Source organism: Elaeis guineensis, chromosome 14 (genome assembly GCF_000442705.2).
Source record: "Elaeis guineensis isolate ETL-2024a chromosome 14, EG11, whole genome shotgun sequence".
NCBI classification, from domain to species: Eukaryota; Viridiplantae; Streptophyta; class Magnoliopsida; order Arecales; family Arecaceae; genus Elaeis; species Elaeis guineensis.
The window spans coordinates 62,271,854-62,395,721 of NC_026006.2; the positions used below are offsets into that span (position 1 = coordinate 62,271,854).

Below are 123,868 nucleotides of genomic sequence, written 5' to 3' on the forward strand. Positions count from 1 at the left end.
TTCTATCTTTTACATTGTTTTGCCATCTGTACTAGGGTTAGGATTAGTTTAGGGCACAAAAATGCATGGATTGGACAACAAGCATGTGTTTTTCAAAAATAAAAACTAAAGCAAAAATACAGACGAGTCATAACATCAAGTCATCAAAGCAACTTCACCTTCAGTTCCACATGTAAGTGCTTGGCAGGCTCGTCGACAACTGGATCAGGTTCAAAATTTAGAAACAGGTAATTACGGCTCACATCACCGTAGCATTCACCTAGTTTCCTAGAAAATCAAGATTATGTCCTTAAATCTTAATACAATTTTGTGCATGAAGGGTCTTAGGATTGGAAGGAAAAAATATATATATCTTCAGCTTTTTAAACATTAAATAAAATTATATTGCATTACAAGCAGGGCCAGAAATGCACTCAGCTTGAGGAGCTTTAGGTAAAATCCTTAACAGCTTCAAACTGGATTGGGCCTTAAAATTACAGCTAGAATAAATCAGGCCGGTGTCAAGCAGCCCCTAACCAGACTCTAAATGCTAGCCATCTCCTTATCTCTCCATTGCTATCTTCCTCTTCAACAGCCCTCAATCTTCACCACCCATTCCCTTCCTCCATCCTTCATAACCATGACTGGTACCCCCATCCTAATAGGCCTCTATCTGCCTCATCCCACATCCAAGGCCACCAGCCTATAATCATGCCAACTTGCCACTCAGCACCCTCCACCCTTCAAGGCCATCTTTCTCGCCTCCATTTGCCTGTGGTTATGCCCACCAACTACATTCCTTGAGCCCTTCACTTTAGCTTGGATTACCTGCTCTCAACACTTAAACACATAGGTAGAACACTTGGACACAGCTCCTCAAGAAGAAATTCTCATATATTAAAAGGATCTGATGCTTAGACACACACCTGCACCTAGTAGATGAACCCAAATCCATGTAGCATAGCCCACCAGCCCAAAGGCATCTTTCAAGACTGCTTTCCTCTTCCTCCTTCATACCTATATAATTGCACCCATTGGCCTTCGCTTAGCTTCCACATCCCCTCCAAGCTCAAAAACACTCACTCACTGCCTTAATATCTTTTCACACGTGATAATGCCTAGCAAGCCCTGCAAGCTCAAGAATGGATTCCAGCACCAAACTTAATTAATCTTAGCAGGTCAAGCAAGGTGGACTGACCTAGACCCAACCCATCTGAGGCCCCACTTGTAGTGCACAATTTCTACAATATCTTTAGGACATATTGACTAGGCTGAACAAGGGCCCACTTAAGCATTCAGTTGACATGGCAAAGGTCAGATCAGATCAGTCACATATCCAAAAAGGTTTAAGGCAAGGTTTGAAATCCTGTAGGATGGGGGCATCCTAGTTTCCCCACAAAACAAAAACCCTACATCCAGCCGTCCTAGTGGCTGTCTTGGTCGAGCATTCCGGTACTTGCTTGGAACGCCCTTTTCATGTTAATTTATTTTTATCTTAATTTATCTGTAAATTTTTCCTATTTTATTTTCTTAAACCTATTTGACTTGAAAAGTAATATATTTAAGAAAAAATGTTTCTATTTAATGTACTCTAAGCCTAAGGTGAGAAGCTATGTAAATGAAAAATATAATAATCTAAATATTGCCTATTTCTTTATTGATCAAACAATTCTAGCTAATATGTACCCCAAAAAAAATAATTCTAGCTAATATTAACATGCCACAGCAGATCAATGTTTCTTAGGTTGTATCAAGATCTGCTACAGTCAGATTTAAATATTTGTATATGAGGGTAAATATTTGTATAAGCTAAGCAGATCTATTTATGTTGGTCCATCATTCACATAAACCTTTTGGCTGAATATTCTGACATTTTTTGGATTATACTGTCTTTTTCATATATTTACTTAAAACTGACACTATAATTCTTGTGGGCCTTCCAGGTTATTGGAGATCCTTGATTACCAACCAACAACCATGAGCCCTTGACAAGGCAAAAATGATACAATTTGACAAAAAATTGGCCACTTTTACCGCACAGAGCTTGGTTGCATGACCAATCACATTTGCCTTTAGTTCTCTACTTTGAAACTTATAAGTTGATATTTAGATGTCACATGAGTGGCTGCGAAGTAACCAAACCTGCCATATTGTATAACAAAATAAACATGAGTAAAATCTATTAAGTGTATGCACTTGTCTTATTGCCATTTAATTTTCTTAAATTGCTGCTCCAAGCAATTAACATGGTGACCCATTCTCCTGCAATTAGAAATATTTCTATTACAGAATAGCTAGATGAGCAAGAAATGTTGTCTAAAATTTTATATCCATTAGACAGAAAGGATGGACTGCACACTTACTTAGGAAGCTTTTTTATTTTTTTCGGTTTCTTATATAATATTTTTTAAATATATAATATTATAGACATATATATAATGGAATATATGTTCCCTTTTTTATATATTTTTACCTTTTATACAGTATTATTTTGAGAAAAAAATGTAATGTTGAATTAGGGTATTTTTTATTTTTTATGTAATATTATTTTGATGAAAAAATTAACATGGAATGTGGGGTTCAATTTTCTATGATTTTGATTTTTTTTTTTGTATAATATTATTTTTATGGAAAATTTTATGTTAATTGTGAGGAACTCATGCACAAGTTTTAAATCTCCCACTTTAACCACTATAACCAACCGTCAAGCTTATTTAATTAAAAAAAGAAACAAATATTATATTTAAGTATTTCAAAGCTAGAGACGGGAAAAAAAAAAAGCCATCCCAAACCTTCTAGCCCCTTTTTTTTCCCTTCACTGCTCCTTCCTATTGATCCCTTCCCTTTTTCCACTCTCCCCCTCTATGACTGAAGCATTCCTCCTTCCCCCTTCTATGTTAGAACCCAGCTTCAGGAGTCCTCAATCACCGGCTCATTCTCAAACTAAGACATGTCCCGATCAAGATAGAAGAGGCACAGAGCTAAAGTCATTCCTGCCTGGCGGAGGCCTCGACTTGAGAGGACCCGGTAGGTTTGTAAGTCACATCCCGGCTTGGGAGTCCCGAGGCACTCAAGTGCCAAATCATTCTTGGATGAAGGCATTTCTTGGCCATAGTGTAGGAAAGGGGCCAATCCAATCCCTACTCAAGCTCAGCTCGAATATTTTTGTCGAGTTTTGGGCCAGACTTAGGCCCAAAAATTTTTAGAAAATCCTAGCCCAAGCCTGAACCGAGCCCAACCTAAATCCGATTGAGCCAGTCCGAATTATCTGTTTAGGCTAAAAATTTGGTTGGCCCGAACCCAATTGAAGTTTAACCTTTCCATCTTTCATACTGTAGCTTCACGGTTTTCTAATGAAATACTGCAGCCTCATCTTAGCAACCATTTAATGATCAAAAACATGCTTACTAGAAAAACAACGCCAATACAATTGGAAACAACATTCCTATTTTCTAAGCAGTTCATAAACAAGTATCTAAGTTCGAGCTCTATTTCAAGCCTGAGTTCGGGCTCCGTTTCGAGCCTCGCCTAAGCTCGGGCTTAGACTAGGCCTACACCAAACCAATGATATACACGAACCTGGACCAAACAATATATACGCTTTATATTTAAGCTCAAACCTGGTCCCAAATCTTTCAAGCCTAGCCATAGCCAAACCCGAAGTTACCTTGACCCAATGGGCCTTAGGCCGAATTGGGCCCAGTTCTAGCCCTACCTGACCAGGACAATCTTATCGTTGGGTGTTTCGACTAGGATGAAGGCAAGACAGCCAGCGGATGTGGCTTTCGGCATCCCACACCCATCCCAAGTCCTATTATCCCACGGGAACAAGACAGGAACACCGAGGTGCCCTCCATCCCATCGAGACTTCAACCTTGGTTTAAGCCTTTTGAACAAGTGAACTAACTGAAATAACAGAGATATTTTATATCAATATTTAACCTTTACCACTAAAAATCAAAAGAATGACCAAGGTCAACAATGCTCATGAAAAAATCATATCTATCAACCACATCCTTGGCAAGAAAACTGGCCATTGCATTGGTGCTACAACTGAGGCTTAGGCTTTAGACAAACTACATTATCCAAAAATGTTGAGCCAAGTTTTACTCATACTAGACACAAGCAGTTACTTAAGGAAATATTATGAAGATGAAGCTTGGAGACCCAAATGAAGGTAGCATAGTGGTGTCTAGGTTAGCAAAAGTTGAGACCTATAAATGTTGGCATTGTTGTTAAGATAGGGATCGTATCATAAATCATACAAGGGATCAAATCACATTGGATTGTGGATTGGCTCACAGATCATAAGATTTATTCCAGTTCTTTTAAGCACAAAAAAATAGGGTGACAAAATGGAGCATATTTAAATCATGATTTTAATGAACAATAAACAAGAAACCATCATATAAGGACATAAAAAGATCACTTTCCAACAACTATAAGCTCATAAGTATCATGTTCAAGAAACAAACACTAGTTTAATTAATCAAACTAGTTTTATTTCACCATATAAGTTGATTGATTTTGTTTTGGGTTATTTGGCCCCAAAAAATTGTATCTATATAGGCTTATCAAACTCAATTCTCCTTTGAGGTAAAAGATTATAGAAAAATCAAAATTTCTAAGAAAAGGTAGAAGAGATAAGTCTACAACTTATCTCCAAAAGTTCAAAGGAGATTGCTTAGAACTCCTATCTAGCATCCTTGTTTCATCCCACCATCTAGATCATTTCTCACCAAAAACTGATCCTAATGAATATAAGACCTCTCTCTCTCTCTCTCTCTCTCTCCCCCCCCCCCCTCTCTCTCTCTCTCACACACACACACACGAACTCTTAGATATTACTTCTACCTAAAATAGGCCATCAGAACCTAATCCAAAATCAACCTGAAAACTCATATAGAGTTAATATAAAATTGTACAACCTAAACCTGGTACAACTAAAACAAAAATAGGAAAACACCAACAATCAAAAGAATGCTCCAGCATCAGCTACTAGATGTAGACCTTCTCAAGGGTCAGTTATAACTTAAAAACACCTACCACCATAAGAATACTAGAAAATAAAATCCTAACATGAAACTAAAATTTCATAGAAAGATGCTTGTTAGGGGAGGCATGCATCATTTTAGATGGCTACAAAAAAGCATACTGCAAAAGAGTTATTTGGTTTAACTGAACTTTCAAAAGAGGTATATGTGTATCAGAATATTTACCGTGAAGAAACTAATGGCATGAAAGTAAAAGGCAAAGAGCCAATTTTAACCTGGGAAGATACATTAGGATGCTCTTTGACTGCATTTCGACGAACATCCAAAGATTGTTTATAATAAGCTTTTGCAGACTTTAGGTCTCCATCATAATACCGAAGATCTCCAATTTTATTCAATGAAACTGATAGTGTGTGTATCAACTGTAGAAGAATATGGTTAAATTAGTTGGCCAGGTCCAAAAATCAATCCAACAATTTCTATATGATATTTTCAAATATCGGAATTTTAAGGTCAAAAACCACAACGCCAACCTCCAGATCTTCTGCAGGCAACTTTGAAAGGAATTCAACACTCTCTTCATAACAAGTAACTGCTGAACCAGTATCACCCATTGCTCGACTGCATTGCCCACACATAAGCACATAAATGTAACACGCACTTAATTATTGTAGGAGCATGATAACATGTAGCAATTCAGAATCATTCAAGCATATGAGAATCAATGAAATTATGATACTTGATCTATAGGATTTCTCTGGAAGCATGAGAGGGACATATTGCTGAATTCAACCTAACTTGAACATAATGGTTATAATAAAGATGAGCTAACACTAAAATTTCAAAGAGGTAAGAAATTTTTTTTTTTTTTTAAAAAAAAGGCAACCTAGGCACCCATCTCAATGACCTACATCATGTTAAGTATTGAGGATGAAAATGATTTATGAATTAGTATTGAATGCTGCCAAGTTAGTACTTACGTTGACCTACTACCTCTTATTTTATATTTATCTTTCAGTTTTTAGGTACAACGTTTGCTTATATCTCCCTTTTTTTTGAATTTACTATTCTTGGGGGTGCCTTGACCTCTTGCCACCTGCCTAGCGCCACCCCTCTGCCCCCTACATTCTTCCAAAACATTGTGCACAGAGGCAAGCATATTGCTGATTTCAAGATGCTGCTAAGGTTCCAGCTAGAATTCAATTTGCCTAAAGCTAAGGGCTATGATTTAGAATGAAGGGATCAAGATACTACCAGAATATGGACAATCGTATGTAAGTCATACATAGATTAATATTAAAATTGAGTTACCGGTGTACAGAGGTTTATTCAATAATGCAATTTAAGATATTCTTGCATCACAAACCCTCATTAGCAAAGTGGTCTTAATATGTAAAAGCCTATATGCAAATGCAGACTTGACAAATTTCACAAACAGAAATTGAGAACACAAGGATGGAAAAGAGACACACCAGCAGTCCCCCAGCATTCCTAGGACAGCCCCAAGTTGTGAACATAACTCTGATGTGTTGTCTGATGTCTGTAATTGTTCCCGGATATCTGCTGCACAAAGACTAAGCCTTGATTTTGCACTTTCCATATTCTGCGCACGGAGAGCCTACAGATAAAAGGAAAGCCTGACTATGAGACAGTCAACCAAAGTTGTGTGCATGGTAGGATATTACTAAACTGACCTAGATGGAGACCATTTATTTTAATTTCCTAGAATATCCAGTAGAAATGTGAGTAGCCAAATAGCACAATTTTTTTACTCACCCTCATAGCTTGTTGCAGTAGAAAAGCCCCCCTCTCCATAGAAACATCCCCATATATCACATTTTTCTGTCCATCTACTTCTTGCCCATCTGCATTCACTCTCTTGATTCTAGCATGGCCATTAATGAAGCGATCAACAGTGACCTGAAGATCGGTGTCAGCCTCAATCTTCTCTATGTCAGCACCACACAATGGACAATCCTTAAAGCGAGAGATGCATGCTCTGTTGAAAACAAGTGACAGGTAAGAACATCACAACATTGTTTTTCTATGAGAAAAGTTCATGTCATCTGCTGCATGCTTTACCCACTTGCAGAATTTATGGGCGCAGGGCAAGCACTTGCTACTTTGATAAAGCAATGCCTGGCAAATCATGCAGCTTAGAGGACCCAGCTTAAATGTATGAGAATCATATCCAAAGGGACATTTTGGAGATACTACAGCAGAATCATTGGTTTTTGTATCTGCTTTATCATCACATTCTGCTTGATGTTTATTGTGATCCCCCTCATATTTCACAGGACAGCCACCATCAATAGAAGCAGAACCATGGCTCTTTCTATCTACATTATCATCACATTTTGCCTGTTGTTGACTGTGATTCTCCTCATGTTTCATAGGGCAGCCACCATCAGCAGAAGCTGCTTTAGCAAATGGGCAAATAGAACTCATATTGCTCAAGCTTTCACTGCATCGATAAATATACAAATAAAGCATTACTACAAAATCTGATGGGGAATGTAATATGTAAAATTTTCATTATGAAGGCTTGAAAACAGGCTAATTCAAAAAAGTCACACATCACCAGTTGATTGATCTAAACTCTATTTTCATTTTCTCCATACCCGATAAGCATGCCAGTTCATTCAATAACGATAAGCATCATTCTGTACAAGAAAGGTAACTCTTTCTTAATACATTCACACCTATTTAAGCTGAAGTGTCATTGTTAAGTACTAATCGACACATTAATTAAACATCAGTGTAGCTCACATGGTCCATTCAAATAGTCACGGTAAAAAATAAAAAATAAATGGACCCCTTGTACACTGGAAATATTACAACTAAGATATTATGGGGTACTGAAAAGGAAAACCTAAGATAATTCTTGATTGAATGGTGATCATGTAGATAGTTTTTCCTCTTTTTTATTATTTTCTTTTTCAATTTTATAAACCAAATGACATTTCTCATGACTTGGATAGCTGAGAATCATTCTCCTAAAAGTTCCCATCAAAACTGTCGATCTAACTATCCATAATTTTGGGTGGAAGTTTAAAGTATTACCCATGAATTAACTTAGAATGAAATATAATTCAAAAAATCGAACCTTTTTGGTTAAAACAAAATACCGAACAGACTCAACACACCTTCGCATTGTCTGCCCTGAGAAGGGAAAACAATTCATGTTTAGTCATCTATAGAGATAATAGGAGCTCAAGAATCACCCTGACCGCCCTCAAACCCCATCTCGTCTCATAAAGATCAGCCCTAATCCCGTCCAGATATCCCCCAAACCCGATCAAGAAACCCTTACCCTAGGCATCCGTCCTGAATTCCTTCCCCTGCCCGATTTTCACCAATTCAAACCCTAATCCCGGCGGAATCAGAGCAAATGACATGACCCACTACACGAACTCGTACCGAATCAAAAGAAGAGCGACGTAAATTGAACAAGGAGGAGAAAGAAGGAAAAGAGAAAGGCGTACGAGGGCCGATCGTGGAAGTAGCAGCAGTCCGCAGTCGCTGGGGAAGAGATCGAGAGGACAAAAGAGGATCCGATCGGGATTGGAGCGGGTTCGTAGGAGCCACAAGTTCTTGATGATGTTTTGTTGATTTATTGGTAGTTTTTTTTAACTTCGGAGGAAAAATAGAAATTTATGACGGTGTAGTGTGAAAGATGCGGTAAGCTGTGGTGGATACTTCGTAGAGGTGGCAGTAGAGAAATTATGGATGAGAACCACTCTACCACGTGTATATTGCATCATCCAGTAAAAAATTACCATATCAACCCAAAAAAAAATTTTTTTCTCATTTAAACGAACAAAAGTTATCAGCCAGTAGTCACGAACGGAAGAGAAAAATAGAAGGCAAAAGAAGAGGGTGGAAAAAAAATATATATTTTTTGATTGAAAATATATATAAAAAAATAAAAAAATATAAATTTTTTTAAATTTTGAATTTGATGAAAAAATAATTAAAATTTAATATATTTTTTATAATTTTTATTTTATTTTTTAATAATAAAAAATATAATTAATATTATATTTTAATCTTAAAATTTATTTCAAATCTCTGGCCATCCGATTGAAATTTTTGTGGATGAAAAAAATTAATAAAAATTAAAAAAATTAAAAGATTAAATTTTTTCTTGATTATTTTCTTAGATTTATTAGATTCCGTTCAAAAATATAATAGTAAAAAAAATTATAATATTTTTTTTTTCAATCTTTTTTGCTTTTAATCAAGAAGGGAAGAAGTTATTTTTTTAACTCTCAATCAAATATATATATATATATATATATATATATATTTTATCTTTATTAATATTTTTTTTTCTTTTTCAAATTCCCAACCAAGGTATTAAAGTAAATATCTTTCTGCCAAAACCTTCAAATCAAGCTTGGACAATAATATTTTTTTTAATAATAAATGATATGATAATTTTGTATTGGATAATTCAAGGTATATTTGATAGGATGATTCTAACCAATAATTATTTATAGTGATATTAGATGAGTCGTTCATGTTAACAGTAAATAAATTTTTTTATTGAGAGAGGCTAATTTTAACTGCCCAATGCTATATGCAACCCATTCCCTATGCGAAACTCCGTATTTTTTTTAATTTTGGTGTACGACAGCCATGAGCAAAAAAAAAAAAAAAAAATCATGACATTAATATCTTAAGTACCGTATAAAGGAATAGAAATCTATCATCTAAACATTGCTTAGGCTGATCTGCTTGGCTTTTGTAAAAAAAGAAAGTAATATTAGTCCAGTGCCAAATATCTTGATCAAAAGGTTAAACCTTTATCTTCATTTTAAGTATCGAAAAATGATATCATCAAAGGAAGTATTATTGTCACCCACAAACTATTGCATGATTAGAAGTGGATACTGATGAGGATTGTGATGGATAGGTTCTCGATCCACCAATCTATATTCCTTAACCAGCCCGTTGGTCCACCTAGTTTCTTTGTATTCCCGCTCTATATTTCTTATCCAACTTCACCATGATGCTTGACCTAAATCTGAATGCGTGTATGAGTCTCTCCATGTCAAACCCTTATCCCCTTTTTAAGTGTCAAGAAATGATATCATCAAAGCAAGTATTCTTGTCGTCCACAAACTGTTACAGGATAAGAAGCGGATACTGTTGAAGCTTGTGATAGATAGGCTCTGGGTCCACTAATCTCTATGTGTGTGTAGTTTAGAAAAAATGTACATTTGTATCTCTATCTAATCTATCCACTGGCCGAGGCTGCATGGTGCACGCCGAAGCTCTTGCCTTCGTTTCAATAATTAAAATATCACAAAATGGAGCTCGTGTGTGTGTATGTATATAGCATACATATTTATTGGCCATACGATTAAATTCTTGCATAGCTACAGTCATAAGTTAAAATCCTATCGTACCTATCTCAGTTGTAAGTAAAAATTCTATGCTCAAATAAAGATGCAGATCAGATTAGATCAGATATATAAGAAAGATTGATCAGATCGGATCGGATACATATAAATAATATAAAATTATTATAATTTAAAAAAAAAAGATATATATTAAGATTATATCGGATTGGTATCCGATCAAAATAAAATATTATCCATATTTAATTCAAATTTATTTTGAATATTTTTTTAAAAAATTTATATCTATCTTGAGTTTCAATCTGGTCGGATAAAATTCATCCTATTCGGATCAGGTTGAATCGGTGGATCGGCTAATATTGCCACCCCTATCAGTGAATCCACATGTACCAAATGGCCAGGGTGGTCCAGTTGGGTCATAGCCCATCGGTTAAAGCCCAGTCCAGGCAACTAATGGCTGAGATATGATGGCCTTAAGTACAACTAAAAGCCGAACCACGTGGGCTAGGCCGTCCAAACTTGTATCAGAAAACGGAACACAATGGAGGGTAGTGATCAATTCTAAGAGGATTCTAATGTGGGATGAAGTGACGGAGAACATGCTATCGTCCGAGTACCAAGGATCCATGCAGCGTGCTGGGACCGTTGGCAGGCGAATCCAGAACAATATTTTCTTAGATTAAGCAGTACAAAATATGAAAAATCCAACTATCACCTGCTACTGTTCAACAATATTATCTGGTAATCTAAAACAATGATCCAGTATATATGGGGTCTAGCAAGCAATCATACGTATGACAATTTGAAGCCAGTCATTGGAGCCAGTTATCTAGTCTAATTTTAGCCAATCTACATAAAACTCTCCCTCCTTCGAAGCAAACAAAGATAATAGAAAGATGAGGGAGCATAATGATGAGGATAGACAAGGAAAGAGAAAAGCCGAAAATCTAGGACATGATTAGAAAAATCATGAGCAATTTCAAATATTCCATAATTATTATGTAAATAATTTTTCCCATTGTGATCACTGGTCAGTTACAATCAAAATCTAAAATGCATGCACAGCTTCTAAGGACTTTTGCAAGTTAGCATCTTCAACTTGCACCGTATCCATTGAGTAAATTACAAACCCCCTCGAGATTTAAGATAAATTATATTTACATCTAATAGTTTGAAAATTTCATGCTTATCTTCCCGAAGGTTTGTATGGATGATTGCATTGAAAATTCTAGAGGATTTGTGGATATGGCCGGTACAATCAGTAAGATCATATAATTATAAGTTTGGATAAGCCTATATTTATAAATATTCAAAAATAATTTTAGAGTTCACTGGTCCAAATTTCACAGAAAGTCAAAAAAATAAAATAAAATTTTTTAAACTATTCTTAAGTTTTTATCTTAAGCTTTTTTTTTTTCTTTCTATGAGATTTGAGCCAATCCATTCTCAAGCTATTTGTAGATATTTATGAATATAAATCTAACCTAATTTATTATAATACTGTGATCTTGTTAGTTGCATTGGCTCAAATTCTATGAATCCTATCCAATAATCTAAACGGATCCTAAGGTTTATTTTTATCTAATATTTTAACCCACAACTTAATAAAATATTAATCAAATTATTAATCTTAAATAGAATTAATCCAGATACCATATCATAAAATAATTTTAAAATAACCAAAATAATCATAAGTGATATGATAGCTAGCCAAGGGCATAAAAAAATGTGTATATCCTCGTGCCCACTAAAGATAATTTGGATTTTTTTGCAAGAGATAAACAGTTTCATCAACATCATTAACATAATTGAGTGTAAATATAGATTTTATAAATTATTGGGTGCATGTGTAATAAATATAAAATTCGGATTGATTTTTGTAATTTACTCTAAAATTTATTTCATGCAAAGGGTTAAATACTTCTCTTTTCCCGATGAAACTTAAACGTGACACACCATGAACATCCATCCCTAAAAAAGGATGAACATCCATCCCTAAAAAAAAGGAAAACAACTATCTAGAAATCACTATTACAAGTCTACTACCCACATGAATTGAATGGCCTCGAATACCGTCCTCTTGCAATGCACATGTGTCTCACGACTAGCTTTGGACAAAAGAGTATCCATTGTGCCTGAAAATAACTTTGGATTGAGCCAACTCAAATTTTATAGGAAAAAAAAAAAATAAAAATTTTCAAATAATTCTTAAATTTTTATCTCAGGCTTTTCTTCTCCCTGTAGGATTTAAGGCAGTCCACTCGAAAGCTATTCTTGGATATTTATGAATATAGTCCTAATCTAACTTATAATAATATGATCTTGCTAGTTACACTGGCTCAATCAATAAATTCTATAAAATTTTTAGCCCAATAATTCAAACAAACTATGAAATTTATTTTTATCTAATATTTTAATTTTATAAGTCAAATTATTAATCTTAAATGGGATTCAAATTCTACTCCAAAAAAAAAGAAAAAAAACCAAAATAACCTAAAGTGATATGGTAGCCATCCAAAGGACGTAAAAAAATATGTATGTCCTCTTTCCCATGTAAGGTAATATGGACCTTTTACAAGTGGTAAATGGTTTCATTAAGGCCATTAATATAACTGAGTGTGAATATAGATATTATAAACTAATGGGTGTAAGTATAATAAATATAAATTTTATATAATTTTTTGTAATTACTTCAAAATTTATTTCATGAAAAATATAAGATACTTTCTTGATGAAACTTAGACGTGACACGTTTTAATCATGAGCATCCACCCAAGAAAAGGGCAACAACTATCTAGAAATCACTATTACAAATCTACTACCGACATGAACTAAATGGCCTCAAATATTCTCCCTATGGTGCACCATGTGTCTCACAACCAGCTTTTGGATAAAAGAGAATGCATGAACATTGCTCCCACCGTCAATGCTTAGCTTTTAATGCACCTAGATAAGATCCATTGATCGAAATTGATAGCATGTGAAAGAAGCATCTCCGCCTCTCCAACAAACACTAACTAGATAAGATGGTGGGAAAGATGATTCCCGCCGCCTCGAGGAGGCATTAGGATGCCTCCAAACAACACAATTTTAATAACACATAATGGGATTAGATTGTGTTTTTCGTACGAAAGAATGATTGTTTTTCTTTCATAATATCAATCATTGGATTGAGCATTGCACAGCTTTCAAAAAGCTTCAATCTCTCTCCCAATCTCAACATGGATCATATTATGTTCTAAGATATATACAATACCCGATCCAAGAGGATGAATCATTCTCTCAAAAAATATAACCTGAACCTGTATTTCAAGATTTGTGGGAAAGGTTACTACCAAACGCATGAATGCATTCAATTAGAGGGCAATTGGGATACGGCGAACCTGCCCGAAAGGCACGTGCCAGCCATTAATCTTTTATACGTGCAACCAGGTCCATTGTATGTGTCTGTCTTGCCGACACACGGTGGGCACCATGACGAACTAAACGATGACCGACCTTTCTCTCTCTCTCTCTCTCTTCCTTGTGTTGTCACGGAGATTTGCAGCGTTCTGAGCGTGGAATATGCTGATAAAACGTTACCTGGGACGTGAACTCACGTAGTGTTCATTACCTAAATAATTTTTAAAAAAAATTATTTTATCAAAATAATATAATTTTTAATTTATTTATAAAAATAATATAAATCTAAAAAATATCATTTGAAATGATATTTTATAGCTGCCACATCATCACCCTCTCTCCTCCTCTCTCCCCTACAAGAACAAAAAAAAAAAATTAAAATTACCATTTGAAATGGTGTTTTTGAAAATACCATTTGAAATGACGGTTTCAAAAACACCATTTCAAACAGCGACTTTAATTATTTACTTTCAAAAAAATAAAAATAAAAAAATAAAAATAAAAAAATAAAAATTATAATTTTAAATTTATAAACAAATAAAAATTTTAATTTTGATTCAAATAAAAATCATCATTTCAAATTACTTTCTTCATTTCAAATTAATTTTTTTTAAAATATCTAAAAAATAGGTATAAAAAATAAAAAATAAAAATTATAATTTTAAATTTTAAAAAAATAAAAATTTTAATTTTAATTCAAATAAAAATCACCATTTCAAATTAATTTAAAAAAAAATATCTAAAAAAAATACGTCAAAAAAATAAAAAAATAAAAAACACCATAAAAAAAGAAAAAAATTGAAAAAAATAAAAATTCTAATTCTAATTTTAAAAAATAAAAATTTTAACTTTAATTCAAATAAAAATCATCATTTCAAATTAGTATCCCTATTTCAAATTAACTTTTTTAAAAAAATATCCAAAATAAAAAATACCTCAAAAAAATAAAAAATAAAAAACAACATAAAAAAAGGAAAAAATCAAAAAAAAATAAGAATTATATTTCTAAATTTTGAAAAAAAATAAAAATTTTAATTTTAATTCAAATAAAAAACACCATTTCAAATTAAAATTTTTAAAAAATATTTCAAAAAAAGAGAAAAAATACCTAAAAAAATAAAAAAATGCCATAAAAACAAGAAAAAAAATAAAAAAAATTATAATTATAATTTTTAATTATAAAAAAATTATAATTTTTATTTGAATTCAAAAAAATCGCTGTTTCAAATTATTTTCTCCATTTCAAATTAATTTTGTTAATAAAATATCCCAAAAAAGAGAAAAAGTATCTCAAAAAAATTAAAAAAATAAAAAAATTATAAAAAAAATTTAAAAAAATAAAATTATAATTTAAAATTTAAAAAAAATAGATGAGACACATGAGACTCTGTGTATCCATATCCACAAAGCATAATATCCGATCACTTGATGTTTTTAAAAATAAAAATTATAATAAAATAAAAATTATAATTTAAAATTTTATTATATTTTTTATTTTTATTTTAAATCTCTATTTCATGCTATGTGAACATGAAAATACTAAGTGATCGGATATTATGCTTTGTGGATATGGATACACAGAGTCTCATGTGTCTAATCTGTCTCATAATTAAAATTTTTATTTTTTTAAATTTAAAATTATAATTATAATTTTTTTTATTTTTTTCTCATTTGTTTATGGTCTTTTTTATTTTTTAATTTTTTTGAGGTATTTTTTCTCTTTTTTGAGATATTTTATTAACAAAATTAATTTAAAATGGAGAAAGTAATTTGAAACAGTAATTTTTTTTAAATTTAAATAAAAATTTTAATTTTTTATAATTAAAAATTATAATTATAATTTTTTTATTTTTTACTTTTTTTATTTTTATGGTATTTTTTTTATTTTTTTAGGTATTTTTTCCTCTTTTTTTGAGATATTTTTTAAAAAATTTAATTCGAAATGGTTTTTTTATTTGAATTAAAATTAAAATTTTTATTTTTTTCAAAATTTAGAAATATAATTCTTATTTTTTTATGTTATTTTTTATTTTTTTAATTTTTTTGAGGTATTTTTTTATTTTAGATATTTTTTTAAAAAAATTAATTTGAAATATAGATACTAATTTGAAATGATGATTTTTATTTAAATTTAAATTTAAATTTTTATTTTTTTGATTTTTTTATGATATTTTTTTTTCACGTAATTTTTTAGATATTTTTTTAAAAAAATTAATTTGAAATTGGGATACTAATTTGAAATGGTGATTTTTATTTGAATTAAAATTTTTATTTTTTTAAAATTTAAAATTATAATTTTTATTTTTTTAGATCTATTTTTTAGATATTTTTAAAAAAAATTAATTTGAAATGAAGAAAGTAATTTGAAATGATGATTTTTATTTGAATCAAAATTAAAATTTTTATTTTTTTATAAATATAAAATTATAATTTTTTTATTTTTTTATTTTTTTTATTTTTTTTAATAAATAATTAAAGTCGTCATTTAAAATGATTTTTTTGAAAACGTCGTTTCAAATGGCTTTTTTAAAAACGCCATTTCAAATGATGATTTTATTTATTTATTTATTTATCATCCACATGGAAGAGAGAGGGTGGTGACGTGGGGGTTATAAAATATTATTTAAAATGACATTTTATGAATTTATATTATTTTATAAATAAATTAAAAATTATATTATTTTAATAAATGAATTTTTTAAAAAATTTATTTAGATAATGAACCCAACTCACATAACTTGGCCCGGTCAACGCTTACAATTGTAACGATTGTGCTGGCCTGCAAAAGCATTACCTAGAGTGGCGTTAAGGATGACACGTACGTGTTCAACTTGGAGCGAATCAGTTGTGACAGATTCCCAGGACAAGTGGGCAAATCGTAGTAGCACTTTGAGAGAATTAATTTTTAAATTTTTGAGTTAGAAATATTTAATTTTGATCATGTAAGGAAATCTTTTAAAAATTATGGATAGAAAGCATGATTTTCCTACCTCTTCATGATCCATTGTGTCCCTTTTATATATACATATAAGCCGATGTAATATCATCTAGCAGGAATTCCTTTCCATTTGAGGGAGAAAGCAATCAAACCACCGTCTTATTAAAATAAAATATTTATTTTGTCTCTTCATGTTTCCCAGCTTTAGGATGCTGAACATCTATTTATTTATCTATAAATTCTTGCAAAAAAAAATAGATTAGTTGATAGGAATTGAAAATTTTGGAATATTATTGGACCAAATAACTTCAACTGACAACTAATGAAGCTATAGCACTCCATAAGCTACAGATATTTAATATAAGAAAATGCTACATCGCTCTGATATATCTAATTTTTTATAATTTTTTGACCAATCTTTTTTATTCATAGAGATATTTACTTGATTATATATATTTCTATAACTTAATGTAAGCCTGTCTGGTATCAACCGGCCAGTCGTTGGTGTTGCAAGCCCAGATATAATATTTAGGATAATTCACATGCTAATACTAAAGAATTTACATCTCCAATGTTAAGCAATGTAATGTTTCAAATCATGTTTGAAAAAACCAGCCTAAAAACCTTCTGGAATATATGTTTTGGAATACAGCGTGTTGCTATTGAACTCCGAGATTGAAAATTGACTGGAGGTTAGTATGACTGCAGATGCTTTTTTTAATAACATTTGAACCTGAAAGAATTTTATTTTTTAGAATTTTTTGGTTGGAGACTCTTCGATATCCGGTTCAATTGGAATATGAAGAATAGTAAAAGGGAAAATGAGCGAAAAAAAATAGTGAAATGGTTCAAGAGACTTATCTAAGATCTCTTATTTTCTTTTATTTATAAAGAATGGTCAGTAATTATTTCGAAAACGGGCAATACATTCGGTAACCACATAATTCGTGATTTAAATAAACTATAAAAGCTAATTACATGCCCCGGTGGCCGTTGGTAACAACCATATTAATGCATGACAATAACTATGCGCATAACCACCTTCGATGTTCTCGGGATGATATAATTGTGTTTTTAAATCGTATATATCCTTTGGCTCACCCTCGGACAATGACGAGGTCGACCGAAGTATCATCTGCGTCATGGGGTTTCCGAATCATCTCGGCACCCACATGTTTTTTTTTTCCTGGTAAAATGAGAGGTTTTAATCGTCAGCGTCAGGAGGAAGGTCAACCGCGGGGGGCCCAATCTTGACCGAGTCGAAGCCGAGTTAAAACTCGCGGTCAAAACTGGTCCGTGTTACTTGGGGGCCAAGAAAGCAGGGAAAAGCCAGCGCAATTTACTGAATTTAGAATAAAACCTCAGGTCTTCTGCCCCTTCGCACCCCGGGGGTGCGTTTTTGGTGGGGACCGGACAAAGCGTGCTCACAGGTCAAAACATGTGAAGTTGTGTTTTCCTCTTTTTTTTTGGACGCCAGCAATAGGTGCAATTAAAAAAGTGTGTATGATGGGATCTGAAGTTTTTAAATTTTTTTTTTTTTTTTTACATTACAACGCAATCTCTTAGGTCATCCACTTTTCTTTGCAGGCATTGTTGAATATACTTTTTTTTTCCTTTTATTTAATACTCATGTATTAATTAAGCTCTTTTCTCTTTAAAGAGAAAAACAAGAGCGGTTTAGCAGTTGATAGTGAAGATGTATTAATGAATCTTGTGTGTATTACAAGCTTCTTATTTTGCATGCAGCACAGGTTCTAAAGAAAATTACTGTCATGCCCAAATGTATTGAGAAAAGGTTTTCTTTTTGGATTCATGTTAATGGTACAAATAAGTTTACATATGATACCACAAATCTAGTGTGAATTGGGTGCAGTGTAGGTCTACTATGACAGTGAAGACTGATTTTCCACTTTTAAGCCCGCCCATAATATAAAGAGATTTGAGATTCATAAGACAATATTTCAATGAACTTTGAAATGCCAAGCTAGTAGAGCTCCTTTTTTTTTCACAAAACAGAAAAAATTTTCTGATTCTCACCTAATTTATTAAAATAATAAATTTAAATTAATGGATATAGAACTTTCATATCATCTTCCCCGGTCTCTTTTTTGTCCGATAAAAAAAAAAAAAAATTTCTAGACCCATAAAATTTATTAAAATAATAAATTTAAATTAATCGATACAAAACTCAAAATCAAATATCTAATTTTGAATAGCTTTATTGATTGAATGACCTACCACCCATGTTAATTTTCTTAGTGATCATACACCATCCTTGGGTTAAATTCTTTCATGCTCTGTCACAATATCAGCATTTTAAGTAAAATGGAGTTCTCTACAATATACATTTCAATTACAAATCAATCTCATAAGAATACATTTGCAAGTAGCTAAAGCATAGTCCTTTATATTTGCACTATGAAAATAGCTTTAAGAATTGTGCAATGCACAATCCAATTGCTCAAGAAGATGGATCATTTTTTTGCGCAAAAGACACAACCTGAACCAAAAAATGAAGCTCTTTCCTTCTGCTACACCAAATGGTCCACATTTAATGTGAACGAAAAGGGCTCCCCACGTGCGTGAATAGCCGCCGGGGCCCAATGCAGCCCCTGACGTCACGCACATGTGTCAACAAAACAACCAAGCATCAAAGTCGAATATTCCTATTCCCACCCTGATCCGATGGCGTTTTTTTTTTTTTGACCACTGTTAAGACATGGACCGACCCGGTTGACCGTCAGCCCCACCACAGTCAAAGTAAAAGACAAACAACCCCAGATAGAGCCCAAACCATAGGCTCTTCCCGTCCCGGTACCCGCGATTGCGAACGAACCTTCCTTGGTGCCACCGCCTCACCACGTGTGGACCGACACCACGAGGGAAACAACACGCAGAGAGAGAGATGGAGTGACCGGCACTGCGTCCACGTTAAACCCGCCTCTTCCCCCATCGAATCCCCTGGATATTTATAGACCTTTCCAGGTCCTTTTTGAGGCTCGAGCCCCGTCCCCTCGTCACAAGAGAAGCGCCACCGAGCTTCTTCAGCCAAACAAATAAACACCTCAAACCATCACCAACTTTATTATAACATCAACACCTCAGAAGAAGAGCAGCAGGAGGAGGTGGAGAGAATGATGGGAAGGAGAAGAGATGCCGAGGCGGAGCTCAACCTGCCACCGGGTTTCCGATTCCATCCCACCGACGAGGAGCTCGTCGTCCATTACCTCTGCCGAAAGGTCGCCAAGCAGTGCCTTCCCGTTCCCATCATCGCCGAGGTCGATCTCTACAAGTACGACCCTTGGGACCTCCCAGGTACCACATCAAACACCTTGTTCCATGTCAAAGTCTTCGACGCATGTTGGGTTTGTTCTGATCCGGATTGCTTTGTTTTGGTGCTTGATATTTGAGCAGAGAAGGCATTGTTTGGACAGAAGGAGTGGTATTTCTTCACGCCGCGCGACAGGAAATACCCGAACGGGTCGAGGCCTAACAGGGCCGCCGAAAGGGGATACTGGAAGGCAACAGGGGCCGATAAGCCGGTCACGCCGCCGGGGAGCAACCGGCCTCTCGGGATAAAGAAGTCTTTGGTGTTCTACAATGGAAAGGCGTCGAAAGCAGTCAAGACTGATTGGATCATGCATGAGTACAGGCTCGCAGACACCAACCGAGTCGCCAACAAGAACAATGGTGGCAGAGTACGTCATCAGAAAAACAGAGCATCCTTTCAATACCATTTACTTTCCGATCATTAATAGAACAGAGTTTTTTCTTTTTTGTCTTGCAGTTGGATGACTGGGTACTTTGTCGATTGTACAACAAGAAGAACAACTGGGAGAAGATGCAGCGGCAGAAGGAGAAGGAGGAGGGATCCCTTGGAGAGATGATGGATTCGATGGAGGCATCGGAAAGTTTCAGGACACCAGAATCCGACATTGAGACAGAGGTGTTCCCAGACTTTGACAGTCTGGGTCAGGTTGGAGCTCAGCTATATCAAGCTTTTGATGGAGTTGAAGCTATGAGAACCAGTAATACTGGTAGCTTTCAGATGGTAGAACGACAGAAAGAGGATAGCGATTGGTTTAGCGACTTGTATCTAGATGATTTGCAGAGCTTTTCAGCAGCATTTGGAGCCACACCTGCTATCGATACGTCGAACCAGGAGTACTACTTCTCCACCATCGGTTCTCCATTCTGAAGCTGAGCCGAACGAACATGCCACCCTTCTAATATTAGAAGGTTTTCATGGAAATCATTGTATATATAGTAGGGCAGCTGAGCACTCTAGGGTGTAGGAGGATGAGAACTGTAGCAAGTTGCTCACATCATATTATAGTGTAGGATTCATTTTTTTGTTTTATTTTTTTTTTCCCTCGCATATTTAAACAGTTGTCATTTGTTTTGAAAAGGGAAAAGTTTCGATTTATATAAATATATATACATGATAACATGATTTTAGTTGCGGAAGTATGTTGATTTAGTTTGGACAAATGAAAGGTTTGGTTTTTGAGAAAAATTGAAGCAGAATTTCTGCAGCTTGATGTGAACATTCTTTAGAGCCATGGTTATGCTTAACTTTTAAAAAATTGAGGTCTTTAGCATTGCCTGCATGCCTACAACGCAATATATACTCAATATATCGTAGTTTATTTGAAGCAGCTCAGCAGAGGGAACTACTACAGAAGCAAATTCATGTGCGTATGCTAGCTTTTCTTTTTTTTTTTTTTTTTTTTTGGTAAAGCAACTATTCATGGCCAACTAAAAAGAGTACCATTTACAAGACCACCAGCAAAGCTAAATACATCAACACAACACAGAACAAAAGAAGCTGATGGCAACATTTACAACATGAAAACTGGAGTTCTAGAATGAAATACACCATACAATACCAAGCAACAGGTGACACGGACAGCAAAAGTTGAATATAGGAACACTGATAGCATAGCAAATAATGAAAGCAACTACTTTCACAGTTGTAGTTGGCGCTTCGGTTGTGAATGTTTAAAGCACTGCATTCCTGAATCAGATTAACTTCTTCTATCAGACATTGGCTCGGAACTTGACACAAAACAGTTGAAGCAGTATAAAATAGATAATAGCACAGCTGCAAATGAATTTGAGAGTTTAAGAAATCTTGAAGGCCTCTGTTGTTAAGATGTAGTCGATGCTGAATGTTGTCCCATAGAAATGGATAGCCTCTGTTTACCAATGCCCAGTTTAAGTGAGTTACATATCCATCATAAAGAACAGCAGAATAATTGATGCAACTGATTCCATGATTTTGACTAATCCAAAAATAGAAGACACCCATCCAAGATGAAGTAGACTCTGGTATTGTTGAGTGAAAGTAATAATAACCTTGCCCTTCCTCTGACATGTTCCTGAAACTCAAGTGCCACTTGAGATAATCATTTGCTATTAGCCTCTGACAGCAATAGAAAAGGTGAAAAGCAGATGTATAGTTATAGGTATCGAAAGAATCCTCCACATCATTGTAAATGTGATCCTTTGATGGTAAATCCAGCAAACAAACAGAAATAAGGTTAGTAATAAACTTTCCCTTTTCTTTCCTTTTTTTCTCTTTTGGTTTTTTCTGAGGTGCATATGCTAGTTTGATAAAAAAAAAAGTGGTGCATGAATCATATGTTATTAAGCTAAAGTTTCTAAAACTAGGACAGGGACAGGCCGCATGCAAGAATGGAGGGTTGGGGACAGGGGATGAGGACTCGGTATATTTTAACTCAATTGTAGAAGTGTTTAAAATATGGCAGGGATCAACAGCAAATATCCACAATAATAGTGGTAACGGTCAGCAGAAAAAAAAGGTGGATATTTTACTACGTCTAATCCTGCATGTCTTGCATATTACCATTATGATGGAGATTACATCTTCGATGAATGCAGTTAAATGTCTTTATGGATGGTTTACCCACTAATATCAACACAGTTTCACGTAAGAATTGGACATGGGATTCTTGATTCCATGCAAAAGCTAGTTCGACTGCATCTTGCTGTGAGCCCTAAATTCCACATGGAACTTAATTTCATAATATTCACAGAACGGTGAATAAGGTTATCTGCCTTAAATATAATACTGTAATCTTCTTTCACATAATTAGCCGTTGTCATAAACGAGTCATTCTTGATTCAAAAGACCATCTTGCTTTTAGAAACTGGTTGTGGGCCTAGTGCAGTGCCAAGTTATAACTTCTTTCAATTCGCCCTCGGTCCTTAAGTTGGTTCCTAGCGGACGAATGGATGATCCAAAAGTATAACTTGAAGGTGTTCATGCCTAGGACTTGTCAGGTTGCATCCTCGATAAAACATCCTGGTAGCTATCTTCCGTCCCTCTTTTTTTTCTATCTTTTATTTTCTTTCCGTCTTCGTAGAAAGATAACAGGAAGATTTTCCACAATTACCAAAAAAAAAAAAAAAAAACCAACCATAAGAATTCTTTCCCAATGCTTTTTGAGCTTGTTCCCAATCACGGTCCTGTCTGTGCGGTGAGTCTTTAAGGCTGTTTCCACGGAACTGAATGGTGAAATAGTGAAAGTCATGCATTCTAATGCAATAAACATGACAAGAGAGGAGGAAAAACCAAATGACACATCATCACTCCCAACAAATGTTTTGAGCAGCGGTTGACAGAACACGACCAGAAATACAACCACAGCAATGTATAGCTTCACTTCCAATCCTTGGTACCAACATGAAAATGATGAATTCAGGCCATGATCCTAATATTGCCCATTTCAGAATCACATGACTACAGGAGCATTAGCCAACCAAATTGATTTTGTAATTGCAACTGAAGATAACATTCTGTAACTGAATTTCACAATATTTTGTAACAAAAGACAGAGAGGTTACAGAAGTATCCTGATATAATCCTAAGGCCACCATGTTCGCTATTATAGCCTTGGTCAATGAAATTGAAGGAAAAAAAAAAAAATCTGAAGAATCTAAAAAACTGAACCATGAAAGAATGGCAAAGCAGTTGTTAAAAATGTAGATGTTAAAAAACTGGAAAAAAAAAAAAATTCAAGCTCGTGATCCTTCGACCTCTACACTCCATGCTGATGGTTTAAGCATCATTGAGTGTTCCTAACCCATCTCTACTCATAAAATCAGAGTCACAGAAAGAAAAACTAGGGGTCAGCTGTACCAAGTAAACTGCATATATGCTGGCATAACCACAAAAGGAGGATATCATAGTCAGGAAGATGTCGAGAATTACTCCTCAACAGCTTCAGATGTCAGAGTGCCTTGATTCAGTGCCTGGACTTCTTAGAGGGGGGAGGCATTCTTGAGGATTGGCATAAAAATTGTCTTCCTCCTTTGGCCGTCCAGGAATGACTTTCCTTACTGTTGGCTGGCCCATTCGATTTTTGTGTACTTCTTGAACAGCATTAGAGAACTCGTCCCATGATAGTTTCCCATCATTGAGGAGATCCAAAAGATTTACTAGTTCTTTTCTATCCAACAAAATGGTCTGACGGAAGCCAGCAAACCTATACAGACAAATAAGAGACCAGTTGATAAAAAGGCTAAATCATTGAATTCAAGTGAGTGTATAAAACAAAGGGATCCAAACAGAGCAAAAGAAAATTTTAAGGAGTTCCTGAACCTGGGAAGTCATTCAGTAACCAAAACAGAATTTTATAGCACCAACTCATACCTTTACAATATGTTCTTAAATGCCTATAATTAAATGCTTTCTATACATACATAGTTCAGATAAAAAAGACATAAAGAGGAAAGCAACCATATGCACATAAAACACATTGATAATTCTTATGAGCTCAGGCATTTTAGTCATGTAAATTATTCAAGCACGGTAACAAATTCAGCAAATAACATCTTGACAATGCCAAACTTCTCGAGCTGGGGTGCAAAAAAATTTTAAAACAACCATTCAGATGGCAGCTTCTCCTCAATAAAGGGATTTAGAGAACCATGAAAAGAAGCAAAGAAAAAAAAAAAAGGGCAAACCTGCGGTGTCCCTCCACAACTTTTGCCATATTTCCATCATAACTGGGGATAAAAACATCACTTGCAACAGAAACCAGATAATCTAGTGCTGCCATCTGAGTCGAGTGATTCTGGAAAGGCCTCAACTCATCAGGACTAAGAAGCATCTCCTTCCTTACCTGTAATTGGAAAGAAGGTGAATGACAGTGATCAGAGCAATGTCTTAAAAATCATACAGAGACAAGTAAGAATATGGGCATACTATATTAGGATATGCAGCTCTCAGGGCAGCCAGCCTTCTCTCACCACCATAGATCTCCCCAGAGGCAATGTATATTTGGGTGTCCCCCGCAAAGCCTAATGCTTGTAAGACCAATGATATTTCCTCAGGGGTAAGAGGGCACAAACCTTCCAGCCTTTTCTTCTCGGACACTATCTCCTTCTCTTTCCACCATGGATACTCATATCTAAAAGTTCAAAAATGCAAAACAAACACCATCAATAGCTGATGAGTGAAAAGCAAACCAAAAGAAGCACTCTCAGAGTAAACATTAAACCTCATCCTGGTGAGTTCTGCAGTTTCTTCGTCAGAACATCCATGCGTACAACCAGAAAATGATAGCATATCCATCTCATATCGCAGATGAAGCACAATGAAGAGCCCCTTTCTCCTAAGAATTGAGATAAGCTTGTCACCTAAGGCCTCTATCTGTGGTGTAAATTTTAATGCCTCATAATTAACACGGCAACGAAGCTTTTGGAGCTCAACTGGAAGGCCATTGTTTGCAAGACGAGCATCTGTTTTAATAAAATGGATCACTTTGTGCTTCCTTGCAATAGGCAAGATCTGCAAGCAACACAAATTTTTGCAAGAAAGTTCATGTCTGAAGTAGATCGTCTAGGAGGAATATTGCATGTAGTAATAAGAAGAAAAGATTCCCTTGACTGACCTGCTTCAAGTAGTATTTCTCATTGGACCAGCTAACCGGAGGCATAGAGAATATTTCCCTAGGAACTTCTTTAACGGACTTGTTTGGAGTTTTTCTACCAAATTTGGCCGGAAGCTTTTTGACAATTTTTACTTCATCTCTCAAGGAATTTATGAAATGATTAACATTAAATATATCCCGAAAGTCACTGCATAACATACTGACTATGGTAAGAAATAATCATTCCATGAACAATAGTACAGCTTCAGCCAGAAAGCTAAAAGTGAACTTCATACCTAGAATCAGCCCAGAAAGAATTTTTATCAAGTTCAGGAACTACCAAAGTAAGATTCAGATAGCGTGCAACAGTAACCATATCGCAGATCTGAAAGGTCCCAAATTATTATAAGAACAGTGGATTAGCAGCAGCAACCAAAGTTTTCAAATTGCACATGATCTGGAGGGCTTGGGAAAGGCAAATGAAGTTAATTAACAAAAAATTTACAAACCCCAGCTCGCATTTGATTCAAGCCACCATTGCATGACACCAGAAGATAACCATTGCTTTTATAAACCCCTGGAGAAGATGGTTCAAGTAAATATGGGGAAAAAGTAATAAAGTAAATCTTTAAATTATGCCCATGACATTTTAGGAACATACAACAAGAACCTTATGGAAGCTGAAAAAGGAAGGCAAGATAAACATATGACAACTGAATATATAGATCAAACTTAAAATTTCCAGCTATTTTACAACCTTATCAACCTTATGAAAGCTAGGAAAAAGCTTCTAAGAGCCATTACTACCTGTGGTTGTTAAAAGGAAACAGCTCCAAATTAAATACATCAAACATAACAAAAGATCAACCAATCCAGCAGATTAAGCACCTTCATAAAGAACAAATTTGAACTCCCAAGAGTAAAATCATTGAAACAATCATCACCAAGTGACCATTATCTAGAAAGGTGCTAGTGACCTCCCAGTCTTGCCTATTGCATCTTTCTCAAACCATACTTAACCAGCATTTAACAGATCTTCACCAAACAAATTCTTCAGTAAGCATGCTAATATTGTAAACCTAATAAATAGGTTAGCTAATATAATGCAATAAGGTTCAAACTTTGCATTTTGATAGGTGATGCAGATAATGCACGAGCAACATCAAGATAACATTTGCGCTAACCTAAATGGTTAATGATTTTGCATATATACAATGGTTTCTAAACTAAGCACATGAGACTATAGAGCACTCCAAAAGCTCAATACATAAGTTATTGTAATGTACCATATTACAATCTTAAATAGTTAGCAGCAGAAATCTAAATTAGGTAGCTGTTATATTAATAATAAAAAAAATGATAATACCTAACAAAAAGTGCATGAAAAATGTCTCAATGCTATCATTGCCTCCCCGTATTGTTTAAGATTTGGAGTGCTTCTTATAGTCTTTGAAACCAAGTATTGAGTAGGTAGACATTTAAAGAAGCTGGATATGTAAAAACACCATATGCGATTTGCTTCTAACTTCTACAGGATCCACAATGTGAGGCCTTAGAATTCCCTAAAGAAGATCGGTCTAATTCCAGCTTGTGTGAGCCAATTCTGGAGACAATTATGCAAATTGCAGACTACATGTAATTACAAACCACTCCTATGGAAGGGTAACTTTTTCATGCATCCTCCATACATTTTTTTTAAGGCACAAAACTTGTTGATGCATGCAGACCAAAGAGTTTTTGCCCAACTACAGCCCTTTATAGACTCCTTAATCTTCAATAGTCACATAAATCTGAAGATGCAAAAGAAGAAAAAGCAATATAGCAATATCTAGGATAGAACTGATTTCTTAACTATGAGAACAACAAAACATGATACATGTGAATCTATTCTGCTAATTGTTTAACCATCTCTCATACCCTATCACTTATACTGTTATACAGCTTCCTTTACTGTATGCAGGACAGCAAGAAATAAGCAATGACAAAGGTCCTAATGACAGTAAAAACGATAGTCAAGCCACAAACAGGTTCCTCCTTATTTGATCCTGCACACCAATAAAGAAGAAAAGATGACTGAGAAAATTATATTTGAACAATTGTAAAATATTGTGAAACAAATTCATACTCCATTTTAAATTCTTGGACAAAGGAAAAAATTTGAAAGGCCACTCTCACTTAAAGAACCCATAAACAAACCAATCTTCACTTAAATTACATGCAGACACAATTCTTAATATGTCAACAGTATATTCTTTTCGTAATATCTTCAATCTTGTCCTTCGAGGTCTGACTCTTCTGGGCACTAAATTATTCATCTTCATCAGTAAAAACATCATGGATATTGAACCTCTTATGATGACAAAATGGGCCAGCAATCTCAATGATATTTCACATGTCCCAAAAAAAAGGAAATGATGCCCTCGTAGGAAATGCAGGTTTTTTGAAAGATACTTTCACATAGCAAAATATGATAAATTGATGATTATATTGATTCGCTAAATGAGCTGCACGTTCTGGTTCGATTGTTAACAGATTTATGTATACTTTCTCAGTAAATCTTCTCTGTAAATCTGGAAAATGACATAGCAACCGTGATTGTCCTCAATCTTCAACATATTTTTAAGCATTGCCATATCATTAGGTCCTTCCTTTTCCCTGTAAATATTATAAGTTAGGGATGGGTCAAATAACACGTTACTTCCACCATAACACCCATCTGATTCGGTTAACCCATTTCTATCATCCATCTACTTGATTTCTGTAACTGAAGACCAACCAATTGGCTCTTGTAGTAGATGAAGTGATCCCAAAACAAAAAGAATAACAGAGAGACCATATACATGAATTACGATCCAAATGCAAAAGTAAGGCAGGAAGCCCCATAGACCCACATTAATTCCAAAATAAAATTTTTATTATGTACTTCAAGATTTTGAGACCTAATAAGCTCTTCTAGTATTCATTCCTATCACGCCCTAACAAGCAAACCCTAACAATCCATTCGCAGTCGAATCAAATCATAAAACCCTAAAATCACGAGACCCAAGTAAAAGAAACTAGGCATACACCAAACCAGCAGCAACATCATCAAATACTACTTCAACACTGAAAGCCGAACAGTCGTCCAACAACAAAGAACTAGAACGATCAATTAATTAAATCCATCGATACAATCAATAGTAAAATCCAAGATCAGAAACAAACAGAACAACCAACAATCAAAACAGAAAGACCCCAATTTTTATTTTTCATTCGAACATCTTCATCACCACATTCACCTAAAAATCAAAACTTTCTCCGACTTTTTCAGCAAAGGCTAGAATTCCCGTCAAGAAAATCAAGAACGGAGCCAAGAACGAAGACGGGCGTACAGATGAAACCGAAAAAGAGAGAAAGAGAAAGAGAGAAGGAATGCGACTAACTGTGGGGAACGATCGCCGGCGGCGACGGCGGGGAGCGGGCGATTTCGATGATGGAGTTGGTGGCGTTGGGGTGGCCGCAGCGGTCGAAGTAGTCGGTGGGCCAGGACCCGGGGAGGCGGGGCTGCCACACGGACGTGAGAGGCACGAGCACCGTCCACCCCAGGAAGCACGCCCCCAAATATAGCATGAACCTCTTCATGCTAATCCTCCGCCGCCCTCCGCCACCGCCGCCGGAGGCCCTCAGCGGCAGCGTCCTCGACATCCCGATGTCCACCATCCCCGGGCCCCTTCCAGAATCCCAACCTATGGCTGCATTAATAACGGCGGAGTTTGAGGAAAAACGATACGAGAAGATATTTATAGTACAACGAGAGAGGACGTATAGTATGTAAAGTGGACTTTTAGAAATAGGAAAAGGAAAAGATAATTATTGTGTAACAACCTTGTAAAGAGAGGAGGAATTTATTTAGGACTCTAAGCCTAAGTACAGTATTTTAGTAAAATTGGATCACCTTCTCTTTGATCTATATTATAGTTATCTTTTGATTTATTCAATTCATCTCTATTTTAATAATTTTTAATTAGTATTTATTAAGGACTCTAAATCTAATATTTTTATTGTGATAATTTTATAGTAATATTTTTAAGTTTAAGTTTTAAGACCAACATCAAATTATCTTGTTATCTCAAAAGAAATTTATTATAATGAACATTAGTATCAACAACAGCAGTTGTTATTGTGTTATTTTTTTTAAAAAAATTAAATTCACAGGACAAATAAACCAACAATTTCCATTCTAATAGAAAATAATGGATTCAAAATTTGCATGGTCAGAAACATAATAGTATTCGGATAATCATTATCTAGAAGATATGCATTTTTTAAAAACTAAAAATTTTTAAATATTTATATTTAAATTTATATAAAATAAATTATCTTGTAAAAATAGTATATTTTGGATTTTGATGGCTGTTTTGATAATTTTAATAAGCGATTTTTTTAAAGGTATATGATAATGGAGAATCCAAAAATACTAACAATCCATTATGGGCCACTATTCTATAAAAGCTTCTGTTATTTTTTTTAATAGTGTTCTTGATATACTTATATAAATATAAATTTATAACAACCATTTAATGTTACTAGTTTATATAAGATGGACTATGAGGAGAGCATTGCACTATGGTAGATAGTGGCAGACCTGAAAAAAGACAAGGTTATGGGTCCATGGTGTATTCAAATACTAAATAACAAATTATTTTATTTGTATAGATAACTATGAAGTCATTACTCCTCTTACTTACCTCGAATGATAGTCAAAAATCTTGTCATCATCAACAAACATATGGAGTCATCGTAATATGATAATGTTGGTCAAGATTTTTAAAAAATATGTATAGATATATGGTTAGCCATCTACACTTGGTGCCTGGTCATAGGATGATTCAAGATTTCAAATTATATTTAAGTAATTCAAAAAATTAAATTGATATACTAGAATCAAGATAAGAAAAGCTTGACCAAAATAATTGTATAGCATTTGATTGTATTTGAGATATTGATTTTCTAGATTTTGTAATTAAGGTTATTTAAAGCTGTACGATAGACTAAAAAAATCCCAAGTTATTTGTTGATTTTATATTGTTTTATATTTCAAAATATTTAGATTTATGTGAGCTACATGATAAAAATTTATATATTATATTTTTTATATTTTGGAATGTTTGGATTAATCTTTACACGTTTAACCATTTTATATTTGGAACATAAAATGGTTGGTATCACCAACTTAAAACTTGCCTCTATCAATCACCTCAAGTAAAGAAAATGATCACACTTCTTCTTCATTTCTAATACCACCATCCTTCTCTCTCCTCCTAATGACCCCTCATCTTGGTCTATGGTTAGAATTTAGCAACGTCCAAATGAGTTAGTACAAATCGGTTAACATGAATTAGGTTTGGATAATTTAGATACGATTAGGCTATTAAGAATTAATCCAAACCTGAATATATATCCATATAGAATACAAAAGTATAGCTCATGCATACATTGCAAAAGCCCCTGCAATTCTAACTTTAGCTATTACACCAATCAAGATGCTAGCCAAAATTCAAATATCAATGGTATTTTTCTAATGCCACTACGGAGACTTAGCATTGTCTAAAATTCTTCAAAAAGAATAAGAAAAAAGTATATAGATTCAAATCAAATCAAAATTTCTAGATCACTTCCAATTATGGCTACTATGATCTCATCTTTGCTCTCCTTGAATAAAAGAATTTTTGCTTATAAAATAAGAAAAAAATGACCCTAATAAAGGGAAAGAATTTTTGCGACTACCATGGATCACTGCCTCAATAATGAAGAAGAATAAAATAGAAAGCATGTCCTTAAAATTAATAATCAGATAAAAGAACAGTACCAATTGCATTCATACTTATGACTGATCAAGCCTCCTACCTAATAAGTGGAATTGATTTTTTATAAATATAAACTAATCCAATTTATTTCATGGATAATTATTTGTGATCATGAAGAACAAAAAAAAAATAATAGTAGCATTTGATGATCCAAATAGAAAATTACTATGATGATTTAAGTTCATCAATAATCTAAATCCTGTGATGATTTGATCTGCAGTGATCTCGGATTACTATATTTGGAAGACCATGATCTAATAATTATAGATGTCGATATATCTATGAGCAACCTGTTTCGTATTCAATAAAAATCCAAGATTACTGGCCATATAATATCAAAACTATCATGATATATTTCATAAAAATATATTTATTTATCATATAAAATATATTATAATAAAATATTAATACATTATTACTATATTAATAATTAATATATTTTATAAAAATATATTTATTAGTCCTATAAATTATTAATTCTATAAAAATATATTAATTATTATTATAGAACCAATATTCTTATTTATACTTATAATATATTATTTATTAATATAAATATTTATTTGATTAAAAAATAAGGTAAATAGAAATAATTTTATTATATAAATATAAAGTACCATAAGTTATTTCTTCTCTAAGTTAAAATTATCATTGTCTTATAATATAATAATAATATGATTAAGAATATATTATAATGTAATATATATCATAAATATAATCTATAATATTAATATAATATATTAGTAGATATATAATATTGATATAATATATTAATGGTATATTGATATATCAATTTTTGCTGGATTGATTTCTAAAATTTTATAGCAATATCTCTAATAATGATAAAGTTGGAAAAGAAATACATGAGAAGATATTTATAGTATAACAACCTTTAAAAGAGAGAGAGAGGAGGTATTGTTTATAAAGTGGGGTTTTAGGAATAAAAAAAAAAGAAAAGATAATTATTGTATAACAACCTTATAAAGAGAGGAGAGAATTATTAAGAACTTTAAGTCTAAATATGATTTTTTAGTAGAATTGGATCACCATCTCTATGATCTGTGCTATAGTTATGTTTTGATTTATTCGGTTCATCTTTATTTTAATAATTTTTAGGTAGTATTTATTAAGGATTCTAAGCTTGATACTTTTATTGCGATAATTTTTTAGTAGTATTTTTAAATTTAAATTTTAAGATCAAAATCAAATTATCTTGTTATCTTAGAAGGAATTTATTATAATGAATAGTAATGTCTGCCACAGTTATTATTGTATTATTTTTTTCAAGAAGTAAACCTAAACTAAGTTGGGAAAATAAACCATTAATTTTTATTCTAATAGAAAATAATGGATTGAAAATTTGCATGGTCAAAAACACAATAGTTTCTACGTAATTATTATCTAGGCGATATGTATTTCCTTAAAAACAATTTTTTTTTAAATATTTATATTCAAATTTTATATAAAATAAGTTATCTTGTATAAATAGTATATTTTGGATTTTGATGGCTATTTTGATAAATTTTAATAAGTGATTTTTTTAAAGATATATGACAGTGGAGAATGCAAAGAAACTAACGATCCATTATGGGTCACTATTCTATAAAAGCTTCTGTTACTTTTTCTAATAGTATTCTTAGTATACTTATAGATATAAATTTATATTTATAACAACCATTTAGCATTATTAATTATATAAGTTAAACTATGAGGAGAGCAGTCCACTATGGTAGACAGTGGCAGATATTGGAAAAGGTAAGGGCATGGACTCATGGTGCATTGACCAAGTTATAAATTATTTTATATGTATAGATAACTATGAAGTCATTACTCCTCTTGCTTACCTCGCATGAGAGTCAAAAATCTTATCAATCATCAATAGATATATGGAGTCATCACAATCTGATAATGTTGGTCAAGGTTTTTAAAATACATATATATAGATAGTCATCTTCACTTGGTGCCTGGATGATTCAAGATTTTAAATTATAGTTAACTTAAAAATTTAAATTGATATACTAGAATCAAGATAGCAAAAGCTTGACCAAAATAATTATATAGCATTTGATTATATTTGGGATTTTGATTTTCTAGATTTTGTTATTAAAATTATTTAAAACTATGCAATAGACTAAAAAATCCTAAGTTGTTTGTTGATCTAATATTGCTTTATATTTCGAAATGTTCGGATTTATGTGGACTACGATAACAAAGATTTATATATTATATTTTTATATTTTGAAATGTTTGGATTATTCTTTACACATCTAACCATTTTATATTTGGAACATGAAATGATTGATATCACCAACTCAAAATTTGATCACCTTTATTAGCCGCCTCGAGCTAGTTTTTGATCGAAACTAAAGAAAATGACCACATTTCTTCTCTATTTCTAATACCATTACCCTTCTCTCTCCTCCTAATGACCCCACACCCTAGTCTGTAGTTAGAATTTAGCAAAGTCCAAATGAATTAGTATAAATCGGTTAACATGAATTAGATTTTGATAATTTAGATATGATTGGGCTATTAAGAATTAATCCAAACCTGAAAATGCACACCCACATAGAATGCAAAGGTAAGATGGCTCATGCATACATTGCAAAAGCCATTATAATTCTAACTTTAGCTATGGCACCGATCAAAATGCTGGCCAAAATTTAAAATATCAATAGCATTTTTCTAATACCACTGTAGAGACCTAGCATTATCTAAATTCTTTAAAAAGAATAAAAAAAAGTACATAAATTAAAACTAAATCAAAATTTCTAGATCTCTTTCAACTATGGCTACTATGATCTCATCTTTGCTCTCCTTGAATAAAAAAATTTTTGCTTATGAAATGAGAAAAAAATGCCCCAACAAAGGGGAAGAATTTTTGCGACTATCATGGATCACAGCTGTAATAATAAAGAATAATAAAATAGAAAGCATAAGCTCAAAATTAATAATTAGATAAAAAAATTATCAGTTGCATTCATAATAATGATTGATCATGCCTGAAATCAATAATACCTAATGGGTGGAATTAATTTTTTATAAATACAAACTAGTCAAATTTGTTTCGTGGATGATTATTTGTGATCATGAAGAATAAGAAAAAATAGCAGTATTTGATGATCCAAATGGGATTACCACGATGATTTAAGATCACCAGTAATCTAAATCTTGTGGTGATCTAATCTGCAATGATCTCATATTACTATATTTGGGAGGTCATGATCTAATGGTTATAGATCTCCAAATATCTTTGAGTAAACTATTTTATATTTAATAAAAATTTAAGATTACTGACCATATAATATCAAAACTATCCATGATATATTTTATAAAAATATATTTATTTATCATAAAAAATATTAATATATTATTACTATATTAATAATTAATATATTTCATAAAAATATATTTGTTAGTTCTATAACTTATTAATCATGAAAAAATATATTAATTATGATTATAGAATCAATATTTTTATTTTTATTTATGATATATTATTTATTAATATGAATATTTATTTTAATTAAAAAAATAAGGCAAATAGAAGTAATATATTATATACTTTTATTATATAAATATAAAGTATAATAAGATATTTCTACTCTAATTATTATTGTCTAATTATATGACAATAATATGATTGAGAATATATTATAACATAATATATATCATACATATCTATAATATCAATATAATATAATATCAGATATATAATGTTGATATAATGTATTAATGACATATTGATATATCAATTTTTTACTAGATTGAAGGATATTTTTATCCTTAAATTTCAATCCAAGATCACCGTCCGGGGTAATTTTGGATACCAACCTCAAGGATGGGTATTCCATCATTGTGTTAGGTGGTAATTTGAGGAGTGGAAGTAATTTTAGACCACTATCAAATAAGATTATCATGGTACAACTAAATGTTGTGATCTCATTATCTCCACCTATGACATCCTTGATCTTAGATGGATCACTCCATACCAAATGCCTCTATAGTGCGCTTGTGGTGATGCTAGGGAGTGGTATCATGACTCCTGAGAATCAATAGATTGGACATATTGGCATGATCTTCAAGCCCATGATATATAAGGCTTGAAGGATGTGCCTCTTTTGATTGTTAGAGAGATCCAACTATAAGTAGGTAACAAAAAATTCGTTCATTTAAAGTCACTTGTTTTTCTTATCACATAAACACAAATTACTCGGGCTATTAGATTTTGTATTCATGATTCAGTTAGACAATTCTAAGCGATTGAATCCAATTGGCATTACTATTGAAATAGTGATAAGCATATTTAATTGATGTCAGTTATCAAGCAAATCTAATTTATCCATTACACCCAAAATCGAATAACTCAAAGAGCTCACAAAAATACAATGCCCATGATAAATCCAATGATAGCATGAATTGATAGTCGACTTCTCAAAGATGTGCTTGTTGACGCATCAAAGGCTTTCTTGCGTGAGATAGATGGATCTTCAAATGCATCTAAGCTTGACTCATCTGCTTTTGGAGAGTCAGCAGAGATTTCAGTGCTTTCTCCTGGAGCATCTGCAGGGGCATCAACAATATTTTCTTTTGAAGACTCTATAGAAGCATCAGCTATCTCTAGATCCTCTACCGAGGGATCTATCTTCTCTAGTGGAGATGATATAGGAGCGATATATGGTGCACCATCAATGCAAGGTGGGATGATTGGCTCAGAAATCTGGAGCACTGAAATATTGTATGGTATTATCACAACTTTCTTAACCAAAGTGGAGGTATGTGGGGCTCCTTGGATGGCCGACCCAAACACCACCGACTCGTCAGCCTTATGAGTAACATTCAAGAATCTCATTCTATTGATAGCAATACCAATGGTTTGAAAGAGTCGTGAGGATAAAGCTCCTACGTGGTATGCCACTAATCTTTTTTATGTCATAATAGTCGAGGATAACATGGACTTCCATGACATGCTTAAGACTTTCTTCAGGGAGGGAGGAGATTGTTGGCATTCTAGAATTGTCAACAACGAGAATAGTGATTGTTTGACGGTGGTTAATTTCATAGACAAGCTTCATATAATTGAGGCAGTTGCTAAAGGTGGCAAACTCGAGGAATGGCTTGAGAATCGATGTTATGTCAAAGGCCATGATAGAGGATAAAAGGAGAAAGAAAAGGAGGAGGATCATAACTTGGAGCATAGGGGCCATCTTAGTATAGGTTTGGCTTGAGTTGCTGTGCTAAGAGGAGGATATTGTAGTTTGGTGGGGTGAGAGGAGTTGATGGAATATATATAGAGAGCAACTTGTGGAGAGAAGAAAGAATTAGTTAGGGATATTATATTTGGAGTTTAGAATTATAATTATTAAAAGGTCGACAATTTTTTGGCATCTTCTTTTTTTAATTGCAACTATAAAGGATGAACTGGATATAAGGTTTTAGTTATCATAACAGCGTAGAAGGAAACTGTTTGACACCGAACTTGATAAAAGATTTCGAAGAAGTTTAGATCGTTAGAAATGACTTGTTAGAGCTAGGACCATTCAATAATCTAATAATTTAGATAGCTAACATACTTATGCCCTAATTTGATATAACCTGATAAACATAGTTAATCAATCCGAGTTGCTAGTTCATTGAATGCATGAGGCATATGGTGAGAGTTCTCACAAATAGGATGGTGCCAACCATCTTGCAATACTATCATATATAATTGTCAACTTTTCTTCAACTAGAACCTCCAAAGTACTGAGCTAAACATCTGTGAGCGAAAAAGATAAATTATTTTTGGATCTTCGCTAAAGTCACTTAATGGTAATACCGAAGAGCAAGACTCAAATCCTACCTCCATCAAGGTTAGAATGTTTAATGATTTTTGTGGAGGCTTGTCTCTTTCTTTTTTTTTTTTTTTTTTTGGCCTCTCTCATGTTGCTTGGCTTGTGCTATACTTCCAGAGTCCAGTCCAAGTAACTTCAGCTAGGCTCTGATGGCTAATAATAATCACCCTAATAGATAACTCAATGGTTCTCTTATTTTCTGCAACCATGCCTAGAATTAAACTACAATAGATCTCGCGAATAGGTAAAGTCATGGTTCCCCGGCATGGCTTATTCTTGCGATGCATCCTACGCATGCACCGCAAGCATAAACGTGTGTGTGGTAAAATAGCCCATGGTCCTTCAAATCCAACATCTCTTCTGCTACCATGGAAATAATGATTTTAATGAACAAATTCAAATACAAAGCTTTCATGGTTGAAATTTTCATGAAAAGAAAAAAATAGATCCTAAATTATTTTAAAACAAAATATCATATAACATGAACAACAAGATCAGGAATGATGAGGAATTGTAGGTTGTGGCCTTGCCTTTATGGGTTGTCGAGTAAAAGTATCTAGATTCTGCTACCTATATTATGCTAACAGCAATATTGAGATTTGTATCGTTAGAAATTGGTAGTCTACACAAATGGCTTTTGAGAAACTATGGAATACAGAAGTTTTCACATACAAGTATTGAGGGTTTTGCATAGTTTGATGATATGTTTATATATATATATATATATATAACATATGAACACCATGTGCATCTATATACATCATCATTATATATATTTACACACACATATGCATTTAACAAATTAATAATGCTAAAAAATTGGATAATAAAAATATTATAAATAAATAAAATACAATACATGTATAGGAACGTGATCAAGAATTTCAACCACACTGGAGCAACCATCACATAACACAAAACACATATATATCCAGAATTTCTATAAAATAATGAGTGAAATTTTTGAATTATAATTTTTATTTTGAAACTTTAATTAATAAGAAATTATTTATAAATGTTAATGATTCTACATGCATATAATTCATGCATTTAGCAGCCAATTCTAAGTAGAGGTAACTAGATTGCTGCCCTGCTCCAACTGAAATTTGCCCGTTGGACTATAGGATATAAAATATGATTCTTAGCCGGATAATGTGCAATAGATACACTTGGATGGTTCGAATAGATTGAGCATGTCATATCCTGTTGCAAATAAATCTAAGACCGTCCATGCATCATCCTTGGCAATGCCTATTACATCCTGGCCAACAAAATGGAGCCAAATCACCTGTTACGTTGCATTCTGAAGCATGACATCACGGAAAAGGGTGAAAAGAGCCGAGGCTCAAGGAGGTGTCGGATCGTTGTGAAGTATAACGTCGTCCTTTTGACCGTTTAAATTCACAAGGCCACTAATTAACCTCCAGTTTAAAATTGATTTAGTTTTCTATTTTCTATAAAAAGTAAAAAATAAAATAACTTATTTTCTAAAAAATAATTTCCACTTGATTCCAAAATAAATAATTTAGTAGTTAATTATACTGTATTACTAAAATATCTAAAAATTAAAAATCATATATTTTGGTAATTTATAAACTATATCATATATATTATAAAAATCATTTTTACTGTACTAGTATATTAAAATATGTAATCAAATATTTAAATTGAGAATCATCCTATTAATTATAATTTTATGTACCAGAATACTAAGAAATACTAATATATATAATGAAAATTTTCCGGCTTTTCCGAAAAGAAGAAATTTTGGTCTCGAGTTCGTACCTATCAAATGGAGTTTCCAGCCTATACCCATCTTTCTACCCCATACCACCCCACCTCCTAAGGGCCGACTCCAGCTGGAACCAACGGTGGCAAGGACCAGTACCGTTGCTGCTGCTGCTCTGTCACTGTCTTTGGCTGTACCCGTTGTTCCCTGTGTTTTGGCTCCAGAGGGAGGTTCCGAGTCCGAGTGTCTATGCGTTGTTCCGCGTCTGAGTTCTGTACCCTTTTTTTTTTTTTGGGTAAAACAGTTCTGTACCCTCTTTTGAAAGTGCCCTTCTTTGTGGTTTTCACCTTCTGTATCATTTAATTAATTTAATGAATTGATGGCGACACAATCACCATTTGGCTTTTCAAAAAGCAAAAAAAAAAAAAAAAAGGTGGGACTGGAAATTGGGTTTCTCACCACCAAGTTCACGTTCAAAGAGTTCACATTCAAAGCAGGCATCTTTGGTTCTTGGCGGTTCAACTTTCCTGAATAGTTTTTCTGACGTGAGAGAATTAGTAGAACGGGCAAGCGACTCACAGCTCACAACCCAAAAATTTGGGATCGGGGTGGTTGCACAAATTTTTGCACAATATGTTCGCAATGGCTGACTGTCGTAGAGATTGAACCTTCATTCGTGCTGACCCACTGGATATCTACATGAAAACATTCTTCTCTAATAATCCCAGAGAATCATGCTGCAAGAATTCTATTTGAATTTGATAGTTAGTTGGCAAAAGCCATCTGAACTAATATCAATTGTGATAATTATGTAACTGTGACAAGGTTCAAAAAAAAAAAAAAAAAAATCCATCAAATCTCCTCTCGAGGCTGCTCAAGAAATCCGAAGAGTTCTGTCACAAAGAACATGAGTGTCAAAATGCATATTTCTTAGTTACAAATGGAAAATCAATCAATTATACTGCAAAACTGTGACCGCCATCGCTCCCAGCTCCCTGAAATTGGAGCATAACCCGAATCCTGAAGCAGTGGGAAAAAGGCAATACTGGCAGAGCTTTTTCATTATTATTTGGCAGCAAAATCAGATCCTTGGAACCACCAATATCTGAAGCCATTGCAACAGCCGCTCGTCATACAGATTGTCATTATGGAGATGATGCAACTTCAATAGCACTACCCAGCGGCCATGCTGCCTCGACAAAGGCATCACCGTACTGCACCTTCTTCACCAGCGTGATCTCTTGATGCGGATCCAGGGCTGTCACATGCAAATATGGAATCAGAATATACTTGCAGAACTAGGAGAAATTTCGCAGATGGAAGATTGAATGGCATACCAAACCCATCCACAAGCAACGTGTACTGGTAAACAAGATCCATGCACAGAAAGGGGAGATTTTCCACAGAAACATGCGGATAGGTAGTCCTGGCATCGTCAATATTCAATCTGCAAGCACGCTTTGCAGCCTCCTCAAATTCTGAAGGTCTAACCTTCGCAACCGGCACCTTGGGATCTACAAAACCAGCCTATGTAGATAATAATACATAATTAGTGCTCCAAATTGGAAGACAAGAGCTCAAAAGATAGCCTATTGTCTATATTGTTAGTCACGTATCACCTCAGCAGCCCTATCAAAGAAAAAGGATGCCACAAATAGATTTTTCTGCCCATCTCCACCTCCACCATTCCATATACCCCCAAATGTACACTTAATGTGCGTACATACTGGTTCATCAACTTTGAGAGCTTTAACAGCATCACTTCTACACTTAGAAAGACTAGCTCCTGAAGGTGCAGATATTGCTTTGTGTACGTCGTCCCCATATTTGTATGTCCCTTTGGAGAGGAAAAAAGCTATAAGTGAGAATCAGAAGAAGGATTCTCACTATATCAAACAGTAACAAAAGGACAGCATGACTTCATTTCCTCAAATCAGAGTTAGCAAAGAAAATGGAATTATGCAATATCTTCAATGCCGCCACCATGACGTTCCATTATAGCAGCTTAAAGTACCGGAAATCTTTATTGGTTTCCAGGGTGCTGGCAAATTGTAGACTTTGGAAAACATTCAAAGAGACTTTTCATGCAAAAGTTATACCTAAAATCCACTGCCCAAATGGATATTAAAAGGATAAAATTTGATCTGTCATCTGTATTATTTTAACCTTCCAGAGCATATTAACAACAGAATTCACCATGCTGAAAATTTCTCGAATTATTCCACATTATTTTTCTTTGTGCAGATGGTGCTTTGAATTATTCCCCATGAATGAAAAAAATCAAGAATTTTTCACACATTCATGATGCATTCTCAAATTTTGTGAGATGAACATGAATTTTTTATAATCGGTTTAAGAGACCTTAATGAATTATGCATTAATAACAAACATTTTGTTGGCGATGATCTTTTAACTATTTCTTTGCTGTTCTTATCTCTCTAACACTTGTCTCACATGAATAAATGAGTAAACATATTAATAATTTACATCCTTTTAACTATGATAAGTTTTTCTGATTTTTATTTATCCAAGCTAATTCAGAACATCTGGGAAAGCTCTGCATTTCTTTGAATTTTGAATATTTGCTTGTAGCTGTTTAATTTCCAAATGCCAAACTTGTCACTACATTCTAGAGTTGCATCATCTAAATGGTAGTCCTCAAGCATCTTAATGAATGTGACATAACAATACACGAATGCTCCATGATTACTTAAGCAAATTATGGGGTACATTGACTGACTAACAAATGTCTCTAGGAAGACTTTAATGAAAACCATCTTGCTAATGCTAAAAGAGCTCTACAGCATCCATCTTACCCACTTTATCATGGTTCTCGATTAAAAAGTTCGAAACACATCATTGTGCTGAAGAAGTTAATTTGTGGCCTTTTACAATGCTAGCAGAAGAGTTTGAGTAGCAGTGGGGTCATTGCATCTGTTTCTCCAGAAGCAATAAGTCAAAAGCACCTCTAGGTATGAAAAACTTTGAGGCATAGTAGCGTTCTAAATTTTTGATAGTCAGTTCTTGCATAATCAATCCACCGCACATGCTAAAGTTTTAGAATCTCTTATCTGTTTTATGTGATTTGTAAATTTAAAAGGATGAAGAATATATAACTAAAGGCAGCACAAAAAATTTACAGGAGCAATATACGTAATTTGAAAATCCCCATACCTAGGGTGATTTTAACTTTCCTGCATTCAACAGCATTGAATAAAATGGTAATGTGTTTTTTTTTTTTTTTTGGTTGGCCAAAAACGTTGAAAACCAGGACTTCTGAAAAGATACAAAATTCCACTTACAATTGTTTACCACAAAGAAAATGTGGTATAAAAGCAATTAGATTTTATCTGATACAAAATGATTAAAACAAACCCTTACCTTCTGTAATTAACTGAACCCATCATGAAAATATTATCTTTACAAGTGATTTATATAGACTAGAATAAACTGAGAGATCCAAATTGGACATGCAAATCAGATGGTTACTGTTACAATTTTCTTACCATGAGGAATATGAATTTCCTAGAAACATATTTTATGTGAAAAGAAAATTACAGAATAAAGTAGTTTTCAAATACATCAGGTCCAGAGAATGCATAAGACAATTATTGATAAAATCAGGAAGGCTTAATGTGGGAAGTATAAAGGAAAAAATACCACGATAACCGTTTAAAATGCAGTTGCTGTTTCCTTCTCCAGCCATCAAAATCTCTGCTCGAGCAGCCAATAGACCATAATGCAAGTAACTGAAAGGGAAAGAACCCAGTTAGGAGTATATTCCAAGGCATTGACTGCAAGCAACAACTAGAATTTGAATTCCCAAATTCTAAACCAGACTGAGATCATTAACTTCTATCCCCCTTAACTTTACAAGAGTCTCACTCGAAACAGACATTAGAAAGCAATAGTTCTAATAGTCGATCAAGGAATGGTCAAACCTGTGAACGTATAGGTAATATTTGGTTCCTTTAAGAAACAGGTGCTTCACGTATGAGTCCTCTCCATCTGTGACTTTTGGAGCCTCTGCAGCATCCTTTTCGGAGATAGCATAAGCCATTTGAACAGATCCTCCTCCCAAATCAACCACTCCAACAGTGTCTGAGTATGTCTTTCCCAAATTTCCTAACAGATAATTTATAGTAACCTATATATAAAGAATTTTCTTATTAGTAATAGAATAAGATTGAAGAGAAAGCTTAAGCATCATCAAACACAGCAAAAGCAGTAAATATTTGCAAAATCTGAATATTATTTCTCAATATCCTTGTAGGAGAATAACATTATCTCAAAAAACTAAAATACAAGTAATTAAATATCTTTCAAAAATGAAAAAGTTGAGTACAAAGCAAGCCTCACTACCTAACACCATGCGCAATATAACAAGAAAATGAACATACTTTATATTTCTTTATTTGAGGAAATCTCAGTTTCCATTGACCACCGCTGCATAACTATAGTTTTGTTCTTTCTCTAAGGTTAATGGAAGATGAATAAAAAGATGCAAATTAGAAGACAAGAAAAAGGCAAAAGGCTGTCATCGAAGACCAGCTATCACATGCTTCAAGATTTGGTTGGTTTATGGACTATGGAAATAGGATTAAAAGGATGCACAACATCACAACATCAAAGACAAGTAGCATAAAGAAACATGAATTTCACTTTTTATTTGAGATCATTTCGGTTAAAAGATAACTTATCCTTTCCAAACAGGCTAGAATAAATGTATTCCATCCCTTCCTCCCCCTCCCCCATCTTTGGGTAGGCCATCCTTTGTAGCAACAGGACTCAGCATATTGGCACGATCTGTGAGTCAGTGACATCAAAAATGACACCCGATTGTAAAATGATACTCAATTTTCTAGCAGAGATTACACGTGTAGAGTTATGCTCACCAAGCCCCAGCTTCATGGGTTAATGATTGCTGTGGTTGTACATCATGATCTAGAGGCCAAAGGCTTGAGCATTCTTTCAATGCTTTCTCACTTGATCTCAAGTTCTTATTTGTGAAGCCAATGCAAGTTAGCTAGTTTAATTAGAAATAGTTAAATTGATGATTGTCTTGGCCATTTGTAAAATCAAATTTAAATTGGTAATTAATGTCTGTCTGATTAGATGTGGCCAGATGAAGAAAGGCATCATCACAAGAAAAAGGAGAAACGAGCCAAATGATTCAGGCTTCTTGAAGTATGGTTAGGGAAGTTGCACAAATGAATTAATTGATAACAACAATGTTCAGCATAAGTACACTAAAGACTCATGAAATCACTATGTTTCCTTTTATAACTAATGCTTTCTCCTAGATGAATAGTAGTTTGGTTCAATGTTGGAAACAATCACAATATTACAAGGTACGAAATAGAATTTTTAAAGTAAAATGTTGAAGATATAACATAAACAAGTTTGAATTATATACCCATTGAAAAGCACCTTCTTGACTTCCATCAAGAACAGACACCCAATCTGACTGAAATCTAAGTGAGCTCTTGTCTTTAAGAAGATCCCTGACCTGTAAAACTGCATGTTCAGATCAAAGCAAATAACAGAATAGTTGTGCTAAAGCAAGAGTCAGACCTATCCCTTGCAAGGACAAAGCTATAATTGTGGATTTAAAATTCATTTAACCTTAGAAAATAAAATGAAGGAAAGTATTGTTCTTTCCAGCTTAAAACAAGAATAACCTTTTTTCTGATGAATATCGAGGGATTATTACCGCTTGCAAAATTTTTTCAGATGTTTCAGCTCCCAAAGCTCTCAATCCTGCAGTGGCCTGCATAGGCATCAATATGTGAATGACCATTGATGACAGCATGCATTCATCGACTTCAAACTACAAACACCATGTGATCTTATTGTCCAAGAAATTATGATTTACCCCAACTCTGACAGGTGTTTTCCACCGTAATTCTGCTGGAACCACACTTTCAGCTTCCTCCAAAAGAGGAATTAGTGAGTTTGCAGCCTCCTCAGGATCTTTAGCAAAGGAGCTCAAGCCTGGTTTTTTCTGCACAAAAAGGAAAAAAAGTATGATACCAAACAACAAGGTCTATGATGAACTTCCTAGCCTAATCATTTAAGTTGGGTGCTAGGGGGCATGGCAGATGATAACAAGCAGTAAGTCCTGATCTTCTCAGCAAGTTATAAGGAATTTTATTTTGCTGTATTTCGAGCCAAAGTTTATATCATCCCTATTCTTAAATTCACCAAATAGCTGGTCTGATATTGAGTTTTGCTACTTTTTTTTTTTTTTTTTACAAATTTGTGTAGTAACTTAAACATTTGCTTTATTATGATGGTTGCTTGTGGAACCTAATATATATCACAAGGCTAAGCTAACATGTTAAACATCATAGTTCCTACTCATATATGCAATGCAATGAGCCACATGGAAAATGGGAAATTCCCATTAATATTTACTGCCTAAAAAGTTTATTGTTTTCTGCTGTTTTTCATGAAAAACTTTGTTAATTATCAAGGGTTTTCATATTGTCTCGTACAGAAGGCCTAAGTATATCAGGTGGCAAAAATATGAGTTTCATGATTCAATCAATCTGTCAAATTTCGATTCCACAGATGAATGGTAGTGAATAGAACAGCTTTTTGCCCATCAATAACAGCTGCAAACTTTAGTACCAGGGATCATCAATCATCAGCTACGATGGCATATGAAAAAAAGTTTGCTACTAGAACTATAATTACTCATGGCACCACAAACATTTCATGCAACATTACAATCCAAAGAACAGCATTCGTGATGCCACAAAGACATCACAGCAGATCTGTTATCATCACATTTCCCAACTGGTTTCTCTTCTACCACAAATTCTAACTTCATTGGCAAAGTAATTTAAGGAAATTTAGTCACATCTACATTGTCAGTAGCTAGTTCAGCAATTATCATCTTATCAGAGACCAATTTCTAATTCCAAATAAATATTTTCACATGGAAACTATGTATTGGATACACTAAGTAATCTTTTTAAGCTGTTTGTTCAAAATAAGAAGTAGAATCCATCTCAGAAGTGTCAAAATATGCTAAATTTTACATACATTACTCGAATTCCAACCCTAAGTAAAGAAATCATCTAAAAGAAGAAGGAACCCTTCTCGACCCATACCTGTCTGAAGAGCTCGATCTCCTTCCCGATGTGAAGCAGATCCAACTTCTCATCGAAGCAGTAGACATGAACCCTACTCCCAGAGCTCCCAGCATCGAAGATGACCGCGTAGCTCTTGGATCCCGCGCCACCGGGGACGGTCTTGCGGCCGGCGTTTGCAGGAACGGAGAGGAGCGGGGCGGCGGGGGCGCGGGGCATGATGAAGAGGACGAAGGAGACGAGGAGGAGGGGGACAGAGACGACAAGAATGACGCCGCGGTAGCGGTGAATCCTGTCGGCGAGGGGCTCCTGCCGGGGCGCGGCGACCCGCTGCTTCATCTTCGCATCGGCGTCAGCGGGGGCCGGGATCAGCTCGGCGGCGGACGGCGAGCGGTACCGGATCTGCCCGTTGCTCGGGGGCGGCTTCAAGGGCTGCGGTGTTTCCTGGACGGTCTCCAGCTTCTAATATAAGAGTGGGATCGAGGCGGTGGACCGGATCCGCGAGCGGCGACGGGATGCGACGAGAGATCTTTATCCCACTTTGGGCAATCAAACTCTCCGGTGCTGCTACTGCGACGGAGCAGGGGCTTCGCCGGTCGCAACCAAGGAGGGAGTAAAAAAGACGAGAGAGAGGAGCGGAGACAGATGAAACTAACAGCACACAAGCTGTTATTTACGAATTAATATTATTTTATTTATAAGGTTACGGATCCCGAATTCTTGACCAAGGAAAAGGACCACGCGTTGTTTGGTACAGATGGTTGGGTCATGGAGTAGTCTAGGGGTTAAGTGGGAACGGGAGTGCTTTTGTCAGGTGGAAGGAGGAATTTTGTGATTTTTATTGCTTGGCTGTTACACTCGTGCTACCGTTCCGTATACTCTTTCAGCACGACCTTTCCCGGAAGTGACGCGGCCGGGACGCAACGGGAGGGGAGCGGGAACCGGGGACATGTGGCAGACGAGTGGCACGTGGGTGTGCAGGGGAGTGGGGTCCATGGGGAATGTGAGATCCAGTATGTTCCGGGGTCTGATTTGACGGTGGGTGTAGTTTGGAATCCTTTACATATTGGTTGAGCTCCAAATTTGAAGGGGTAAAACAGACCCGTTCGCTGGAAGATATTGTGCGGGGTCAAATGCGTTCAGCAATTAGGACCAAGAGGATTGGTTAGGTACTCCTACAATGTGAGAGGACGGATGTCATTGTCTTGGTGATTCGTTCAAAGTGTTCGTATCTCTGGATGTCTGCATGTATATGTGTATATCTATAACTAAGTGATATACGGATGGTTTTATTAGTTTATTTAGCCATGGTATCATTGATTTTTCTTTTTTTTTTTTAAAATATAGGAGTGGCCCAAACTGTCGTTAATTGAAATCATCAAATTTCGCGAGCATAAATTAAGAAGAAGCGGGCTTGTTTGAAAGGTTATCAGGTTATTTGATTGTTGGATGTAGTGGTAGCCCTTTATTATACATTGATAAACACCTATTGTGGTCATGAAATATGAAGTTTGAGAATTATATCTCCGCACATCTCTGTACCTAATTATAACTTGATATTGCATGAAACCATCAAATAATAAAATGAGGGTTTTGCTACGGAACCTTTTTTATAATATTTTATAAAAGTTAGAAGATATATAAATCATCCAATAAATTAGGATATTTGGGGTATTTTTTTCTTAATAGGTTAGCAGCAGATTAATCGCAGGTTACCAGCTTTTTTATTTTTTCAAAAAATATTTTATTTATTTCTATTTTGATTTGGCTAAATCAAATCAATAGAGCTGACTCAACCCTTTCTCCTATCGGCCTCTTTTTTTTTTCAAAAAAAAATATTTTAATATTTTGCCTTGAAACCCTAGTGGTGGGCGGTGATACTGAGGATGGAGGGAAGGAGTATAAGTGGTGGAGGAGATAAATGAGAGAGGATTTTCTCAAGGAGTGGTGGTAGGTATCGTGCGAATCTTCTACTGTATACCGCACCGTGCAGTGCACGTACGTCCCATCCACTGCGCTATGGATGGTCGAGCACGACCGTGCGCAACAGGCGTGCATCCGCACGCGACCGTCCATCGTGCAATGAATGGTGCATTATGCACCGCACTGTGCGGTGCACAGTAGAAAACCCGAGCCTGTGGTAGATAAGGGTGTTGGAGAACTGGAGTGAGGAGAGGAGGATGAAGAAGAGGCGGCAATGCTCGAAAACCTAACTTTGTCCTTCAACCACCAGCTCCTCCATCACTTGCCTACGAGCAGCAATGGCAATGCCAACATCAAGTCTGGCCAACCTTTGACGTGCTCCACCCACGACAAGAAGAAGCTTGTCGATGGTAGACCGTCCACTTCCTACAACAATGAACATGCTTAGAATAAGGCCATCAGGTGCCTTTATTGTAGGGTCAATTCTTGCCTCAACACCTCCATCTTGCTCCACCACTTCACCACCAAGAAACACGCCCATGAGGTTGAGTGTGAGAAGCTCGCCTCTTCTCCAACGAGCGTTAGGGCGTGATTGAGTAAGAGAAGGCCTGAAGCAAGGCTAATGGCATCGCCCTTAAGGAGGAGCCTATAATCATGGGGACCTCAAGGCTAGATCTCATCACTTTCGGCCCCCTCAATAAATGAGGCCATCCTTAGGTATGAGCTCATAGTGGCAGATGGTGTTCGTCCCACCAAGGGATATAGTTAGGTGCTAATGCCTAAGCGTTGGGCTCTATGTGCAACAGAGATGATTATATAGGTTAGGAGACAGCCCACCACAGAGGGTGTTGTAGATCTTGCACGCCACGGAGAGCGGCCAGGGGATTAAGGTGCCAGCGTATGAAGAGAGAGAGCTTGTTGCCTTCATCGATGGCTTTCTATGGTACTAAGGGGGGCATTGAGGCTGAGGGAGGAGATATTTTCCAAAAGGCTAAACTTTGAGATATTTATCACACTGGCCATCATTTTTGGTTTCAAAATATATATGGCATTCGAAGTATTTACTGTACTAATTATGCATATAATTTGGCTACAATCAATTGTTAGCGGGTAAATTAAGTTATTCATGTTGAATCGGATGGTCAAGAGAAAGCCAATAGTAATACAACTTACAGTATTTTGGAGTACTATAGCAAAAGCAAATAACCATTAGATCCAACACATACAATATCATGCTACGTTAACCCAATATTTAACTGGGATTACGAGAGGATGGATGGCCTTTATCTATCATTTGGTTCAAAAAATTATAAGAATAATGGATAAAAAAAAGAAAGATTATCCATCCATCCTAATCTGCTAATTTGCATCCTTCCAATTTCAAATTGGAAGGATGCAAGGAACAATAGATGGAGTATTGATGGATGGATTTTTGCATTGATAAAATTATCCATCATTATCTTTTTTGACAAAATTATAATATTTTTTTACTTTTTCATTTATATTATTTATATATATTTTTATATATACTATTAAATTTTATTACTAATTATTTAATTTTAGTACATAATTTTGATAATTATAATAAAATAATTAGAATAATTTTTTATTTCTCTATTTTTATTTACTATTTTTTAATTAACTATTAACATAATATTAATAAACTATTTAAATTAAATTATAAATTAATTAGTTATTTATATAATTAATATATATAGTTAATTCATTAATAATTAATTTATAAAATCATGTATTAAATTAAATTAAATTATAATTAAATATTTGTATAATTATGGATTATAAAGATTATAAATTTATATGTCGTTTATTTTTTTAATATAAAAAATATTATAAATTGATAGTAGTAATATTTTATTAAAGATTGATCTAATAAAAATATTATACAAGTATCATTCATTCTTTTTTTCATTAATCCTATATTAAACAGAAAAAAAATTATTTTCATTTATTTTTTTATATTTTATCAAATATATAAAAGGATGAATGAAAGATTGATCTATCTTTTTTTTTTTTTTCATTATTTTTTTATAATTTTTTTTTATTTTTTATATCAAATAGAGGATAAATATCATTGGATAACCAAGGTCGGCATATGTGAATGGTTTGCTTGTGTTGGAAAAGCCCTCCTGGTGATACCACGTGTGAGACACCTGTGGATTAGCTGATCTACAAGCTACAACTCAGGTTTTTAGCATGGGTACCAGTGTAGGACACGGCAGATTATGAGACAAGCTCACCGCGATCACATGGATACGGAAACATTGTCAAGGCTCGTGGAATGTCATGTCACTAGAGGGGTGGGCCAGTGGACTTGTTTTGCATTGCGCAACGCCCGTGAAACGCGCTCATGCGACCATGGTTTTTCTTTTTTTGGTGAAAACGCGAACGATGGTTTAACCACCCAACATCGTCGGTTTTTATATTGGAGAAGGATTTGTCCCGTTACATTTTAGGAAAGATGTATGAATTTTATAACCTACGATGAAGACAAGCATTTCTTGACCTTCCAACTTAGGTAGGACTGAAAGTGAGCCAGATCACACTGGGTTATACCCCCATCCGAGTCTGATCCGATTTTTTTTTTTTTTCGGGCTTTAGACCGGATTTGGGTTCGAAATTTTCTAAAAGATCCAGATCCGAGTTCGGTCCAAATTCGATTGGACCGGCCTACTGCAAAGGAGCGCTCTCGATTTCTCCTGACTTTCCGACTTCTCCACTCTCGAAATCCTACCACTCCTCGTCTGCAGCGGGCAAGCCCCCGTGTTCTCACCTGTTATGCGCCGTCATCCAAGTTTCTAACGCCCTCTCCAATCCCATCCCCATCCGGCATACTCGGTCTTGGTGATGGCCACTCGAACTCGACGATGGCCAGTCGGGCTCCGTCGAATCCTAGCTTTGCCATGGGCGCCACCACGGAGTCCAACATCTGGTCCAGTGGATTGGTGTAGGTCAGCTTGGTTCCGAGATCGAGGTAATTGGTGGCGGAGTTGCCTCGGAAGAGGGCGTAATCGAGGGAGATTGAGGAGGGGCTGGAGGCCCAGACGAAGTAGGGGTAGATGTCGATGAAGTAGAAGCAGAGGAGGGGTCAGATAATGGCGTCGACAATGTCGTCACAAAACTGGCCGGCAGAGAGGGTGAAGAAGGTCCTGAGGGCGTCCATGGTGAGGGTGGTGCTGACCTTGCATTGTGGATGGAGCGAGCGCGGAGGGCACGGTGGAGGTTGGCCATGGCAGGGACAAGAGAGGGCCAGGTGGAATTGATGGAGTAGTTGGAAAGAATCTCATTGCCAACGAAGAGGAAGTGGATGCAGGTCTGGGGGTAGAAGTGTTAGAAAATATGTCCCAAAAGTCAATCGTCAAACTGTTGACGGTTGAGCAACCAAGTATTGTAATTGATTTGTTAATAAATAAAATATATTTTTGATATTTTCATTATAAATTTTCATCTTCTAACGAACTCCGTTGTTATGATGAAGTCCTTAGGACTATTTAAGTTTGTTGCTCCTTAGATTGATTTTGATAATTACAAAGCAGTTGAAGGGGTACTAATGTTTCTCACTTGAAAAAGACTTATTGCTCTTCAGGGACAAAATTATAATTTTATCAAAATTCTGATTTGAAAGTATCAAATGATAGAACAAAAGATTTGTGATCCACTGGTGAAAATTTTATTGATTTTGGACTTGTATTTTGAAAGATATGCATGTTTGAAAATCATGAGTCGACCCATGAGTCGACTCATGGCACATGAGATGACTGGCACGCTAAAATTTCTGGCCGGCACAGACTTGGCTCACCCTGTGAGTCGACCTATGAGTCGACCCCCAAGGCATGAGTCGACCCATGAGTCGACCTCTGTGGGTTTTAAACCAGTTTTACAGAACCTTGCATCCCGTTCGATTCTCTGATGTTTTTCCACAGAGGTCGACCCATGAGTCGACCCCCAGGCATGAGTCGACCCATGAGTCGACCCCTGTGACGGGATTTTTTCGCAACGATTAATTTTTAACCCGTTTTAAATACTTTTAATGCTCATTTAATGTGGTCTAACGGCTCTTTTTCAGCCTAGAATATTTTTCACTATTTCTTAAAGCTATAAAAGGGACAAAAAGGTGGGAATCAAAGAGTGAAAAAGAAGAGAGATTTTGAAAAAGAGATTTCAAGCAAACTTTTCAGCCCTAAGCAAGAGCTCACTCAAAGCATTCAAGAAGCCTTTAATCTAAGCTCACCAACTCCTCAAGTGCACATTCAAGTCTCCAACCATCTTGAGGAAATCAAAAAGAGTCTTCTTCTCTTTGAGTAAAGTGTATTTAAAGTCTTATTCGCTCATTAAAGGAGCTTTCTTTGTACTTATTTGTGCTATTGATTGTTATACTCGGTTTGAGTGATTATTTTTATTTTGGAAGGATTCCAAAATAAGAGAAGGTTGATCCGAACCTAGAATCGAAGTGTATTGGATTGGCTTGTACCCGAAAAATAAGTGGTCTAGCTTGGGATAGCTAGAGTCAGAGTTTTCGACGTTTGTATTCGGGTTGAATACAAGATTAGTGGATTGAAATTCCCAAGTAGGAGCTTGGGGAGTGGATGTAGGTGCAAGGTTGGCACCGAACCACTATAAATCCTTTTGTTTGTGGTGTGTCTAATTGCTCTTCTTTAACTCTTCATTATTCTCTTGCATTCTTGCTCTTAGCCATTAGTCTTGAATTAATTTTACTCTCCCTATTTATTTAGCTTTGTCAAACATTTCTCATAAGTCATAAGTTAAGCTTAAAATTTTTAGAAACCCAATTCACCCCCCCTCTTGGGTTGCATAGCTGGACAACAAGTGGTATCAGAGCCCGATGCTCTAGCTCTACTTTGATCTAAATAATCAAAGAGCCAAAGATCTATGGCAACTCAAGTCGGCACTTCTCTAGCCGAGAGGCAATCCACCAACCGACCTCCACTTTTCAATGGGTCTAATTACACCTATTGAAAAGCTCGGATGAAAATATTCATTCAAGCACTCGACTATGATATGTGGAGTATCATAGTGAACGATCCTCACACACCCACTAAAAGTATAGATGGTGTGGAATCAGCCAAACCCGAGAAAGAATGAGATGAGGTTGATAAGAAAATGGCCAAATTAAATGCTAAAGCAATGAATGTTCTTTATTGTGCTCTTGATGCTAACGAATTTAATCGCATTTCTACTTGCTCATCTGCTAAAAAAATATGGGATAGGTTAGAAGTAACCCATGAAGGAACCAATCAAGTAAAGGAGTCTAAAATCAACATGCTTGTGCATAAATATGAATTGTTTAAAATGGAGCATGATGAGTCCATAACTGAAATGTTTACTCGCTTTACTGATATTATAAATGGTTTAAAGAGTCTTGGTAAGTCCTATACTAACAGTGAGCTTGTAAGAAAGATTCTCAGGTCCTTACCAAGAACTTGGGAAGCCAAAGTGACCGCCATCCAAGAAACCAAGGACTTGAACATTCTACCCTTGGAAGAGCTTCTTGGATCATTGATGACTCATGAGCTAAGCATGAAGCAACATCAAGAGGAAGAAGTCAAAAAGAAAAGAACAATTGCCCTCAAATCCACAGCTCCACCAGATGAAGAAACTGATGACACTGAAGATGAAGAACATGATGAAAAAATGGCACTCATTACCCGAAGATTGAAGAAATTTTTAAGAAAAAGGAAACAAGGGATGAGGAAGAGGCCATTCACAAAAGGGGAACAGAGCAAAGAAAAAGAGAAAGACCAACCCCTTATCTGCTACGAATGCAAGAAGCCGGGACACTTCAAGTCCGAATGCCCACAACTGAAGAAGGGTCCCAAGAAGTACAAGAAGAAGGTCATGATGGTCACTTGGAGTGCGAGTGATGACTCAAGCTCCGAAGAGGAAAACTCAACCGAACAAGCCAACTTGTGCCTTATGGCACACGAAAATGAGGTAACTTCCGAAACTCCTAGTGACTTTACATTTGAAGAATTACATGAAGCCTTTTATGATTTAGTTGATGAATTAAAGAAACTAGGGATGAAGAACAAAGATCTAAAATCGAAAAATCAATCTTTATTGAAACAAAATGAAAGTATTTTAACTGAAAAATCCACCCTGCTTCAAGAAAATCAAAGTTTAAAGAATGAAATTGCCAAGCTAAAACTAATAGTAGAAAAATTCACCTTGAGTTCAAATAAATTTAATATGATTCTTGAAAATCAAAAGGCCATGTATGATAAGGCTGGACTTGGCTATAACCCCTTGAAGAAACAAAAATATCTGAAAAATATTTATGTAAACTCTTTAAGTAACAAGTCTTCTAATATTACTTGCTTCAAATGTGGTAGAGTAGGACATAAATCATACACTTGCTTCTCTAACAAGTCTGCAAACTCAAATATAAAGAAAATATGGGTTCCAAAAGGAACCATTATGACTAACCAAAAAGGACCCAAGAAAGCTTGGGTACTTAAAACAAAAATTTGACTTTTGCTTGCAGGTATGTCTAGCATCCCAAGGAGGAAACAGGAAATGGTATCTTGACAGTGAATGCTCGAGACACATGACTGGTGATGAATCCCAATTCATCACTCTTGATGCTAAGAATGAAGGGATGGTCACCTTTGGAGATAATGGCAAAGGAAAGATCATCGGTATAGGTAACATTGGTATCACTCCCTCCAAATACATTGAAAATATTTTGTTAGTAGATGGTTTAAAGCATAATTTACTAAGCATTAGTCAATTTTGTGATAAAGGATATAAAGTTATTTTTGAATCGTCTGTTTGTATTGTAACTAGTCCTATTAATGATGGCATTAAATTTATTGGACATAGACATGGTAATATTTATATGGTAGATTTAAATGATCTAGCCAAAATAGACATGCAATGCCTAGTATCCTTGAATGCTAAAATTAATGAGACTAGTTGGCTTTGGCATCGCAGACTTGCACACATTAGCATGCATTCTCTTTCAAAATTAATTAAGAAAGAATTAGTTCTTGGTTTGCCAAAATTGAATTTTGAAAAGGATAGAATTTGTGATGCATGCCAACTAGGTAAACAAACAAGAGTTTCATTTAAATCCAAAAATATTGTTTCAACCTCTAGACCTTTAGAGCTTTTGCATATGGACTTATTTGGACCTACTAGAACCACTAGTCTAGGAGGAAAACGATATGGTTTTGTAATTATAGATGATTACTCTCGTTTTACTTGAGTTTTCTTTTTGGCACACAAAGATGAAACTTTTCATGTTTTCACTAAATTTTATCGAAAAGTCACTAATGAGAAAGGATTTTCAATTCAAAATATTCGAAGTGATCACGGAACTAAATTTGAAAATCAAGACTTTGAAAATTTTTGTGATGAAAAAGGAATAGGCCATAACTTCTCTGCACCTAGGACACCCCAACAAAATGGGGTAGTAGAAAGGAAAAACAGAACCTTAGAAGAAATGGCCCGTACCATGCTATGTGAAAGCAACCTTCCAAGATATTTTTGGGCGGAAGCAATTAACACAGCATGTTATATTTTAAATCGTGCTTTGATTAGACAAATTTTAAAGAAAACCTCCTATGAGCTTTGGAAAGAAAGAAAACCTAATATTGCTTATTTTCATGTTTTTGGTTGCCGATGTTTTGTGTTAAATAATGGTAAAGAAAGACTTGAAAAATTTGATGCAAAATCAGATGAAGCAATCTTTCTTGGTTACTCCTCCACTAGTAAAGCTTTTAGAATTTTTAACAAAAGAACTTTAGTAGTAGAGGAGTCCATACATGTTGTCTTTGATGAATCTAACGATCTTCCTTCAAGGAAGAATGAAGGTGTTGATGATGCAGATCCTCTTATAGATGGAATGAAGGAGATCACTCTGAAAGATCCAACAATTCAAGATGACGAGGAACATGAAGACAAACAGGATGAGGGAGGTGAAGAACATTAAGAACAACCTCAAGGTACAAATGACCTACCCAAAGAATGGAGGTATGTTCACAATCACCCTAAGGAGTTAATTATTGGTGATCCTATGCATCAGGTAAAAACTCATTCTTCACTTAAAGATGTATTTAATCATTGTGCTTTTGTCTCTCATCTTGAACCTAAAACTATTGAAGAAGCTGAAAATGACTATAATTGGATTAATGCAATGCAAGAGGAACTTAATCAATTTGAAAGAAATAATGTATGGACTTTAGTATCAAGACCTAAAAATTATTCAATAATTGGCATAAAATGGGTCTTTAAGAACAAATTAGATGAACATGAAAATGTAATAAGAAATAAAGCAAGATTGGTTGCTAAAGGTTATAATCAAGAAGAAGGAATTAATTTTGATGAGACCTTTGCACCTGTTGCTAGATTAGAGGCCATTAGACTTCTACTTGCATATGCTTGCTTTATGAAATTTAAATTATTTCAAATGGATGTCAAAAGTATATTTTTGAATGGATATATTGCTGAAGAAGTCTATGTAGAACAACCCCCAGGTTTTGAAAATCATGCTTTTTCTAATCATGTTTTTAAATTAAATAAAGCTCTATATGGTTTAAAACAAGCACCTAGGGCTTGGTATGATAGGCTAAGCAAATTTTTACTAAATAATAATTTTTCAAGAGGTAATGTAGACACAACCCTCTTCATTAAAAGAAATCAAAATGATATGTTAATTATACAAATATATGTTGATGACATTATTTTTGGGTCTACTAATGAATCTCTTTATCAAGACTTTGCTAAGCTCATGCAGGAGGAGTTTGAGATGAGCATGATGGGAGAACTTACATTCTTCCTTGGACTCCAATCAAACAAACAAAGAAAAAAATCTCCATCACCCAAAGCAAGTACACCAAGGAATTACTCAAAAAATTTGGAATGGAAAACTCCAAAGCAATTGGCACACCCATGAGCCCCTCATGTAAGCTTGACAAGGATGAAGAAGGTAAATGTGTAGACTTAAAATATTATAGAGGTATGATTGGCTCTCTATTATATTTAACTGTAAGTAGGCCTGATATCATGTTTAGTGTTTGTCTGTGTGCTAGATTTTAATCTAATCCTAAAGAGTCTCACCTGAATGCTGTTAAAAGAATTCTTAGATATTTAAATGGTACTCAAACTCTAGGATTATGATACTCTAAAGACTCACTAATTGATTTATTAGGATATTCAGATGCTGATTTTGCTGGATGTAGATTAGACAGAAAAAGCACTAGTGGAACTTGCCAATTTTTTGGAGTTAACCTAATCTCCTGGTTTAGCAAGAAACAAAATTCGGTAGCACTGTCTACGGCTGAGGCCGAATACATTGCAGCTGGAAGTTGTTGTGCTCAAATCTTGTGGATTAAGCAACAACTCGAAGACTTTGGTATCAAACTTAATGAAACACCCATAAAATGTAATAACACTAGTGCCATAAATCTTACTAAAAATTCAATTCAACATTCAAGGTCTAAACATATTGAAATAAGACATCATTTTATAAGAGAACATGTTCAAAATAAAGATATAATTTTTGACTATGTTTGCACTGAAAATCAATTAGCCGATATCTTTACAAAGGCCCTAAGTGAGGATAGATTCTGTAAAATTAGGAGAAATCTAGGAATTCTTGATCCATTTGCTTAAATATCTCTCTAATTCTAAGGAATCAATGTCAAAATTTTCTTAAGCTCAATTTCCATCATCTCTCTTGGACCTAAAAGCTCAAGATTATCATTCTCACAACTTGTCATTGAGCAAAAATTTTTCTCCCAAAATTCTGAATTTTTTCAGAATTTATTCATATTTTTTTTGAAATTTTGTGAATCATGAGTCGACCCCCTAGGGTCGACCCAATGGCATACTTGAAATTTTCGGCCAACATCCCACGGGTTCATTTCTTTTTAACTTAAAGCCCGTTCATGAGCCGACCCCTCCTTCTTCGTCTTCCTCCCTCCAAAACTCGTCGTCCTCATCTTCGTTCTCTCCAAATCTAAAGTTTTAGCCCAAGATCCTTCTCCCATCACCTCTCCACCTCAAATCGCCCCTTGGGAAAGGAGCTTTTCGCATTTTTCTCCCTTGATTGAAGCAGTTGGAGCATGCCCTAGCTTCCACCATTCTTCTCCAAATCGAGATTTCTCTCTGCCAAAAATCCCTTTCCATCCTCTAATAACCCTCCTTCTCCTCACCCATTTGATCTTCCGAGTCTCCTTGCTTACTCTTATGGTGAGAATGACCCCAAAAATGAAACTCCCTCAAAGAAGAAAATCAGTCCGTGAGCTGGAAGAAGGCGTGCGCAGAAAAAGGCAAGCTTCTCAGACCTCCTCTGCTCCCATCTCTGCTTCAGCATCTGCACCAGGTTCCTCTCAGTCTCCTCTTAGCCCTAGCAAAATTTTACTCTCTGACAGAAAGGTAGAAACCGGCAAGAATGTGGACTTCAGATTCTTTGAAAAAGAAGGTTTCTCCTTTGGTTCAAAGATCAAAAACCAAAGTTGGAGATTTTATTATTCTCTCAAAGAAGTTACATATATAGATTTGGTTAGAGAGTTTTATCTGAATCTGTGCTATGGCAATAGAACAGTAACTTCTACTATTAAGAGAATTGATATCTGCTTAGATCCTGTTATTTTGGGAGAGATTTTACATTTGTCCTGTGAGAGATATTCAAACATGGAACTCCCAGTGAAGGAAGAAGGGATCAATGTGATTTTAGGAGGAACCTACTCGGAAAGTCTAAATAAATTAGAAGTCAAGATCTTGTCAATTGAAATGAGAATTCTACATCAATTAGTAACAAAGCTTTTCTTTCCGAGAAGTGGCAGACATGACCTCCTTTCTGGCCGAGACATATGTATAATGTTTCATGTGATCACCCAAACCCCCTTAAACCTCCCTGCATTAATGATTGAGGTCATGAGAGAAACACTGAATAGATCCAAGGCACATCTGCCTTTTGGTATGGCCCTCACTCTGGTATTCAGGAGGTTTGGAGTTAGTTTTGAGGGGGAGGCATCTGCTAGGCTTTCTCACTCTGACACCATCAATCAACACACTCTGCACCGCATGGGATTCACTAGGATTGATGGTGGTTGGATCAAGGGTACAGAAGAGAGAGCTGAGGAGAGAGCTAAGGACAGAGTTGAGGATAGAGCTAAGGAAGAAGGTCCTTCATCACCTCTCCATGACTTCAGGGCAGCATCTCCAGACATCCAGTTTGTTTCAGATCCAGAGGCTAGCCCTTCAGAGTCCACCAGGAGGCACACACCGTTTCAACAGCCAGACAGAAGTGCACCTCCCTCAGAGGTCAGATTGGCTGATGATCAGATTGAGCTGATTTCTCAGCGTGTGGCATCCTTGCTTTCTCCTCAGTGGAGCACTTCAGCTTTTGCACCGGGATCCACATCATTAGATGCATCCGATCAGACCTTAATCCCCTATATCTCCACTGTATTTTAGATGATCTCAGATCAGTCTGTTCGGATTCAGCAGCTCGAGGATTACATTTTGAGACTGATTGGGAGAGTACTTGACTTGCAGGGGCAAGTGTTAGCTCTGGCCCATCCATAGCCACAGGAGTGCACTATTGAGGTCTCAGACCTAACTACGGAGGCAAGCAAACTTAGAGGTGTATTAGAGGGTGGATTTGATTTCTTGAGTAGAGATATTAGAGGCTCTAGTGAGCATGCATCTACATAGTTCACTGCACTGCTTCAGTCTGTTTCGAGAGCTCTGAACCTTCTTGACACCATCAGGCTCTCTCTTGCAGTTCAGTCTATTGCTTCACAGCCTTCAGGATCATCTCGCCCACCTACTCGTGCCAGTACCTTCACTCGAGGCAGAGGCAGACGGGGTAGAGGATGAGTCCTTGATCGTGATCCATCATCTCTCCACCCCATCTCTGATACATCTGATTCTGATCCATCTAGTCATGAGCTCTACTAGATCCTTGTAGCTAGCTTTGTCTATTATTCTTTCTAGGATCTATCTTTTGGGCCATGTAATGATATTAACTGATTGACTTTTATATTATGGAATATATATTGGAACAGCTATGGTACCAATCACCTTTTGATTATATATCTACTCTTTGACTTTTAATGTATGTTGCTAATTCATATCTATGGTACTCAATGGCATATTCTATTTTATGATTGCTGTTTTCATGGGGAGCAAACATTAATGTCTGTAAAATTAATGATTAGCACAAGAAGTTTGAAGAAACAAAAAAAAAAGAGAAAATGTATTCAAAAAAAAGAGGAGGAGTTAACAATGTTTGATGATGTCAAAAAGGGGAAGAAATTAAAAAAAAATATCAAAAGCAAGATTAATAAAAGACTTAAAAATAAAATGAGTGAATTGAGAGAAATTAAAGAAAAATATCAAAAGCAAGATTAATAAAAGACTTAAAAATAAAATGAGTGAATTGCTAAGCAAAAAGCAAATGAGCAAACTTTAAAATTAATTCTTAGACATGCTCTGATACACCTTAAAATTTGACATGCTCTGATATACTTTAAAATTAATTCTTAAACATGCATTGATACACTTAATTTTTAAACATGCTCTGATACCAAAATTAAATAATCAAATGAGAATGAGTGAATTTTCAAGATGCTAAGAAATTTGAAAAACAAGCAAATGAGCAAATGAGATATTTTCAAACACGCAATTTTCAAATCTTAAGGTAAATTCTGCTTTGCTCTGATAACAAAAATAAATTTTCTGCTCTGATACCAAATCACATACTCAAATGAACAAATTTTCAAATCATTAAACAATAGGCAAATTATTTATGCAAATGGGCACATGTATCACGTGATCAAAGAATCAATCTTCTTTTCAAGCAAATGCACTTATAAGTTGGTAGTAAATTTCCTATTTATCTTCAAACTACCTATAATGCATTTCATTCCTTTAAAATTCATGATCATTGATTCATATAAATGCTTTTGTTCAAGTGTTTTGTCATCATCAAAAAGGGAGAGATTGTTGCTCTTTAGATTGATTTTAATGATTACAAAGCAGTTGAAGGGATACTAATGTTTCTCACTTGAAAAAGACTTATTGCTCTTCAGGAGCAAAATTATAATTTTATCAAAACCCTGATTTGAAAGTATTAAATAATAGAACAAAAGATTTGTGATCCACTGGTGAAAATTTTATTGATTTTGGACTTGTATTTTGAAAGATATGCATGTTTGAAAATCATGAGTCGACACATGAGTCGACTCATGGCACATGAGATGACTGGCACGCTGAAATTTCTGGCCGGCACAGACTTGGCTCACCCTGTGAGTCGACCCATGAGTCGACCCCCAAGGCATGAGTCGACTCATGAGTCGACCTCTGTGGGTTTTAAGCCAGTTTTACAGAACCTTGCATCCCGTTCGATTCTCTGATATTTTTCCATAGAGATCGACCCATGAGTCGACCCCCAGGCATGAGTCGACCCATGAGTCGATCCCTGTGACGGGATTTTTCCGCAACGATTAGTTTTTAACCCGTTTTAAATATTTTTAATGCTCATTTAATGTGGTCTAACGGCTCTTTTCCAGCCTAGAATATTTTTCACTATTTCTTAAAGCTATAAAAGGGACAAAAAAGTAGGAATCAAAGAGTGAAAAAGAAGAGATATTTTGAAAAAGAGATTTCAAGCAAACTTTTCAGCCCTAAGCAAGAGCTCACTCAAAGCATTCAAGAAGCCTTTAATCCAAGCTCACCAACTCCTCAAGTGCACATTCAAGTCTCCAACCATCTTGAGAAAATCAAAAAGAGTCTTCTTCTCTTTGAGTAAAGTGTATTTAAAGTCTTATTCGCTCATTAAAGAAGCTTTCTTTGTACTTATTTGTGCTATTGATTGTTATACTCGATTTGAGTGATTATTTTTATTTTGAAAGGGTTCCAAAACAAGAGAAGGTTGATCCGAACCTAGAATCGGAGTGTATTGGGTTGGCTTGTACCCGAAAAATAAATGGTCTAACTTGGGATAGCTAGAGTCAGAGTTTTCGATGTTTGTATTCGGGTTGAATACAAGATTAGTGGATTGAAATTCTCAAGTAGGAGCTTGGGGAGTGGATGTAGGTGCAAGGTTGGCATCGAACTACTATAAATTCTTTTGTTTGTGGTGTGTCTAATTGCTCTTCTTTAACCCTTCATTATTCTCTTGCATTCTTGCTCTTAGCCATTAGTATTGAATTAATTTTACTCTCCCTATTTATTTAGCTTTGTCAAACATTTCTCATAAGTCATAAGTTAAGCTTAAAATTTTTAGAAACCCAATTCACCCCCCCCTCTTGGGTTGCATAGCTGGACAACAAAGTTCGATAAAGAGAGAATTTATCAATTAGTCCTTAAAATTATTCACGATCAAATGATAGGCTGTTAATAAGAACGACAGCTTCTATCGAGCATAGGTCGCTATAAGCCATATGGATTGGTTGTCCTCTTAATCAAGGAGTGTGAAGACACTGGTATTGCATACAGGTGAGATGTAAGGGTACATCGTCATTGAACGTGACCAACTTCAGAGCATTCTGCTGTCGAGAATATCTCTGATGGGATATAGGTATAAGTGTCCTTAGACTTGAGATCACCTCAATGACTTGCAAGCAACTCACTGTGCTTTGGTACTGGACTAACTAAATTTTTAATTCAGTGATGGAAGGCTTCTGGGCACAGTCAAGTACTTACGAAGTCAGAGTGTGATCGAGATGGGATTGATCACTCCAAGAGTTGGAGAAAAATGAGTCACTGTATTTCAATTTAGCAAAACCTTGACCAGGATAATCCATCAGATGGATTTGATATTTTGAAATACAATGTGGACAACCTGATCAGAGTTGACAGTTGAACTCTGAGGTGTCCTATGATCATTTTGGTCAAGGGGATGAATTATATGAAAACTATATCTGCATGGGTTCTAAGGATGTTGTTCTACATATTCGACCTATCCAGCCATCGGATACTATTTCTAGATGATCACTTCGATTGGTACAGAAATTTATTCCTGTGCTACCAACTTAGGTTCAAACCTATGAGGTCACACACATTAGAAGTCATGATCCGACTGGATGGTTGATCAACGATTAAGAATCGTTCTAGGATTAAATGATCAATACGATTGACATTTAACCTAGTGTAAGTATTGCAGGAGGATCGATTAGCAATTCGATTGCTAATTAGCTTAATTTGATCAATTCAATGAGCTGAGATTAAGTCTAATTGAATATGATTTAATTAGATTTAGTTTGGACTTAATTAGATCAAGTTCAATTAGTTTATTAGATAAGCCAAGTGTAAGAAAAAACTAGTCCTAGTTCAATTAGGACTTGGGTCAACCTAATTTTTAATTTGATTAAAAAATTAAAATAGATTTAAATCTAATTTAACCTAATTAAATTAGGTTCTTAATTAGGTTAAGACCTATTTTAATTAGGTTGATCTAATTTTAGTTTGATTTGGTTGAGAAACCAAATTAAAACAAGTCATAAGACTAGGATTCTACCTTGCGCCACATAAGCCCCCCACGCCCTCTCTCTTATTCCATACCAATTCTCTCTTATTTTATGCGACAAAAATCCTCTCCCAGGTCTTTACCATGCCCAAAAGGTTTTCTCTCTTCTTTCTTACATAGAAGATGGTTGTGGATTAAATCAAAGTAGGAATAAGTTTGGATTTCAAATTCTATGAGATAGAGTTTTAGCAATCCAAAACTCTTTCCTTTTTGCACCGATTTTATCCAGATTTTTTTTGAAATTTTTATGGTTTTTATGGCACTTGATAGGTGCCCTTTGCTGTTGGTCCATGCATAAAAAGAAGGAGGGGGCGTCCAAGAGTTGGGCGCCCCTTATCTTGCCATGTTTGGATAAACCTTGACTAGGTATTTGACCTAGACAAAGACTCTATCATATATCTCTATATAAAATAAATTTTTTTATAAAATTTTTTTAAAAAATAGATTAAAGAGAGACCTTTGGGGCATCCAAAAATTAGAGAGAAAGAAGGTTGAAGTGTGGAGATATAATGGATATAAGATAGGATATCTAGAGAGAGCAAAGAGAAGAAGAAGAGGATCTTCTTCTAGGGTTGTTGTGTTCATCTCTTCCCTTCTTCCATCTTGAGTTTTCTGAGAGCATCTCAGATCTAAATTTCTTCCTCCTATTTCTCATCTTTGAAAGAATCCAAATCAAGAAGAAGGAGAAACCTGATCAACCATCGAAGAAGGATCAGCACAGTACTAGCATACTGTGCTGATATCCTGGAGCAGGACTTCTGATCGAGATTCGTGGACTCATATGGACGACTCCTAGAGGTCAGACGCATGTGCGGCTCGCAACATCATCCTCAAGCCTGGATCAGCAAGGTTAGAACATCTAACTTGCAAGGTAATAGATCTGATCTATTGTTTATTACATACATTAGATGTAGCATAGAAACATGTTGATATGATCAACATGTAGTTCATTCTCTATATATTTTAATTTCTAATTTAATACCATGTAATAATCATGTAATAGGATCTTAGATCTAGGGATTCTCTAATTTTATAAAATAAATTTTAATTTATTTTAATCTTCCGCTGCATGATCTTGAAAAAGTTTCAAGATCTAACCCTGAAACCCTAGATCTGGTTCCTTCAATTGGTATCAGAGCTTAGGTTGTTTATTACATGATTATTTATACATGCTTAAATTATTTTTTAGATTAGATCTAATTTATAATCTGATTATTAAATTTAAAATTAAAATTTTTAGATCAATCATGAACTGCAAGGTTGTCCTACTGTCGGGTTTATCCCTTACAGTACAAAGGTTGTCCTAATCCGCGTAGATCTATCTTTAATTATAAATTTATTAGATGTGATCTAGATTAAATTTATGATTTATTAGATTTAAAAGATATTTAAATCTAAAATAAAATCTCTTTGTTAATATAACCTGCGCAAAGAACCATCATATTTTTGTCTGAAAAATTTGCACAGTTTAAAGTTGAAACTGTTTCAATTACATGAACCTGTTTAGATTAAATCTAAAGTAGTTTCATGTTTATTTCATTTGCATCTTGATTATGAATCAAATATGCAACTTGGTTGGTGAAACCATGTTGTAAAATTATTTTATAAATATAAAAATTATTTTCAAAAAACCGAACTCCAACCCTCAGTCCAAAACTTAATTGAGAATTAAGAAGTTGTTTTGATTAGGTTCTAGGATTGTGAATTGAAGAACCTAGGACACAAACCATAACACATTGGGTTAATGGGTTAGTGAGAATTAGGTTCATTAATTGGATTAGACCTAAGGTTAGGTTAAAGATAGACTTAATTAGAGAATTGACTAAATCTAATCAATTATTGTCTTAGATTAAGTCAACGATTCTCTAGATCAATTACAATAGTTGTAGTTGGTCAAGTCCATGTCTTTAACGAGAACCAAATGGACTTGATTCTTGGTTAAGCAGTCTAGCACGAACTGTTAGGTTGATCCAATCGAAACTAATTAAACTAGTTAGTGTCTAAGATAAATCAGACCGGTGGTTTTTAATTGGGAGCCCGCTTATCTGACCATTTCTGATGGTATCTAAGGCAAGCTTTGGCAGAGCCTCCCACCGATCGAACTTACCTGGCCTCTTGGTGAAATTATATTTTGATTGGATCACTTGACTATTCGAGCTGACCCATATCAGCTAGGTAAATCAGTGTGACTGATTTAGGTGCTCCTAGACCAACTCTTTTAATGGTCTCCCTTAAGCTGACTTGGTGAAGCCAGTGGGAGGATCATGATAAGCTGGTTCATCTGATCTCATCCTCTAAATCAATTAAACCCTCTAAAATTATTAGGTCCTTAAAATAAAATAGTTATGGTGATAACTAGATCATAGCTTTCCATTAAGTGGATGATAATGGGTCCATCAATTGGATAATCATTGGAGACTCAAAGGCCTGGTGCTTATCGGCTGATGGAATTATCATTCATAATATAATTTTTTGACTGTATTTTTTTAAATGGTGGTTAGGTTAACCAACCAAAGTTGGGCCTAATCATTCATTAGCTAGATGGACCAAGTATGGTCATGTTAATGGTTGGACCTAATCAGACCTTTTCAGTGGAGGCCAAAGCCTACTGATTAGGGACTGCGGTAAAATTAAAATTATTAAAAATTATTTAAAGAAACAATTGGTTATGAACCTACCCTTAGATGTATATGGGTTAGCCAACCAAAGTTGGGTTTGTGTGCAGTCTAAGTGGATTCTAGTACCCACTAAGAAATTAAGGCAATTCCTCAAATTGAAGGTAGAGGCTACCAATTCGAATAAAATAGTGAAAGAAATTTTTTGATTAAAATTCAAATCTTTAGTTTTAATGAATCAATTACTAATTAAGTTATAATTTTTCTTTGTGCAGATATGGCCACTTCTCTATCGCTCCGATCATTGTTGGACAATGATAAGTTGGTAGGATCCAACTTCGGTAGCTAGTACCGAAAGTTCAAGATAGTCTTGGAGCATGAACGGATCCTATATGTGATAACGGATCTTGCACCTGAGGAGTCAGCTGTCAATGCATGTGGAACAGTCAGAGATACTTACCAGAAGTAGCTCAATGATCGGACCACCATGCGCTGCATCATGCTGGCTGCCATGAGCGACGAGTTCAGTCACAGATTTGAGACGACTCAGCCAAAGGACATGCTTCAAGTGTTGGAGGATGCTTTTGGCACACCCGATGATGTGGAGAGGCACAAGACTAGTTGTGCCATCTTCAACGCCAAAATATGAGATGGTGCCTCTGTCACTGATCATGTATTGTACATGATCGAGCTGATAGAGCGTTTGAGCAAGCTCGGCTTTCCCTTGCATGAGCAGCTTGGGAAAGATCCAATACTAAACTCGTTGTCCAAGTCTTATCTCCCATTCCTCACTCATTATATAATGACAAAGCCTAAAGTAAACTACCATAGATTACTGAGGTTGCTTCAGAACTTTGAGAAGGATCACCAACTCCACAAGGAGTCAGTGAACTTAGTAGAAGATTCATCTTTTGGTTCTCGATCCTTTAAGAAAGGGAAGAAGAACAAGAAGAAGAAAGTGAAGAAGGTGCAAGTTCAGGCTGGGACATCAGTGTAGGGCCAAACCAAAAAGATCAAGCCCGATAAGAGTCTATTCTACTAGCAAGCATCCTAGATTAGATAGTGTATCAGATATCTACTTATGGCACTATAGGCTAGGTCATATAAACAAAAACAGGATAAATAAGTTGACTCAAGAGGAAATCCTTGAAGTCAGTGATTGTGAATCACTTCTAACCTGTGAGTCCTGTCTTCTTGGTAAAATGATCAAGTCACCTTTTACTGAAAAAGGTGAAAGAGCTACTAAGCTCTTAGACTTAGTACATACTGATGTATGCGGGCCCATGAGCACAAGTGCTAGAGGTGGATATTTCTACTTCATCACTTTTACGGATGATCTATCCAGATATGGATATGTTTATATGATGAAACATAAGTCGGATTCATTTGAAATGTTCAAACGATTTCGAAGTAAAATAGAAAAATAAATTGGGAAGAGTATTAAAACTCTTCGGTCTGACTGAGGAGGAGAATACCTTTCTGGTGAGTTTCTCACATACCTAGGAGAGAATGGAATTCTCTCCCAATGGACTCCTCCAGGAATACCACAGCATAATGGTGTGTCTAAAAGGAGAAATCGGACTCTGTTAGACATGATCCGATCCATGATGGGTTTTGCCAGCTTGTCGATATCCTTCTGGGGATATGCACTCAAATCGACCTGTTATCTATTAAATAGGGTTCCAAGTAAGTCTGTAATTAAGACTCCATATGAGATATGGACAGGGCGTAAGCTAGTACTTTCACACCTTAGGGTTTGGGGGTGTCCGACCTATGTCAAACGATTAGTTATAGATAAATTCGGACCTAGGTCTGACAAATGCACATTCATAGGATACCCTAAAGAGATCAAAAGATTTTTTTTCTACCATACTGATGAACAAAAGGTGTTCGTCAGCCTTAAGACAACTTTTTTAGAAAAGAAGTTCCTTGGTGAAGGAACCGTTGCCTCTAAGGTTGAACTTGATGAAGTTTAACAGGTAGAAGGACCGACACCAACAGCTGAACCTGAGTCGGATTTGATTAGATCAGATCTGGAGCCCAATGTACCTGCACCATTAAGGCAATCCGGTAGAGTACTACGTCAGTCGGACAGATGCTATGGTTTCTTGGTCTGAGACGGTGATCCCATCGAACTCGATGAGAACGATGAAGATTCGATCACCTATATGGATGCAATGCAGAGACCTGATTCCAAAAAATGGCTTGAAGCCATGAAATCCGAAATGAAGTCCATGAAGATCAATGATGTATGGACATTGGTTGACCCATCTGAAGGGGTTAAACCCATTGGATGTAAATGGGTCTTCAAAAAAAAGAGGGGCACAGACGGAAAGGTGGAGACCTATAAAGTCCGTCTGGTTGTCAAGGAGTATCGTCAGCGTTATAGTATTGACTATGACGAGACATTTTTTCCTGTGACAATGCTCAAATCCATTCGGATAATGCTTGCAATAGCTGCCTATCTGGATTATGAGATCTGGTAGATGGATGTAAAGACAGCTTTCCTGAATGGAGAGCTGACCAAAGAGGTGTATATGATACAACCTAAGGGATTTACATCTACAAATGAGTTTAAGGTGTGCAAGCTTTAGATATCCATTTATGGATTGAAGTAAGCTTCTCGGAGTTGGAATATGCGTTTTGATAAAGAGATCAAAACGTATGGCTTCGTTAAGAATGGAGAAGAGTCCTGCATCTATAAATGGGCAAATGATCCAGTTATGGTATTTCTTGTCTTGTACGTGGATGATATTCTCTTAATCGAAAATGACATCCCCACACTACAGGGAATAAAAGTTTGGTTGTCATCATAGTTCTCTATGAAGGACTTGGGTGAAGCATCCTACATCCTATGGATGAAGATCTATAGGAGGGATAGATCTAAAAAGATGCTTGGGTTATCCTAGTCTACGTACATAGACACTGTGCTGAAGAGGTTCAGCATGGAAAATTCCAATAAGGGCTATCTACCGATAGGCCATGAAATTTCTCTCTCTAAGAAGGATTGTCCGACAACTCTTGAAGAGAGAGAGCGTATGAGTAGAGTCCCATATGCTTCGACCGTGGGATCTATCATGTACGCCATGACATGTGCAAGGCCAGATATGGCATACTCATTAGGAGTAGTAAGTAGATACCAATATGATCCTGGAGAAAATTATTAAAAAATGGTTAAAGCCATCCTTAAGTATTTGAAAAATATTAAGGATCAATGGTTGGTTTATGGCAAGCCAAATTTGAAACTTGTGGGGTTCACAGACTCCAGCTTTCAATCTGACCATGATGACAGCAGAAGCGTGTCGGATTATATCTTTACTCTGAATGGTGGAGCCATCTACTGGAAGAGTTCCAAGCAGCATACTATGACAGACTCTGTTTGCGAGGTGGAGTACATTGCAGCATCAGATGCCGCGAAGGAAGCTGTGTGGCTGAGAAAATTCATCACTGAGCTCGGAGTATCACCCTCCCTCGATGGTCCGGTCTTGCTCTATTGCGACAGCACTGGTGTCATAGCTCAGGTGAAGGAACCCAAAGCACACCAGCGGACGAAGCACATTTTGTGCCGCTTCCACCTGATCTGAAAGATCGTGGATCGAGGTGACGTTGATCTTCAGAAGATTGACGGAAAGGAGAACCTGACCGACCCCTTCACTAAAGCCCTGGCGATAAAAGAGTTTGACAATCACAAGTCGAAGATGGATATTAAATACTATACCGAGTGACTTTAGGACAAGTAGAAGTTATTGAAAAATATGTCCCAAAAGTCAATCATCAAGCTGTTGACGGTTGAGCAACCAAGTATTGTAATTGATTTGTTAATAAATAAAATATATTTTTGATATTTTCATCATAAGTTTTCATCTTCTAACGAACTCCGTTGTTATGATGAAGTCCTTAGGATTATTTAAGTTCGATAAAGAGAGGATTTATCGATGAGTCCTTAAAATTGTTCACGACCAAATGATAGGCTGTTAATAAGGACGACAGCTTCTATCGAGCATAGATCGCTGTAGGCCATATGGGTTGGTTGTCCTCTTAACCAAGGAGTGTGGAGATACTGGGATGGCATACAGGTGAGATGTAAGGATACATCGTCATTGAACGTGACCAACTCCAGAGCATTCTGCTGTCGAGAATATCTCTGATGGGATATAGGTATAAGTGTCCTTTAGACCTGAGATCGCCTCAGTGACTTGCAAGCAACTCACTGTGCTTTGGTACTAGACTAACTAAATTTCTAATTCAATGACGGAAGGCTTCTGGGCATAGTCAAGTACTTGCGAAGTCAGAGTGTGATCGAGATGGGTTGACCACTTCAAGAGTTGGAGAAGAATGAGTCGTTGTATTTCAATTTAGCAAAATCTTGACCAGGATAATCCATCAGATGGATTTGATATTTTGAAATACAATGTGGACAATCTGATCAGAGTTGTCAGTTGAACTCTGAGGTATCCTATGATCATTTTGGTCAAGAGGATGAAATATATGGAAACTATATCCGCATGGGTTCTAAGGATGTTGTTCTACACATTCGACCTATCCGACTGTCGGGTACCATTGCTAGATAGTCACTTCGATTGGTATAAAAATTTATTTTTATGCTATCAGCTTAGGTTCGAACCTATGAAGTCACATACATTAGAGTTCACGATCCGACTGAATGGTTGATCAATGATTAAGAATCGTTCTAGGGTTAAATGACCAATGCGATTGACATTTAACCTAGTGCAAGTGTTGCAGGAGGATCGATTAGCAATTTGATTGTTAATTGACTTAATTTGATTAAGCCAATAGGCTGAGATTAGATTTAATTGAATATAATTTAATTAGATTTAGTTTGGGCTTGATTGGATCAAGTTCAATTGGTTTATTGGATAAGCCAAGTGCAAGAAAAAACTAGTCCTAGTTCAATTAGAACTTGGGTCAACCTAATTTTTAATTTGATTAAAAAATTAAAATAGATTTAAATCTAATTTAATCTGATTAAATTAGGTTCTTAATTGGGTTAAGACCTATTTTAATTGGGTTGATCTAATTTTGGTTTGATTTTATTTGAGAAACTAAATTAAAACAAGTCATAAGATAGAATCCTAGTAAGACTAAGATTCTATCTTGCGCCACATAAGCCCCCCACGCCCTCTCTCTTATTCCATGCTAATTCTCTCTTATTTTGTATGACAAAAATCTTCTCCCAGGTCTTCACCATGCCCAAAAAGTTTTCTCTCTTCTTTCTTACATGGAAGATGGTTGTGGATCAAATCAAAGTAGGAATAAGTTTGGATTTCAAATTCTATGAGATAGAGTTTTAGAAATCCAAAACTCTTTCTTTTTTGCACCGATTTTACCTAAATTTTTTTTGAGATTTTCATGATTTTTATGGCACTTGGTAGGCACCCTTTGCTTTTGGTCTACATACAAAAAGAAGGAGGGGGCGCCCAAGAGTTGGGTGCCCCTTATCTTGCCATGTTTGGATAAACCTTGACTAGGTATTTGACCTCGACAAGGACTCTATCATATCTTTCTATATAAAATAAATTTTTTCATAAAATTTTTATGAAAAATAGATCAAAGAGAGACCTTTGGGGCATCCAAAAATCAGAGAGAAAGAAGGTTGGGGAGTAGAGATATAATGGACACAAGATAGGGTGTCTAGAGAGAGCAAAGAGAAGAAGAAGAGGATCTTCTTCTAGGGTTGTTGTGTTCATCTCTTCCCTTCTTCCATCTTGAATTTTCTGAGAGCGTCTCAGATATAAAACTCTTCCTCCTACTTCTCATCTTTGAAAGAGTCCAAATCAAGAAGAAGGAGGCACCTGATCAACCATCGAAGAAGGATCAGCGCAGTACTAGCATATTGTGCTGATTTTCTGAAGCAGGACTTCTGATCAAGATTCGTGGACTCGTGTGGACGACTTTTAGAGGTCGGACACATGTGCGGCTCGCAACATCATCCTCAAGCCCGGATCAGCAAGGTTAGAACGTCTAACTTGCAAGGTAATAGATCTGATCTATTGTTTATTACATACATTAGATGTAGCATAGAAATATGTTGATATGATCAACATGTAGTTCATTTTCTATATGTTTTAATTTCTGATTTAATGTCATATAATAATCATGTAATAAGATCTTAGATCTAGAGATTCTTTGATTTTATAAAATAAATTTTGATTTATTTTAGTCTTCAGCTGCTTGATCTTGAAAAAGTTTCAAGATCTAACCCTGAAACCCTAGATCTGGTTCCTTCAAGAAGGGGAGGAGGTTGGTGGCGAGCCAGGCGTCAGCGAGGGACTGGTTTGCGATGAGAAAGGAAAGACTTGGTTGGGGACCATGATGGAGACACGGAGACGGGTGCCAGCGAGGGCACGGAGGATGGCCTCCATCCATTTCCTAATGTGCCGGTGGCGTGAGAAGATCCGATCCTCACCCTCTCCACTCGGGCTAGACATTCGGGCTGCTGATCAGGCTGACATTTGGGCTCGGACTCGGATCGAATCCGGACCGAGCCGGACCAAAACTAAGCCTAAGCCCGACTCGAAAGACAAGCGGGTCCTATATTTAAGTCCAAATCCGGTCTGAAATATTTCGGACCTAATCCGAAGCCCGATCCGAGCCTAGTTCCAGCCCTAAACTTAGGACTTGTTTGGATTGTTTAATTCAAAATTTATCTAATTTATTGTTCAACCATCAAAAATATTTGATTATAGACTGCACAGAACCTCATCGAAAGGAAAAAAAAAAAAAGACTCATTGAGTTGATCTTTTTCCTTGTATGATTTGGACTAATATGTTTGAAAAAAAAGATGATCCTGAATGCTTGAAAGCATAGATTTAACTGACTTATAATTCAATATTTATGGTAGTTGGATTATGAATTCTATGAAATTTTGGATCCAACCATCAAAATAAATCTTTGATAACGTAAATTCCCATCTTTCATGAATCTATTAACGTTGTAATGGTACTATCCATCTATGCATCATTGTCTTTGGATTCTTAGAAAGAGTGGTAGTTCTATAACCTAGCCTGCCGATCTTACTTACAACCAACCCACTTTAAGCAGGCTCGCCCATCTAAATTTTTTTATTAAATATATGAAATTCAGATTTAGACATGATACGTTTGATCTTTTTTTTGATCAATTTAATAATTAGATTAATTTATAACTCAATCATTTAATCCATTTAAGATCTATTTAACTTATATAAAATTTGCTGTTTAACTTGAATCAAACATAAATTGGTTAGGTAGCCCAAATACCTATTTAATAAGAACCTAAGGTTGAAACCTGTATCTTGGATCATTAATAAATGGATTAGTTCATATTGATAGAATTTTGACCTAACTCGTATCTGACCTGACCTGACCTTGGTCCCATCCATAAAAACGATGGTGAGCGTTGGCCTCCATGGCCTTTGGCCCCGCCGACTGCAACGGGGACCACTTGCATACAGCTACCATCCTAACCGGGGCGGTTACGAATTGCCTCACCTACGGCGCTACCGTCCCGCCCTGCCCTGCCGTCTGCCACCCCTCTCCTCCCCCACTTCCCTTCCTCCGCCACCGCCTCCTCCTCCGCCCGTCTGCGAGGAGGTCAAGCCCGCTCGCCACCCCTCTACCCGCCGGCGCCTACTCCGGTTCCGGAGCCAGAGCCGGAGCCGGAGCGCGTCCCTCCTTACGACCACGGAGCATAAGGAAGCTACAAGTCGGAACCCTACTTCCTGGATCTCTTCAGGTCCTGGCTCTTTTGGGAGGAAGGGCATTGGAACCCATGGGGACTGGTTTTGGGTTACCTCTTTAGGCATGCTCCGGGTACGGTTAGAAAAGGATTGGGGTCGATAGCTACGGGATTCCTATCTATGCTAACGAAAGGCAGGCAGTCAGTCAATTTTGGTGCAAGTTGAACCGTCACCGGCTCAAAGATTGGATTTTTGTGATGCCAACAGCAAGAAAGCTGACGTGAGTGTGAGCAGTGGATCAAGTTGTGATATTTTCGGAGTAATTTGATGGAATGGTCTGTGCTATGGTGTTTGGTTATGGTAATTTCTTAATTTGGATGTCTATAGTGGTCTTTGTGGAATGGGGAGAGGAGGGAGGAGACCTGTGATTTTGTGAATCCAACTTGTGCCTATGATAGGCACTACTACGACCAGCCTCTTTCCATTCAAGCGAGTCCCAGTCAGCAAGGATCTCTGAAGAGCAAATGTATCGGTATCAGGTGAATGCCGACATTACCTCTGCATTTTTTGTCACTATTTATACTTGCTTATTGGTATAATCTGGTGCTTCTGGAAGTTAATATTGTTTTTGCTCAATTTCTATAATATGTGCCTTTTGGATTTAGTATTCGTCATCGTATGATGAGCAGAATTATGTGACTAATTTGTCTGGAAGCCTGAACTGTGGTTATGAGAGGCACCACCATGAGTAGCTGCTACATGTTCGGATAAAGATGATTGAGCAAACTTGGTCTCGGAAATTGAGTTACCATGATGACTACCAGGAACCGGCATCTAAAGTCCAACTGGGTGAGTATGTGGTCTTCTCTGTGGATCCTATGTGGTTCAATTGTATAACGCTTGTTGGTATAATTTTCGTATATGTTGTCATGCTAATAAATCAATCTTGCTTGTACTTTGTCCATCCTTTGCTGTTTCATGAATGGCATTCTTCATCTTATAATGAATGAAGTGATGAGGACAATATATTTGGAGATCCAAACTGAGCATATGGAAGGCAGGACATGGGTTGTATCTTTTGCGTGAAAGAAGGATTCACCTTCCTCCGTGTGAACCCACCATTGGATTGGGCAATGGTCACTTCAACATTTGTGCGGGCAGATGAATGGAGTTTGGAGTGCTTTCAGATCTGTGCAGAGCGCGATCAAATGGTCTACATGGTGAAAGAAGATCAATCATTCTTTTGTGTGAAAGATACACCTTGAACTCATGGAAGAAATTTCTGAGCAGGCTGGTTATGATAAGCTCGAGCCTTTCAAACCATCATGGTCTAAAATTCTAGGTTACTATGAGTTCTATGAGGAGGTTTACAGTCCAGCTGGCATGCGAGGAACCTTGACCTTGCATGTGTATGCTTATTTCATATGTTTTATGGTGTACAATTTGACCCTTATTGTTTTAATTCAACCTTCAAGATGCTTTCAACTTTGTTTTATTCTCACACTTTACACTGCAAGTCTGGTGATATTAATCATGTTTACTAAGATATTATTTACAGCTATATTGAATAGGATTGCATGTTCTTGTTAAGTTAAGAAGAAGAAGAAGAAGACTTGTGTTTGTATTGCATTAATTTGCACTGACCAAGTTCCATCTTACAAGATTTTCCCCATGCATAAATGGTTATAGTTTATTTCAATTAGCATTCTTTCTTAACTGAATTGCTCTCATATTTGAGTTATCATGAGATTTGCATGGAACAGCATTCACAAACCCAACTTGGGTGAGAAGACAACCTTGCCTTATGAAGCTTATTTAATTGCCACCTGTACAAATTTGTTGGTAAAATTTGGTGTATTATGGAAAGCAAATAAATTATGCCGGCTTTGGTCTTCATCCTTTTTCTTTTTGGTTATTTGCATGTAGCATTATTTGTTGTTTGGTGAACAAGGATGAGGAAAATATCTTAGAAAATTTCAACAATGCTTATGAAAGGCGCTACCATGAGGCCTCCCTATGCACTCAGCTCGAGCCTTTCAAGCCGCAATGGTCACGGGATCCAAATAATTAATTATGACGTGTACGAGAAAGAAGTGCCTCTATAGTCTAACAGGGTGAGTATCCAATCTCAACTCTAAATGCAATATGCCTCGGAATTCAGTGTTGGAGTTTATGTTTAAATGCGTTTCTACCCTTATTAAATCTTCAATCATCATGAAGTTCCTTCCATCTATGCACTACCTTTTTATCATGTGGCAGATGACCCTTGTCCTTGTTAATTATTATGAACAGTTGACTTTGAAACATTGCCATTGGTGATTTACTTCAAGAAAAGAAGTTTTTTATTGCTACATTATCGTTTATTAACATTTGTCATTGGAGATAAATTTTTTCTTTTGTTAGACCTACGTAAGATCGGAAGATCCAATTTACATCACATTAGTTATTCAATTGTTCACCCTAAGCAACATTGGCTGAAAACTTCTTCCTGAGTAGCAAAGGTTAGCATGCTGGGATAATTTAGGCCTGAAATACTAAGAAATAAATGTTCTTCCTTAGAGAGAAATCTTATTTTCCCGACAAAATAAATGCGACCCCTTGAGTTGCTTGAAATGATAGCCTATGTCCAATTCATTGGTGACTGCTTTGTTCGTTAATGGATGAGATGCCAATGTTTCTAATTTTGAATGTGAGTTTTTCAGTCTTTCTTGAAGGAAAACAGATTACTTCTCAGAGACTTGTAGATTGAGATAAAGAGGGATGGTGAAGGAAGACTGACACAATTTGTTGATATTGGTGTGCTTTAGCTATAGGAAATATCAGTAATGGGTAAAAGATTGCATAATTGGTTTTATCTCAATTGATCAGTTTCTTCGGTCATCTTGCAGAAAGTTGCAGTGCAATAAACGTCACATGGTGAAAAACAAAAATGATTAGTGGAACCTTTGGGGAAGATGGTACATGGAACTTTCAGGGTAGCACCTAGTCGGTTTTGTCTAATACTGATCCAGAACAATGGAAGCTAACTAGAGCTTGGTCCTAGAAGTGTGTAACATTTCTAAATCATAAACCTTTTCTGACCCTATCTCCAATTCTTGCCACCACAAAGTTGAACGCACAGCTAAATCCCTTGCCTCAAATCCTTATTGCAACTCATTCAAATCCTGACCAAGAGTGCCTAATACCCTAACCCAACTGCCTACGATAGCCACTACACCCAAAAACAAGCAAGAAAGAAGAGATACATATTTTTTCATCCATATTACAACCTAACACTACCCACTATCTCATGTTGTTTTCCTTGATTGGCATTAAGTGACCACTCTCTCCTTGTCTACCTCCTTGTTGGTTTGCTTAGCCTTCATGTATTTTAATTGTGGTTGCAATCATTTTTTGCTTTTGTGTCTTTCTAGGAGGTTTTCCCTCTTTTGAAGGGAAAGCAGCAAGATAGTTGCTTTCAACCTACCAAATTCAAGGATAAAACAATAGCCTAAAGTTTCATTTAGTTACTTGGCTCTTATTTCTTCTCCCTAATGCGGGCATCACACTTCTTTCTCCAACTCTACTTTATCAAAATAATTGGGGTGCCAGTCATTACAAGCAATTTGGCATTTCTTGAATAATAAAGCAAACTATGATCAATCGGCATGTTGTTTGAAATGTCTACTTGCTTGCTGCTTTATATTTGCCCAGTAAGCAACTCGTGACATTTTTTTTGAAAAGTCGTGAGCGATGATCTGCTTTTAGTTGTGGAAAAAGAGGAGGTTCACCATGGAGCAGGGAAAGTATGGCACTTGAGTGGCATGAAATGCTTGTTGACCTGTTGATTGCGATTTATGTCACAATGGCTGTTGTTTGTGTTGCTGTGTGAGCCCAGTGCTTAGCTAGAAGTTAATGTTGGCTAATGGCAATGCTCAAGGATTGTAGGGCCTAGTGCCCAATGTAGGTGGGGTGTTGTAATTAAAGTGATGTTGGACCATGTGGGGCGGCATGTGGCTGACCAGGTGAAACTTGGGTTTTGTTGACAGAAGTTGATTGCCTATTTCATCCACGCCGATTGCTTAGCTCATCTAGGTGGTGATAGGCTGGGCTTGGTTTCTATGAGCTCGTTAGAGAATCTCCTGCCAAAAAAGAAGCTCTGCACCCATCTCTAGTTGATCAAATTGGTATCTTTTTCCTTTGTTCTTTTGATAAATTTGAGCTGCATGTGTTCTTTGTCATTTCATGTTGCTTCATAGTTGCATTATGCATGGATCGAGATGCTTTTTCGAAACCAATTTATTTTAAACTAGATCAAGGATTACAACTTTACAGGCAATGATTTTGTGTCAGTCTGCATCATACTCAGTTGTATGATACATCCCATGCTACATGCTTTCTGGGATAATATGAGGACTGCTTATTGGACTATTTATACTCACTCATATTAGCTTGCACCATAGTGTATTGTAGATTTGTAGTATACTGTTCTACTAGCTCATATCGGTTATTGTTGGGCTGAACTGGATGTTAGTACAATCTGACCTTCCAGAATTTGATTATTTCATTCAGGTGACTTTGTTGATTATTCACTCTCTGAAACCTGAAAATCTCTTCCAAGGTTTTGCTTCTTTAACACAGCATGATGTGAATTTATATTATATAGTAGTTAGATGTGTCATAGTATAAGATGTGTAGGTCAGATTTGTTTAATTGAGTAATAATAGTGTTTAAGTTCTTTTTCTCAAAAAACAATGTTTCAGTTCTGACTACATGCCTACTTCCCCAATGCAAACAAGACATTTTCCCTTGTGTATCTTAGTGTGCTTGTTACATTATTTGGACATTATTAAACCTTGGTGTGTTATGCGTATGCACATCATGTTGGCCTTTGAGGTCTTGACTGGAACAGTGGAACGGACATGATGTGTGATACAATAATCCTTGTGAGACTGAAGAGGGATTAGTAAATTGGTCAAAGTTGCTCGACATGGTCAACCATATTCATAAAATTTATGGTGAAACATTATTCGTTAAAGTGATTCAGAATTTTTCATGCTAATGCCGGTTCCTAAATGCAAGAGAAAATATGTCAATATTTTTTTTGCTTTGAGTTAGGTGCAATCAACTGTCTAAATTAGCATCCTACTTGGCTTACTATTCTTTTGCATTATAAGGCCCATTTATGCGACATGCAACCTTCATGCTATCCACCTTATCCCTAAGTACCTCTTCCATCTTCAATATAGAGTCTGAATGATTTTGAAAGGTTATTATCAACTTTATTATATTTCTAACTGATAAACTGATTGTTAATGCTCACCTTTTGGCTAATGCAACTTGTAGATGAAGTAGACCATGGATAGACATCAGGGACCTTGATAGACGATGATCTGAAATCAGTTGCTTTGAAAGGCATATATTAAGTGGGTAGACTGTAGACAGATAGGAAAATGATTGATTTCCATAGTGAGATCCTTAAAAGTGATTATATTCTTTGTCTTGGATCTACATGTTTCAACAAGCCAACAGAATCAGAGCAAGGCTGTTGGTTGGGATAATTGCTTCAGTTATAGTTTGAGCTGCTGCATGCAGGTGATATTTGATGTGAGCTCTTCATGAGATGCAAGAATGTCGTGCACTAGATGAATGTGATGGGAATGCTGAGATGGACTGTGATAAAGTTAGAAGGGGCAAGTTAGAAAGTAGTATAGCTTAGGATGGTGCTAGTACAATCATGTGTATTTAAGTCTTAAGGAGGGCCATGTTCAGGGTCTTCTGAATTTAACTAAGATATGATGTGTTGAAAATAGGAGAGGAAGATCAGAAGACATCTGTATGCATGCTGGTAGATGGGATTTTAGAAAGGTGGTTACAGACAGGTGGCAGCGCTTAGATGCCATGATGTCTAACGTGACATGTAGGCATGACTATATCAAAGTCAACCACTATTACAGTGATTTCTTTTTAAGAGAAAAGATGGGGATCCCATCAAATTCATTAAGAGAATGAATCAAGAAAATACAAAGTGACTGGAGGTGGACATAACATAAAGCAAAACTGGACAATTCAAAAGGAGATGGATTGGGGAAATGAAAGACAGATTAGGGGTCTGTATTATGATGAAGTTGCTGGAGGGGTTTATTTGTGGGAGTGATTGCGAGAAATGCTTTATAAGGCAAGAACAGGGTTTTGGATGGATTTTGAGGAAGGAAGAAGTTAGAATATATAGTGTATTCTAGGAAACCTTGGGGACAGATGAAGCAAATGTTGATGTGGCACAATCTTGTGTGACAGTCTAAAAGGAAGCCCATGTTAAAGAGGATTTTGAATTTGGATAGAGGCCATAATAAATTGGAAAGAGAAGGGAAAGAGTTGGTAAATCTGCATTAAACAAAATTGTGTCAGGGATGTATGAAAGGTCAGCATTCACCAGTGATAGCCCTTGACAGCATTTATTGCTGGAAAAAGACGACAGTATTGGCTCTGAACAAGGGATATGTAAAAAGCCACGCTCAGATTAATGGAATAAACTTCTTAGAGATGATTTTTTCATCTGATATTTATTTGTGTAGAGTATGAGTACGTGGTTCATTTTGATGATTTACGTAGACTAATTATGACTTCTCCACTTTGTGGTTTTATAAACAGTTCTCTGTAGTTAGCTTTTATTGACATAACAGGAAAATATATTAATGATGCACATGAAAAAATTCTTCTGGATTTATTCTTGTTTTTGTTATTTGAAATTCATGCACATTTTTCTGTTATACCTCTCCTGCTTTATGGTGTATAAGGGCATATTTCTTTGGTTGCTTGGTATGACTGACTGTTTTCCGTCTTCAGAACATTTCACTATAGTGCCGATGCAATTCATGGATGGCTTCAATTAGTCATATGTCCTTGTTATAGGTGCAAAGCTTGTCTCTGGGTTTATATTTCTGATCTCTGAGTGCCTTTCTTGCTGCTTTAAATTGCCATCTATCACAGAATTATCATTTTCTTGTCATCTTAGCTAATATTTTGGAAACAAGATTGTTATATTTTTCAAATTTCATTTAAGTTGGTTAATATGTAGTCATTTTATTCCTGAATCCATTTATTTTCCTCTAACTTATCAAATCTACAGGGTAACAACTCTGAGAAAAATGGTATCCAGTTCTTTTTCCCCTTCTGAAGTACTCATTCTATGATGAGTAATGTCTACCTCATTGTAATTATCTTGATAATATTTACAATGATGAACAACATCTGCCTTGCTCTGCTCTTTGCAAAAATGCACACAAGCTTGAACAATAACATGATACTGTATTCTTGCACTGAAGCAATTTGTAGTCTAGTTAGAATGTGGTGTAATAGTAGTTATTGTAAGTAAATGTACATTTGGAGCTATTTTAATCATTCTTTCCTTAGTTTTATTGTGGTTTAGTTCAAGAGCATCTCCTTCCCTAAAATATCCCTTCATCACTAGAACAAATATCCAATCCATCAATCACTAAAACAAACATCCCTCTTTAATTTCGTAGCTTGTGCCCTTATCTACTTGATCTGAAGTTGAGTTCGTGTATGTTCTGTACCAAATCTTGGGAAAAGTTTGTAGACATACTCACATACTTGATGTCATTACCCATTCTTTCCCTCATGCCTATTCAACCCTGTTTCTGGTCAGCCCTAAATAACATCTAATGAGCCTTATAGCATACTTCCTGGGCACAGTGATGTCACATGCCAAGCGCTATGAGTTACCTTGTTGCTAGGCAACATGGTTTCATGGTTGAATCATCAAATGGTAGGTGGAAAAACATCCAGAACACCAGATTCAGATAGATTTTGACAAAAGAATTCATGTAGGTGGCATCTCATAGGCTTAAATGTGATTGCTAAGGTGAACCAAACCTGCTGCCCTCTTAAGCCTTAGCTTGTGGTTTTTTGTAGTTGGACCACAATATAGGATGTTGATAGTGTTTATAATTCTAGCAAAGTAAAGCTTCTTTTGATTGACATGGATTCTTTGATGCCAAACTATTTTATGCTCTTGGATTTGTCTGCAGCCCTTTGATAATGAGGTATTGAGAGAATCATGGGCCAAGCCAAGATGACACTTTAAACTGGGGCAGCAACCATGTATTAATCTAAGTTTGGTGCATGAGAACCATCATTATATCTGTTCCTCAGCCGTTGAGAAAAAGTTGGTACACTTTGCACCAACTAGTGGGAGGCTATTCCAGTCCCATGAATACTGTTCTTTACAAAACCAGCCATTATTGCCAGAGTGGGAAGTTTGGAAGTGGCATCAGCTGAGAATAGAACAAGGAAAAACTGTTCAAAATGGATTGGGCATATGCATTGTATCTCAAGAAATCTGTTTGAGAGGGTCAATTTCAGGTCTAGGAGAGGTAGTTAGGGGACCCAGGAAGAGCAATCTGGAGTCAAGGTAACTTCTAATTATGTCTGCTTAAATAACAATCGATAGCGAAGTGCATGAAGCTGGTGTTGTATCTCATGAACAGCATCATGCTGGAGCGGATCAGGATTTCTGAGAGTCAAAAAGAGAATCGAGATTAAAGGAGACTGGATTACCAACTTGCTAAGCTAGTAGAATTTCTTCATGGTTTTACAAGATATTTCGATTTAAATACCATCTTCTCTACATTTCATCATCTCAATGAAATGTTAATGACCTTTTTTCCTGTCTTTTTTTTTTAAAAAAAAAAATAGAGGCCATCAGGGATGATTAGTTTTGATTTTATAGATTTAAATTTTCATCAATGGCAATGTAGGATCCAGGGACTCCATCCTGAATTAACGGGACCACTTTTCATGCTTACATATCAATGTAATTGCTCTTATTGCTTCTCAATGTTGCTGCTATCATTATTGGCAAATAAAAAGGATGGTAGGGGAGTGCCTTCAATACTTGATGAAAAGGACCACCTAACACACCTCATTTCTTTGGGGATCTTTTGGTGGGTGGCATCCCAATCCCCTCGGTTTAATCAGAGAAATGTCTCTATCTCTGTTAGTTGTTCCACCGCTGGGATCATGGTCTGGATGGCTGAGTGCCTGCACTTTTCCCATTCCTTCTCTCCTAAGGAGAAAGCTAAGGACTGGTCCTGCAACCTTAAGCTTACAGAGATTGTGAGGAGTACTATAAAGTTGTACTCTAATTCTAATGGGAGCGTAGGTTGGTGCGTGCTGGTGTGGAAGTGTTTGAGAGGATGATCCACACCTTTGGGCCGGGTTGGATTTTAATTTGTTTATTGTAAGGAATACTCTGTTCAACGTTTGGAGGTCCAAAGTAAATGGCCCCTCGATTAGACATGTAGCCTTGTTTATTCGTGGCAAAAATAAACTTATGCCTGCAAGCATGTGTGCATGATTCATCCATATTATAGCATGCATGTCATGTACCATAGGAATATATTAGTGAGTGAGTGTGTGTGTGAGAGAGGGGGTTGATATGAATATCTATTGATATCGTAGTAGCAATTTTCTCTTAATTGTTAGGAATCTTTCTCGAGTTTCCTCTTATGCTAGATGATTCTATGTTTGTTGGTTATTAAATTAGTCAAGAATCATTTATTTGTTCATAGAATTTGTAATTTAAAATAAATTATGAATTACAAATAAATGATGTATCATGTTAGCAGTGCTCCTATTTTAACGTACTGTTTTTACTCTTCCATATTTCTTTCTAAATTAACAAACATACACAATTTATTTTTTACTTATTAGTTATCTGGATTATGCTGAAGTAGTTTTGCTAATCATTAATTGTCGGAATTGCCTTTGAAGTTTCATGAATTGTTAGAATATTTTTTTAATATTTTGAATCTCAGTCTCCAGTCAAATTATTCCAGAACGGTGAACTTTTAATCGTCATTGATGAAGCACCACACCAACGCACAGGTGAAATCATACAATATCTCCTACATACATTTTTAATGTCTTCAGATTTAGGAGATTGGAGCATCTTAAAAAGACCTTGGACCTTGGTAAAGGGCACCACCTGACAGACACAAAAGATATGGAAGGGCACAAGGCGCATACAGATGGAATCATAAGCTAAGAAAGCAAATACAAATGGAATTATAATACCTAAAAAGCAAGGCACCCCTAATCAGCTTAGCACTTCAAAGCATCATAGGCTGGTTATTTTAATGAGGTTATTTATTTTTTTAAAAAAAGCTAGTGGTGGGTGGGGCTGTGAGCTATTTTTGCTGGTTATTTAAAGGTAACTAGAGGCAGGCAGGAAAGTCCCACACATGGATGTTCATCATACTATGTACACCTCCCACATGATCTGATGATTCTGATTTGATCCCACTATATTTAATTGATTTGATCCCACTATATTTAATTGTGCAATTATTAAAGAGAAAGTTAGAGGAAGGGAAAGTTGGGAAGGAAGAGAAGAACAGCATTTTAAATAAACCAATTAGATCAAAGATTAAGGGGGGAGACAGGTGCCACAGGCCATGGTCACATCCATCTAAATGCCACCTCAGGATGGAAATGCGTTGTCTGCACTCAAGCTGGTTTTTACCCAGTAAAAAAATTGCAGCTTTCTCCACACAACCCCTCCTTCCAAGAGGAACAAAAAAAAAAAAAAAAAAAAGGGTGGGGAAAGCTCCAACAATTTCTGCCCATAGAGCTCGGGTTTGGTTCCCCTTCTCCCCCTCCATGAGTGCACTCTCTCTCTCTCTCTCTCTCATCTTTTCAAGTGTGGTGTTGTGTGCTCTAGTACAAAAAGGTGCCTGGAGGGATTCCACCTGCTACAAGAGATTAAGGAATAATCCTAAGACATATTGAGCCCTGCCTTTCTCCAACTTCTGAAAGTGTTATCACATAAATAGTTGCTTAATTGAGCTACTTGATATGTGATCACATTTTCTAATGACCAATTATATCCAGGATTGTTCAGAAAAGAAGACTCTTAATATAATCCCATATCCTCTGGCTTTAGTGGAGTGAGGTATGAGAATGGAACAAAACAAAGAGCCCTGCTTACCAACCTGCCCTTCAAGGCAGAAGCGGTCCAACAAATCTATGATTTTGCCAGTGTTTTGATATTTCTCAGGCTGTTGGATCTTAGCCTTGGTATCAAACTGATTGATTTGAGTGGTACAAGAAGTGGGGCCTTTTCTTCAGGGATTGCCATGTTCAGTGCATCTCACCTAGAGTAAGCATGGCACAAATTATCTTTGCATTGATGTAGTTACTGAGGTAATGGACAGGGAAGGTGTAGAGAACAGAGACTGACACAATCACATGGAGCTGAATCAGTGGTGAGGTTGGGTGGGGAGAGGGATGGTAGATTTAGTTTAATCATCACACCTTGGAGCGGAGCAGCATGTGGTACGTTTCCACTGCCCTCCTGATTTATTATGATATGATGTAAAATCTTTACAGAAAAGGAACAGTAACACATTAGACATGTAGGGCCTCCTTCCCATGCACTGCCAGGACTAGGAAGAGAGAGAGAGATTTCACCTTATGCTTTTTGAGAGAAGGGGGGGGGGGGGGGGGTACATAGATTTCACCTTATGGTTGAGATTGAGATACTTACAGAAAGCTGAAGGATTGGCTTTTTGAAGGGGCTCTGAAGCTTTTTGATTTTTTATCTTCCGAGTAGGGACTACAGCAGAGAAGAAAGGAAAGGATCAAAGGCATATAGTGAGAATGTAAAAAAGCATATAGGGAGAGGAGAGAGAAGCCAATCATGCTGGCAATTTGATTGTGCCCTGGTGGTGGGCTTCAGTCTCTATTTTCTTTTCAGTGCTGACCAAGACACTGTCTGCGCAAGGGACAAATGAGTGCTGTCATTGATGATGGCTCCACTGAGACAACTCTGTGGCTCCACAGGATAGAGGTTTAAACAAATAAATAGCCTTGCCATGAGGGTATTTATTCTAAGTTTGTGCATTAGCATTGATTTATGAGAAAAGCAAGTCCACTTCTAGTGTTCCTGCAGAACAATTCCAGGGTGGAACTTTGTGACCAAAAAAACTCATCAAATAACGTGTTTTCAGGCATCAACCTATTCTTTGAGCAGATCCAATGTGGTTTTTCTTCAACTTGGTTTCATCTGAATTTATCTTCCTTAATTACCCTTTAATACTAGGAAACTGAAGTGACATTAATGTAAGACAACTAAAAGTGACCATTGACACTCAAAACACAAGCATGTAATGTTTCGAAGAATTGGATCCAATCCTAGTCATAAAATTACCATGTTTTTTCTCAATCTATAGTCTAGGCTATATTGCTTCATTTAGGATAGAAGAGCTTATTCCAGATACTGAATGAGTCTTACATGAGGCCTACACTCCTCTACCAGACATGATCATATAGAAATCTTCGTTGTTAGGTAGCAGGGTGGGGATCAATCCAAACAAACCATCCCCGTAATATTTGTAAATGTCTCTTGTTATCCCTATCTCACTTTGTACATTGTTCTTTCAGGTGGCATGGTCCCCCTTTTCCTCAAAAAAAGAGGTAGGAGAGTAGGGATCAATCTTAGCTGGTCCAGTGAAAACTGGGGGGTTTCTTCGTTGGATTATCTACCACGGAGATGGATACTAACTCCCATGTGTCATGCACCGGCAAACAGCGAGACTTGCGGGGAGTCATTGTTTGGTGAGACCCACCTCATCTCACGAGACTAACCAACAACCCATTATAGTGAACATAGTGTTTTCTGGCAAACGCTGCAATGCAAACTTGGATAACAACAAGATGACTAGCATAAGGCCGGTATTGTAGGCAATGTATGACATGTTGCTTAAAGAGCTTGGACAAAGTGGTTCCCCAATTCTCAATCTCTCTTATCATTCAACATAAACCATAAGCATGGTCCCATCAATTTTAATTAGGCTCATTTGCCATTAAATATAATCAAATTGAGCAAATCATGGAGATGTATGCATCCATCACATTATAATTTATATTTGGGATACGCTGTAAGCTATTCTAGCTCATTTAAATACTAAGAGACCGAATTACATTAATTGATTGATCTCAGGAATAAAAAAATTGTGTTTGCATAAAATAAGTTCTTGAGCTTATGACCTTTAATTCAACCTGTAAAAGGCCAGAGCTGACCTTTTCAGTGTAATTCTTTAAATCCAAGATTACAATTTTATAGTTTGGATAATGTGACATGTTGATATACATTTCATGGAATGAACTACTGAAGAAAAATCGGACCAACCGATAAATGTCAGGCTTTTTATGTAGCTAGGTAGGTCGGTAGCTGGATGGATGCAAGTCCTCTAAATATCTGACTAGCCTTGTGTGCTATTATAAAGTCTTTATAGATATGATTTGGAACTGGATAAGAATTTTTCTGATCGCTTGTATGGGAGCACAATTTATGTTGGTTACATTTAAGCAGAGTGGATGTCCTGTAAGATAGAGAGCATAGTGGTGTATTGGGAAGAGAACTAATAGAAGTGGTTTTGTGGGCTCAAGAGAGGTTGTGGAAAAGTTCTGATTTGAAGCACTGTGCTGTCAACTTTTTATTATCTTTATTCATTTGGCATTATATACCTACCATGTTAAGTAAAGCAAAGCATGTCAAAAAAATTTTTGGTGCGTGTGGAAAATTTGTTCATTCATGTAAATTTAGCACCATGCTCTCCAAATCTCTCCTCATGAGATAGGTCCATTGTATAGTGTAGATATTTTGATGCAATTACATGACAAACTTTGAGATTTGTATGCAGAACACGATCTCTTCCAAATGCATTTGGGAACAGCCTTGCTTGTATCATGCTTCAAGGACAACTCTTAAAGTTCGATGCAGTGGACTTAACCCATCCAATCCCTACTCTTCCTGGTCAAACAGAGTCCAGGCCAGTGTTTCCTAAATCCAAGCATCTTATTATACTCCTAATTATTAGTGGAGAAGTTTATTAGCCCAAGTGGTGAGACAAAGATTGGAACCCGCCGAAGCACAATTACTGTTGTCTGAAAGCGAAATGTTTGATAATTCCTTATGCTTGACAAAGACATTTCTGCTCTATAAAGGTAGTCCTCCTGGATACTTCCAGCACAAAAACCACAACCACCACAGCAATAGCAGCATCTAACTTTGGTCTTCAAAAGCGGCTGTTTCTACTCATTGCAGGTCCCTATCATTTCCTTATAACCACATACTTGAATGAGTGAGTGCATGTGTTAAATATTAACATTTGTGAGAACTTTGGGTTTGAAACAACCACTGACTAAAGCTTCTCATAATAAGTTATACATAAAGTTGTAGACCAATCTCAATCTGAGATTAGTTTTAGATAAGCCTGTTTTTGGTGTCAGCTGGTAGTGTTATCATTAAAATAAATGAGGTGTCTTAGTCGAACGCTAGTAAAAAGAGTTTGTCTCTGATAGGAGTCTTTTGGGACCTTCCACCCGTTCTCCTCCCGTTTCCAAACCAAACAACTTGTCCTTCTCTGATAGGGTGTGATGCTTTTTAGGCTTCGGGCCCCACTCTTCTAGGTCTACGGTGGAGTTGGGTTCTGGCCGGTTCAGGTTGCCCTCGGTGAGACCATGAGGCTGACCTACTGACCCAAGTTTTGGATTCAGAGCTAGCTCTTGGATGTTATGACTAAGTTGATCCATTAGTCCAACTAGGGTTGGACGAATTATGACTGCAAGCTTTGAGGCATTGAATGAATGGCTTCTTACATGGTATTAATGGGCAAGATTTAAGGCTGTCTCATAACATTGACCTAAGATCTTTTGTGGTGTACTGTTACTATTAGAACATGGATGGTCATCAAACAAGATGATCTTATATATCATATGATGCATCTTATTTAATGATCATCTATCTTCGTCATTAAGTACTACATAGTACTTTACGATGCAAACTGCACACCACAAACATCCATGCTCATATTGATTTATTATAACAACAACTATAATAATAACTCGAAACTCTCTCCAATATCTAATAGAGAATGATATGTGTAATGCATATGATTGTAAAAACTTAAAAATATAGAAGGCATTGAGTTTCACCAATGAACTCTCCTCTAGTATTTGCATTACATATAAAATAATATTTATTATTATATTATTTTATAGTGATTATAATATGAATAATTATTAATGTTCAAAATTTTTAGGCTCATTCGGACGAAGTAATCTTTTCTAATTAAAATTAAATTAAAAATAAAATCTCTACAATGAGAGAATTGAATAACATCATTATTCTTCGTTACCATGTGTTATTTTCCCTATCATGGCAAATAATAATTGCAGACATTGTTTTATATCCAAGCAAACCAGGTCAATGTTTGAACTTGGAAAATAAGGTAAATTTTAACATTTTCAATGTTTATCTTCATAAAAATAGTTAAATTTTTTTTTTGGTACAGAAAAGGAAGTTGGAGAGGAGTAATCTGGTGCAACTACCTTCTCTAGGCATGACCAGAGGTCCTATTCTCGCTAGAAAATGTTTAACTCGAAATCGAATTTGGATGATTGGACGGTGTTCTTCCTATCATATGAACAAATCAATTGGATAAATACATAATTTCAGCACCATTAAGGGTCAGAGGATCAGCTACCACTTTTAGATCTCGTGTTCAGTTCGTTAGGAGACGTTTTCTTTCGGTTATTCACATTCTAATATTTAATCAAAGTTTGATTTTTATCATGGTTCGAATCTGAATCGTTTGATTGAAAATAAATGATCCATTTAGATTGATACTTTTGCGGCAGTTAAAAATTATTTTACAATGAATTTCACGATCAGTATTTTTTTTTTAAATTTCTTGTTATTTTTGTTATAACAGCCAATAACGGCAGTCATTATTTTACTCCAATAATGGAAAAGGTCTCCATTGTTTGATGTCGGTACGGTATATGATTAAAAGTTGAAACTTTGTTACCGGGATATAGAAGTGAGGTTACCGAGAGTGCTTGGACCCAAGGAAAGCATTGTTGTAGCATGACGGGATGAGACATCGCGGCTTTAGATTTGATTTGAAATGGCAAGCAGGACACTGTTAGATTCTGCCTTCTTAAAACGGTCTAATCGATCTCCTCCTCGCTTTTGTATGGAGCCAATCAACAAAAGTTTCCTTAGCACCAGCTTGCTGTGCTTTCCACCAACTCAACGATGGATCAATCCAATCACAAATCAACACACACACGCACAAAGATAAAACAAAAAAAATTAAAAAGGAACGCAGCAATATGGGTGTGTTGGCTTGTAGGTGAATTGCTCCACAACTCAATGATGGAACTGATCCAACTAAAAATTTAACTAAATGCTTCACCCCCAAATCTCCTCTAACTGTTCCTCGTTGTTCATAGTCATGAGCATGTGAGTAGTGGGCATACAATGTTTCAATGGCACTGTTGGTATAACGACCCATTTCTGTTATTTGTTGGTGTAACAGGAAATAGATTTATTATTTGTCTGACCCAATCTCAAAGCGGATATCATGCTCCAGTCATATTGCTGTTTGGGATATGTATTGTCATATTACTGTTGTTTTCCTTGAATTGATTGAAGATGCACATATGATTATTTTTTAAGCAAATACTAAAAAGAATATGAACTTTTTATATGATCAATGAAAGTAGATCAATGAGAAACTTTAGTTTTGCTATTGAGAGAAAAATGGTCCCCTTAAAACCCTGGGATGAAGGTATCCACCAAAGTTAAAAGTTGCTATGTATTCAAAGTTTTTTTTTTTACCATGCAGCCAAATTCAAGTTCACCCTTTTTCATACTAGTTTCCATTCTTGGAACATGATTAGAGAGATTTGGAGAATGCCGCTTCATGGTAATGCGAGATATCGGATAACCAGGAGGTTTGAGTTGGCGAGGCACAGGCTCATCTGGTGGAACTGCCTTAAGGTTGGGGATATCTTCAGGCGAATCGAGGGAGTAGAGACGGATATTGTAGAGCTTTAAAGGAGAGAGGGTCAGGAGGGCAAACTCCAGGAGCCTAACCTGAAGAAGCTTCTTCATAAGCTCTCTATGTACCATGCTCTACTGAGATAGCAGAAAATACTATAGAGGTAAAAATCTAAGGTGTAGTGGATCAAGGAGGATAACCAAAACATCAGATTTTTTCATCAGTCAATGATGATCCGGAGGTCTACCAACCACATAAGATAGCTCAGGGAGAATAACGGTAGGATAGTGGAGGACAGGGATGAGATTAGGGACCAGATTCTATAGTTTTCCAGATCCCATTGGACTGCTCCTTTAGGTGAGGATCTCCTGTTCAGGAGTCTTAGCCTATGTGCAGCATTACAAATGAGGAAAACGAGGCTCTGACTCATCTTGTGTCTGCAGAAGAGTTGCGAGGGTTCTCTAGTCTCTGAGAGAGGATAAAGTCCTAGGGTCAGATGGTTTTCCTCCTCTCTTCTTCCGCCGATATTAGACTATCGTTGGTGGACAGTTAGTTGAGGCGGAGTAGGTAGGTTTTGAGTCCAGAGGCATTCCTATGGATTGAAAGAAGATACTGATTATCCTCATTCCGAAGAGACCTGATTATCCTCCTCCTGAAGAGGCTTGAGTTGGCGAGGCACAAGCTCATCTGGTGGAATTGCCTTGAGGTTGGAGACATCTTCAGGCGGATCGAGGAGGTAGAGATGGACATTATGGAGCTTCAAAGGAGAGAGGATTAGAAAGGAGATTTCAGGAGCCCGATCTGAGGAAGCTTCACCATAAACTCTCTGTGTACTATTTTCTATTGAGATAGCAGGAAACACTATGGAGATAAAAATCTAGGATGTAGTGGATCAACGAGCATGACTGAAATATCAGATTCTTTCATCAGTCGATAATGATTCAGAGATCTACCAACCACATAAGATAGCTTAGGGAGAATGACGATTGGATGGTGGAGGATAGGGATCAGATTAGGGATCAGATTCTACAGTTCTTTAGATCTCGCTGGACTGCTCCCTTAGGTGAGGATGCCCCTGTTCAAAGGTCTCCACCTATGTGCAGTATTACAGATGAGGAGAATGAGGCTCTGACTCATCCTGTGTTTGCAGAAGAGGTGTGGGGGGCTCTCTGATCTCTCGAAAATGATAAAGCCCTGGGGCCAGATGGATTTTCTCCTCTCTTCTTCCATCGATATTAGACCATTATTGGCAGAGAGTTAGTTGAGGCAGTGTAGGTGGTTTTTGAGTCTAAAGGCATTCTTGTGGATTGAAAGAAGATGCTAATTATCCTCATCTCGAAGAGACCTGATGTATCAGCCTCGAGATATTTTAGATTGATCAGTCTTTACATCACTTTTTATAAAGTGTGTGCAAGAATTTTAGTTGGACGACTGAAGCTGATTGTCTTTGCTTGATTAGTCTGGAATAGGATGCTTTTGTTAGTGACCGTTGCACCACTGACAATATCTTGCTCGTCTAGGAGTTTATGCATGGCCTGCAGTATGCCTCCGTTCGTCGAAGCGTGGCGATCATGCTAGACATGGAGTGAGCCTACGATCGAATGACTTGATGGTTTTTGCATCGGACACTCCATGAGTTCGACTTCCAAAACAGATGGGTTAATTGGATCATGAATTGTGTGAAGATCCCAAGCTTTGCTATTTTGATTAATGGTGCTCCAACATACTTCTTTCATTTAACGGACGGACTTTGCCAAGGGTGCCCTCTCTCTCCTACTTATTTATTTTATGCGCTAACACTTTGTCTCATACTCTTCGGACGGTGGTTCAGGAGGTAATGCTGGAACCCTACTGGCCTGCCTATAAGACCTAGCTGCTTTAGCATCTTCTCTTCGTAGGTGACTGCCTGCTCATTGGTCGAATTTCGATTCGAAATGCGAGGTGCTTCGCGACTATTGTTGAGGCCTACTATCAAACTTTTGGCTAGATGGTGAATTTCCAGAAGTATACTATTACCCTCAGCCCCAAAATAAAGGTCTAGGTGAAGTAGGCGGTCAGAGATAGACTGGGGATTCCTGAGCAGACCAAAACCTTGACATATCTGGGGATTTCTATCATGGGGTGGAGACTTCGGAGGGTTGATTGTATGTCCATGAAGCAGTGGATTCGGGATCGCCTTGAGGTTTTTTTTGGCAAGCCAACATCCTCTCTATGTCGGTCTACCTTCTAGCAAATACTATTATACTGTGTGTTTTCCTTAGAGACCTAGAGCAGTAGTTTCGAAATTTTCTATGAGGATCTAGATAAGGCAGTCAGGGGTTTCACTTGCTCTCCTGGGAGATGGTTTGCCAGTCTGTATGAGATGGAGGTCTGGGAATTCAGTCCCTACTGGTTAAGAGGGAGGCTATGACTTTCAGACAGGCTACAAGATTCTTTATCTAGCTTGATTGCTTGTGGAGCAGGGTCATAAAGGCTTGATATAAGACTTGGAGCTAGAGGTCTGAGATCCGGATTGATCAGGGTTGCTCCTTCATATGAAGGGAGATTTGTGTCCACAGCCCGATGATGATGGTTCAGGTTAGATGGCAGATTGAAGATGAACATTCGGTTGATGTGAACCAGGATTTTTGGCTTTTCATCTTGCCCCTCTCACATAGGCCAACCTATATCAACACGGATGTGGACTATCACATACAAGTCTGCGATTTGATCACTGTGGATGGCAGGGGTTGGAGGACTCAGAATATCACCCATCTTTTCGATGACCTGCTGGCGAATAGAATTCTTTTCATCCCAATTTTTATCTTTTGGAGCCATCACTTGAGAGTATGGGGCCGATCTTGCTGTCCTAAGATTCTTCTCAGGAACCTCATCGTGATGAGTAGGTCAGTACCTGAGAGGAGGATCGAGATTGCTTGGATCTGGCACACGGTTGTCCACTTGAGGGTTAGACTTTTCTTCTAGAAGGTAGCTTGAGATCGACTGCTGACTCGGATACTTCTCAAAGATAGAGGCATGGAGCTTTCGGTTGTCTATCTAATTTGCAGGCTAGAGACGAGTCGATGAAACATGCCCTGTTACGTTGCTTGAGGGCATGCTTGATTTGGAGCATGGTTGGTGGCTATCCTTGGAGCATTGATGGTGGCCCTTGACTTTCGTCCTTCCTAGATGCGGTCCACCAAAGTATAATCGAGGGCTCGCCCTATGGCACTAGGTGGGCATACATTGCCTATCAGATCTGATTGTCCAAGAACAATCTAGTTTTCGAAGTTGAGATTGTTCGTGTGCAACGAGTATTGGAGAGAGCTTATTGCTTAGCTGAGGAGTTCTATCGCTTTGACATTACTGCCATGTCCCTTATCGCTCTGAGTTCCTGGGACTCTCTTGCTATGTTGTAGCGATCCGGAGGGTTCTTTTAATTTTCTGAGAGCTCCCACCTTCAGAGTTTGTCAAGGTCAATTTTGATGGTAGTATTTAAGGATGGCGGGGTTGGTGCAGGCTATATCATCTGGGGCTCGGATGCTAGACTTTTGGCTGCTGGGGGCTCTTATCTCTTCGAGCTATTTGTTCCTTGAGCGAAGCTCTATGCTATTTAGGCAGGCATCACCTGCACGAGAAATGAGCTGCGAGCGGAGAGGATATTTGTTGAAGACGACTCTACCATCGTCATTAGATGGATCTGAGATGAGATGAAGTATTTGAAGGTTCATCCTCTGTTCCATGATATCTGGAGGTTCCTTCATCATTCTACTATAACGTCTGTCCGATAAATATTCTGGAGGTGAATAGTGCTGTGGATTGAGTTATATTTTTTTGTTACCGAATATATTAGAGATTGGATCTGATGTTAAGACGATGATTGTTTTTGGATCGTATGAGATATTTTATATTCTGATTTTCTAGCATCGGAAGTTTAGGACGGTGCCACGGTCCGTTTGTAAAAAAACAAAAAATTCATGTAACAACGATTATAACCCAATGAAAAGATGGTTGAATATCCTGCTGATTTAAAATATATGAAAATTAAACATAAATCTTTAAAATATAAATAAATCAAACTAGCGAGTAAACCGGCCCATTACAAACTACGGGCTGCTAAATTAACATAACGGCTGTTACATCATCATAACGTGTGATATTTTAAACCATGATCATCCAAGAGTGAGAGAGGGCAGTGGGGCAGGGGATGTGAGCGCATGGGGATCAAATCCGTGCGGTTGTGGGAACGGGGATGGTGACCACACCGCCCATGTGAGGCTCTGAAACCACAGCGTACCTTTCCCCGCGCTTTAAAGCCGAGTCGTCCCCTTCACCGTCTGACCCCACGAGTCGCTCCAATCTCATCCCAAACACGCCACGCGGTACAAAAACTCCCCATGTGTACCACCGTACACACGATGAACCCGAGCCCTCCCCTGCGTCGCACCCCAAAGGATGCAGTAAAAGCTGAGAAGGAAAAAATAAAAAAAAAATAACCGTAGGCACAGTTTAATTCTATCCACAAAGATACGAAAGCCCCAGAGACTGCAGGGGCCCATGATGGTGAAATGAGAAAAAGTTGGTGATCCAGCGGAACATTCACCACCCTCCATCATCTATCTATGACCATCCGAAAGGGAAGGTGAAATGAGCACGAGAGAGAGAGGGAGAGGGAGATCCACGGTTAGATCTCTCTGAAGCCATTCAAATCCCCGTGATGGGTACTTGGAGAATACCATTAAGTCTTCTCTTATCTTTTGTTTGGCTCTTGAGTTTTGAATCTTGACCCCTTAAATTTAATATTAAAGAAAAGAATATGTCACGTTTTGGAGTTATGGTGGTGCGTGAACTGTGATAGAGTATGTTATCAATCTAGATGATATTATTATAAAAAATTATTATCGCCGTGAAAGAGCTGCAGCAACAACAACAGTACAGCAATAAAGAGGACAAAAGAAGGGGGCGAGTGGAGGGGTCAAGACCGGAATCCAAATCATAGCTTAGGGAAAAGGGTAGGGTGAGAGAAGGAAAAGCCCAATTAACCCAAACCTGGCCTCCAGTTGGAGAAAAGAAGAGAGAGAAAGAGGAGCGAGCTTTCTGGCGTAGGGGAGAACGTGCCCTATTTGAGCAGATCTAGGTCTATCCATGCACTCGCCCACCCTCTCCTGCTTCAAAACGACGAAGGTAGGGAGGAGGAGAGAGAGAGGTCATAACTCATAAGAATCCTCGCCAAACCATGCCGGACAAAACTATAACGGAGACAAAAGAGGGCTGGATATATTGATAGGCCGTTGCCGGTGACTCGCAGCTTTCTATCCTTGGGAATGGAGTCGGTCAATAGTAGCTCAGTGATGCACTGTTCTTCTGAGAGTAAAAGGGAGAAGGAAGGGAAAGAAGAGAACTCTCTTCTCCAAGAGCCATAGCAAGCAGCAGCTTTGTAGTATCTCTTCTTTATTAGGCAAACAAAGCTCAAGGTAACAAACACAACCACAAGCACAAGCAGTAGTACTATTTATTTGAGGAGAAGGGGATAAGGTTTTGGCCTTCTGGCATTTTTTTTTTTTTCCCTTTTTCTTTCCCACCCTTTTTCTCCACCCAACTGCCTTTTAATGGCAGCAGTAGAAGGGGAGTAAGTGTCAGCTACTCTTCCTCGTCTTCTTCCTATCTTTTAACACACCCTTCACGCTTTCCTCTTTACCTTTTTTTCCTCTCTTTCTTCTTTTTCTTTAGCCAGTGCAGTCTCAGTTAAAAGAAAAAATTAAAAAGAAAGAAAAGAAACAAAGAGTGGAGGAGAAAGAAAGAGGAAGGAAGACAAGAAGAGGAAGGATCTTTTTTTGTTCTAAAACTGGCGGTGATTCCATGGACTCCTACGAGGCGACGAGGATCGTGTTCTCGAGGATCCAGAGCTTGGACCCGGAGAACGCTGCCAAGATCATGGGGCTTCTCTTGATCCAGGACCACGGCGAGAAGGAGATGATCCGCCTCGCCTTCGGCCCCGAGGCCCTCGTCCACTCCGTCGTCCTCAAGGCCCGCAAGGACCTCGGCCTCCTCCCCTCCTCCACCCCCTCCGCCGCCTCCCCGTGCCCCTTCCTCCTCGCCCGCCAGAACTCCTCCTCCCGCCTCGGCCTCGCCCCGCCGCCGCCGCTCTCCATATCCTCCCCCTCCTCCTGGGCTCCGCCACCCGTCTTCTCCCGGACCAGCAGCAACGGCGCTGGCAGCGCTCTCAACGGCTCCGCGGACGACGCCCTCCAGAACCCCACAGACGAGCTCGTGAGCCCAAGTAACCCGGCCATCGCCGGCTCGCCGTTCTTCGGCGGGCCAGACCTCATCGACGAGTTCCAGCTCCAGGACCAGCTCTCCTTCCTTAACGACGCTCAAGCCTCCTCCCCCATCCCCATCGGCCCAAAGTCCGCCACCGCCGGCGGCGACATCTTCTACCCGGACGTCGAGTCCCGGAGCCCGAGCGGCGACGGGAACGGGATGCTCTTCCCCTATGGCGTTGGCTGGGGAGCCAACGGCCATCACCGCCGGAGCTGGTCTGTCACCGACATCTGCCTCGGCGCCGAACCTGCCGGTGCCGGCTTCGGGTGGAAGCCCTGCCTCTACTTCGCACGGGGCTACTGCAAGAACGGCAGCGCCTGCCGGTTCCTCCACGGGCTGCCCGACGATACCCCCCCCTCGGCGGCGGCGGCGGTGGCTGGAGGTAATAAAATGGACGCTCTGGTCGAGCAGCAGTGCCAGGAGCTGCTGCTGAGGTCCAAGAGCCAGAGACTGGGCGGCGCCTCCCAGCTCACGGCCTCCGCCTTCCCCTACTCCCCCACCGGCTCCGTCCCGCCGTCTCCCTCCTCGTCGAGCAAATGCCTCAACTTCTTCTTACAGCAGCAGCAGCAGAGTGAGAGCCAAAGGTACGAACTTTTTTACTTCAGGGACTCCAATTTTAGCTTCTTAGTCGTGAATGGATCTAAACAAAGATACTGGCCTTCGAATTCCGACAGGGCAGCAGCTGCGGCGGCGCTGATGCTTGGGGGGGACGAGAGCCACAAGTTCATAGGTCGGTCTAGAATGGAAAGGAGCGACTTTTCCGGCATGGTGAATCCAGGATCGAGGCAGATCTACTTGACCTTCCCGGCCGACAGCACCTTCCGAGAAGAGGATGTCTCGAATTATTTCAGGTTGGAATTATTTTGCTGCTCAAAGTCTTCGAATTTATTACACTCTAAACTTAGTTCATGCCGGGCTAATCTTTGCTTCTTTTTGTCCCCTCTGGTTCCAAAATTTAAAGTATTTATGGGCCAGTTCAGGACGTGAGAATTCCATACCAGCAGAAGAGGATGTTTGGGTTCGTAACCTTCGTCTACCCGGAAACAGTGAAGCTGATCCTGGCCAAAGGGAACCCCCACTTCGTGTGCGACGCCCGGGTCCTCGTCAAGCCCTACAAGGAGAAGGGAAAAGTCCCCGACAAGTACAGGCATCACTCCTTCCCCCACCTTCCCCTTTGATTCAAAAACTCCTAGCTTTCTTGAGTAGCTTTTGTTTCCTTAGTCTTCTCTAATTCTGATCCTCTCTGGCCGCAGGAAGCAGCAGCAGGGCGAGAGGGGGGATTTCTCTGGCTGTACTACCCCTACTGGCCTCGACTCCAGAGACCCCTATGACCTGCAGCAGCTCGGTTAGTACCTCTCTACACTCCATTTCAACATCTAAACAAAGTTTTCTTTCTTTTTTCTTCCTTTCCATAGTTAATTTACTGAAGTGCAGTGGATTGGAGAGCAGGAGCAAGGATGCTGTACAACAGCAACAGCAGCCAGGAGTTGTTACTTAGGAGGAAACTAGAAGTGCAGCAGCAAGAAGCGGAGCTGCAGCAGGCTATTGAACTCCAAAACAGGCGATTCATGGGCCTCCACCTCCTCGATCTGAAAACCCGAAGTCTCTCCTCCTCCATGGCCACCTCCACCACCATTTCCACCCCTCCAACCATCACCATTCCTTCTCTGGATTCCAGGAGCAATGGTGGAAGCCGGGAAGACTCCCCATCAGAAGGTATGGGTTAATTAAGTTAATCACCTGGTTGTGAATGTGATGCATGGATTAGTTACGAGTGGCATTAAGTGGTTCTATTGTTGTGATATACTTTGGGAGCATGGTGGAGTTAATGAGGGGGTATAATTTTTTCCTTATAGACAGTAAAAGCTCCTGCGCCACGGCTGGCACGGCCCCAGACCTCAAGGGAAACAGTTCTTCCCACGGCCTTTTTCGCCAGACGCCTGTCAACCCTGCCCACAAGGAGGAATCTCCCGGTGAGGCGCGCCCCAAAGATGATAACGATTTCCAAGGAAGGTATTAAAAATCTTCAATAAACCAACGGCCCCCCCTCCCCCCATTCGCTGTTTGTTTATTATTGCTCTCACTTTTCTCTCTTTTTCCTCGAACTCATCATTTCTTTTTCCTCCTCCTCCTCTCTCTCTCTCTCTCTCTCTCTCTCCCCCTCCACTGTTCACTAGCAAAAAAGGTTCTTCTAGCATTATTAATGCTGGGGAATCTCCTTTTTGTTTTGCATTTTTGTGTTTCTTTTTGTGTAACGGGTTCCATCTTTTGTTTCTTTGACAACGTTGTGGCAGTGTGGAGCATAACCTGCCGGATAGTCCCTTTGCTTCGCCCACCAGGTCTTCGTTTACGCTCGAGTCCGCCGCCGCCGCCGGCGAAGCTGATAACGTGGCGGCCTCCGCCGCTGCGACGGCTTCCTGCAATGGCACCAACAGCAGCAGCAATAGCCATCTCATCACCTCCACGCTTCTGCCGACTACTTCTACACTGGACATGACCTCCTTCAAATCTTGCTTCTTTCAGATGCCCAAGTAAATTACTTCTTCTAGTATTTTGTCTTGGATTCATGTCAATGTGTGCTTCTTTTCTTGAAGTAAATCGAAGCTAAAATGCTCTATTCGACTAGGTTCTCATCCGGTCATGGAGCGATCGGAATGTAAAGTGAGCCAGCCTCCCCAAATTAAAGTGAGTAGCGATCCTAACACCCAAATGATGCAAGTTTATAGCTAGCTCTCCAATTCATTGCTTGTTTACTTGGTTGCAGGAAGGAAAAGTGATAGTGGAAAGATTATAGGAAAAGAGAAGTTGCAGTCAAGATAGATAGTGTTTCAAGGTTTATAGGTTTTTGTTTTATAGCTTTTTTCTAAGTTGTAAGCTATAGATTGACTGGCCTCTACTGCCTCCCCAAGCCCATCAGTGCCATAGCATAATGCAGCTACTTGCAAGAAAGGAAACAAGGATAGGGGTGATAAGGAGGAAGATAGGGCATGGAAATGAACAACTCAGTCGTCAGAAATCAATCAATCAATCAGACTACCACCAATGCAGCATTACTGAAAGCCTACTAGTTTCTACTACGTACCTACTGCTGCTGCTGCTGCTGCTGGCGCTAGTGCAAGCAAGCTAGCTACGTAGCCATCATCTACCAGCCATCAGATACTTAACATTTGAATACGGAGTACAGACACCAAACAGATGAGAACAAGACAGGACAGGAAAACAGGAGCCAGACTGATTTCCGAAAGGATAGCCAAGCAAAACACAGGAAAGGACCACGCCTAGCGGAGGAGAAGTTTAAGGATTAGAGAGTAACGGTTTCATCATCGCCATGAAGGTTGTCATCATCCTCCTCCTGTGTCGTCTCTTCTCCCCCCCTTTCCAATTGGCTTTTTTACCATTTACCATCATCTCTTTTTTTTTTTCCTTTTTTAAATCTACTGTAGGTGACAATGATAAAAGAGAAAGTTAAAAAAATCAATAATTTCAACTTCTTTCTTCACTTGTGTGGACGTAGCATCTATAGTTTTAGTCTCCTGTCCACCCATGCCTGTAGTTCTCTCGTCTCTTTAGTATTCTGTGCATGGCCTTTGGATGGAAACTCCTATTTCCTTTCTCTCTCTTACCCCCACCCCTCATTCTTCTTTTGGGTGGATGCACCGCAAACAGCAACAAGAAGAAACTCCAATGGTTGGGTTAGAGTGGCGTGAGCCGCGCACTCTGTGGAGTGGAAATGCTCTATACGAGAATGCTCCTTATGATATTGCTATTGGTAACGCTATCTTGGCACTTTTTTGAGGGTTCTGTGACGTCCCGTCTGAACCATCTTATAGATTATATTTAATCATCTTGCTCTAAGATACTAATTTTTAATCTACCGGACGCCTTAATTTGTAATGTCACTATTTACATCACATTGGAGGGTGGAGCGAATGAGACTAGCTAGAACCTTAATGGCATTTAAAATCTACAAAAAATTAATTATTTGTTTAAGTTAATCTTGGAATTCATCAAGTCTTGGTAATTTAGATTGTGAGTTTGTAATAATGGAAGATCTTTTAGCTAAAAGGTATTATTTATGTTTTTTGATTCTGAATATGTATTCAAGATCTAACTAATATCTAATTAATATAAAATTAAATATGTATCTGTATATATTTTATATATTTTTTTAAAATTTAAATATTCTTATCAGATGAATGATCTAATTATATTTAAATCGAATCATAAATACTATAATTGATTCATGAAATAAATTCGATGGTGCCCTCTAATTAATATAGGTACCACCCTCTAATTAATATAGGTTATGAATCTGATCAATTCAGATATTACTTGTAATAATTTAAAATCTCACAAAAAAAATCCAACCCAAAAATATTATTTAGATTTTTTTTATTTTATATTTACGTTCGATCCAGGACTAAACTCATCGTTGCATGGATCCGTGCCGAATTATTTTTAAATAATAGTTTAACTAACCAATAAACTTGTCAACAAACAGGTAGCTTCAAACACGAGCAACTCTTGGTCACATCTGGAATAGAACTTAATTATCTTTTATTTGAGGTTTTAGAAATTCGACCACCTACTTAAATGTTACAATGGCCAAACTCTAAAGCGACGGTAAGTAGTAAACAAATAAAAAAATAAGGAAGGTGTCTGATGTCAAGTGGTGCAGTTTCCCCCTCTCATCCCTCCTCCTAACGTCACGCTCTTCCTCTTTTCCCATGGTCATCCGAATACCACCAGTCTTCGCGGCCCTGTGCGCGCTGAAATGACGCTGCGGGCTCCCGCTCTGCCCCCAGCTCGTGTAATTTAGCTGGGATATCACGTGGGTTCTTGGATTATCCTGTGGTCCATCCCATCTCCCTTTGTCTCTATATCTCCACAAACGGACACACCCTTTGCCCGTTCACTCTCCTTCTTTGCTCTGTTCCTTTTTATTCTCTTTAAACCATCACCACCAAGAGCTTTTGAAAGTTCGTGTGGATTGGAGAGCGAGCTGCTGCTCCTTTCTTTCTTTCTTTTTTTTCTTTAATCTTTTTCTTTTTTAACTTTGCTGTCAATTCTTTTGCTTGTTATGGGAGGCTGTAACATTTGCAGAGTAGGAGGGGAAGAGATTAGGATGAGGCCAGAACAATCTCTCCTGGTGATGGTGATCGAGGCTCGTATCTAATGGGATTGATAGGCTTGGTGGTCGTTGGGGAATGGATAAGCTGTGAGCCAGCGTTTGGATGAGACAGGGCAGTGATTGGTCCAGATGGCCGTGAGATCCTCTGCGTGAGACAGTGATTGGTCTTTGCCGCATCCAAATTTGGTTTCCTTTTGGCAGTGACCTTTACTTTATTTTTATTTTATTACAGCGTGGCTACCTTTAGCTGAAGCAGGATATCCTACGAAGCGTAATTTTTTGTACTGCAGAGCTCTGTGCCACGGATGGCCATCATGTTATTAATTTTGAAGATGAATGGCTATTGAGACTTCATCTTATTCCAAGAATAAATGAGGTACACTATTTTTGGAATGGATAACGTGATGGCTACCCATGAGAGCGTAAAATTTTACATGCACAAGCTGCACCACAGAGCATCCTAACTTTCTTTTAGCTTACCATACATAATGCATGATGCATGAAGGATTTTATCGCCAAGTTTATCTCTGATGGGTGTTGGCTCGCAAAAAGCTAGATCAAGTACACAACATACGCTGAAGGGCTCCATCATTAGTTTTAGATATTTTTTTGTACACCTGGATATAAGTGTGAAGCGGGCATCTAATACTTGCATACATTGAACATTTGATACCTATAATTTTAAATATTTGAATTATATAGCTATTTATATGACTATCCATTAATAAAATTATTCTAAAGCTCCAAATATATTTTAGATTTCTTAAAATAAACATAAAATCTACAAAATATTATGCCGTACTGTTCTTGTTTTATTTCTCATCATGGCCTAATCGGGTGATGGATATAATGGTACAGTACTATGATATTATTATCTTTTTATTTTCTATTTTTGTATGAGTTGATGGAAATGTTGCCATCCTTATTTCAGCTTCCAACTGTTTTCTCACTACTTGGTTTAAGCCAGGATGAGGTGATCGATGGACAAGTTCCATGTAGACGTAGGGAAGTCCGTCAGGCAGTCTCCATTGGTGGTGTGGGTCCAGCTTAATCTTATGGATCCAAAAATATGGTGGAATCATAAATATGCTAAGTAGTGCGTTGGTTTTATAGTATTAATTAACTTTGGTGGGCTATGCTTCCTTTCTATTCAATAAAATTTGCTATTTAGTGCAGATAGATGCCCTTTGCCTACTCTTCATACCTGTATGTTTACCTAGGATTTCTTATACGTTCGAGGTCATTTTATGGATTTCAAATCTACAAATACCAACATGCCAGATACTTCTCAAGATATTAATTATTTATATTTTATTTGTTAACTTTTAAATGGCAATGTTATAGTATTTGTGAATTGTTTACTCCGGATATTTCATGGAAAATTTGTTAACCTGAAATCAAAAAATATCCCATGGAATTTTTAACCAGTTATATTTTTTTTTTAAAGAAAAAAATATTGAGGTTCTTTATTTTGGAGCCATCTTTCTATACGATCAATGATCTTGCGAAGCATCACTTGAAAATTAATTGGTACATCATCACTCAAGGATGAGTTCCCCCAACAAGAAGAGATTTGGACTGACATGGGGACTGTACTGGAGAGGCACTTTGGATTGACATGGACTGACTATACTGGACCCATTTTATGATATTTCATTTTTAATTTTTTTTATTATATTCACATTAAATTTGTATGAATATTTTTTCTAATCAAAAAAAAAAAAAAAGAAGAGAAAGAGATTGATACAAGTGAACATTGATCACCGCTTACCAATGCATGAAACAATGATGAATTGCCATGCATGAATGTTGAACGCTCACACATCCTCCTCAGCTCATGATCGGTACTTGGAAATTAGATGCCACATATGAAATCCAAAGCAAGGTTTCAGCAACACCATTATATCATTATAGCGGCCTTAAAATTATCTTAATTGGCCATCATAGCTAAAATAACAGCCTTACTAGTCCATTCCAGCCTTCGTTTGTGCTTTCTAAAAAAGAGCCATAGTTGTTATAAAAGCCAACTTTAATTAACGATCATGACAGGAAAAATAGTTAATCGCCAGATGTTTATGTGGATTTGCTCTGAATTTCAGACAAAAGTATAGCACTTTTCAGATTTAACTCTGAAAAAAAACCGTGTTATTCTCATTATTACCTAATGGTAGGAAAAAAAATGCTACATAATGACCGCCATGCGGATGACTACTGCATGTATGCATAGCAAATTTGTGTTTATATGTGTACGCACCATGAAAAAAAAGCCTTTCTATAAAAATTTTTATACTGTGGGGTGCTTAATTGGGGGGAATGGAGGTTTGGAGTGGCGATCAAAATGGATGACTCACATTCCAGCTGCTTGGTTTTGAGGAAGTTTCATTCTGGAGTACAATGGAAATAGCTCAATCTACCTAAAACTCAATCCCCACTCTTTCTTATGGATTCAATTTTTTATTCTAATTCCGATTCCAGTCATAAACCAAATACTTTAAGGGATTTGGTCATTTCGATTCCCTTCAAATTCATTTCGCTTTCAATTTTGGTCACGAACTAAGCAACCCCCATATTCAGCTTTAGAAGATATTTGGTTCATAATCAGAATAGAAATCAGAATGGATTAGAATCACAATCGGAATAACCAATCCTCCGAAGTATTTGATTTGTAATTAAAATTAGAATCAGAATAAAATTATTAATCCTTAGATGAGAATAGGGATGGAGTCTTAGAGATTGAGTCATTCCCATTCTGCTACGGAATCAGAATTGGAATGGGACTCTTTCCAACCAAATGGTTACAATACGAGTCATCCATTTTTATTCTGATTTTAAATCCCTACTACTCCCAATCAAACATCTCCTTGCTACTGACAAAGCTCTGGAAATGTGGTTCATCTCCTCTTGTGTGACCGTCAACTTTGTTGAGGATGACACCATACAGAAGCAATGGTTACCACAAAGCTGGAATCCATATAGAAAATATATCCAAACCATTGGGTGATAGAATAGTTGCGTGGTCCTGAACGTATTGTTTTTCCTTTAGAAGTGGGAAAAGCAGGCACAAAGGAAGGAGCCTTGGGGGGCCTGCTTTCCATTTTCCAGGAGTGAGTGTGGTCACAAGTCACAAACCTTCAATGTTTGGCAGACAAACACAAGTTGAGAAAGAAAGGGATTGGCTCCAAAAACAGATTAGCTTCAAAGTACGAAAGCTGCATCTCAACACACTACTGGAACAACCGGGGCGCCGAGGACGGTTGGTAGCGCTATTGTGAAATTATAGTTGACTGTGACCAACATAGATCCCATAAAACTGTAATTTTAGAATATAACTTTTTTTTAGCAGTTCCAAGGCACCGTCACCATATATTACATTATCATTAGCAACATTTTTGACGAACTGCTGTAATATATAATATCTTTTATGATATTTTTAAAATTATTATTAAAAAATATTTATGGTAAAAGATTGTGCCGAATGTTACCAAAATTTTGCTGCTATATATAAACTTTGTTTGTTATAGTGCTGCACATATTGCATGTGGTGTTTCTTGGAATAGTGTGATATGGGTGCCATCAATCAGTTTATATTCATGATGTAGAAATTATTCATATTAGTCAACCTCTCAAGATTCAAATGCAAACAACTATCAGCAAAAGTGGGTCACAACCACTAAGCTGCAGCCCTGTTTGCCAGCTACGAATGACTTCAGTTGCTCTTGAAGACCAAGTGCAACTCCTTAGCTTACATGGTTTGGCTCTCAAGCAAGCAAATTAAAACCAGAATAAAAGCTATGGGAGCAGAGAACTTAGAGCAGATCTCATCATCTTAGATTCCACACTCAGAGATAAAGAAACAATGAATTCAAATAGAAAAGCAAATAAAAATTCAGTGTCGGTTGATTCCATCCACACTGCTTACTATTTCCAACTTATAATTGTGTGAGAGCAGGATAGAATCTTTTCCTTCTCTGCGTGTTTTCCGCTTGCATGTGCCTTCATGTGCTCCTTTACAGAGCAAAGAATAGTCACCATCATGTTAGTTGATGTTGGGGTGTTTCCCATATCCTCAGTGTTTCTTCCAATTCATATGTTTACTACTCTCCCTACTCCCATCTCTGGAGTCAACCAACCAACCAATTCTGCCTACCAGCCAGAATCATTATGTACTTGTTGAGATGGGCCTGGGCTTTTCTAGAGATTTCATGGGGATACCGGGATTCGGATTTGTCTCATGGTTTGGTAGGTCATGTTGGTTTGGATATTTGGAAGCTGAGGTACCAGATAAGACTTGCATTTGTTAGCGGGATTCAAGCTAAGTTCTTGTGGCTCAGAAGGTTTGGTTGTACCTCTGCTACATTTTATATAGAGTTGTAGAAGTGGAAGGTGGTCGTATGCCTTTATATCTTATTTAAAGGACTAGAATGAGGAAAATTTTGGCTGAAATCAAAAGCTCATCATTCCTAGGACCGAACCTCATAGAGTTTACAATTGTACTAGTTGAAAACCTTTAGTTACCTTAATGGTATCATCTTGACCTTCATCATATTTCTGACCAATAAAAGAAACTAGCATTCTACAAGTGTAATGCATGTGATTTATCTAAGAGGAGAAAGTACTTGATAAATGGCTATGAACAACCCAAGTTGATGATTCAAACAGAAGAAATGTTGGATGGATTTGATGATATCAGTAATGATATGTTGAATTTAGATCAGTTCTTCTTCATTTGTTTGACCATTCATGGGATGCATATGACTAATTAAATAGGAAGCCATCCCATCTTATAATTTGTTAATTAACCAATAAATGGACTCATTTCTTTTCATATCTCTTTCCATGTTATTATCTGAAAATAGAGAGAGAATGAAGAGGGATGTTTTTATTGACAAAGAAAGTATATTATATACCATGCCAGGGAGTTAGACATCTTTCCAAGTCTCCTGGATTAAGGTTTAAGACAAGGAAGAGGTTGCCCTCCACTCAGCCAATTGGATGTAGGAGAAATTTAAAATCAGGTCATTGAGTGTCAAAGCCTAATAACTGTACCAGTTGCATTAATTGGCACACAAACTTTTATTGCAACTTTTAATCAACTGCCACAAAGTCAAAGCAAAGGATGCTCGCACAAGAAAATGAATTGCTAGACTTAAAAATCAGTTATCACAAGTAACAAGCTAAAAGATGTGTATCTTGTTGCATAAAGAGCAAACATTTCTACAAAGAAAGTTGTTTGATTATCACTTAAAAACTGCTTCTCACATGACTGTCAAAACTATAGGAGATATTTTAATTTAATCGACTTGTCATGGCTCCACCTGACACCCCACTGTTCCTCATCAACCCAAGTTGAAATCTCATAAAGTTTGATTCAAATCTAGCATAATCGGATCCAATCCACTTGAGCTAAATATATCTTAAAAAATGCATCTCCCACGAAGAGCCCTACCATGTACGCTATTATGAAAAATAATTACGTGCTGCCCTGTGTTGAAGCATGCTGCAAAATTTCTATATTATTGATTACTATGGAAGATGCTGTTCAGAATAATATCAAAACCCACTTACTTTTTTCCCTTTTTTTTTTTCCTTTATGACATTTGGACAGATATATAAAATCATATCTTTAGCAACATTATATGGTTTGATGTAAATGAACCGAGCAGGATCTCACTTTGCTGAAATAGCTTCAAATAATCAGTTCAGAGATTCAGGTCATTCCTCATTTGGTCTAAGTTGGACCTACAAAAAGTCTGGCCGACCAAAAGCCCAAAGTGGGCTACCTTGGGCTCACCGAGTTCAACATACCCAGTTCCAGGCAACCAGAGAGGCAGCAGAGATGCATGTCTAATTTTAAATATTTGCACACGCCAATATCTCGTCGTTAACATCTGTGATAGGATTCCTACACTGAAAAGGAAGAAGTGATCTCCGATTTTAAGAAAGCAGTACCACATAATAGGGTGCTCTTCCATCTCTTCTACCGCATTTGAGCCCTTTTTTTTTTTTTTTTTTTCTTTTTTACAAATAGACGGCCGTGATGCAAAAGCAATCCAAAAGACAAAGATATAAAAAATTCCACAAATCCAGCGAATAGTCCCCTTTCCATTTCCAGATCCAATCATCAGATTGATGAGCAACAAAAACTGTAATCCAACCTGCAGCCCACATTTGAGCCTTCTAGCCTCCCTCGTTTTCCTCAGCCATCATCCTGATGGAACCTAAAGCTTCCATTTATCTTCAAGCACGATCACCATTAAAATCAGTTGGTCGGCAATCCCAGGTACCCTTCAAATCCTTGCACAGGAAGCAATATGGTCTTTGAAAGATAAAAAAAACTTATCCAAAAACCTATATTTTTCTTAATAAATATTTCATTGATAACATTTAGACAAAACAGTAATACATCAATATTCTTTAATACATTTAAAAATACGTCCCAAATATATCATACATATTTTTTTACATTACTACTTTTTCAAATAAATTACTAAAATCTATCCATATTTTCAATAATACTCTTTATTATATAAATATTATTATATATGATATATTATAATAAAAATAATATATTATATTACATATAATTCAATAATATATAATATAATATATTTATTATTATTATCATTTAGTTGGAGATATTTTATGAATAAAATAAAAAAAAATATTTTCTCGACTGATAAAAAATTAATTTAAAAAATCGATAAATTCTTCCTATTATTTTATAAATAAATAATATTTATATAAAAATAACTTATTCATCTAAAAAAATATTTAAAAAAAAAAGATATATTGACCAATAAAAAAATTAATTAGTTTTCTCATCCACCAAAGAATGGACTCAAATGTAGACATAGACAAAGCTAATCAGTTGGATAGGCATCCCAAGCACCTTCCAAATACTTGCATGCAAAATAACCAACCTGTAATGCACGCATAAATGACCACCCTCCACGCCCAAACGCATAGTGATCATTGAAATTAAAAAACAAAGAGAACTTAACAATAGAACTAACAGACTAAAGATGGAAGCACTTCCAATTGGCATCTGTAAAAATAGCCCAATATTTTTTATGACTTTTCTCTTTTGTTCTGCCACCACTACAATGAGTGCAGCGAATTCTTCTATCAAAATATTTACCACACATACTAATGATACAAAGTCAGATAAAAGAACTACGGTAAAACAAAACACCAGACTTCATCAAATATTCTGAGGATTGTGATTTGCCAAACAGTTTCTAAAGTAGTGACAATTTCAAAGCCCCGTCATTTTTTCTGTAAAATGCTTAACCTCCAGGCTTGCGTAGAGGTGAAAAGTCTACCCCTTGAAGAATCTAATATGCTTTAAATGAATAAGTTACATATTAAATGAGAAAAGTCTACCCCTTGAAGAGAAAATCACATCACAGGATATTCTTTACATACACATGAATAGATAGAGAAATGAGGAATGAAAAATTTCTAATGAACTATGGGGTTAATTTGGGGATCCTGAGGCTGACAGAAACCATCTAGTAGCTCAATAGCATGAAACCACAGCATTAAAGAAAATGAAGAATAGATTGGATCGTGTTTATTTATATAATTAATGACACATGCAGAGATTTACATTGAAGACCTTTGGCTAATTTTAAGGGCGAGCTGAAGGAAGAGTTGGTTTCTTCTCTACCGCCTCATATTGGAGAACAAAATTTTCCTGTAGATGACGGCCAAAGCAACTGACATGTGAATGCCAAAGGACAAATAAATTTAAAAGAGAGAGAGGGGGGCATGTGATCTTACCTTAGTTCTAGTTTCCCATGTGTTTGGATCGAAACAGACGTAGGTTCCCCTTTCATATGTCTGAGTCTTAACCAGAGGCTCCACGTTTGCTCTCATGAACCACAATTGGTGCTCTTTATGGTAGAACCATCCTCGTGAATATCTGCATGGATTTGAACAAAAGATTGTTTATGCAACATTGGGAAAAGTTCTATTATTATGGATCCTCACAAATCATCTTGGAAAGAAATCACATGAAACCAAAGCTAATCATTACATTTTTTTCTAGGACGGGCAACGAAAGACATCACAAACATGAAGGTGACTATACCATGTGATGTCAGTCAGTTAGCAAGATATAAAGAGGACAAGTGCTTCAGGATAAAAAACAGCAGGTTGGACTTGGGAATAGGTGTGCAAGCAAATTTCGCAGCCCCAACAAAAAAAAATTCTCGATATCTTGGAACTTAATACATAAGAAGGGGCTTAGTGACAGTTTTACATTTCTCGGCTAGATGGAGAATCCAGAATTATAAAATTGAATTTAGGGGAAAAAAAAATCCAACATGGCATATAATACTAGAATCATACTAACAGCAAGCTGCCATTTCTGGCAAACCAAAGGTTTGCAAAGGGGTCGAGGTGGACAGGTAAGAGAGCAAGCTTACAGTTCAGAAGCAGCATACAGCTGCGCTTCATCTCTTGGCATGCTGCAAGAAAAGCAGAAGCACACCTAATTAAACAACAATTGCAATCAATACAAAAACTAACCAAAAAGAGAAAAACTCATCATAGAAACACACCTGTAAAAGATGTAAAACAGTGTTAATATATGAAACCGCGAAAAATGTCCTTGCTACATCCACAATGTTAGATTTAGTATAGCCACAAAAATGGAGAGAGTTTATGTCAAAAAGATTTCAGAAGATGAAAATCATACCTGTAATGCAGGCGGTTGTTTGGCATAATAACAAGCAGGAATGCAGTACTCCGGATCTCCTTTGGCTGGCTCATCAGACCATGGAGATCCAAATGTCTTATGAAGATTATCTGATGAGTTCAAATTCAACCCTAAAGTTGTTAAATCAATTCCCAAAGCAAGTGATGTCAAATCTGGATCGTTCATCCTAATAACACTTAACAAGCCCAGTAAGCCAAACCGATCAGGAGCACTTTGTATCCCCTGCATGGACTTCAGACTCTGATCTCTGTATGATTGATTAACAGCAGACACCTGTTGCAGTCGAAATTGAGATTGATTCTGTGGGTGTTGATATTGCTGAATGAGCTGTTCATATGCTCCCATACTAGAAGCTGCATTGGGAGAGCTTGATGGTCTAAATCCAATGCTAGGTGGCCCACTATTTTGCATCTGTAAAGACAAGTTGAGGAGAACTTCAGATTAGTGTTAAAATATGTACCACAGGTTACACACTCAGGTTATCTGATATTCTGGCAGCGACAAGGAGTTAGGAGTAACGTACCTGGGAGTGATAGGTTCCATGAGAAGATGGAAACAGATCAGAGCCATGTAGATGGATAAGATCTTGACTGCTTCCATGTGCGTATGTAACACCAGCACTACTGACTGCTGCAGCATGCTGCTGCTGTTGCTGACGGTTAGATGGGTAAGTTCCCCCTAAGCTAAATCCAGAAGATCTTGCCATCTACAAGATATCGCACCAATCCAATCTTCAATCCAAGCAAATGGAAGGCACAACAATAATATGAAACTATATCATTATTTTACATAAAGGATTCAACTCACACTGAAGTGCTGTGACTGCATCATTGGAACATTCTCATGAAGTTGTTCCTTCTGATGCAAATCGACAGAATAATCTGAGCTGCCACCTATACAAGAGTCAAAACTAGATTAAAAAGGACAACAAAGAAAGTCAGAAGCAATATTGTACAACTGAAGGACCAAAATAGTTTTTGATAGATTTTGGGAATACCAAATAATTAGCAGATAAACAGGAAGAATTAAAAATCATGTCTGGTGTTTTCTGAAGTGACAGAAACTGCTGCTGCTTTGACTAATCGAAAGCATGATGAGATATAACCCAACCTTGTAAATAGCCCATGACAGAACAAAGAACATAAGCGCTAATCTGCTAGAATAAACAATAAAACACACGGCTTAGAATTTAACACCACTCCATAACCATGCTGTTTACATAGGATGCCAGCATAGCTGCCAGAACAAGAGACGAGGTGCAAGTTAGTAAGAATCGATAACCACATGTATCGGGTAGTCTTGCAATGCATTACAGCAATAGGCTGGGGTACAAGCCAATACAGAGCAGTATACACTCAGACTGTATGCGGATGCAGATTTGCACACTTAAGGTTGATTATTTACATTAAGCACATAACGTTGTCTATCTATCTCAAATTTCAACCTCTTTCCCATTTCTTGCCTATGTTTTTCATTTGAAAAAAGATAGCCCATATTATTTTGTAGATTGGATTTCTTTAGAAAAGTTTAATACAAATATTTAGGGCATAAATGGCAAGAGAGAGAGCATGCATTTCAGAATGGCATAGAATGCCAGATTTGTCCAGGTAAGTCAAAAATCATCTTTGCACATTCACGACATGTTCGCTTCCCACTAGAAACAATTGGTCTAGTCGAGATGGGGAAAAATGTTTCCATATAGTACCACAGTGTAAAAATTGCACATAAATTCTTCAGGTTTATGTATCTGTTAGAGGTATCTGATGAGCATTATAATGAAATATATGCTTATCCTAGCCTAAGTTTGTTCTTTCCCAGTGTATCTTATGCACTCAACTAAAACCACATGAAAAAAAAATTTGCATATTTAATTTCAACTTTATAGGAAACAAAAATGGAGAATTCTTCAAATATATATTTGTCCAAACTGGTATTACAGGACACCAACGGCAAAAAAGTGATAGAAGTGAACTGCCAGCACAACGCATATAAACAAGGTAGGAACAAGTTGGCTGAAGCCAAAATGTAATGCACAATTCAAATATTAGCAGCAATTGGCTAGATATGTAGATCAGGTTGTATTGTCCTGATCCCATTCAGTTTTCAGGCTCACAGGTCAATCTTGGGCATTGCATCAGGCTTAGTTAACTAAGCCTGACGCAAGTTTGAATGAGATAACTTAAGCTCATATAAAGCTTTTTTTCTTTTGAGGAAAGATTGAAGTGTGGACTGCAGTTTATATGAAAAACAGGAGTACATGAATAGGAAAATGAAGTCTTCCCTCCAGCTCCCAAAGCATCCAAAAACACATGAAATGCTAAACCTTAAGGAAAAAGACCAACTGCAGTAGTTTGTATAGAAGCTATACCAGACAGGCAAGATAGAAAAGCGGACCACAAGGAGACAACTAAAAAAAACAGTGTAGAAAGTCAAAATAAACAAAAAGGCCACTCCCTCGCACTAAGAGAGTTTTAAAACAGACTCTACCAGAACTTTCACAATCTTAATCTCCTCTTTACTAATGATCTCTTTGAATTTATATTTCATATCAAAGATCCCATTATTTCTCTATCATCAGATAAACCAACAGAAGGCTACTGAAACACTATCAGCTAGTGTTACAAGATCTTTAATGCAAGCAGGCCAAATTGATTTACAGGATTATATTGGGTCTCAAAAATTTACCCCCCACATCAAAAGGGTCAACCCTCTGTAAATGCAAGCTCCTGTGAACCTTTATCATGATATTGAGAAGCATTACCTCAAATGGAATTTACATCTCAGCATAAACAACTACAAGAGATCTAAGACCACAGTGCAGCATAACCAAAAAGATGTATGCTGAGAAACCAGGAACAGTTTGAAGCTAGGATTAACTCCTGGTACCATACCCACGATGGTTCATCCTGGGCCAGTGTGGTATCCGGATTTGGGACAGACCAGGATGGACCATTAATAGCAAGAACAAAGAGATTTCAAGAAAAATGTCGCAAGACGGCCAAAAATGTCCTAGGACACCAAGCCACCTCAAGCATCTAGATGCAACAGTCCTGATCCATTCCTGCCAGTTCCAACAGAGTAGGTCGGGACATCCCAATTCATGAAAGAACCAGCATCCCAGGTGCATCCTAGGTACCGTTCTCTCATTGGAACAGTATAGAACCAGCAGGATCCACCAGGATCCCAAATTCTACGTTTGAAGCATACCATCCACATATAAAAACAAAGAAACAGCGAAGGAACAAGTAGACTGCACCCATAGAAAAGATCAATTATAATGCTTAAATTAAAGATATTAACCAATATATTAAAGTTCTAAAGCAGTAGAAAGTGTTTCTAGAGTTCTGTGATCCAAGTACTTGTGATATCTATGTCTTTTGATATACCATTGTCCACATCCTGTCATAAAAGCTAGCAAAGAAGCTATTGCAACCTAAACCTTAGGCTTTATACCAAAGGTTGCTATTGTAGGCCATCTCTACTTCATACAAGGGACCTTTCTGAGCTTGACGAGTTTGCTCATGCCCCCACAGCCCAGAATCACACAAATAAATAAATAGATTGTAGAAATTGACAGTTCATATTCTATCACAGTTATAGGCCATATTCTCCAAAGCACTCATTAACATCAGTAACCCAATCAGAGTCAAAATCTGTTGCTCGATTTCCTCGTTATAGTATTATACAGAAGTATATAGTATATCCCCTTATCATAGCTGGATAATTTAGCCATGTCTTTCTACTAGGTCTTGTGCATACATATTATAGAATCATGGGACCAATTGGAAACAATCAAGTTATTCATCGCAATATGGATCTTTCTATGTTATATTGCTACATGATGACAGCAATAACAAAATAGTAAGTGCCTTCTAAGAATACCCTTGACTTCAACAAACATGTTGACATTAGATATTATCCTTCAACAAGTGCAAGCAACACATACAAGTTTCATGTCTCAAAATATATTGGGTATTTTTCTTGAAAACAAGCCAAAACCAAAATTAAAACAAGGATAAATAAAAACAAAGAAGCAACCACAATGCACATAAGTTGCAGAATGTTCTGGATAAGACATCAATGTACAACAATATTTGTTCCCCATTATCAACCTAAAAGCATAAAATTCATAATGATTTGCTAGCAAATATAAAATATGGTAATATTTCAATGAAAATTAAGAAAAAAAATTAGATGAAAGGTAACTAAAACACCTTTAAATCCAGGCAAAGCTGGAAAATCTTCATTTTGGATGCTAAATTCCTGATTCTGTTGGACAATGGAGCTAACACCAACTCCTTGCTTGCGCATTGAACCTACAAGTTTGGAGATCAGCTGGCATTTCATTGCATGCAAAAGCACTGAAAACTTAAATGACAAATCTCATTATATACCCAATTGTCCTTGTGGCCCTCCAGCTGAACTTGGTCTCCCAGTCAATTGAGGAAAATCATTCATGTCGAAAGGAGAATTATCATTGGAGTTGACATCATTCAACATTCCCATAGAGTTTAATGCATTATTCCCTCCTTGTACTTGACTCTGAGATAACGGTCCTCCAGAGGTAGGATAAGAGTTTCCAAGCATACCAAGCATTTGAGGTGCTGCTAATTCATAAACACATGCTACACCACCTCAGAGAACATACTTAAGAATAGACTAATATAGTTAGCAAGGTACCTATTAAATGCAAATCATTCCCAACAGATACAGAAGTTTCTAGAAATTGCTCAGACTAACAGCATGTGTTAGGGAAAAAATGACATTAAGAAAAGGAAAACCATAGGCAGTTCACACAAATATGAGTAAATTCATAACATCCTCTATGGCCAAAGGAGGTGGAGAGGTGAACATGGGGCAAACTTGTCAAAGATTACATAGATATTACTCAGACCAAATGTCAAAGATTATATAGATATTACTCAGACCAACTATCAAAATGATATGATATGAACTGAAAATTAGTTCAAGTTCAAGACCCAACAACCCACCACAAACACTATAAACTATCAATTTGAGACTTTAAACTTGAGATGCATCATAATGCAATTGAATTGTGTCTTACTAGCCCTTAAACCTAGCAAACATATTCCATCATATGCATATGCCGCTAAATTTCTCATAAATTAATATACCTGAATATGAATCAAAAATAATACGTTTCATTAATTTTAATAAGATAACTAAAGCATATAAGATCTTTACAAATGTCCATAAAAAAAACTTTACAACTAATTAAAAAAATGTACTGATAATGATAAATAAGCATATGATTACATGATCCAGAATATCTGAAACTGATCTGTTCACCAAGGTGTTAAATGAGGATAGATGAAAGAGGGAAAAAAAATAAGAGAATGCATGTCAGGAAAAAGAGAAAACCTAGGAGGGTTTGATCCTGCAATTTGAATACTTTCATATACCATATACACAGAATAATCTAAAGGTGATCTCTGATGCTATAAAAAAAATTCAGATAGTAAACATAACCCACTCCAATTTTCCTTGATAAGCTTCTCATAAAACCGTTCTACACTTCCAAGGATGAAAACAGTGGCAAAACATCCAAACACATATGACCTTTTCAAATAGTCAATTCGTTCTATTATCCATTCCATCAGATCTGATTTTCATAGCATGATCATAGTGATATTTTATTATGTCGGCAAATGTTTTCATGAACTGGAAGTGGAAAAGGTGTTTTGATCTCATTGTGACATATCATGACTGTAAAATTTCCTTGATAAAATTGATGATATCCTACCTCCTTTTTGCAACAAGTGAGGAAACAAAGTATGGCATAGACCTATATTAAAACTCATTTCTGCCATTTACTTGTCATACAGATTACAAATGCCCCCCTGAAACAACCCTCTTGACACAATGAAATAAATAGGGCCACATCCAATCTAAGCTGTGTCAATTCTGGTCATCAATTTTCTAAAAAGATTGGCAAAATCCTCTTATCCAACTGAGGATAGCAATTTTATGCAATAACCAAGCTCATATTCTTTCCTTTCAAAGTAGCATTTAAAATCAACTTTGCTCATGATGGTAGTTTTATCTCTTTATGGAGTCATATTCAATAATTGCCAACTCATCATTTTATGACTCCACCACCATCCTTTTGGCAGCCAAAGCACTCATTGAAGATGATCAAGAGAGAGGATGTCAAAAATTTGCCAATCTTACCTCTTCATTTCTTCAAGAATGCAATTTCATTCCATAGCTATCTCCATGTTCAGTAGTGAGGCTACTTTTATGATTAAGAAAATTTTCTCCATAAAGTAATATCGCTGACAAAATGTGCAAAGATAACAAAATACCAAGAATACAAGATCTGACAACCTGACCAAGAGTCACCCAGGACATCCACAACCATTGTCTACTATTAGTCCGTACAAAGCCGCATAATGATATTATAATTAATTTCAGAAAACTAAAAGAACTCCCACAAGTTGTTCATGTAAATCTCAGATCAAGACACCTCTTAAGGAGACAGATCCATCAGATTGAAAGATGGAAGCACATATAATCTTCAGAAGCATTCTATACCCCGCAATGGAGAAAAACGTCCTCAGCAATCAGGTAAGCCCTAGCCTCCAAGAAACAACCCACTGGTGCAAGGTTGAGAAACCATTTTAATAAGACAACCCACAAAAATTTATATAAGTCACTAGTCAGGGACTTGGCAGTTGGTAACAGTCATAATTACAATAGAAGAAACTTATAATGTAGAAGTAAAGCCCACCCCAAAAAAAAATCATTTGTTTAATATTTAAAAGGTGAATTGAATATTTTGATACCTTGATACTGAGCCTCGGATTTTAAAAAAAAGGGTTTTTTCAGTATACGAATTTCCAGATAACACCAACATTTTCAGGAAAAGATCAAATTAAACCAGTTGATAAATGCAATTCGACCTGATATTAAAAAAAAAACCCTCATTGTATCAAGAAAAGATTAAACTCCTCTCTAACCTGAGCCTATGATGCCTACTGTTAACATAAGAAAAAAAAACGCTATTATCTCAAATGTTTAAAGTGCCCATTCAGCTGGTTGCAAGAGACTAACGAAAGTTATTAATCCATAGAAAACTCATCTAACAAAGTTTACTGAATACAGCTATCTACTTAAGCCACGTGATATCAAATAGATAATAAAATAGAAATCCAAATAACATATATGTATGTATATCTATATATCTCCATCTATATAGAATATGTATGTGTGTGTGCATATTTCTAAGAGAATTTTACAATTCTACTGCAAGCAACAGTTTTGAAATAACAATGTATCACAAACAAAAAGCCTCGAAGAAAATGTTATATAAAAGAAAGATAAAAGAACACAAAAGCTCGATACAGGAATTTTGAGCCTTCCTGATGCTTTCAAATGGCCTAGGTAACAAACATGGCAGTATGTCATCAAGATTCACAAAACAAACTTATCAATATAACAATCATATCTCGGTTGCACACAAGCGATATGTTAATAAAGGACGTAAGTTAATGGCAGATGACAGAAAGCCAAAATATCTGTTGTGTTATATCCTCCAGATAGCAACATGTCCCCAATACTGCATCTACTTGTGCCTAGCATCCATATGAACTATGAAATTAAGTCATGGAAATGAACCAAGTATATAGGCTACAGAAGACTAAAATGAAAATGACAGTCTTCTAAAATTATGAATTAGAGATCTCCACGGAATTTAAGAGAGTAACCTTGTTGAAGCATGCCACCCATCAGCCTGTTGGGCCCCTGTACATTAAGATTCCCTGATCCACTATTAGCAGCAAAATTTACACGAGAAGCAAGGCCAGGAACAGATAATCCTCCAGAGCTTATGCTTCTTCCCATGTTTCCCCCACCAACCCCACCAACCATGTTTCCCATTGAGCTGGTTATTCGAGAACCTACACTCCCCAAAATTGGAGATACACCCAATCCAGGAACAGAACCACGGTTGCCAGCAGTAGCAGAGCTTGAGGAAATCCCAGGTATTGAACCACCAACCCCATTCATGCTACTACTAAAAGCAGGGCTTCCTACAACATTAATGCCCCCTCTATTGGTTACCCCAGAACCATGTGAAATCTGCATGATAAAATGAGAATATATGGATAAAGATTTGAAGGTAGGCATAGAATAAAATAAAGCATTAAAAAGCATGCATTCAGTAAAAAACTGATGTATGATATTTTAGGATTTCATGATGAAGCAACATGGGAATACTCTAGATAAAAAGGATGTTAATATATGAACCTGAGACAAAGCAACTGGTATATTGTTGGATGCAAATCGTCCACTAGATATGTTTCCTCCAGGTTGCTGAACACCACTTGATGGGACACCACTCATTGCTGCATTCCTAGATGCGAGTGAGCTCGGCATGTTGGGAATGTTGAAGCTTCCGTGAATGTTGTGTAGCCCTTGTAGACCACCTAAATCTTAGCATTTTCGTTATTTGTGAAAATTTCCCATATATTTGTCAAAGAAAGATGAGTGCATGAGAATCTCCTCACCAGAGTGATGAAAACCTGGAGATGTCGCAGACTGAGCAGAAAATGAAGATGTGAAAGGCCTGCCACTTGAATCTGGGAGATTTGATGCGGAACCATTAAGTGTTGACTGCAAGCAGAGGTTCCATCTGTTTGGTTAAGCAAAACAAGACCCATATGCATGTGTGTGTGCATATAAGAATAGAAATAAGTAAAAGAAGCCCCCTTTTCAATAAAGTGACAACTAAATCACACTTCCCATATATTTGATCAAAGACAACTTGTCACGGTCTATCATATGTAAGAAGTTCTAGTGAAAATTATCATCAAATGGAACAACCACAAGGTGACAAGTCATCAAGTACTTAAGCAATCACCAGAGAGTGTTCCATTTCAGCAATTATAAACAGGCCAATGTGCAGCTCCACAGATAAGACAACAATACTAACTATCTGACTACCAAAATAAGAAATAATTATGGAGAAATAGTAAAACTACAGGAATTTAAAAAAAAATAATAGTCAAAAGCCTTCTAAGTGTTCTATTTCTCAACCAAACATAGAACAGCAATACACCAACTACTAAAATAAGTAATAACTATGGTCATGGAGAACAGAAAAAGCACAGGAATTTAAAAAATCTAATAGTCAAAAGCCTTGTGAGTGTTATATTTCTGAACTAAACATAGAACTGCAATACTTCAATGGTTTGTATTGTTGGTGTAGAAGTTGGAGAAGAGGAATTACATTGAGCAACCCAGACATTGTGATGAAAAGAATTCACAGAAAAGTCAATTCCAGATGCAACATCTTCTCATTCTTGTTGAGCGTCTGAAGACTTTCTGGTTTTTCGACAGTTTTCCCCTAATCTGAAAAGTAGTAATAATAACACAAGAAAAAAATTAGACATAAGTGCAGTATGGGGCAAAATTTGAACTTGCTTTATGCCAGATGACACAGCCATACTTGAAACTTTTATAATTGGATAAAGCAACATAAAAATTAGCAAAAGCATGCTTTCTTTAATCAGAATTATTCTTGCATAATATGCTGTAGGTGCATGACTAAAAACCTATCCCTTTAATAGCGGTCAGCTTTGTATACTCTTATTATGTTTAATTGTATTGGGAAAAAAAAAGGAACCTCTTTTTGCTTTTCCTTTTTGTCCATGAACAAATATAAACATTAGGACTAGAAAAATCTCCAATAGAAAGCTCTGATCCATCTTCCAGTTCTTGCTAGGCTATATAAGGTTCTAATTTCAGAGGCTTTGTGAAAGTATTCTCAAACCCTTAACCCACACTACAAGATTTCTTATGTGACCTCCACACAGATCCAAACCAAACCTTCCACGGCCCTCCAAACTCTGGTGAGTGACCAAGCCACCTTCATACATTCCGTCACTCGATCTTTTCTTCATGCACCTCCCGAGCTTTATCTACGTGGCATTGAAGAACATGAGCATCCTGATAGACTATAGTTGACTGTTTCAAAAAGAATACATACTTTAAAAACAAAAGAAAAAATCCCAAAAAAAAGTCACTAAGGGTGCGTTTGGTCAGCCATTAAAAAAGTACTTTTTTTGTTTTTTGATTTTTAAAAAGCAAAAATCAAAAAGCAATATTTGGTAACACCATGAAAAGCAAAAAGCAAAAAGCAAAATAATTGCGTTATATGCAAAGAAAAAATTTTTTGCTTTCCAAAACTTATTTTTCTGCTTTTTTTGCTTTCCCATGTCTAAAACGCCAAACCAAAAAGTAAAAAGCCCAAATCCTTCTCCCTCGTCGAGCTCTTCACCTCTCCACCCCCTTCTTCTTTCCTTCCCGAACCTTCTCCCTCGTCGAGCTCTTTATCTGCCATCCCCAAACATTGCTTTTTGCTTTATAGCAATGTAGTTACCAAACATATTTTTTGCTTTTTTGCTTTTACTCAATAGCAAAAATAAAAAAAAATAAAAAGTACTTTTTAAAAATCAAAAAGTGTAACCAAACGCACCCTAAGCTATCTCACCATTTCTATATGAATCTTGAAAAGAGGGAAAATAAAAAGGACATATATTGCTAAAGATGTTAGTGTCGAGAGCAACAAGCATCAAGAAAGTCGAGCGAGGGCAAACTGCTCCTCAAAATTGCTCTAACGCTCTCAAAATAGACTCTATTTACTGTTCAATTTGGCATTCAAGATTCGTCGAATCAAACAAGTAAAAATTCATCCTTTGTTGCTCCCAGATCACACAAATAGTCAAGAATAACCGATTCTAAAACTCCGACCAAACAAGCAACGAAGCAAAGGAAAAAACTTTCCAAGAAATGACTTCAACTCGACAAAAGCTAATCTGACAGCAAAACCCTAGAGCGAGATCGATCGATTGCGAGGCCATCAAACGCATGAAAAGAAGAGAGATCGAGAAAACGTGAGAGGCATCTACCTTCGAAGACGAGAGAATGGGCGGCGTCAGCGGTGGGAAGAAGGGAATGGTGGAGCGAGGGACGAGGATGGGAGTGTGGCTTGCGATCGAGACGAAGAGGAGACAGAAAAAAGAGAAGGGGCCGTCGTCCGACACGACAGATAAAGTTGGATTGGGGCCGGACCGTGTGGTCTTCTCGGCTACTGATCCAATACATTCGGTTCAAGTGAACCGACCGGAGTTCTTTGCCACCCGGGCCTTCGTATTGACCCACATGTTCTGCAGGAGAGAGAACCATGTCATCACAAAATACCCGAAACTTTATGATCGAAAGGTTTTTATAATTACGATATTTATTAGTTTGGAGGGTTTTTACTAAAAAAAAATGAAAGTAGTTTAAATCATCACCTTTAGTAATATCAGCACGTGAGTTATGTTTTAAGCTTGAATCTTATACCGAACATTCCCAATCACTCTTCCTTTCTTTATAAAGAACATGGAGAATGTATGCTTAATTTATTCTTCTTTTAAGTAATGAGATTGGGGTGGTGAGTAAAATATGAAAAAATTGTTTAATTTTACATTTCGATTTCATTTGTTCAATTCCAAAACTTTTCATAATACATACTAGAATTTGATAAAAATATAAAAAGCCAATTGTTGAGATAGGATAAATAACTAATAAATGATATATTATGTTGAACTTTAGGATGTTCCCCCACTTCCAAAAAGAAGTAAAGAGAATGTTGATAGATACTTTTTAATATATCAATGATTGTGATATAAAACAATTTTTTTTAGATATACTTTTGTATTGTTAACACCTAACTATTTTCGTAGCCAAAAAAGATCAGTAGATGATCAAGAGTAATCGAAACTATATGTAATTCTGAAACATTCTGAAGGCTTGCAAATGATTGTGAGACCCATTCACAATATAAGAATTGACTTCTAGGGGGGAGACTTGTGGTGACCATTTTTAGTTGGATCCACAATATTAATATTCGTTCAGTTTTTGGCGCATCATTATTGTGGACAAGGATTCAGTCCGTCACATGAAGTATTGTCCGTTCTGGCTCATGAGCCTCATAATTTTCTTTCATATAAATGCAAGTCCTTCTTGACTCGCAATCGATATGAAATTATTGGTGCTCTCCATATTATTAGAACCACAACAGTACTAAATATTACTTTGATGCTTCATTCATCGGAATAAATCCATCTAAGAGAAGTGAAGGTATGGCTAGTTACTAATCTTCTCCTTGAAAGGAACAAATCCATGTTTCCAGTACGAGAAACCATAATAAGGTCGTTGCTCAAGCCCTCACAAATGGGCCCACGGCCTACTCTTGACCGGTTCGACACCGGTTTCCAAAGCCCACACCCTACCCTGAACCACACCGGCTCGAGCAGACCAGACGAGTTACCGTCTCATAAGCTACTCCGAAAACGGACAAGTGGTCTGCAACTTGTTTGTGAAATCTGTAACCTAGGGACCTATAAAAATCAAATTATCCACTGGGGACTTGTAAAAATATGGCTCAGAAAATATGTTGATTAGATAATGAACAATCACCACCAAAGTTAATCTGTTTTTTGTGATACAAAGTAAGAGGCAAGCCTGTAATGCAGAAATTAGAACAAGCAGAGGTCAAGTATACATGAACCCGGGCCTCGGCCGGGGGTAACAAAGACACCATCCAAGAGAAGATTGCAGCTGGTCATTGCCAGAGATGAAGTCACCCTCTAATGCTTTGGTAGCCATTTAATCTGTAACTTGGTTACCTTCTATAAGCATGTGTTGCTCTAAATGCCCACATGGTTCTTTTCCATGTTTTCTTTTTTTTTTTTTGGGTACATTTTCCATGTTATCTTTTAACAATAGAATATCTCGGTATATAGGCACAAAGTTGCCTAAAATCCAATTGATGACAGAGCTGGAATCTCCTTCTAACCAAATACGCAATTAGTAAAATGCTTATATATACATGTTGTCTTTAATATTGTTGTATTATTGACTGCTAGAAAACACAATTGGCTTGTCACTTAGTTCACATTTTGAAAAGGATGTTTTTTGGGGGAAAAAAATTGGAAATAAACATCACTCCTGAATACAGATTTGCTATCCCATCA

The 123,868-nt window shown here is 36.9% G+C and overlaps 6 protein-coding genes, 1 non-coding gene and 3 pseudogenes across 24 annotated transcripts in view; 4 read left to right on the forward strand and 6 right to left on the reverse strand.

The window, feature by feature from the left end:
* The window catches only part of LOC105057260 (protein NCA1), a 10,010-nt gene extending 1,394 nt beyond the window's left edge, over positions 1-8,616 (reverse strand). Inside the window, exons 1-7 of one of the 7 annotated variants that reach the window (XM_073248245.1) lie at positions 8,459-8,563; positions 7,595-7,636; positions 7,060-7,437; positions 6,750-6,972; positions 6,446-6,591; positions 5,507-5,594; positions 5,249-5,395 (exon numbers count right to left, since the gene is read on the reverse strand). In XM_073248245.1, the coding sequence (XP_073104346.1) occupies positions 5,249-5,395; positions 5,507-5,594; positions 6,446-6,591; positions 6,750-6,972; positions 7,060-7,437; positions 7,595-7,605 (993 nt within the window). In that variant the 5' untranslated portion in view covers positions 7,606-7,636; positions 8,459-8,563. Of the gene's footprint in view, positions 1-5,198; positions 5,396-5,506; positions 5,595-6,445; positions 6,592-6,749; positions 6,973-7,059; positions 7,438-7,554; positions 7,637-8,079; positions 8,136-8,286; positions 8,379-8,458 lie in introns of those variants that run through there. The other 6 variants (XM_073248247.1, XR_012136670.1, XR_012136669.1 and 3 more) reach the window with 6 other exon arrangements.
* Positions 8,617-19,663: 11,047 nt separating this feature from the next.
* On the forward strand, positions 19,664-21,146 carry LOC105057259 (NAC domain-containing protein 68). Its single transcript, XM_010939811.4, is given in 4 exon segments — positions 19,664-19,994; positions 20,094-20,377; positions 20,467-20,869; positions 20,872-21,146. Coding segments are annotated over 4 exon segments (906 nt in total). The 5' UTR covers positions 19,664-19,813; the 3' UTR covers positions 20,910-21,146.
* Positions 21,147-23,738: 2,592 nt separating this feature from the next.
* LOC105057258 (rhamnogalacturonan I rhamnosyltransferase 4) lies at positions 23,739-29,337 on the reverse strand. Its single transcript, XM_010939810.3, has 8 exons — positions 29,002-29,337; positions 26,089-26,156; positions 25,876-25,964; positions 25,601-25,787; positions 25,208-25,497; positions 24,913-25,117; positions 24,672-24,829; positions 23,739-24,190 (listed from the first exon to the last, which is right to left on the reverse strand). The coding sequence occupies exons 1-8, from the start codon at positions 29,276-29,278 to the stop codon at positions 23,929-23,931; spliced, it is 1,536 nt and encodes a 511-aa protein (XP_010938112.1). The 5' UTR covers positions 29,279-29,337; the 3' UTR covers positions 23,739-23,928.
* Positions 29,338-35,800: 6,463 nt separating this feature from the next.
* On the reverse strand, positions 35,801-36,632 carry LOC114914798 (fasciclin-like arabinogalactan protein 14; annotated as a pseudogene).
* Positions 36,633-39,836: 3,204 nt separating this feature from the next.
* On the reverse strand, positions 39,837-46,644 carry LOC105057256 (probable apyrase 1). 2 transcript variants are annotated; one of them, XM_010939809.4, is made up of 9 exons: positions 46,107-46,643; positions 44,864-44,992; positions 44,702-44,758; positions 44,405-44,497; positions 42,930-43,135; positions 42,649-42,737; positions 40,608-40,825; positions 40,326-40,515; positions 39,837-40,246 (listed from the first exon to the last, which is right to left on the reverse strand). In XM_010939809.4, the coding sequence occupies exons 1-9, from the start codon at positions 46,422-46,424 to the stop codon at positions 40,134-40,136; spliced, it is 1,413 nt and encodes a 470-aa protein (XP_010938111.1). In that variant the 5' UTR covers positions 46,425-46,643; the 3' UTR covers positions 39,837-40,133. The 2 variants fall into 2 exon arrangements, with proteins under 2 accessions (XP_010938111.1, XP_073104765.1); XM_073248664.1 differs by having other exon boundaries at positions 39,977-40,246; positions 44,419-44,497; positions 44,670-44,758; positions 46,107-46,644.
* A 4,158-nt stretch (positions 46,645-50,802) lies between these two features.
* Positions 50,803-72,589, reverse strand: LOC140853654 (probable glucan endo-1,3-beta-glucosidase A6; annotated as a pseudogene).
* Positions 72,590-73,548: 959 nt separating this feature from the next.
* Positions 73,549-87,519, forward strand: LOC105057377 (uncharacterized; annotated as a pseudogene).
* Positions 87,520-95,622: 8,103 nt separating this feature from the next.
* On the forward strand, positions 95,623-100,471 carry LOC105057255 (zinc finger CCCH domain-containing protein 53-like). Of its 5 annotated transcripts, XM_073248357.1 has the most exons (10): positions 95,625-96,125; positions 96,382-97,556; positions 97,647-97,823; positions 97,934-98,119; positions 98,226-98,317; positions 98,407-98,688; positions 98,829-98,985; positions 99,267-99,503; positions 99,599-99,657; positions 99,737-100,471. In XM_073248357.1, exons 2-9 carry the CDS (start codon positions 96,511-96,513, stop codon positions 99,630-99,632), a joined length of 2,211 nt encoding a protein of 736 aa, XP_073104458.1. In that variant the 5' UTR covers positions 95,625-96,125; positions 96,382-96,510; the 3' UTR covers positions 99,633-99,657; positions 99,737-100,471. The 5 variants fall into 5 exon arrangements, with proteins under 5 accessions (XP_073104459.1, XP_073104461.1, XP_073104458.1 ...); XM_073248358.1 differs by having other exon boundaries at positions 95,623-97,556; positions 97,934-98,113; XM_073248360.1 differs by having other exon boundaries at positions 95,623-97,556; positions 97,934-98,113; positions 98,422-98,688.
* An 8,829-nt stretch (positions 100,472-109,300) lies between these two features.
* Positions 109,301-121,914, reverse strand: LOC105057254 (probable NOT transcription complex subunit VIP2). Of its 7 annotated transcripts, none has more exons than XM_073248363.1 (15): positions 121,757-121,910; positions 120,675-120,766; positions 120,076-120,197; positions 119,354-119,459; positions 119,094-119,260; positions 118,553-118,925; positions 115,220-115,429; positions 115,040-115,141; positions 111,633-111,718; positions 111,349-111,531; positions 110,805-111,236; positions 110,668-110,720; positions 110,533-110,574; positions 109,886-110,027; positions 109,301-109,799 (listed from the first exon to the last, which is right to left on the reverse strand). In XM_073248363.1, the coding sequence occupies exons 3-15, from the start codon at positions 120,091-120,093 to the stop codon at positions 109,734-109,736; spliced, it is 1,980 nt and encodes a 659-aa protein (XP_073104464.1). In that variant the 5' UTR covers positions 120,094-120,197; positions 120,675-120,766; positions 121,757-121,910; the 3' UTR covers positions 109,301-109,733. The 7 variants fall into 7 exon arrangements, with proteins under 7 accessions (XP_073104464.1, XP_019710399.1, XP_010938105.1 ...); XM_019854840.3 differs by having other exon boundaries at positions 119,094-119,278; XM_010939803.4 differs by having other exon boundaries at positions 119,094-119,272; positions 121,757-121,909.
* LOC114914815 (small nucleolar RNA snoR35) lies at positions 119,354-119,431 on the forward strand. Its single transcript, XR_003802604.1, has one exon. It is a non-coding gene; the product is annotated as a small nucleolar RNA snoR35 (small nucleolar RNA).
* Positions 121,915-123,868: the final 1,954 nt, after the last annotated feature.

What these genes read in the sequence shown, in the direction of transcription:
- LOC105057258 (XM_010939810.3), bottom strand. Translation starts at nt 29,278, where the DNA reads ATGGTGGACATCGGGATGTCGAGGACGCTGCCGCTGAGGGCCTCCGGC. An exon ending in TCTTTCTGGGCTGATTCTAG is followed by an intron (nt 25,788 to 25,875) that starts GTATGAAGTTCA and finishes TATGTTATGCAG; the next exon opens with TGACTTTCGGGATATATTTA. An exon ending in GTTGTGGAGGGACACCGCAG is followed by an intron (nt 24,191 to 24,671) that starts GTTTGCCCTTTT and finishes TTGTCTGTATAG; the next exon opens with GTTTGCTGGCTTCCGTCAGA.
- LOC105057256 (XM_073248664.1), bottom strand. Translation starts at nt 46,424, where the DNA reads ATGAAGCAGCGGGTCGCCGCGCCCCGGCAGGAGCCCCTCGCCGACAGG. An exon ending in TCTTGATGGAAGTCAAGAAG is followed by an intron (nt 43,136 to 44,418) that starts GTGCTTTTCAAT and finishes CTTTATATATAG; the next exon opens with GTTACTATAAATTATCTGTT. An exon ending in CATTTTAAACGGTTATCGTG is followed by an intron (nt 40,826 to 42,648) that starts GTATTTTTTCCT and finishes TCCTCTCCAAAG; the next exon opens with GGACATACAAATATGGGGAC.
- LOC105057255 (XM_029268178.2), top strand. Translation starts at nt 96,511, where the DNA reads ATGGACTCCTACGAGGCGACGAGGATCGTGTTCTCGAGGATCCAGAGC. An exon ending in GATGTCTCGAATTATTTCAG is followed by an intron (nt 97,824 to 97,933) that starts GTTGGAATTATT and finishes CAAAATTTAAAG; the next exon opens with TATTTATGGGCCAGTTCAGG. An exon ending in AAAGTCCCCGACAAGTACAG is followed by an intron (nt 98,120 to 98,225) that starts GCATCACTCCTT and finishes CTCTGGCCGCAG; the next exon opens with GAAGCAGCAGCAGGGCGAGA.
- LOC105057254 (XM_019854839.3), bottom strand. An exon ending in TACCAGTTGCTTTGTCTCAG is followed by an intron (nt 118,926 to 119,093) that starts GTTCATATATTA and finishes TTTATCATGCAG; the next exon opens with ATTTCACATGGTTCTGGGGT. An exon ending in ATGGAACCTATCACTCCCAG is followed by an intron (nt 111,237 to 111,348) that starts GTACGTTACTCC and finishes TTGTCTTTACAG; the next exon opens with ATGCAAAATAGTGGGCCACC.